The sequence below is a fragment of the Hippocampus bargibanti genome, linkage group LG16 (genome assembly GCF_051943395.1).
Source record: "Hippocampus bargibanti isolate YZ-2025 linkage group LG16, ASM5194339v1, whole genome shotgun sequence".
Classification (NCBI taxonomy): domain Eukaryota; kingdom Metazoa; phylum Chordata; class Actinopteri; order Syngnathiformes; family Syngnathidae; genus Hippocampus; species Hippocampus bargibanti.
In genome coordinates, this window is record NC_142749.1 from 4,673,355 (window position 1) to 4,817,533 (window position 144,179).

Below are 144,179 nucleotides of genomic sequence, written 5' to 3' on the forward strand. Positions count from 1 at the left end.
AAGGCATACTTTGAATGTTACAGCCAATTTGCCTCCAGTGTACAATTTTAAAGGACAACCAACGCCTCCGGACAAGTTGTGTCCATAATTTGTAAAATTGCTTCAAATGACTTCTCCTGAGCGTATTTTACAAAGATTCCACCGCATATAGCTATATTTTACGTTTTAAGACTCGCGCTGAATATTCCGGAAGTCTTGTTTTTGAATTGGTGACGAGTCCTCACGTCACGTCACTGAAGGAACGCCCCTGACCGAGAAAAGACACATTGTAGCAGTTCTTTCATCACGTCAATGCATTTTGCGGTACTTTGTTTGGTCTGAAAACTTGGTGTTGATCCGTGTTGATGGCGAAATTAGAAGGAAAACACATAAATAACGCGATGGTGAATCGTGTCTTGCACCGAGCATCTATTTGATATTCGCTGAAAAAATTCTAAGGAAAAAATCAGCCCGTTTCCACGGAGCTTTGTCGCCGTCTTCTGCCTCTTTTGGGTGCTACATCCACCCCCCACCCCAGATACCTCAAAATGACACGGAATAAATTATTTCATCGATTGCAAACATATATGCTTTCCTCTTGAGAACTATTTGAATCATATTCATAACTGGACGAGTAACAAGAAAGCATCTTCTCCGAATCTGAAGCCATTGTTTTGATTCTCGAGCAAGGCAAGACGTCTTGGCGTGACACCACGAACAAGGGGGTGGGACGTTGTGAAACTTGCCACTTTCAGTTTCAAATTGAAGTAGTTTTTATACACTTTAAGTCATTTTCATTGGTGTTTTTCATTTGACTAAAAATATACTGCGTGTTTTGGGTATTTTTGATGCTATAAAACGTTTCTGATGTCAGTTAGGAAACAAAAAAGTGGTGTCGGTTGTCCTTTAAGACCACCTCATTGACAGACAAGAGTATTTGGGTCACACTAAAAAAGCTCAACAAAAATAGTCAAATAAAGATGTTATTTCCCCAAAGATTTTCTTTCTTTTTTAAAACATATGAAGTGAATGTCAAAATTCCCAAACAAAGACAAAGAAAAGTCTGAAAGAAGCAACTGCTGTGCCTTTCTCTGTGCCATTATATTCCTCTTGTTTTCGTTTAGTTGCTTAAAACACTCCTGGTAAGATGATCAAACAAAATAGGTCTTCTCAGTCTATTTTTTTCCTCTCTCTGGAACAGAGATAAATGATTAAACTGCTCAGATTGCTGAGGTATTGGCATGTTCAAATATTGACTATTTAACCCTTTCATGCACCAATATAACCTGATAACATGATAAGTGGTCCATGTAGTAACCACTCTCCCTAAAAGGGTTCATTTACAAAGTTTATCTTCCCAAGATCCTTAATAGTTTTCATTCTATGCACAATTCTTGTATTATGACCTCATTCTACATTTTTTTCTCATACCATCACATTAATTTTCAATTCTTACTTTTATTGTTCTACAGCCATCATATTTTTTTACCCGAATACTCAGTACAAACATGAATGTGCAAACGAGTGATAGATACGTTTTGGTTTCGAAAATGAGTTCTTTTCATTCCAAAATGGTCTGCTTCAATTTATCCTGGTTGCCTAGTGATATTTACATGTATGTGTGGGTGTTTTCAAAGAGGAAGAAAAAAAACAATGTGTTTAAAGGTGTACCTCACGTGACTTTCCGAGTAAATGCTTTTGTTCATCTGCTGCAGTTGGATTATAAATTAGTGCTTTTGCTGATGCATCGGAATTGTTTCTTGGTGTGATGAACCTTAACGATTTTTCAAGCCTCATGCACTTTTTGGGGCCTTCATAAAATTCAGTAGTGACCATTGTAATAGTAGTCTTTTGGACTGAGACATGCGCCTGGTCGCGAATCACTTTCTTCACGCACGGGAATTTTTTGTTAATTTTCTCATTTTCAAGCTGCAGTACCTTGATGTAAAAGCATATATCACAACATAGTACGGTATACATACAATCAAAACGTCTCAGGTTGTTCAAGCATTTCAGAACAATGATAAAGGATGAAGCCAGGTTACAGTCACTGCTAATTTATCTATTGAAGTATTATTTGAGTGGTTAAGAAATGTTGTACAATTTCTGTGGGTGTGATTTTGTATATTGTACAAGTAAGATTTTTTTTCTTCGTCATGACAAGTGGCATAGACTGAAAAAGTGGTGTGTTTGTGGTCTTGTATTTTGCAGAGCATTTGAATCGTAAACTCACGCATTTGTACATTGAAATTAAAGTTTTTGGGTTTTTTGCCTCTTAATCGACAGGTCATCATGGTCAGTAATTCACAAGGCCCGAGAGTGAGAGGTACAATCAGACCAAGTAGCCCTGAGGAATGTAGTGGACATTCCTTTCACTCTGTCATTGGTGATGGATAAGCATTGTTTGTTGTCATCATTGTATGAGGCAAAACTAACATTAAAACTTTAATAATAATGCTTGATAAATTCAGGCCATTAACTCATTCACTCCACTCCAGTGCCAAGGTTTTTGCAATTTTCACTCAAATTGCAGGACCCAGAGAATATTGAGTTTTAGGATTACATAAGGATTCAATGCAGTGTAATAAACCTTAGAATGCCTTCTTTCATTAGGAAAAAAGTTCCTAAGTTATATGGGTCTGGAGTTATCTGAGCTTGAAATGGGGGCAGCTGTACAAAAGGCAAATGCTTGCCCCCGTGTGGGAGGGAAAACAATTGCTAGAGGTCTGACCAGAGCTTTATCGGCGCCACCCCTCCACCTCATGCTTTTCAATTGCTGAATAAATTTGGGAATGGCGGTGAATGAATTAATTAAATTAATATTAATTAATTAATACCTTAAAAATAAGTACCAAATGAATAAATTATGGGTAGTTGAGTGGTTAGTATGCCGACTTCACAGTACAGAGGTCATGAGTTACGATTAGCTGGCAACCAATTAAGGGTGTCCACCACCGAGTGCCCGAAGACAACTGGCATAGGCTCCAGCACCCCCTGCGCCCCATGACCCTCGTGAGGATAAAGCGGTCCAGAAGATTAATTAACTATCGATTTTCGCGCTCTGTAGTATACAGTACAATTGACATGGCTGAAGTTCATTTTTCAGCAAAGTGTCATAATATCCCATTACTGGATGTGCCATAAACTTTTCTTCCATTACCAATATTAAGAGCATCTCACACTATTCCTGAGCTTTTCTCATCCTCTTCTACACTTCAATTAATAACCAGAATTATTAATCAAGTTTCAAGCGCAATTCACCGTTACAGGGTCGCAGGACGTTGTTGTAGCCTCACCCCAGCTGACTTTGAGTAGAAGGAAGAATACCCCCTTGACTTGTCACCAGTCAGTCGCCGGTTACATATAGAAACAGACAACCGTCCACATCTGCAATCACAATGCTGATGAGTGGGAAGCGGTCCCAGTCTGCAGACGAGTAAAACGACTGTACTGCTACACTAACAGTGACGAACAAGAACTGCTACTTGAAAAAAGTGAATATTCCGTTTGACATCAGTCTTAGAGAATTATACAATACAACATGTAGACAGTGGCCTTCATACTGAAATGGATTTGTTTATGCAACCAACAACATATTAAGTAATATTTAGTGGCGTAATGACTTCAGGTGGTAAAGCTGTGGGACTTAGAGGCAGATTTGTTTTTGTTTTTTTGTCATGGGGTGTGTGTTCCTGCTTTGTGAAAAGTCAATGTTGTGGCCTTGGTGTTTGATTCAGTGTGTATTCTGGTAACCGTACAAACTTGTACTGTTGCTTTGGCTTTCTCGTAAAAATTGAGAAATCTGTAGAAAGTTATCGTGACACGTTTGGGAGCTGCTGAATTCAAAAAGCGTCGTCGTGGCAACACAGGGTTTGTTGTGGTAGATTCTTTTGACATTGCAATGATTATAGGTCAATATCACTATTATGTGCTTTTGGTGTCCTCATCAGAGTGGCTATCATCATGAGGCAGTTGCAGAATAAATGAAACTGTGAGGTCTTACTATAAGTGGTCAAACATTTGTTGCGCATGTACCAATACAAGGATGTCACATGTTCACATCTTCATTTTATTGGATTTTTTTTATTTCATTTTCATGGATTATACATTTTTGGGATGTCCCAAACACTGCTGCGCTGACTACAGAGTGCATGATCAGAGGTGAAATAATTACAAAATATTTTACATGGTTTTATTGTCAACTAGTTCTTCATGAAGACATTTTGATCATGTAAATCTAATATTTTCATGATCATATTGAAAATGAAATTGCACTCAGTGTGGGTTAACTTCCCCTTCCAAAGGCTTTACAGCAAATACGACCTGTATTTTTTTATTTTTTTATCATTTAAAGCTGATATACAGTGTATGACGCCTAATTTATGTCATACGTGGAGTTGGATGTCAATCCAAACATAGAGAAATATCTACTTGCTTCGGAAATCCAAAGCACATTTGTGTTACAGTACAGTCATCTTGTTCACTAAATGTTCCCGAGAGTGAAGGTTCATCTCGTGCTTATAAAATACCAACATTAGCCAAAAATAAAAGATCCACCCTGTTGGCAAGTTCTATCTTTGCCATCATGTGTCTGTTTCCAGTTAAAAAACATTTGATAGTTTGACCAGTATTAAATTCTAACGTTATACACATCTTCATATAGTAAATATCAAGTTCAATGGAAAATCTTGCATTTGGGGTTGGTGGGGTGATATGTGAAGTCTCAAAAGCACCTTTTGGTGATATTGATACAATAGTGCTCTTAAATTCTATGTGAGAAACACTTTCTGTAATGTTCTCTGGAATTAATAGGATTGTGTACATGGATATGTTTCTGAAGTTTTGTACCAGTTTAGAAACTTTTTAGTAGTACACATGTGCTCTACTTGCAATAATATTTGTATCAGCATTGGTTGTTGTTGCTTTTTATGCAGCTGTTTTGGGGTTTTGTTTTGATTTTTTTCTACTGTGTGCTTTATCGCTGGAATAAAGTTACATTATATGTAACAGTGTTTACTCTTATTCAAAAAATATTTCAAAATGGTAAATGAATGCCTTGCAGATCATTTGAGTTGTTGAAATATACTTTCAATCGACATTAACTTTGTTTATTTTTCAGCTGTAAATATTACCTTTAGACATTTGTTTACACAAACCGAAACCAGTAGCTATAAAACACAATTCACGTGAACATGAATTCCCATTTTTAAATGTAACTTAAACATGTAATTTAAACACACTTCCACCACATTGTGTAGCATTTTAACTGTTAGAGCAGTGGAATAAACAAATGTTGACCTGCTGGCAAGTTTAAACTTGTGGATAGGATTTTGGCTTGGAAACTTAACAGGTGGAGCTAAGAAATTTACATATACATACTGTACTGGAAATCATACATAACCCTACGTTCTATGAAAGCCAATGTAGTGGGATGGTTTGCATGAACTAGTGCACCTTTTCCCTCTTGTCACTCAAGCCTTAAAAAAACAAGCACCTATTGAACTAGTAAAACAAAGAAACAAAAGGTGTAAGAATATCATTGGATACCGAACAAAGACATACCTGTACTTTAAATTCAATGGAATTATTTTTATTTACAATCAATATAATATATATAATATATACAGACTTTCGGCTTTTCCCTTCAAGGGGTCGTCACAGTGAATCAGTTTCTTCCATCTTTAGAGGTTTGATCCGCATGTTTGTTTTGGCCAAGCTTTTACGTCGGATGCCCTTCCTGACACTATTACATATTTTAACAATTTAGAGTTAACAATGTTAGCAACACAACATTCACATATCTGCTGCTGTTCATGTTTAATTTCTGAGAGTTGGCAAGTGACGATAAGGAATTACTTGAACAACATTGCTTTACAATCAAAAACAACCTGATTAAGAGCAGACAAAAATTCTTGAGTCTATGCTTTGCACCATCATGTGTGAAGCTTACACAACAGCGCTGTAGTCTCAATAACAATAGAATGACCAGACAAGGAAAGAGAATAATTGTCCAATGACAGGATGATCGGGAGGGTTACTACAAGAGTGTATATAGCAATTTCGAATGGGGCAACATTTTGTGAGTAGTAAGAAACTAGTGTACTTTACAGTGCCAGGGTGTCTTTTATCAGCCTTCTCATGGTGGTGCTCACAGAAGTGCCCAGAGAATCAGTAATCTGATATGTGATTTTATGGAGATAAGGCTGGACTTCTTTCAAACTGGTGTCAAAGACATTGTCTACTTCGGATTGGGTGGGCATTTTTGGCACATACTCGTGGCGATTTATGACCTCGACAACGTTGATCACTTTCTCGCAGAGTTTTTCTCCCACTTTCTCTCTGCAGATCTGCCTCTCCTGCTCGTTCGCCAGGTTGACAACGTTCACTCTGATGCTCCACACCTCCCAGGGAATACACTCGTCAGAGAAAGGCCACCGAGACTTCTTCTTCTGGTAGAATTCCAGGGAAATTTGACCGATGCCATCACTTCCAGATATGCTCAAAGCGTCCTGTAAACAAACATGTCCACGTGGGTCAGACGACAGGCCGTCAGTTGCGTCATTTAAAACTCAAGAGATGAATCGTACCTTGAATTCGGACGCAGCTTTTCTGATCACCCTGTCAAGCTCATCCGACGAAATCCGGACAAAAGTGAAGTCGATGAAGTCGCAATCGATGTCCACCGTCCCAACTGTTCCGATGGAGTAAGTGCCTTCCTTTTTATAGTGAAATTTTCCGGTGCTCCGGTGAAGTAAAATTGTGTGCAGCAAAGACAGGATTGACTCCTCAACCTGCCTCGCCTCCACTGTGACTTCAAGAATCTCTGATCGACAATTCATTGCCAAACTGTTTTAGAAGCTATCCACAAGCGACAGCTGATTTTACTGATGGCGACCGTTTACGATCTACATTAAGCGCCAACTCAAAGTTTGTATTGTAAAGTTTGTATACGTCCCGCGATGATCCCCAGACAATCCAAATTGTGAGATTTCTGTCCAACTAGTCACCAACCCGATGTAAACGTTTATTACAAAAGAGACCGGAAGTCACAGTTTATGTTGTACAGTCTACGGCAACTCACTTAGTACAAAATAGCAAAACATATAACTAAAGGGGAGACATAATAGAGAAAATTATCGCCAGTTTCTAACAAAAAGACAGATTTTCTAACTTAATAAAATATTAAACAATAGCACACTGTGTTTGGATTCAACGAATACATTTGAATCAATATATAAATATATTGTACAAGAGAGAGTATTTTGCATACGTCTCGTGGTGCATTGTGGGAGTTATTGTTTGTGCCACATACCCTTTTCAGAACGGCAACTTCTCGTACAATCACTCTGCAAGTGCGAATCTCAACTGACGAGATCCCCTAACTGTCTCGCTTTTCGTCTTTCAACGTGTTTAGCTGGAACCTTCTTTTAAAATTGGACGGCGTCTTCTGGTACCTCACCGAAGACTTTGGATGTAATTCCTTTTAGGGGAAAGTTTGTCACTCCTCGCTGCTAAATAAACTGTTTCGGCGAGCCGTAGTCGGATTAGCCAATTGAGCTAACAAACAAATTCGGAAGTGTATTAGTATGCAAACTCGCCCGACACTAGAAATTGCCTTTAGCAATGAGAAGGGAAGGTTGTAAGAACTGTGGCCTTTTCTAGTAGGGACTTGGATTTATTTATCATGAAGGGGCAACATGGACAATAATATTTTATTGTGTGGATTGAGTGCAACACCATTTTTCTCATTGAAGACTAATTGCTTTCAATGATTTTCGAATTTTATAAACGAAAGTGATGATGCAAGGGACACTTCCCCTGGAGGTGTTTTCAGCTTAGCCTTCATTTTCATCCACAAAGAATGTCCGACCTGGAAAGTTCCAGTTCATATTTTGGTCTGGATGATCCGCAATGGTTTTCATGGTCACGCTTTTCATTGCGTCCTTAGTTACTCTGGTACTGTATTTCGTACAGTATTTCCAACAAAGGACAAGGTTGCAAAGGACCCTAGCAGAGGACAGTGCGGCTAAGGAGGAAGCCGCTTCTCTGCTAGGATGGGCGCTGTCACTGAATAGTTGGAAACATCAATGGAGAGGAGCATGGTGCAAGGCTTTAAATGCCAAATCAAGGGAGACTCGTGGTGTAAGTGTTTACTGCTCGTCATCACACAATCACATTCAATCAAATAAGCTTTGTCAAATTTTAGTCAGGGTCTGTCACTGTTTTCAATCGCAGGAACTGGTGACACTGTTTCTACTAAAATACACAATTGTTAATCATACTGAACATTATGGCTTGAAAAACAGCTGAAGATGGTATTAGATGTGCAGTTGGCTGAAATATTGTGGCAGGTCTGTGTATCCAGTGACAGTGCATGTTTAATCAGAGGAAATCAGTTATTCACTTGCTGTATGTTCCTAATTTGAGTGTTTGTGACATTTTCTTGATCAGAGTCCACTTATTTTGACCATCGATGAACATGATGTCGAAGCATCCGAGCTCATGATCAGCCAAGTGTCCCGCTTTCAGAAATCAGCCAAAAACAAGGTAAGACCTGACACAATTATGCACTCAACCACAGCATCGTTTTTACAGTTTGACATTTACAAATTCACACGTGTTTTTTTCTAAAAAGACATACATACTTTTATTCACAGAAAAACAAAGTTGCCTGCCCCATTTTTCACAACTTGAAACACAATAAGACGACTAATCGCAAAAAAAACATTGTTGCAAAGTATAAAGGATTTTTTAAAATTAAGGATGTACCTACCACAAATGCTCCCTTGCTTAATTTATGGCAAATATCCCTTGCTGATGATTTTGCTGCAGTTGTCATTTGTCCATACACTGTTCGTCATGGTGGTCAATGCAATGTTTGCGTTGTCTGCTACAAGCCACGTGAACTCCTCTTTCTAAAGCGCCTTTCAAAACTCTCAAGGACACTTTATAGTAACGGGATAATGTACATTTACGTTTTGTAGCGTCATAAATGTTGTTAGCTTCTTTTGAATCTTTCTTCTGGGGCTGAGGTTCTGTGCATCTACTTTGGAATATGATATGCAAATGCACGACCTTATAATGCTCGGGAAAGTCCGAAGCACGGAGCAGGCCCGTGCCGAGTATGCAAATTGCCAAACAAACCGGTTTGTGTGTATATATATATATATCTTATTGGCAAATACGGTCATGAATCTGTATTTCTCTGACAGCAGGTGTTGGAGTGTGATGCAATACTGATGAGCCTTTAATATGAACTATATAATGGCCATTTATAATCGCTCTTAAAAGACAACCGACGTCTCCGGACAAGTTGTGTCCATAATTTGTAAAATCGCTTCAAATGACTTCTACTGAGCGTATTTTACAAAGATTCCACCGCATATAGCTATATTTTACGTTTTAAGACTCGCGCTGAATATTCCGGAAGTCTTGCTTTTGAGTCGGTGACGAGTCCTCACCCTACGTCACTGAAGGAACGCCCCTAACCGAGAAAGTACATACCTTGCATCACCTCAATGCTTTTGTGGTACTTTGTTTGGTCTGAAAACTTCGTGTTGAAATTCATGTTGAAATGAGAAGGAACACACATAAATAACGCGATGGTGAATAGTTGTGTGTTGCGCCAAGACTTCTACAGTTTATGTGATGTTCGCTTACAAAACGTCCACGAAGACAATTTCCACTGAGCTTTGTTGCCATCTTCTGCCTTTTTTGGGTACTGTGAGTACTAAAGAGTTTGTCACTACATTTCTCTCCAGATGCATCAAAATGACCGGAATAAATTCTTGAATCGATTGCAAACATGTATGCTTTCCTCTTCAGAACTATTTGAATCATATTCATAACTGGATGAGTAACAAGAAAGCATCTTTTCCGAATCTGAAGCCATTGTTTTTATTCTCGAGCAAGGCAAGACGTCTTGGTGTTACACCTCGAACAAGGGGGCGGGACCTTCTGAAACTGGTAGTTTTTGAACACTTTAAGTCATTTTTATTGGTGTTTTGCATTTGACTAAAAATATACTGCGTGTTTTGGGTATTTTAGATGCTATAACACGTTTTTCTGATGTCAGGAAACAAAAAAGTGATGTCGGTTGTCCTTAAAGAAAGCATCATTTAGTCAAAGAGTTGAGCTTTTCTCAGTCGTGCTCTGTCCCAATTCCCTTCAAATAGTGAGTCTCTATTTTATTGGCTTCCAGATGTCTCAATGCAGCACATTCTAATCGTTAAGTTGTTTCTACTGTATATCCACTGATTTTTACGTAGTGCCAGGTCATGTTCAGACTTTGACACCACATAACTGAAATGCCCTGTGTCACAGGCTATAGTCCATTTCTGTGAGATGCGTGGCAAGACTGTTAGAAAAACACACTGTTGCATATGATGACATGAAATATTTGCCATGTTCAAGAAAAGTTATTTGTTTTTGAACCATCTGAGTAAAATAAGCCCTTTTTTCCCAATTGCATGAAATAATGAAAAAAATGGTACTTGTGCATCCCACTCCGGGGTTGATGCCACCTTGTACCCAAAGGGAACTGGAATGTACCGATCTATGTTCTCGTTGTGAAGTAATACTTCGCCATGTGACTGCAATCTGTTCTGGGAGGCTGTTCAACACATTTAGAAATATGTCTCACGGGAAGTTGAAGCAATCTATCTCTAAGTCAAGCTGTCTTCATCTTGCAAATATGCCATTTGAACTGCATAGTTTTGAAACTTATGATTTCACAGACTTTTCCACTTGAGCGCCGTGCATAAATGTCTGGAGCGTCCATCCATTGTATAATGTTTGCCTGCCATATTCAGCATTAATTAGTTATTCTGTTGAACAGAAGGGGTGCCATCAATAGATTTCCGATTGACTTGTTTATGAACGCAATACCCATTTGCCTGTTGTCTACAGTGGAAACCACGAATACATCCAGTTTTTTCCAGCTGTTGTCCATTCATGATTTAGCCAACAGTGGAATTTCTTTTGTGTGTGAATTGATTCAACCCATGTTTTGTGTGACTGTTCTGTAGTTATTTTAGGGAATCTAATGAACATTGGCATATTCACACTTATCCACTGTGTCTTTACGCTGTTGGCAAAACGCCACTGGCAACTATAAATGCACAGGCGTGTGCGTGTGTGTATCTGTGGATTTGTTTACATTTACTATAGTGGTTTTATGTCAATTACATGTAAAACAAAATATATTATCTCAATTATTTGTTCATCTTTTGTGATAAATTGTACGGTTTCATAAATACCAACCCTTATTCCATGATGTATTTTTTTATTTCATAGTTCACAGCTGGAAATTAGCTCGTTTGAAAAAAAAAACACATTGCCCCCCTCATTTATAAATAAATCCATCCATTTATTTTCAACACTGCTTATCCTGAACAGGACTGTGGGGTGCAGCTGGAGCCGAGATTATGAGCTGGTCGGCAGTCAGTTGCAGGGCACATGTCGAGACAAATAATCATTCACACCCACATCTAATAAACTAGACTAATAAAGGCAAATCCAATCCAATCCATACCACCAGCAGGTTGGTTAGTTAGTGATCCCGCACTTCCCGCGCACAAGTTGGGCGAGTGTACCACCAAACCATCAGCAACTAAATGAAGTAATGAATGAATTTGTTGGAAGAAAATCACAAAGCCACAAAGAGTTGGGTCAACTAATCAAATTCTTGAAGAGAGAAATTTGAAACTATATCATCTTGGAGTACATCACCAGTACTTACATTTTCATCAAGGTAAATGACTTCAGAATAGCTTACACCAAAATCACGTTTGTTGATATACTTTCATGATCCCTCACACAAACCTCTACAATGTAGAGTCTACATTGTGGCATATTTCACAGAAATTACTTCTCAGTCTTCTGACATTTTTACTATGCTTTTGAATATCTTGTATTTTTATCCTTTCACCCCCTTCCCCATCCTCTTTCAAATTGCTGCTGTGGAGTGCAGATGTCCACACTGGTGGACAATTAAAGGTTTTCTGATGCTGACTAAGCACCACGTGTGAAGTTCCTCCTTGTCATTGCTCGTCATTTTATGGCCAGATAAGAGTTTCGCTTCCAATGTTTGAAATCGCCTTTGAATGAAATGAAATGACGCATTGTAGTTGCACAGAACACTAACAATAGAAAGTTGTTGCAAATGTCCTATATCATCGCCTTGCTGTCTTTCTCCCAACAGGCGGCTTGCTGTTATGTGGTCGGTGAAAGGCTTCAGTTCTCTATTGGTGTGTCCACGTCCTTGTCAGCTGATCCTTGTAAATATACAGTGTGTATATCCCCACTGGAGCTGCAGGTAAATGTGTAAAAATGTGTAAAGGTTCTTCTTTCTAGTCAAAAGAATCATCTGTTCCTTTTTACACAGAGTGAAGAATGTAATTTAACTCATTCACTACAATTCACAAATTCATTCGGGAATTGAAAATATGACGTAGAGCGCCATTCCTAAATTTGTTCGGGCTTTGTTTTTTCTTATTTGGTTGCCGATAAAGCGCTGGCCTCTGGCAATGTTTTTTTTTCCTGTTCCACAAGGGAGCAGCCTTTCCCTTTTTTCCATGTTAGCGCTTGGTTCCAGCTTCAGCTGTTGTTAAAGCGCTATTTAAACCAATATGTATGTATTGCATTGTATTTTGGACAGTCGTCCTCATTTCAAGCTCATATAACTCCAGACCCATATAAATTAGGAATTAACTTTTTTCTGATGAAAGAAGAGAGTCTAAGGTTTCTAATGCTGTATTGAATGTTTATGTATTCCTTAAATTCAATGTTCTGTGGCTCCTGGAAAAACCCTGGCATTGGAGTGGACACATTTTTGCACGTCTGGCAGTGAAGGAGTTAAAGGACAACCGACATCACTTTTTTTTCCTAACTGACATCAGAAAAACGTTTTATAGCATCTAAAATACCCAAAACACGCAGTATGATATTTTTAGTCAAATGCAAAACACCAATAAAAAATACTTCGTGTCCAAAATCTGCAAAAAAATGAACCAGTTTCAGAAGGTCCTGCCCCCTTGTTCGTGGCGTCACCCCAAGACGTCTTGCCTTGCTGGAGAATCAAAAAATGGCTTCAGATTCGGAGAACATGCTTTGTTGTTACTCATCCAGTTATTAATATGATTCAAATAGTTCTGAAGAGGAAAGCATACGTGTTTGCAATCGATTAAAGAATTTATTCTGTGCCATTTTGAGGCAATGGGGGGGGGATGTATCACTAAAAAAGAGACAGTAAATGGCGACAAAGATCCGGTTAAGGAATTAATCAGCCTGTGGAAACGGGCTTTGTCGCCCTCTTCTGCCTCTTTTTCGTGCAACACGAAGTTTTCAGACCAAACAAGTACAGCAAAATGCATTGACGTGATGGAAGGACTGCTACAATGTGTCCTTTTTTCGGTCAGGGGCGTTCCTTCAGTGACGTAGGGTGAGGACTCGTCACCAACTCAAAAACAAGACTTCCGGAATATTTAGCGCGAGTCTTAGAACGTAAAATATAGCTATATGCGGTGGAATCTTTGTAAAATACACTCAGTAAAAGTCATTTGAAGCCATTTTACAAATTATGGACACAACCTATCCGGAGACGTCGATTGTCCTTTAATGGGAGATCTTATTAAAAGTGACATGCGGCCCAAAAGTGGATCACTGCTTCTCCATAACGATAGATTATACGCTTGATGTATTTGTCTGGGCTTGGCAAATGTCCCACATTCTTGACAGCAATCACTGTCAAGTTCGTTGCCCTTCAAATTGTCCCACTTCATCTTTATGGTTATGATCATCTAAAATATGCACAATAGAGGAGCACATTTTTGTTTTTAGATGTTTATGAAAGCATCAGGTCCCAGGATATTTAGACAGTGAATGAATACACTGTCAAATGTGAGCGAAAATACACATTTTCATTGAAATTTACAGTCTATGAATTAGAGCCACGTATTCAAAGCGAATCAAACCACTGAAGATGGGGGACACTGATACGCTGTGGCGACCCCTTGAAGGGAAAAGCTAAGGGGAAAAGAAGTATTCAAATTTCATCAAACATCAAGGGCTTCAGTAATTTTTCCTATGTGTTATAAGAGAAGTCTACCCAAAACTATTCTTTCCAATGATATTTGATGTAGTCCAAGTAATAATAATAATAATAATAATAATAATAATAATAATACATTTTCATTTTTACGCACCTTTCAAAACTCTCAAGGTCACTTTAAGTAGTCCCCTGGGGGCCAGATCTGTTTTTTTGTGTGCTCAGTATGTAATATGTGTCGGGGATTAAACATTCTAATGGCTTCCCCAAATTCATAACAGCCCCCTAGAGGAAACCATAACTACAATGATGCCTGTGAGAAGTCTAAACACGGAATTCTCATTCTAATGAATGTAATTTTTGTGGAAAATAAGTTAAACATTAAAATCCACCCCTTTTTCAGCCTCTCAGGGGGAACCATTTTGCCAATTTATATTGACGTAAATGACATCACCGTTGCTTGGGACTCAGGTACCAACCAGTCGGGCCCCTACTTCAGAAAACAGGTGAGCCGTGATGGATTTTTACCTGAGCAACTGTGATGTCACTTTCAGTCAACAGCAAGTTGAAAAATGTCTGCCCTTTTAAGGAGGAAAAAAAGTTATTTTTGCTGCTTAGCCCAAACACATTCAATGACTTTGCTGATTCGCACTGGCAAATACAATGTTGGTTACTCAGCTACTCAAATTAGCATCTCGTTTGAAATCTATCTTGCATCATCTAACCTAACGAGGCTGTATTCTGGTTTTAGCAGCACTAAGCTTTTATCTCGTATTTAGGTTCAGTTTAAGAGCTTCTGCGGAGGTTAACCCACTTCTACAAAGATTATTTTTAAACCAATAAGGTGCTTGTCACACCTCGGTGCTCCCTGAGCTCTTTGTACCATAAATACAACTTGTGTAAGTGGCTAGAACGCTAAAGTCAGGATTAATAAAAGATGTAGGTCAGTATAAAGGAGGTGTCAACGTTTGGTCTGGCGATTTCAGCTTAGTGTGGAAAAGGTCAGAAAGTCATTTCATAAGACCTCATACATCCAGTGGAACGTTAGTTAGCATTTGACTGGGATACACGCTAGAATGGTCCTGGAATGTCCCCCTTTGCGTGCGTCGAAAAGTGTAACAACAAGCATTGGTCGTTGACGTCGTGCACCACAATAACACATGCTTTACACAATTGAAAGCAGTTGAGGGCATTCAACCCACTCTTGTAGCACATAGCGTTTTGCTTGTGAGGGCCCCCGTGTGACACCTTTGTGTCAACTTTGTTATGCAAATACTGTACTTTGTTGCACTGTTATATCAGCCAGTCAGGTGACATGAAATGTATAACCATTTTAATGCTATTCAGTGGCGATAAAGGGCTTTTATGGAAAAATATTTTGGATTTTTTTTGGGGTGTTGAGGTCGTTGTGTAAAAAAAATATAGGTATTTGTTTTGAAAACCCGACAGTTTATGTGAATCAATTTGGCAGTCACCACACTGCACATTGTGATTTTATGCTTTCGACCACTCTCGATGTCCTCATTCCTATCTGATGTGGCTTTTGTTTGGCATGTTTGGCATTATGCCGGCAGCCCTGGAGTCCAACACTTAAAATCCAGGCATGTTAGGGCACGATTGGCAGCTGTCGTTTGTAGTGTTCTTATATTCCTCTGCGTCATCTCTTAGAATTTGAAATCCAGCTCTTTTTGAACCCCTTTTCTGTCTGTCAGGCTGACTCAATAGAATTTCACACATTTATCATTTTAACTTTTATTTGAAAATGGGGTATTTTAACCATCGTAGCTAATGGCACTAAACTTCAGGAGGTGGGTGATAAGTCAAACATGTGCAGTTATACAATTACCAGTTCAGTATTAGGAAGTGCAAATGTAGATACCAAATTTTCCGGTGTATAAGACGCACTGGAGTATAAGGCAATGAATGAATATTTTTCCAAATATAATATATGAATGTATAAAAGTTTTCCAAATATAAGGCACACCACATTATACGGCACACCACATTATAAGGCACACCACATTATAAGGCGCTATACGAGAGGCTGTGGTTATGCACTACTTCTTCTACAGGGGGAAATTGAGTCAGTGGCTGCTGACAGTAGTTGCGAGACCAATATAACTTCACATATAAGGCGCAGGGTCATTTTTGGAAGAAAATGAAGGTGTTTGGGTGTGCCTTATACACCGGAAAATATGGTATATGAGTCTGGAGTTATCTGAGCTTGGATTGGATTGGATTTGCCTTTATTAGTCTCACAGTGGAGAAATTTACATTTCACAGCAGCAAAGTGAAGAAAGGGATGAAAGTAGAAAAAAGAAATACATGAGCTGCTGGAAAGGAAGCCACTCTCTGGGCGCCGTCTTGAAGTCAAAAGAACAAAAAAAAAACTAAATAACAAATAATATGACAGCATAGAGACCATATGACAAAACAAAGACACAGAGAGACATTCATTCTTCAGGACTTGCTGTACCCTCTTTGTGATGACATGAAGCAGTTCTAGATGAAAGAGGAGAGGATCAAAGCGTCTTTCCACCAATGGATCAGGGACATCATGGTGGAACGTACAAACACAGAGCTGTAGCATCCATTGACGAAAAGAGATTGTCTCACATCTCCTGTCCCGCCTAAATCTGCTTCAATTCAAAGCCGCAACAGTTCCACATGCGCATCGGCGCTCTGCGCTGACGCTGCTTTCTTCTTATCGCGGGCTCCTCAAGCCATGCACCCATCCAACCGCAGACTGTCCAACAGCACCGACCTTTCCGCTGAACAAAGCGGGGCTGTGAAGATGCTGCCCATTACAGGCGCAAAAAAGCACAATGGCCCCTTTGGTGTCCAGCGATGGCAGTCGAATGGCACCGACATTCCTCCCATTCAAAAACAGTACTGGCATATTCATGCTGCCGAAAAGGCGCAACCGCTCAGCACAGTCTCCTCCTTGATGAATGTCGTGGTCAAAAATGCTGAAAAACAATCTGTATCCATTCCACACGACGCCCAGCAACACAAAGTGACCAAAGAAAACACAAAACAAGACAAAAACAACAAAAAAAGCAAGGCTCATGAGAGCACTTGCGTCGGCTGCCTACTCGGGCACCATCTTGGACTTTTTTTGGGGGGGGGGGGGGGGGGGGCAGCTGTACAGAATGCAAATGCTGCCCCCTCATGGGAGAGAAAAACATTGCCAGTGGTCTGACCAGCGCTTTATCGGCACCCTCCACCCCCAGGAAAAAAAGAACAAATTCGGCAATAGCGGTCCACGTCATGCTTTGCAATTCCCGAATAAATTTGGGAATGGCAGTGAATGAGTTAAGGAAATGGCAGTAAACTTTAGGAGATGGGTGGGTGGGTCATCCAAACAACTCCAGTTATACTACTTACCAGTATGTATTAGGAAGTGCAATATATATATATATATATATATATATATATATATATATATATATATATATATATATATATATATATATATATATATATATATCCTTTAAAGTGGGATGCACACATACCTGTGTATGCAGAGTGCGGGTGTTTAAGCATGGTCAAACACATATACTGAAGACAAAAAGTACATATTGCCTGGTATATTGGTTGTTTTAAATCCAGCGGATGAATCATACAATGTCAATAATTAACAAAACATGACTGTAGACCTACAGATTATCACTATTCATGAGCTCATCACATTGCAGTGTTTTAGACATAAAAGAACATGGAAATACAAAGTTGGAACCTTATTATATATCATGGAAGTTGTAAATCCAAGACTGTTAAATCTAAATTAAAAAAAAAAAATCTTAAATGGGCTTGTTTTTTAGTAGTTTAGAAAAAACGTCTATTTTACAGGACATTTAATTATGTATTATGTATATAGTGTTTTGAAATCTGTTTTGTACGATACGGCCACAATATTAGAGACTCCAAGGACCTGCTTAAGAAAATACATTGTACTCCAAAAAGCATTGGAATTTGCGAGTAGTGGACGTTCTGTAATGTCAGAATCAGAAAGCCTTTAATAGTCCCACAATGGGGAAGTTTGCAATCTACAGCAGCAAAATTGAGAGGGATGTGGGGGTGACAAGATAAAAACAAAATATTCTATGCATAATAGATGTAATTAGTATTCTCTGACCGACTGCTCTTCCCCCTTCAGGCACCATTAATATTCTGCTCTCTTTGCCACACAGCTTGAGCTCCAATTGCAAGATGCTGAAGATCAGGTTGGAGTGAGCTGGGGAATTTCTCACCTGGAGACAGAAATGGTCCAGGTGACACCTAGTTTAAGCCAGGTACTTTCTTCCCATGGAGAATGTCTATTTTGACTGTATTTTAAAATGACTGAATTGACTGTTTACGTGCTGCATTTATGTGCATTGAAGTGGACTCAGTTGCATGTCTGAAGTGTGATTTCAGTGCTCTCTTTGTCATGTCTTATCAGGACAATGTCAGCACTTCCTGTGTGGCAGCACTAAAGGAGCAATTGAAGCATGTGCTCTGTGCGACACAAGCCTCTGTATTATTGAGCTGCAAGCCTTCTCAGGCCTCAGAGGTCAAGGTGAGTGGTTGAGTCATGCCTCAGTTTTAGTGTGCCAAAGAGGCAAAACGCAATGCTAAGTATTAGCTTGCTGGTCTTGTTTGATTTATAAACACCTTTTATATTGAAGCACTTAAGAAAACATTTAAAAGCTTCAGTTTGATGGAGTAGTAATTCCATTCTTCTGTTGCTGCAGCCAATAGAGCATGAATGACAGATGAACGCAGTAGTTCTTTTATGAATGTTAATTTAATTTACAGTCTCACGATTCATTGTTGAAAAGAAACACGGTGAAGATGAAAGTATTGATGTAATTGGTGTCTGTTGTGATTTTATCCCAATGAGTGTCTCCATAGTCATTGTCATTGTACTCCGGATCAAGAAATGTCACAACCTTAACTTTATTTCGCAGGGCTACAAACTTGCCAAGCGCTAAAATAGTTTTACATGGCTCATTCTAAATGCAGTTCTATAATACTCATCTGTTCTGCTATTATGTGTTTTAAACTAAATATCTTGCAATGTTTTTGGAATGCCAATTTTAGCGTCCCCCCACACTAAGTTGTAAATCAGTATACCAAATTAAAAGGTCAAAAATCCAATACAATTCACTTCCTCCAACAGGAACCTTACAACAGAGTGTTTTCACCACCCAAACCTCCTCGTGCGCACGACTGGAAGCTGCTGGTGAAAAACATTCGAGTGACACTCACTCAGCAGGAAGGTGCTGCAGGTAAGAGATTGTTGTGCCCAACTGCTGCTGCTTTATAATCAAACCAAACTCAGTTGGCAATGTTGTAGCTGAATGTTAGTGTTGTTTGTGTATCACAACACCACAGAGATTATCAGTCCAGCAGAAGCTTATCATTGGTCTTAACCAGTTACGTGCGGTGAGGTTCATGGCTGGTGAGGCACTGACGTCATCACAGTCAGTCACAGTCACACCCCCAAATTGTCCCTAGTTGTGATTGTGAATGTGAATGGCTGTTGGTCTCTGTGTACTCTGCCCGCGCCTACTCCCAGAAGACAGCTGGGATAGGCTCCAACACGCCCTGTGACCCTTTGTGAGGCTAAAGCGGTTTGGAAATGAATGAATGAATGAATGTTAGATGTCATTCTTTTTACCCATCAAAATGAAGAACAGGAAGTTAACAAAGCAACATTCAATCTTGCAACACTACTGTTTGTGTAAATAGCTGGCACGTCGATTGAATAATGGTTGCGACTCAAGGAAAGCAAAAGGCCCATCTTGGAGAGACAGTTATCTTAAAGGACAACCGACGTCACTTTTTTGTTTCCTAACTGACATAGGAAAAACAAATTATAGCATCGAAAATACCCAAAACACGCAGTATATTTTTAGTCAAATGCAAAACACCAATAAAAATTACTTAAAGTGTCTAAAAAGTACTTCAATTTGAAATCGGAAGTGGCCAGTTTCAGAAGCTCCCACCCCCATGTTCGTGGTATCACGGCAAGACGTCTTGCCTTGCTCGTGAATCAAAACAATGGCTTCAGATTCGGAGAATATGCTTTCTTGTTACTCATCCAGTTATGAATATGATTCATATCAGAACCAGAATCAAAATCATCTTTATTGCCAAGTATGTAGAACACACAAGGAATTTGTTTCCGGTAGTTCTGAAGAAGAAAGTATACATGTTTGCAATTGATCAAAGAATTTATTCCGTGTCATTTTGAGGCATCACGGGTGGGAAATGTCGCACCCAAGAAAGGCAGAAAATGGCGACAAAGCCGTGTAAGGAATTAATCAGCCCGTTTCCACAGGCTGATTAATTCCTTACATGGAGCCTTGTCGCCCTCTTCTGCCTCTTTTTGGTCCTACACGACATTTTCTGACCAAAGTACAGCAAAATGCATTGATGTGATGGAAGGACTTCTACAATGTGTCCTTTTTTCGGTCAGGGGCGTTACTTCAGTGACGTAGGGTGAGGACTCGTCACCAACTCAAAAACAAGACTTCCGGAATATTCAGCGCAAGTCTTAAAACATAAAATATAGCTATATGCGGTGGAATCATTGTAAAATACGCCCAATAGAAGTCATTTGAAGCCATTTTACAAATTATGGACACAACTTGTCCGGAGACGTCGGTTGTCCTTTATTATTTACTGACATGTAGATGTAGAATGTTTCCTGATTGATTGACAGTTGGCCTTGATAATGGGCCGCAGACTCTATTGTCTTGGTTCTGATGTGAACTGCAATCACAATAATTTCTTTTTTTATGATTGCAGGCAGCATAAATCCTCTGTGTGTACTGCAATTAGATGACCCCCCACAAAAGTTTAATACCCCTGTTTTGAAGAACGCAGCCAATCCTGCCTGGGATCAGCCTTTTGTCTTGTAAATTTCACAACACACAAGCATCACATAAACTACTACTGTCTTCTCTATTAAAATTAGTATTTTTCTCACTATAATGTTTGTCCCCCCAGTGAACTGAATGGGCGATCAAAAGAACTTATTATTCTGTTGCTGAATGATGGACTACCTCAAGAGGGTGAGGAAAAATGTTTTGCATGTGCAGCTGTTTTTGTTTTATTAATAAAGGTATTTTGGGTGCTTATTATTTTTACACACATCCTTGAGCATCATCAGTGTTGGTTCTGTTTGACTCAAATTGTTCTTTGTATTTCAGGTAGCATTCTGGGCCAAGTGTCAGTGCCTTTTGATCTTGTTAAGAAGCAACCTAAAGGAACACAAACATTTTCACTCATGACCAAAGATGTAGTGACAGGATCATTTACTACTGATGTAAGACACACCTATCCTGTTCCTTCTATCAAAGACTTTCCAGCACCAGTGTTGTTGCATATTAACAATGGGTAACCCCATTCTTCAGTTTACCTACCTGGATCCCAGTGAGGTGAGGTCCTGGCAGCCTCCAACCCCAGCTTCCACCAAGAGAGTGGAGATGGACCGTACCATCATGCCCTGTGGCACGGTGGTCACCACCATCACCGCAGTCAAGAGCAAACCGGGCCGGGTGCTGCCTCCGGGACTCAGCATTGGTACAGTAGTAAAAATATTATCATTAGTCCTTGTAAATAAGAATAGAACAATTACAATGTGGGTGTGCCTTTTCTAATGGTAAAGGGCTGTCGGACGGCCAAGTTAATTGCATAAAAGCTTTGTTAGGATTGTACTAGCCTTACTAAATTAATGTCAAAAACTCAACTACAGTGATACCTCAGCTTACGAACTTAATTGGTTCCCAGAAAGTGTGTGTAAGGTGAAAAGTTTGTCTGCCAAACATTTATTTCACATAAGAAACCATTAAAAATGAGACTAATCTGTTCCTATGTTGCCATAAAACATAATTTTTTACTAAATAAGCCTCAGAACTACACAAAATATACCTTATTGTATGTATCATAAACGTGCTATTGTATTGTAATTAAAGAAATAAGCTGCAGTATAATAAAGTCGTTTTATTTACCTTTGTGATGGTAGTTGATGTAGTTGCCTCATGATGATATCCGAGTGAAGTTGCCGTGCTTTCTCGGCGATAATACCCTAACTTACACGGCCCCCTGCTAGCTGCTTTTCGTTAATCCAAATCAACAGAATTTTCTCAACCTCTTCTATTGCCTGAGACCGTTGATTAGACAACACAGAAACACTCTTAGCCACATTTAGCAATGGTCGACTTCGCATACTGGTACTGAGACGCTAAGTCACACAAACGCACACCTCGTTCGTGTTTTTCGATGATCTCTTTCTTCTGCTCGACCGTAATTTTCTTTTGTGTCCTCTTCGGGTTAACACGAGCCCGTGGTGGAGTCTTTTTCGGTCCCATAATAACAAAAGTACTCCACTCGATAGCAAACCACGTCTGCACTCAAAGGAGGTGTGGAAAAGTAATCCGCCAGCCACCGTGGCACTGTTTGACCATGTGGTTTGGTGTTTACCCGCCAAAAACTAGTGCGCCAGCCACCGTGGCGCTGTGTGGCTTGGTTCGTCCGCCGAAGACTAGTTCGTATACCGACACAAAAAAATCCAGTGAATGTAAAGCGTACTTGAGGGTTTTTAAAGGTGCTTATAAATTTAATGTATTATTATTATATGATTATATTCTCGCAAATTTAATGTTCGTAAGTTTGTGAACTAAAGCGTTGGTAAGCCGAGGCATCACTGTACTTTGGTTTGGATTTGCCTTTATTAGTCTCGCAGTGGAGAAATGTACATTTCACAGCAGCAAAGTTATGAAAGGAATGAAAGTAGAATACAAACAACATGTACAAACAAAATACATGAGCAGCTGGAAAGGCAGCCACTCTTGCGGCGCCGTCAAAAGAACAAAAAAAACCTAAACAATAAATAACATGACAACAAAAAGACACAGAGAGTCATTCATTCTGAAGCTCTTTCTGTACCTGCTTTGTGACATGAAGCTGTTCGAGATGAAAGAGGAGTGGAAGGAACAAAGCGTCCTTTTCGCCAGTAGATCAGGGATGTCATGGTGGAATGTGCACGTCGACTACAGCTAAATGTTGAAAGCAAACACGCAGCTGTAGCAGCCATTGACAAAGAGATTGTCTCACATCTCCTGTCTCACATAAATCCGCTTCATTTCCAAGCCGCGACAGTTCCACATACGCACCGGCGCTCTGCGCTGACACTCCTTCTTATCGCGGGCTCCTCAAGCCAACAGCACCGACCTTTCCACTGAACAAAGCGGGGCTGTGAAGATGCTGCCCAATACAGGTGCAAAAAAGCACAATGGCCTCAGAGCTGTCCAGCGATGGCAGTCGAATGGCACCCACATTCCTCCCATTCAAAAACAGTACTGGCATATTCAAAAAGGCGAAAGCCGAAAAGGCGCAACCGCTCAGCAGAGTCTCCTCCTTGAAGAATGTCATGGTCAAAAATGCTGAAAAACAATCCATATCCATTCCACACGACGCACAACAACACAAAGTGACAAAAGAACACACAAAACAAGAAAAAAAAAAAAAGCAAGGCTCATGAGAGCACTTGCTGACGGCTGCCTTCTAGGACGCCATCTTGGACTCCTGAGCTTTGGTGCATTAGTCCATCCAAATTCTGTTCTTGGTTGGACAGGGCTAAAGTTAGGTGCATCAAAATGTATGACCATCACATTTTCTGGATTTTTAATGTTTATAAATTTCAGTCAGGAATTTAACAGCAAGAGTGAAAAAAGTGTTTTATTTATTTAATAGTAATGCTGGAAATAATCACTCACAAAAATATCATTTATTTTGCAGTGATATTTCATCAAAGCACATTGTTCACATATCTTTAAATCAAGGCAAGACCCCAAATGTTTTTCATGAAGATATGTTTAAGGACTAAAATAGAAATGATGAAAAATATTACTCACTCTAACTGTGCTTCAACAAGCCCTGGCCATCCGTGCCTTGGCTGTCGCTCTAGTGAATGGGATAAAAATAAAAACATTTTTGGACCAACTGTCAGTATTTTTAATATTTTTTTTAAAAACTGAGAAGACTTTGGCTGGCTATACACGTATAACCATTTTTTTTTTATTTTTTTTTTTTATTTTTTTTGTGAACACATGGTGAAGCCGAGAGAGCCCTGCCTTGCACAGATTCCTCAGGAAACAAATCATTGGGAGGAAGTTACATCATTTATTTTCAGTCAACTGAAAAAAAAATATTGAAGCTGCATACATTTGCGATTGCGTTTTAGTTGCCTGTTAGATGCAATAAATAGTTGAGTTTTCATACCAATTTAGGCTGGCTTTGTTGCATGAACTGATGAAACTGACTTGAATGAGAGGCAAAATGTATTTAAATTCAAACTGAAGTTAGTTATAACCAATAACTTTGTAATCTTCCATTTTGCAGGAGATATGAATATATTGTAATACCTTCAAATCTGTTGTCTTTACCTTTAGATTCTTCCCCAAAAGCGATGACCCAGAAGCCCAAGCTTTCCGAACGCCGTGTTTCCGAGCAGATGTCGATGTTGGGAGGAACAGTTAGCAAGGCCCTGTCTTCTTCAGACACAGAGTTGCTGATGCTTAACGGCACTGATCCTGTGGCTGAGGCTGCCATCAAACAACTTCATGAGTCTGCCAAGCAGAAGCTCAGGTCCCCTGTGAAGAAGAGTACCATCATCATCTCTGGGATTGCCAAAGTAAAGAGAAGTTAGTTCAGCAATAGAGTTGACATGCATTTGTGCTTGACTATGATTATTTTCCCAGACCCCATTGTCCCAGGATGATGAACTGGCTCTGATGGCAGGCTACGCTGCAGCGATGGATGCTTCAATGTCAGACGAAAACTCCTCTCAGGCGCTCGTTTCGGGGACCAGTAGCCCACCGGAGGGTTCGGAACACGAGGATGTTCCCAGTGGAGTGGGTCGTCCTCCCGAGAATTGGGAGAGCAACACCACAGAGGATCTAAATAATTCCTCACTCTCCATGTGTGTGCCAGAGGTCAGCTGCAAAAAGAGAAGAGGTGAGTGTTAAGGCAATTCACTATACGAACACATTGTAAACAGTTTTTTTCCCAAACATTTTATTTTCTCGGACCTGTTTTTATTATACATCTGATCATTGACGTCACATCCTGCCGATCTTAACAAAAGTTCTCCAAAAAAACTCGGTCATGCGCTCCTTCACCATCTATAAGAGCCAGCCTGCACCAGTGGGGGCAAGACAATTCCATTATGTGCCGTCCCAAAGATTAAAAAATCTTTTTGTTCTTACTTCTGATTCCTGCTTGATTTTTCTATTGTTAAACGAACCTAACAGTGATACATACTTTCAGTTTCCTTTTTTTATACTACGGTGCCAACCTCCAAAGTCAAATGCAACAAAAGTCGGACTGGTTGTAAAAGCTCGACCGGAATTTTCCGGGGAAAATATGCCTCAAGAGCCAAACAAAATGTGAATTTCAAACCATTATTGAATGTCTCTTTCCTTTTCTTTCCCCTTCACTGTCTCACCGTTTGTGCTATGATTACCCCCATCTTAGAGGAAAGCAGTCCTAAACGCACATTATGCCCAGATGTAAGTAAGTTACCAATTGTGGATAGTAGTACTACTCTAGTTTTTATTGTGTGTAGTTTGAGTAGGTAGAACACATTGTTCACTACTAAACATTTCTTGTTTCATATTTTCATTTATAGGCGGCTCGGTAGTCGAGTAGTTAGCACACCGGCTTCACAGTGTAGAGGTCGCCGGTTCGCGTCCCACCCCGGCCTCCCTGTGTGGAGTTTGCATGTTCTCCCCGGGCCCGTGTGGGTTTTCTCCGGGTCCTCCGGTTTCCTCCCACATCCCCAAAAAATGCATGTCAGGCAGATTGAACACTCTAAATTGTCCTTAGGTGTGAGTGTGAGAGTAACTGTTGTACGTCTTTGTGTGCCCTGCCATTGGCCGGCAACCAATTCAGGGTGTCCCCCGCCTCGTGCCGGAAGACAGCTGAGATAGGCTCCAGCACTCCCCGCGACCCTAATGAGGAATAAGCGGTACGGAAAATGGATGGATGGATATTTTCATTTATTTTTCAGCTTTTTAGTGAACTCGTGTGCTCACTATTCTATCATAGTGCACAATGACAACCATTTGCACTCACACTTTGAAGGAGTAGTGGCAGCATCATGCTTTGGGACTGTTTTACGTCAACTGGATCCGAAACCATAGTCAAGATGAAGGGAGTTACACACGGTTCTATCCATCCATCCATCTTCTGCCGCTTATCCGGGGTCGGGTCGCGGGGGCAGCAGCTTCAGTAGGGAAGCCCAGACTCCCCCCCCCCCCCCCCCCCAGCCACTTCTTCTATCTCGTCCTGGCGGATCCTGAGGCGTTCCCATGCCAGCTGGGAGACATAGTCTCTCCAGCGTGTTCTGGGTCGTTCCCGGGTTCTCCTGCCAGTGGGGCATGCTCGGAACACCTCACCAGGGAGGCGTCCTGGTGGCATCCTAATCAGATGCCCGAGCCACCTCATCTGGCTCCTCTCGATGTGGAGGAGAAGCGACTCGACTTTGAGCTCCTCCCGGATGACCGGGCTTCTCACCTTATCTCTAAGGGAGAGCCCGGACACCCGACGGAGAAAGCTCATTTCGGCCGCTTGCATCCGGGATCTCGTTCTTTCGGACACAACCCATAGCTCGTGACCATAGATGAGGGTTGGGACGCTTTGCTTTTTGGCTCAACTCCTTCTTCACCACGACAGATCGGTATAAAGTCCGCATCGCAGCAGACGCAGCACCGATCCGCCTGTCGACCTCTCGCTTCCTTTCATCCTCATTCGTGAACAGGGACCGAACGGCCTGTATCAGGCGCTCCTGTACCCCATATTCACGAAGCACCCCCCACAAAACTCCACAAGGGACACGGTCAAACGCTTTCTCCAAGTCCACAAAGCACATGTAGACTGGTTGGGCGAATTCCCATGCACCCTTGAGGACCCTGCTAAGGGTGTAGAGCTGGTCCACTGTTCCGCGGCCGGGACGAAAACCACACTGTTCCTCCTCAATCTGAGGCTCGATTTTCCGACACTGTTCCAAAAATCTAATTGTCAGGTGTCTGATCTAAAGGAAAAAACTGTGAGTACAGTGATACCTCAGCTTACAAACTTAATTGGTTCCCAGAAAGTGTGTGGAAGGCAAAACGTTCGTCTGCCAAACATTTATTTCCCATAAGAAACGATTAAAAATGAGAATAATCCCTTCCCAGGTCCCCATAAAACATAATTTCCTACTAAATAAGCCTTAAAACTACACAAAATACAGTAAAGTCTCATTATATCGATATTCAAGGGAGTCCGAAAAAATATCGATATAACCGGGACTATCGATATATCCGACCCTGTTTGTATGTAATTTTCTCCGTGCGTGCATAGAAATAGTATCGATATAACCGGGAATATCGATATATCCGATATCGATATAACGAGACTTTACTGTATACCTTATTTCATGTATAATAAATGTGCTATTGTATTGTAATTAAAGAAATAAACGACTGTATAATTCGTTTTATTTACCTTTGTGATGGTTGTTGAGGTAGTTCCCTCTTGATGATATCCGAGTGAAGGTGCCGTGCTTTCTCAGCGATAATACCCTCACTCACACGGTCCCCGGCTAGCTGCTTTTTGTTAATCCAAATAAACAGAAGTTTTTCAACCTCTTCTATTGCCGCAGACCGTTGCTTTGACAACACAGAAACACCCTTAGCCATACGTAGCAATGGTCGATTTAGCATACTGATACTGGGACGCTAAGTCACACAAACGCACACCTCGTTCGTGTTTTTCGATGATCTCTTTCTTGTGCTCGACCGTAATTTTCTTTTATGTCCTCTTCGGCTTAACACTAGCCTGTGGTGGGGTCTTTTTCGGTCCCATAATAGCAAAAGTACTGCAATTGATAGAAAACCACGTCTGTACTCAAAGGTGGTGTGGAAAACTAGTCTGCCAGCCACCATGGCGCTATTCGACCATATGGTTTGGTGTTCATCCGCCGAAAACGTGTCCGCCAGCCATCGTGGCGCTGTGTGGTTTGGTTCGTCCGCCGAAATGCCAAGATTATATTCTCGCAAATTTAATGTTCATCAAGTGAAAAGTTTGTGAGCTAAAGCGTTCATAAGCCAAGGTATCACTGTATACTAGGACAGCTGACCTTCCAGTTGGATTAATAAATGGCACTTTACATTGTGGCAGGTTTGTGCTGACTACTATTTAACATCACTTGAAGTAAGGATGGATATTCTGAACAAAGCCACATCCCCATTGAAAGTTGTGTGTAGTTTTACTGGTTACTATATGTTATTATAACATTAATAGTGGTAAAAAGTTGAGAAATTGTGTAGACTTTGCATGTCCACTGTGATTGCCTTTGTGTGTGTGTGTGTGTGTGTGTGTGTGTGTGTGTGTGTGTGTGTGTGTGTGTGTGTGTGTGTGTGTGTGTGTGTGTGTGTGTGTGTGTGTGTGTGTGTGTGTGGGTGGGTCGGGGGCAGTCGAAGGCCGCTGAACATACTGGTAATAACATATATGAACATAATGCATCCATGTATCCATATATTATGTTTTTGTTTGTTTGTCTATTGCAATATTGATAACCAGAATTTCTCAACACACACATGCATTCATGTGCCCCATATCATTACGTTGCGTTAATGCAAAAAAAAGAAAGAAATTACAAAACTTACTTTCTCCCCCGTTCTGAACAATAGGCAGCTTCCTTCAGAAGAGCGCCAAGCGGTTCTTCCGGCGGCGGCACCAGCGCAAGGACCCTGGGATGAGCCAGTCGCACAATGACCTGGTCTACTTGGAGTCTCCTGGCACCGTTGAGCGGGCCAGCAAAACGGCCACGCTGAGTCGCATGCTCAGCCGCAAAATCAAAAGTAAAGCCAACGGCGCCGCCTCAATTGGGCAGCTACCTGCGTGACATCCGCCCCTTGCACAACTACCACCTCATACTTGCACAGTATACGTCCTTGGGATTTTCGTCTTCCATGGCCAAGCAGAGCGGCGCACCAGCAATATTTATCCCAAAAACTTGACAGCGGATGCACTTTCACCACTGCCTGATGTTTCAGTGCAACTGTGTGCGAGTGGGCATAGTTTCATTTGATTTCAGAAGATATTATTTCGCCTGTTTCCTTATTTTGGTTTTATGCCGTCTTCTAAGAGTGCTCGTGTGGCCTTCTTACTGACAGATGGGGTTTATGTGGGCCTTTGTCTCTCCCTCCCTGATGTTGAGTTTGCAATTTCAACCATCCCTGCTGTGAACCATAGCTTTCGTATGATAGAGCAAGAGAACCAATGACAAAGACACAAGTAGCATCGGAGGATTTGCACAGTTTTCAATATACCGTACTGTTATTTTCTATTTTCAGTGCAATGACTGCGCAAAATTATTCACAAAGGGAGATTATGCATTGCATTGAATTCTCGGTGTAAATTGTATGCCCACTTGGGAGCACAAATACTATACTACTAAATATGGTATTGAAACACATTTTTATGCATCCAGGTATTTTCAGTTTTACTCATATGTGTGTGATTTTAAAATACAGAAACACTTATAACATCAAAATAAATATCAGCCATGCAATGTCACCATGTTAAATGCACAGTGGGATTAAAACAAAATAATGACAAATGACATCAGATAGACAACAACTCAGAACACTGTTGGGAGGATAACGTGTCTTTTGTGTGTTTTGGAAAATGCAAATGTATTGCATATTCCCAACACTTTTTAATTTTAATGATGTATGCTAAAATTTCTTTCTGACCATCATCTTGCAACTGTGACATCACTAAAACTATGCTAATGAGTTTCACAAAATTAAACATTTTCTATTTAATCTTCCACTTCCTTGGCATGACAGGCACACTCCTACGCTTAATTGTTTTTACCGTCCGATGTCTGAACACCATTGAACATATAAAGAAATACAGCTGATGATTGTATCTTTTTTTATCATTCTTGTAAAAGGTGTGTCTGCAGGCTATAGTGACTACTAGACCTTCATTCTTTCATTTAGTAAGATGCAAAAGAATGCAGCGCTAAGATTGCCTTACAGTAGTTCAATACATTTTGCCACAAATGCGCTCCAGAAAATAACGACTCTGCTTTTGGCTCGATCGTTGGGAGCACTAAAGGAAGAACTGAGATGGACATTCCGCTGTGTCCGTACATCATCCCCAATTGCATCCTAAAGTCTGCACCTAAAAAGACTTGGACTGCCATGTTAATGCCGGTGAATATTTTTTTGAAAGCATTTGCATTTCATTATGTTTCCACTGCAGTAACAGCATATTTGTCCTAAAATGTGTACTGTTGGGCCCTGACGACAATATAGGTCGCTCTCCTGGCAGCGACTCCTGCTTCTTTGGAAGAAAAAAAAGGTGTTCACTTTTTACAAGTGTCAGTAACCTCTTTGCACTACCTTACTAAATAAAAGGGCTGTGTATTTTAGTTTATTTTATTTTTGTGGTTTGGAACAACTTGTGTGGCAGGTGCAGAAGATAATATCAGCTGTATTATTGCTACAGGTTAAGCCTAACCATGTCAAATCATGATATTTTCAGCAATAAATACTGATTGAGTTGTTGTGTTGATTGTTCTCATGTCATTTGTAACCTTATATACATATAACTCAGGTATGGGCAATTGACAGCCTGAGGGCAGACCTCATACTGAGTGCCCCTGTAATTAAAAACAACAAAAAGGTGATTTAAAAAAAAAATGGCAAACCCCAAAAATCTGATGACAATATGTACAACCTAGTACCCAAATAATGCATTTTGAGTGAGTTAGGTTGAGTGAAAAATGTAGAAATGAGTTATTGTGCTTGACTGGTTGTTCAGCAATTTTGTGTTGTCTTCAAAAAGGTAGATTTTATACAAATAACCCGATCTGCGTACTTCCACCTACGCAATATCAATCATCTTCGCCCGTCTCACACCACTGCTATCTTCGTTCATAGTCTTGTCACCTCCCGGATAGACTATTGCAATTCACTTCTCCTTGGTGTCCCTCAGAAACTTCTTCACAAACTTCAACTCGTCCCGAATTCTTCAGCCCGGATCATCACCAGAATGTCATCCTTTCACCACATCACCCCCGGGTCAAATATAGAATCAACTTCAAAATTATTCATTATACATTTAAAGGACAACCGACGTCCCTGGACAAGTTGTGTCCATAATTTGTAAAATGGCTTCAAATGACTTCTACTGAGCGTATTTTACAAAGATTCCACCGCATATAGCTATATTTTACGTTTAAAGACTCGCGCTGAATATTCAGGAAATCTTGTTTTTGAGTTGGTCACGAGTCCGTACGTGATGTCACTGAAGGAACGCCCCTGACCGAAGAAAAGACATTGTTGCAGTCCTTCCATCACGTCAATGTATTTTGCTGTACTTGTTTGGTCTGAAAACCTCGTGTTGCACCAAAAAGCCGTCAGAAGAGGGCGACCAAGCTCCATGGAAGGAATTTATCAGCCTGTGGAAACGGGCTGACTAATTCCCGACACGGCTTTGTCGCCATTTTCTGCCTCCTTTGGGTGCGACATTTCCCACCCCTGATGCCTCAAAATGACACGGAATACATTTTTTAATCGGTTGCAAACATGTATGCTTTCTTCTTCAGAACTATTTGAATCATATTCATAAGTGGATGTGTAACAAGAAAGCATATTCTCCGAATCTGAAGCCATTGTTTTGATTCTCCAGCAATGCAAGACCTCTTGGCGTGACGTCACGAACGGGGGACGGGACTTTCTGAAAATGCCCAATTCGCAGCTCCATTTTTTTCAGATTTTGGACACTTTAAGTCATTTTTATTGGTGTTTTGCATCTGAATAAAATATCATACTGCGTGTTTTGGGTATTTTAGATGCTATAAAACGTTTTTCTGATGTCAGTTAGGAAATAAAAAAGTGGCGTTGGTTGTCCTTTAAAGCTATCCATAACCTTGCCCCTCCCATACCTATCTAACCTTCAAATTTCTATTCCCTCTCGTTCCCTCAGATCCTCTTCCTCCCTCCACCTCTGTGTGCCCCCCTGCCCGTCTCAGCACGATGGGTGACAGAGCCTTCAGCTGCTCTGCCCCCAAACTCTGGAACTCACTTTCCCCCAAAATTCGTAACATCGATTCTCTTCCCACCTTCAAATCCCATCTCAAAAAGCACCTATTTAAAATAGAATTTTCTGTGTCGCTCTTTCGCTTGTTTCTATTTGTAATTGTATTTTACTTATTGTATTCTATTTAGTAATTGTTTTGTTTATTATAGTACCAATGCTTGTCTGTGACTAAAGTGTCCTTGAGAGCTTTGAAAGACGCTTAAAATAAAATGTTTTATTAAGAGCACTTTGCGTGTGTGTGTGGGGGGGGGGGGGGGGGGTCTTGTACGATGTGTTTAGTTTTAGTAGATGTGTTAAAATCTTTTGTTGGGTTAGTTTTGGATAGTGGATTTTTTTAAACATGGATTGCAAATACTAAATGGGATGTATGCAAAGAACACACTTGCACGGATTCTGTCCGTTTTTAAAAAGATTTATTGGCACTAAAGTAGCTTATAAATGAAATGTATTTATTATTTTATTATTATTATTATTATTATTATTATTATTATTATTATTATTATTATTATTATTATACATCCGGACAATACATTTTCATTAAACGTAGTGGTTGTTTTTCTCAAAACTCCATGCACCATCCTTTGTCATAAACATATTGTAAGCATGCGATACAATTATACAATACATGCATTGTGAATTGTATTGCAACAAATTAACATTTAAATAATTTCATTGTATTGTAATTTTAAAACTCTGTTAGAATTCTTTCATCTCATTTCATCTCATTTTCCGTACCGCTTATTCCTCATTAGGGTCGCGGGGGTTGCTGGAGCCTATCTCAGCTGTCTTCGGGCACGAGGCGGGGGACACCCCGAATTGGTTGCCAGCCAATCGCAGGGCACACAAAGACATACAACAGTCACTGTCACACTCACACCGAGGGACAATTTGGAGTGGTCAATCTGCCTGTCATGCATTTTTTTTGAGTGTGGGAGGAAACCAGAGGACCCGGAGAAAACCCACGCAGGTCCGGGGAGAACATGCAAACTCCACACAGGGAGGCCGGACCGGGATGCGAACCGGCGACCTCTGCACTGTGAAGCCGGTGTGCTAACCACTCGACTACCGGGCTGCCCTCTGTTAGAATTCGACTACGGTAATTTAACATTACAGAAATAAAGGTTCAATGGTGGATTATTTGACTTCAACTCCCAAAATGCAACAGGCGCATCGTTTCCGGTCCTGCGCTGTTTCTGGAGCGGATTGGAACCCGGAGTCAGGATTTGATAAATGAAGTCTCTTTTCCAGAAAAGGTAAGATATTTCTCCCTCAATGTACGTCAAATTCCGGCATATTCTTGCCACAGTTGAATAGAAAACGTGTCGGCGGGTCGTTTGATTCGTTGCGAGATTCCCTCGTCGTCTCCATTGCTGTTTGCTGGACGCGGAGGCACTGCGACTCCGGTTTGGCGCTTTGCGTCTCCCGTCCATCCGCCATGCCGCCTGTTCTTTGTTACATTTTTGTTCGAGACGAGACGCTCAGATCGGAGTTAAAACCCGGCTACACTTTGGGAGCGTTGAAATCCTGGATCTACTCTGACTGTACACGTTAACATGTTGGCTGCAACTACAGTATGTCAGTTGGTTCGTGTTGTTTACTGTTTTGTTTGAGCATTCAGTCCAGCTCCATGCTCGCATTAAAATGTATTTGCAGACGCATCATTTCATTTATATCAGTAGATACCGTCTGTTTCCCCCTCTCTCATATGACAATTGGCAACACTTTGGCTCCCTTCTTGTTTCAACGTTCCCTTTATTTGTTGATAGGGTTACAGAATGGCTGCTCAGACTCCAGAGGAGTGCATCTGTGAGTATAGAATTGTACAGTATAGGTTCCACATTAGGCTAGTATGTGAGCGTGTGTGCCTGTGCGTGTGTGCGTGTGTGCGTGTGTATATATATGCGAATATGTATATACTGTGTATATATATATATATATATATATATATATATAGTATATACTATATATATAATTTCTAAGTGCCTTTCAAAACTCTCAAGGACGCTTTACAGTCACGGGACTAGATTGTTATACATTTAGATTATGATATATATTATATTATTTATACATATACTGTACATACATTGGCATGTGTGTAGGTGTGTGTTTATCTGTGTGTTTATTTGTTTGTTTGTATGTGTGTGTGTGTGTGAGAAAAACAGGGTGTGAAGAATGCGGGCAGTACCATGACTCTGAGTGCCCCGAATTAGGACCTTTGGTGACTGTCCAGGACTCTTTTGTCCTCAGTCGGGCCCGGTGAGCATGCACCTAATTTAACATTTGACTGGAATTCATCACTCTTTTTTTGAGTTTTGCATGGTAAAACAAGCAGAAGTGCGAAACTGACATTGAACCTCATTGTACAGAACTTCAAAATCTTTCACTAGGTCATATTATAAATCTAGTTTGAGAGGCTGATTTTACTAGTTGGTATGATAGCATTATTAATATGAAAAGCAAATTAGTGACAGCTGATCATCAGACCAGAATAACCACTGGGAAAGTGAAAGTTCGTGGATGCTTTCTGTGCACATATAAATCAAGCCATATCAATAAAAATATTTGATATAGTGTATTTTTGTACACGAGTATTTCATTTTTCACATAATTTTACGGGATTTTTGGTAGTTAATTAATTTAAGCAACAAAAAAACTGCGGAGCCATTTAAGAGGCAAAAAAGCCGGATCTTTTTAGTGAGCCGAGCAAAAAGAACCGGCTCTTTAAAAAGAGCTGGAATTCTCATCACTAGTCGACAGGTACAGTGGACAAATGTTATCACATTATGCTGTTATTATTATTCAATTATGATATTTTTACTAGTTGGTCTGATAGCATTAGTAATAGAAGAGCAAATTAGTGACATCTGATCATCAGACCAGAGTAACCACATGGAAAGTGAAAGTGCTCTCTATGCACATATAAATCAAGCGATATACATACAAATATTTGATTATTGTATTTTTTATATCATTTTACATGATTTTTGGTAGTTAATTAATTTAAGCAACACAAAAAACTGAGGAGCCATTTATTAGCCATAGAGCCGGATCTCTTTAGTGAGCCGAGCCAAAAAAACGGATCTTTAAAAAGAGCTGGAATTCTCATCACTAGTAGACAGGTACAGTGGACAGTTATTGTTATTATTATTCCATTATGATATTTTTTCTAGTTGGTACGATAGCATTATTAATATGAAAAGCAAATTAGTGACAGCTGATCATCAGACCAGAGTAACGACTAATTCGTTTTTCACATAATTTTACATGATTTTTTTTGGGGTAGTTAGTTAACAAAGACCATTTTGTGTTTGGGAGCCTTTTACTGAGCAAGTTGCTTGTTCTGTAGCCACAAAGGGCCATAAGTTTTCTTGTGCCGGTCCCAAGCCCGGATAAATACAGAGGGTTGTGTCAGGAAGGGCATCCGGCGTAAAAGCTTGGCCAAAACAAACATGCAGATCAAACCTCTAAAGATGGAGGACACAGATTTGCTGTGGCGACCCCTTCAAGGGAAAAGCCGAAAGGAAAAAAGAAGATTTTTCATTTCAAGATGAAGTATGTGTTTGATGTATAATTTTTGATAATGCACACCCACTGGACATTTTATTTCGTACATGGTGTACATGTAACAAAGAAGCACTCTCACAATAATAGGGGTGCTCAGTGAAGCGGTCTTTCCTGCAACTTATACATATCACATGTACATACATTGCCAATAATGTCAAAAAAGGCTGACTGGTTTATAAACTCAGACTAAATGGACGTATTTTAACATGGAGGAAAATGTGAGATTTAAACAACCATTAACTTTACACACGCACACACTTTTTTACACGCGCACACAATACCATCTATCACTACGTGAGTGCAGCTTTGATAATGTCTGTCAAAACTCATATGTAATAGCTCTCATCGCAATGTCCCTGTGTACCCAATTCTTATTTCAGTTCCTCAATCCCAAATAGCCTGGAGATCAAGCCAGTGGCAGAAGGCGGCGAGGGAGTTTTCGTCCAGCGACGCTTGGTGAAAAGGACTCGTTTTGGACCCTTTGAGGCGAAGCGGGTGCCCGTTTTAGACAAAGATGGATTGTTTCCATTGAAAGTATGTTCATGTGGTTTCGGCGATATTTGCAGTTAGCGACGTTGGTCTCACTATATCTCTCTCCTCGGATGAGCAGATATTCCAGAAGGATGGGCTTGTGGTGTGTTTTGACTGCAGTAGTGAAGATGACTGCAATTGGATGATGCTGGTACGGCCTGCCACAGACCACCAACACCAGAATCTAACAGCTTACCAGCAGGACGATGAATTGTTTTTCAACACATCCCAGGTGTGTACGCATACCCAATCCCAATACCCTTGTGTGTTCCGATTTTATCTTGGCTTTACGCCCTAGTGCTTTCTATCTTTGTGACTGCTTTATTTCTTGTATATGATAGTTGTCCATTGTAAGCGCTTTGTTACAATTTCAGCTGTTGTTAAAGCGCAATATAAATCAGTATGTATTGTATTTTGTGTGTGTGTGCGTGTGTGTGTGTGTCTGTGTGTGCGTGTGTGTGTGTGTGCGTGCGTGTATATAGAAAAAGCTCACCCTTTCTGCTTCTGCCATTTGTTGAGCAGGATGTTCTGCCAGGAGCAGAGTTGAGGGTCTGGTATGGAGCTTTCTATGCCAAAAAGATGGAGAAGCCTTTACTCAAGCTTCCAGTCCCGCCCATTCCACCACAAGGTTCATATCATTATAATAATTGAATGGTACTGTATTTTAAATAATAACCAGGTTGGGGTTTTTTTTCTGTTCAGAGACTTACGTGAAAGCCAGCTCCTCTCCAACCCCTGTGATGAACTACAAAAATGCAGGTAATCCAGTTCCAAGCAATTCTAAGCAACTATGTAAGTGATTGACTGTCTGGGCAGTGCTAACTTGGTCTTTATGAAAATGCATCATGACTTCCTGTGTTGTAACAAGGAGTCATAAAGCCAATCCTTAAATTTATAGATGCCGTTATATAACAGTAACATTTTTCACTCGGTTTCAAAGGGTGCTTAAATCTTTGACTTTTTTTTATAATCTGAGTCAATACAGTGATACCTCAGTTTACAAACTTAATTGGTTCCCAGAAAGTGCATGTAAGGTGACAAGTTCGTCTACCGAGCATTTCTTCCCATAAGAAACCATTAAAAATGAGAATAATCCGTTCCCAGGTCCCCATAAAACATAATTTTCTACTAAATAAGATTTAAAGCTACACAAAATATACCTTATTTTATGTATAATAAATGTGCTATTTATTGTAATTAAAAAAACAAACTGTACTGTATAATAAAGTCATTTTATTTACCTTTGTGATGGTCGTTGATGTAGTTGACTCTTGATGATATCCGAGTGAAGTTGCTGTGCTTTCTTAGCGATAATACTCTCACTCACACGGACGGTCCCCTGCTAGCTGCTTTTCGTCAATCCAAATCATCAGAAATTTTTCAACCTCTTCTATTGCCTGAGAGCGTTGATTAGACAACACAGAAACAGCCTTTGCCACACGTAGCAATGGTCGACTTAGCGGACTGGTACTGGGACGCTAAGTCACACAAATACACACCTCCTTCGTGTTTCTCGATGATCTCCTTCTTCTGTTCGACCGTAATTTTCTTTTGTGTCCTCTTTGGCTTAACAGTAGCCTGTGGTGGGGTCTTTTTCGGTCCTATAACAGCAAAAGTACCATTTGATAACAAAACACGTCTGCACTCAAAGGGGGTGTGTAAAACTAGTCCACCAGCCACCGCGGCACTGTGTGGTTTGGCTCGTCCGCCGAAAACTAGTTCGTATGCCAATATTAGACTCGCGCGAATTTAATGTTCATAAGGCAAAAGGTTTGTGAGCTAAAGCGTTTGTAAACTGAGGTATCACTGTACTTTGCTTGTTGACTTAACCATCAAACAGGCATAAACCTATGGTTATCGTACACCATGGTTCATTTAAAAAAAATGTGGTTACTATTTAGTCATGACAGTGCAGTGGTTCAGTGGATCAGCTGCAAATTTGATCTGAAGCAGGCATTTTTGTCCCCTTGGAAAAGGTGTTATGAACCTTTCCTTGTGTGCATCCCAAATAAGAATTCATGGACAAAATATAATTAACATTAGTCCATGATTCAGATATTTTTAGGCCAGCAGAGAAGGCCTTGCAGGCCTCGACGGCCCACCACTGACTAAGCCATGTCAATGACTGAAAAAACATGCCTTTATTGGAGGGTAGGGGCTCATTTTAAGAAATGCAAGGACACAGTTCCTCAGCTATATTGTGGAAGTGTACTAAATGTTATGGCCGGTGTCTATTAAACCTCAAAAGTATTGATCTAAATTAATGTTTAGGGTTACATCATTATGACAGTCTAGCTAGCTACCTCGCTATCTATTTGCTATCTATTAGCTGTCTAGCTATTTAGCCAGCTAGCTATTACCTATGTAGCTAGCTATCTCTTGGATTGGATTGAATGTACCTTTATTCGTCTCCCAGTGGAGAAATTTACACTTCACAGAAGCAAAGTTATGAAAGGAATAGGAAAAAAGAAGTATAAAAACAAAATACAGGAGCAGCTGGAAAGGCAGCCACTGTCGCGGCACCATCTTGAAGTAAAAAAAAACAAAAAAACTGAATGACAACATAAAGACACAGAGAGTCATTCATTCTTCAGCACTTGCTGTACCCTCTTTGTGACATGAAACAGCTATTGGCTGGCTAGCTAGCGTTCTATCTACAATATTGAGTTACTTCCGGGTTGAGTAAACGCTGGCACATGTGGCTGCCGCTGCTAGTTTTAATATATAAATGAAATGTATTATTATTAAACAAAATAAGTCCCATTGACTCTACTTAAAAAGGCGTACTCACAAATGGTCCAGACCACTGGCTCTTTGTTTATATGAAACAACAAAGTGGTTTTTAGTCACTCTGTTCTTTGGTGTTTGTTGTTTTTGGCTTTCATCTCACACGACAGAAGCTGTCAGGCAGGCGACGGCCTCCATTGAGCTTGCAGAAGACTCATTACGACCACAGGAGGAAAGCACAGAGGGGCCCAGTGAGGAGCTTCACTCCTCCACTGCTCAGGCTCCTGTAAAGAGAGGAGTAACTCGTGGAAGGAAAGCCAAAGGGTGCAGGGCTCGACCTGTTGCCTCTGCAAGCAAGAGCAAAGGTGAGGGGAAAAAAATTATCTGCTGCTTGTCAATCAAATCTGTACCATTTTTTGTGATCTGAATCGCAAATGTAAGATATGTAAAAATGATTGCATTGTTGTTGTTCCTGGTCCACCTTCTCAAGAGTACAAGGATGATGCAAAGAGGACTGAGCATTGATCCTTGAAGGACACAATCGCCAAAAGGGGCAGTTTGGGATGGGAAGTTCTTGATTGAGATGAATGTGCTATTATTGTTGGCGGTGATTGGAGCCAGAGACACGGTCTGAATTTAATCCTGGAGGGCAGTTAAGGTCCAGAGTGCGGATGGTAAACGTCACATGTTGAGTAACGCTAAAGCCACTGAGTATTTCTGAGGTGTATGTTGAAATCACCAAGGAGTGTTTGTGTTTTAATGACATCATGTAACTCAAGGGGAAAATGTCTGCAACAATGGTCATGTCTGCCCCTTCCCCCTCAAATTGGACTTCTACTTCAGTCAACATCTGAGGTGTTAGAAGGCTGAAATGGAAGCCCCCTGAGATGTATTAAAATAGACTGATTAATCTTCCTTCTTATTACACAAATGTAATGTCGATTAATATCTAGTATTTAGAGCAAGGGTGTCAAACTCAGTTTTTTGCAGCGGGCCACATTATAACTATAGTTTCCCCCCCCCCTCTCATATAACAATTGGGAAGCCATTAGAATGTTTCATCCCCTCCATATATTACATCCAGAGCGCACAACAAATTGATAAATAACAAGTTTTCATTTCTGTAGTCAAGAATAATGCCTGTTATTGTGGTTTTCATACGACACTTTGAAATTTTTGTGCAGACTTTAGCAAGCATCATGGAACTTGACATGCTTGATTTGCTTTCGCGGGCCGAATAACATGGTGTGGCGAGCCAAATCTGGCCCCCGGCCCTTGACTTTGACACATGTGGTTTCGAGGAATGAGGGCACAAAGAACATATTATTGCAACATCGTTTGCCTTCGGTTGTCTTTTCAATAAGCAAAATAGATGACAACTGTCAGTGTTCACAGAATTTTAGGTCCATCTTTACATTACACAGTATTGATTTCTCCATTGCTTTTCTTCATGTGTGCAGATGTGAAGCCACCCGTGGCGAGCTCAGATTCGCTGAGTTCCGAGTTAACGGTTGCACCGGAGAAAAACCGACGACATCTTGGGCCTTCGGAAGCCGGAATTATGCACAAGAGACACAAAGTCCGAGAGCACAAGAGGGTGTACCGCTGCTCCCTGTGCAACAAGGTCTTTCAGAACAGTAGTAACCTGAACCGTCATATCCGATCACACGGTACTGGTACAGTTTTACTTTGGCTTTTGTAACAGCGATTAGTCACTTGGCCTATATTCGGGAAGTACGATTAAAATCTTCATCTTTCATGTCTCCAGGTGATAAACTGTTCAAGTGTGACGAGTGTGACAAGTTGTTCAGTCGAAAGGAGAGTCTGAAGCAGCACATCTCTTACAAGCACAGTAAAAATGTGGTAGGTCATGATGCAGAAATATTTAAATGGAAATGTTGCTTCTCTGGTTACACGCCTTGTTAAAAATGTTTTTGTGCATCAAACAGCCTGACCTTGAATACAAATACAAATGCAACACTTGTGAAAAATCCTTCCGCCTGGAAAATGCCTTAAAATTCCACAATTGCAGGACAGGTAAGGACTTTCTGTCCGTTTTTTGTTTATTTAAGATTCAAAATCCTTAACTAAAACCTCCAAATACTTGCCAATAAACCCCTATTCATGCTCAATGCATTCATCAAATTGTTGAATAGACTGTCCAAAATGAATTGCTTTAACTATCCACTTTTCTCTAGACGACAAGACATTCCAGTGCGATATCTGCTCCCGCTTCTTCTCCACTAACAGCAACCTGTCCAAACACAAAAAGAAACACGGAGAGAAGCTCTACTCCTGTGAAATCTGCAACAAGATGTTCTACCGCAAAGACGTCATGCAAGAGCACCACAGGCGGCACGGCATTGGTGAGAGTGGCAATACCTTTTAAGGGGTGTCGTTCTTGAAACAGTGGTGGGGTGTTTAATCATACAAGATCAGGGACTTCTTAGAAACGTGTGGGCTGTGTGACATGGCGCGTCCGCTGTTCTGATACCTGTCTGTTCAAATTAGCCTGGGTCACATCCGAAGAAGTACAATATCGCCGTATGGGTCGGTTTGCTCAAGAAATTCCTGTAATTGTCTTTCAGTGCGCTGTACGCTTCAGGGTATTTTTCCTGGCTCAAATTAAAATCAAGGTGGTACCAGACTGCTCGTTTTTTATATAATCATACAAATTTGAGCAGAGAGAACAAGTTGTCCACATTTTAATAGTAGGCACTGACGCTCATATCCAACTGTCACAATGCAGGTGGTTTTTGGATTGGATTAGCCTTTATTAGTCTCGCAGTGGGGAAATTTAGATTTAAAATCAGCAACGTGTTGAGAGTAAAGGAAAGGAAGAAGTAGATAAACAAAATACGGGAGCTGCTGTAAAGGTAGCCACTCTCGCGGCGCCATCTTGAAGTCAAAACAACAACAACCACCAAAACTAAATAACAAAGAATGTGACACAACACAAAAAACACAGACAGTCATTCAATTTGAAGAGCTTTCTGCGCCTTCTTTGTTGTATGAAGGAAGCAGTTCTAAATGAATGAGGAGAGGATCAAAGCGTCCTTTTCACCAGTGGATCAGGGACGTCATGGTGGAATGCTCACGTCTGCTACAAGCTAAATGTTGAAAGAAAACACGAAGCTGTAGCCTCCATTGACGAAAAGAGACAACGCGACGCACAACAAAACAAAATGAAAACAACAAAAAAAGCAAAGCTTGTGAGAGCACTTACTGACGGCTGCCTACTCGGTCGCCATCTTGGACTTTTTTTTACACCTTTGTTAGTATGTCTACGACAGGGAAATTTGTCCAGATCACTCCACCGCTATGGATGTAGTTCAGATTTTAGAATTTAGAAAAACATTTTACCAGCCATGCATGCCATTTACTGCCTAATCATAGAATGGCCACAAGAGAGCAGGAGTGACAAGTATCGTCGACTGATATCAGCATCTTCTGCGAGGCTGGCATTATCCTGATACCAAAACCTGCATGGTATGGGTATTCGACCATTCCGAGGCAAAGAATTACATCTGACCGAATATCCACTTGTAACACTGTGGTTCAAATGACTCAGTTTGGAGGCGCAATTCTGCCTCGTGTAAATGCTGCATAATGTCCGTAACTATGATGGCTGCAGCAGAAGTAGGGAATGCGATGAAGTGAGTGACTCTTCAGTGTTGCCAATCTAGTAGCTTTTCAAGAAAATACCCGTAGGTGACTATAAAAACTACAATTAAAAAAATAAACAATATGCTATAATATATTAACTTTTTGTGTTGTCATAACAGTCTCTTAGGCTCCTTTCAGGTCAAGACTGCAAACGTATGCTGAAGCCATCACTGGCATATTCTTCACAAAATCATTTTTCTCCCATAATCTGTTCTCTTTAAGACCTAATATAATATGACATTTAAACAGGGCCAAAGCACATGAAGAGAGAAGACTTGGATACCAATGGAGAAGAAGCCACCAAGTATAGAAAGGAACCCTCGCCGTGTCCTATCTGTGGCAAGGTGAGCTCTCGACCTGCTCATACAGCAAGTCGCACAGGACCTCTGGAGTTGACGTTTTATTCTCAAATGTATGAACAGGTGTTCTCCTGCCGAAGTAACATGAACAAACATCTGCTCACTCACGGCGATAAGAAGTACACTTGTGAGATCTGCGGTCGCAAGTTCTTCCGAGTGGACGTGTTGCGAGATCATATTCACGTTCACTTCAAGGTCGGCCATTGATCTGTTTGCCCATTTGCAGCCTCTTCGAAAAATCAGTGTAATTATAGTTACAGTGGTTGTTTATTTAGATTGTGAAGATTAGGTTTCCTTTCATAGACCACAGTTGTCAAAGTCAAGGTCCGGGGATCTGTCCCGCCACATCATTTTTTAAGTTCCATCATGCTTGCAAAAGTCTGAACTAAAATTCCAAATTGTCGCATGTAGAAAATATGTAGAAAATATGACGTGGAGTGCCATTCCCAAATTTGTTTGAGTTTTGGTTTTTCCTGCGGGGGGGTGCACTGGTCAGACCTCTGGCAATGTTTTTCCCTTCCACGGGGGGGGCAGCATTTGCCTTTTGTACAGCCGCCCCCACTTGCAGCTCATATTACCCATGACCCTTACAAATTAGGAATTAACTCTTTTTTTCTGATGAAAGAAGCGAGTCTAAGGTTTCTTACGCTGCATTGAATGTTTATGTTGTCCTAAAACTCAATATTCAGTGGGTCCTGGAATTTGAGTGAAAATGACAAAAACCTTGCACTTGAATGGACACAGTTTTGCATATTGTCTGGCAGTGAACGAGTTAATTTGTTTTGCACTCTATATGTAAAATGTGGAGGAGATGAAACATTCTAATGGTTTCCCCAAATTCATAACGGCCCTCAAGAGGAAACCATAACTACAATGCGGTCCGCGGCAAAACATGACTTTGACACCCTTGCCATAGACTGTCCAATCACCATTAATTTTTTTTCAAGATGATTGCTCCTTTGGATTTTTTAAAATTTGTTACTAGAACTAGAAAATGACTCAATAATCCACAATAAAACTCTAAGCCAAAAATTGCAAAACATGTACTTCAGACTCGTTCAGTTTAAAAAAATAAATAAACACATGCACAGTAAACCACAGCGCAAGGCCATACATCTTCAAGCTCAACTTTTTGCCCGCACTGCCGCTCGCAAAGCTAAAATAAAAATGGGCTGTAGAAAGTAAAATTTATATGCATCTCTTGAATTTATATTTTGATTGTCAACAACAATTGAATATATTCTTAACATTATGTCAATTGGTTGTGTATATTTTGCTTTATGCTGCTAAAAAGAAAAAAATGCATCAAACTGGCCAACAAAACCCAACTCTTGTCGTACTCGGTTACAAAAAAGAAATTTAGTTCATCAAAACATAATAATATATAAAGAAAAGCAATTAATTATTCAACCATTACAGCCTACAGTACTTTAGCTCTTAGCAGAACTAGAAAAATCTCTCGCCAAATGTAATTGTTGCAGTCATAAAATGACAATATGATTAAAGTAATTAAATTACAAATACTTCATGCAGACATGTTTTTTTTTCCCAAATGTTCAAATCTCAGGTTTTCATAATCCATGTTTTTTTTGGTCGCAGGATATAGCCTTAATGGATGAGCAGGAGAGAGAGGACTTCATTAAAAAGATCGGCATTTCGGCGGGCGATAGCGACGATAAAGATGATGAAGAAGATGATGATGATGACCCTGAGCACCACAAGTACAACTGCAAGAAATGTCAAGTGAGCCTGACCTCCCGCTGGGCCAATCACATGATCAATGTGGTCCCATATGAATTCAGGCCGAACTTCTGCTCGTGTCCGCAGATGTCGTTTGCCAAGGGCCGAGAATACCTCAAACACATTACAGAGCAGCACAAAGAGCGTGGCTACGGCTGTGCGATCTGCAACCGTCGCTTTGCACTCAAGGCCACGTACAACGCCCACCTGGTCATTCACAGAGAGCAGCTGCCTGACCCTGCCGTGCAGAAGTAAGGAGCGTATTGACAAATAATTTCTGTTCGTTTGCACTTTATTGTGTGGGATCATTGAGTGTGATGAAACACAGAAACAGCATCCATTTTCATGTCCTTTATCTCTCCCTCTTCAAAAGGTATATCCATCCCTGCGAAATTTGTGGCCGAATCTTCAACAGTATCGGTAACCTGGAGAGACACAAAATCATCCACACTGGTGAGATCATGCAAATATATCGCGGGACAGTGTTTGATTTTTAAGCTTTGCAATGCGCTCGTCTTTTTACAGCAGGGGTGCTCAATACGTCAATCGCGATCGACCAGTCGATTTCCAAGGTACTTTTGGTAGATCGCATGACACGTGATATGACATTATCATGAACTGACGCGAAACAAATAAAGTTGAGTTGTTTTGAAACAAACTATATGTCAGCCTATGACATCTCATTATTAGATACACTGTGCATGCTCAAACAACATCCCTGAGCGTTGCCAGGTTAACAAGCTATTTGTTAGTTACATCCTATTTTTTTCACTTATTTTTTCCTCTTGATATGGGCAATGTATAAAAAAAGAGTGGAAGTAAAAAGAAGACAGTAAAGTGCCCTTGAGAGTTTTGAAACACGCGCTTATTATTAATATTATTATTATTATTATTATTATTATTATTATTATTATTATTATTATTATTATGAAAAGTATCACTTTCATATGGAATGGGAGATTGACTTTTTTTTCACTATGACATTTGCAAAGTGCATTTGTCTCATCTGCCAGTTTTTGGATTGGATGTACCTTTATTTGTCTCGCAGTAGAGAAATTAACGTTTCACAGCAGCAAAGTTATGAAACGAAGAGGAAAGGAAAGAAAGAAGTCTATCCATCCATCCATCAATCCATCTTCTGCTGCTTATCCGGGGATCGGGTCGCGGGGGCAGCAGCTTCAGTAGGGATCCCGAGGCGTTCCCAGGACAGCTGGGAGACATTGTCTCTCCAGTCCTGGGTGTCCTGCCAGTGGGGCATGCTCGTCCCAGGGAGTCGTCCTGGGGGCATCCTAATCTGATGCCCGAGCCACCTCATCTGGCTCCTCTCTATGTGGAGGAGAAGCGGCTCGACTCTGAGCACCTCCCGGATCACCGAGCTTCTCAATTTATTTCTAAGAGAGAGCCCGGACACCCTACGGGGAAAGCTCATTTCGGCCGCTTGTACCCGGGATCTCGTGACCATAGATGAGCGTTGGGATGTAGATCGACCGGTAAATTGAGAGCTTCGCTTTGTGGCTCACACCCTCATTCGTGAACAAGATACTTAAACTCCTCCACTTGAGGTAAGGTCTCCTCCCCGACCTGGAGAGGGCACCCCACCCTTTTCCGACTGAGAACTATTGTCTCAGATTTGGAGGTGCTGATTCTCATCCCAACAGCTTCACATGCGGCTGCAGAACGCTCCAGAGAGAGTTGGAGAGCTCCGCTTGAAAGCCCCAACATTACCACATCATCTGCAAAAAGCAGAGATATACTGAGGCCACCAAAACGGAAGCCTTCAACGCTTCGGCTGTGCAAAAAAATGGACACAATTATGTTGTGTTGTGCAACATATGCGGTGATACATCAACATAAGTTACAAGAATCCTCAATATAAAATATAATGGGTACATAATTTTGACTTGGTCATTTCAAATTTAACTACCATGCTGAAAAAGTGTGAGCATCCCTTTTATCGTATAAGTGTTAAGTGCATGGTGAATACATCTGGTATAATCTAAATATGAGTAGCTATAAAAGGTTTGCGCATCCCACAGGGGTGAAAAGCCACAGCTGCGACAAGTGCAGCAAATCCTTTGCGAGGAAAGACATGCTGAAGGAGCACCTGAGGGTCCACGATGACATCCGAGACTTCCTTTGTGCCGAATGTGGGAAAGGTCAGCTCTTATTGCGTGCATCAGCACCTGTACGACTTGAATTGTTTCGACATGATGGAAAATACTGCGTGCCCTGTGCAGGTATGAAGACCAAGCATGCCCTCAGGCATCACATGAAGTTACACAAGGGGATCAAAGAGTACGAATGTAAGGAGTGTAATCGCAAGTTTGCCCAGAAAGTCAACATGCTCAAACACTTTAAGCGACATACGGGTGAGTTACCATTTGAATTTGCTAGTTTAAACAAAAAAAAATGTTGATTTAATGCATCATATTTACCTGTGTGTTTTTATAGGCATAAAGGACTTCATGTGTGAGCTGTGCGGCAAAACTTTCAGTGAAAGAACAACTCTGGAGACACACAAACTCATTCATACTGGCAAGTATCCTCTTTTCAATCTTGCTCATTGCTCAAATGCATCACTCCGTTACACGTGACAAATAAAATCAATGGAGATTGGCTTTTTCAATTGGAGGCCTAGTTTTGCTCTTTTATAAAATGTTGCTTTTTTTGTCATCACGGTCACGCCCATCAAACAAATCCTCAAAAAAAAGACTTTATCAACATCGCACGGATAATACTCGTGGGCCTTAGTCTGTAGTACATATGCACCTAAACGCTAGCAACCACTCTTTTGACAACAGTGAGGTTAAACTCTTAGCGAAAGAAAATAGATGGTTTAAAACGGGAGTAAACAAAGCTATTTTTCTAAAACAGCAAAACCCTTCACTAAATCGCCATGGTGATGTGAGGTTTAATTTGGATCATGCTTACAACATACTTCTGATATCGTTACCACATAGGCTTAGTCATTCGGATGAGGTCATACCGGAGTGAATGGGGCAATCAGGCCAGTCATAGACCATAATCAGTTAGGATAATAGAAGTAATCAGTGTAGCCATCATAACAGAGGTCTGGCACCAGCACCTCTGGACAGTAGGGATATATATATATATATATATATATATATATATATATATATATATATATATATATATATATATATATATATATATATATATATATATATATATATATATACAGGGCCAGAGCTACCAGCAAAAGTTTAGTTCGCTAACGAAGCCTCTTGGATGAGGAGCGAAACACGTCCGACACCTTCAAAGAAGTACAGCTGACGGCTGAAGAAACCTTTCGATGGACCACTCATGTACAACTGACAGCTTACACAGATGTAGGCCTCTTTGTCATAAGTACTTACCCAAAGTTGAGGCATGCTGCTCACATGTTGCTGTCGGGCTCTTGGCAATCTCCCTTGGTAGCACGTCAATGTCACAGTCTAGAGCACAGGTGTCATAGTCAAGGCCCGCGGGCCAAATCCGGCCCGCCACATCATTTTTTCCGGCCCGCGAAAGCAAATCAAACTTGTTAAATTCCATGATGATTGCTAAAATCTGAGCCAAAATTTCATATTTTTGGATGTCAACCACAATAAAAGTCATTATTCTTGACTTCAGATTTGAAAACGAGTTATTCATTAATTTGCTGTGTGCTCTATATGTAATATTTGAAGGGATTTAAACATTCTAATGGGTTCCCCAAATTCATAACGGCCCTCGAGAGGAAACCATAACTACAATGTGGCCCGCGGCAAAAAATGACTTTGACACCCCTGGTCTAGAGGTATCGTGTTCGATTCCAGCTCTGGTCTTCCTATGTGGCGTTTGCACATTCTGCCCGTGCCTACGTGGGTTTTCTACGGTACTCCGGATTCCACCTAAATTCCAACAAACATGCATGGCAGGTTAATGGAACACTCTAAATTGTCCCTAGATGTGAATGTGACCACCAATGGTTGTTTGTCTATGTGTGCCCTGCAATTGGCTGGCAACCAGTTCAGCGTGTACCCCATCGAGTGCACAAAGACAGCGTCCAGCACACCCCGCGACCCTTGTGAGGTTGAGTGAATCAGAAAATGGATGGATTGTTTTACAGGACAAATAAAGGCTAATTGATTTCTCGCTTTGCCAAGCCTCTCTCGTGTTGCTTCTCTCAACAGTGGGAAAGACCTGGACCTGCGCCACCTGCGATAAAAAGTATCTGACGGAGTACATGCTGCAGAAGCATGTGCACTTGACTCATGAAAAAGTGGAGGCGCAGTCATGTAACCTCTGCGGCACCAAGGTTTCCACGCGGGCCTCAATGAACCGGCACCTGCGCCGCAAACACCCCGAGGTGAGCAGCACCGCATTATTTGGTTGAACCTAGTTACGCAATTGCTCATTAATCTTCCTTTTTGTTTGCCGTTTGTATTTCAAGGTTGTCCCTGTAAGAATTGATGACTTTGATGAGTTTCAGGACCCCCCGACAATCAATGACTCGTCTGTCACCATTGCGCAGGTTAGCTTGAAAGCCCGAAAAAGCTTGTTCTGATGGTTCGTGCATGAAATATCCAATTATGGTTAACATTTTTTTTATTACATCATATCACTGCATATTACAATACACGAGTGTGGGTGTTTTTGTTACTTGGTGAAATGTAATGAATTACGTTAAAATCCCTTAGCCAAGCCTGACGTTAGAAAAAGACAGCCTGTCTCAGGAAAGACCCAGCCGACCAACCCGCCAGGCCAAGAAGAAGCTCAGAGTCACGCCCGAACCAGAACTCTCTGGATCAGATGATTACATTGATTTCCCAGAGCCCAGACATGAACCTTTGCCCGAATTCAAAACTGTAGTCATTGGCGAAGAGACAGAAACCAGCTCTGCAGTGCAGAGTATCCAGCAGGTACGCTTGCATATTTACCTGAATTGTAGAGTCATATGTATTTATTTATACGTATCTCCACAAATCACAGACAAGTCTCACAGCTGACAAATCTTAATGATGTCCCCTGATCTGAACCATTACAGAGATAATGTTCATTTTTGACTGATCAAAAGTCTAGTACTGTATTTTCCTGTATACAAGGCGCACCGGAGTATGAGGCGCACCCCATATGAATGGTGTATTTTCAAATTTATTCCATATATAAAGTGCACAGGAACTGCAAGGAATGAAAAGAGTTTTCCAAATATAAGACACACCGCATTATAAGGTGCTACAGTAGACGCTGCGGTTACACACTACTTCCGCAACAGGGGGAAATGGAGTTTAAATTATAAGGTGAACTAAGTATAAGGGGCACAGGCTAAAATGCTGTTTAATTTGTATACGATTGGAATTTGGCTGTCTTTAAAACTTTTTTTAATTCGATTTTTGCTTTTGGGATACTTTTTTCACCTCACTGATTGCTGTATTTTCAAACTTCTTCCATATATAGAGCGCACCAGACTATAAGGCGCCCCTTCAATGAATGAAAAAAGTTTTCCAAATATAATATAGAAATATATACATGTTTTCCAAATATAAGGAACACCACATTTTAAGGCGCTACAGGAGAGGCTGGGGTTATGCACCACTTCTTCTACAGGGGAAATGGAATCGGTGGCTGCTGACCTGCCAGATTGTTGTGGCTCAATATTACTTCACATATAAGGTGCACCTGCGTGTAAGGCGCATGGTCATCTTTTGAAGAAAATCAAGGCTTTTGGGTGCGCCTTATACACCGGAAAATACTGTAATTCCTCTCTTGCAATCATTTCAGGTCGTGGTTCTTACTGACCCCAACGCCGCATCCACCCCATCCCCCAATAACTCAGTGGGGCTGAGCAACATCACGGTCACGCCCATCAACAGCCCAACCCCAGCTCAGTTCACAAGCTTGCAACCAGTTGCCGTCGGGCATCTGACAGCCGGCGACCGGCCCCTGACGCTGGACAACTCCATCCTCACCGTCACTTTTGACACGGTCAGCAGCTCGGCCATGCTCCACAACAGGCCCGCCGATCTCGTTCCAGAATCTGTCGGTCCACCTGGAGGACAGTCCGCCCAGTCGGTTTCACATTTCATTAACCTTGCCACTCTGGTTAACCCCATGAGTCACCAACTTGAAGCCCAGACTTTAGCCTGGAGGCCATCACAGACGGCCGATGGTGACCAGGTCACCCCTGTGGTTGAAAGTGCCCAGGGAGAGGTTCATGGGGTCCAGTGTCAAGGGCCTGAGGGGGCGCAGCCAGGACCAAGTCAGACGCCCACACCACAGCAGCAAAGCGGCGCCACGCAGCAGATGTTTAGCTTCTAATGAGGCGCTGGTCACCTCATGCGATTGCATGTATAAATACTTGTTTTTGTAGATTTTATAAAATGTTTATCGTTTTAAATCATTGTCACCCAGATGCCTCTCTTGTGCCATCCCAGTGATTTTTGGGGGGGGGGGGGAATCAAACTGTTAAAATAGTAAATTAAATCTTGTTTGGAAAAAAACCTCTATGTATTTTTAATGCGTGATTTAAATTCTTCACCAGCCATTTAAAGGGACAACCGACACCATTTTTTTTTGTTTCCTAACTGACATCAGAAAAACGTTTTATAGCATCTAAAATACTCAAAACACGCAGGTTGATATTTTTAGTTAAATGCAAAACACCAATAAAAATGACTCCTTTGATGTCCCAAAACTGCCACAAAATGAGCTCGGAAATGGGCAGATTGAGAAAGTCTCGCCCCCTTGTTCGTGATGTCACTATTTGTCACACACTGCCTTGCTCCGGAATCAAAACAATGGCTTCAGAGAGTTCAGATTCGGAGAAGATGTTTTCTTGTTACTCATTCAGTTATAAATATGATTCAAATACAGTAAAGTCTCATTGTATCGATATTCTCGGGAGTCGGAAAAAATATCGATATAACCGGACTATCGATATATCCGATCCTGCGGCATGTAAATTTTCTCCTTGCGTTCATAGAAATAGTATCGTAATAAGCAGTACTGTCGATATAACCGATATCGATATAACGAGACTTTACTGTAGTTCTGAAGAGGAAAGCATAAATGTTTGCAATCGATTAAAGAAGTCCTTCCGTATCAATTCGAACCGTCTGGACTGCAATGTAGCGCCCAGAAAATGCACAAGATGGCGCACTAGCTCAGTTGGAAATGGGCTGATTTGTCCGCTGGGGATTTGTGTAAACTTACATCTTCATTATGCGTGTTACCGCAATTCGCTGCGACACACAACGATTCACTATCGCATTATTTCTGTAGTTTTCCTTCTAATTTCGCGATCAACACTGTGTTTTCAGACGAAACAAAGTACTCAAAATGCAATGTGTGTCGCTTTCTCGGTCTGGGCCGTTCCCTCCGTGACACTCCGGGATCATCAACTCGAAAACAAGACTTCCTGAATATTCAGCGTGAGTCTTAAAACGTAAAATACAGCTATATGCGGTGGAATCTTTGTCAAATACGCTCAGTAGAAGTCATTTGAAGTGATTTTACAAATTATTACAACTTGTTCAAAGGTGTTGGTTGTCCTTTAAATGTGCATGCTATCAAAATGAAAGCGCTATGACACATTTAATGATCAAATTTTTTTCGTCACGTGATCATGATCGCAAGTTAATTGTTCTGTTGCATTATACTGTGTGGCTTTGTCTTTGTGGCGGAAAATTGGATGGGTGGACTTCGCTTTGTCTATGAAAGACAAACAGGACATCAAGCACATTGTTTTAGTTCAAATTACGTTAATGTTTTATAAAGAACATCTTTTGTGTTTTAGTCCCAATTTCTGACCAAATTGATGGACTGAAACGTGACAGATTTTCGAAAATGGATTGATTTGTTGACTGTTAACAAAACCACTCGGATTCCTTAATGACGAGTTGGTTACGTTGGCCAATTTATCCCAGAATGCATTGCCTCCTGCCAAATTGAACTTTGTGACAAAAATAGCAATATTTAGCAAATCAGACAACTTTGTCCTGATGACAAAACTGAGGTAAATTAAAGTAGATGAGCTCTTGCAACTGATAGCGGGGACACTGATAGCACTAATTGAGGTTCCCTGAAAAGATGAAAATGATGACGTAAGATGTGATTTATTCATTGTTTCATTCATATTCTTTTTACTCTGAATTCCACTAAGGATAGTTTTATTGAGCCGCCTGGTCTTGGGTGATTAGCACGTCGACTTCGCAGTGCAGAGGTCATGGGGTCAATCCCTGATCCGGCCTCCCTGTGTGAAGTTTGCATGTTCTACCCCACGTGGGTTTTCCCCGCATCCTCCGGTTTACTCCCAAGCTGATTGAACACTCCAAATTGTCCCATGGTGTGAATTTGAGCCTGAATAATTTTTGTGTCCGTTGCAATTGGCTGGCAACTGACAAAGGGTATCCCTCGTCGACTGCCCGAAGACAGCTGGGATAGGCTCCAGGACCTTCCCCCTGCGACCCGAGTGAGGAATAAGCGGTTCGAAAGATGAATGAATGATAACTACATATTATGTACAGTAAAGTCTCGTTATATCGATATTCTCGGGAGTAGGAAAAAATATCGATATAACCGGGACTATCGATATATCCGATCCTGCGCGCATGTAATTTTCTCCTTGCGTTCATGGAAATAGTATCGTAATAAGCGGTACTATCAATATAACCGATATCGATATAACGAGACTTTACTGTATTTTGAAAATTGAAGAATGGCAAGAGTTTATTTTCACCCACTGGGTGGCAGTAGCGAGTCGAGAAGACAACTGGCTCACACCCGATGTAAATTTAAAACGTCACCTCGGAAAATAAAATTGAGATAATTTCGAATCAAACTTCTTGCCGGGTTGCGCTTATATAAGAGTAAAGCTATTTTCAAAAAAATGAACCACTTTAACATCTGAACATGAGAAGCGGTTTAGCCTGATGCGTGAAATATACAGCATAAGTCCAACCAGTACAGTATAAACCAATTGTTTAGAACATCAAAGCAGATACAAGGAGATATGAAAAATAGACCGTCTTTTGTTCATTGTCCCAAAGTGGTGAATTTATTTAAATTGACAAAAGGTCCAACCATCCAGCCATTTTCTAATATCCACACAACGGTCTCGTGTGTACCGGAGCCTATCCTAACTGTCTTCGGGCAGTGGGCGGCGTACACCCTGAACTGGCTGCCAGTCAATCGAATGAAATAAAAGGTCAGACGCCATTATACGTTGCTTGTATTTATGCATGTACTGTATGTAAGAAGGTAAAAGGGTTGTGTGTGTATGCGTGTGTGTGTACGCGTGTGTGTGTGTGTGTGTGTGTGTGTGTGTGTGTGTATGCGTGTGTGTGCGTGTATGTGCGTGCGCGCGTGAGTGCGTGCGTGTGCGCGCGCGTGTGCGCGCGCGTGCGTGCGTTTGTCTGGGTGTGTGTATGTACGTGCGTGCGTGCAAATGTGTGTGTGCGTCTGTGTGTATATATATAGTACATATATATACAACCTTATATATATATATGTATGTATGTAAATATATAAATACACACATTCCTATTTTAACAGCAAAATTGTGAAAGGGAGAAAGTAGAAAAATAAAAAGCACATAAATAAGTTTGAAAATATGAAGATAAGGATATTTAAAAAATGGGTAAGTGGGGGTGACTCCAGGTTTTGTGAGGTCAGGTCTATTGTTCAATAAATGGTGTATGTTCATTCAGCTGGTGCGTGAATATTGCTCTTTGAACACTGTTAAATTTGGGGTTGAAATCATGAATGGTAATCATTTTCAATGTCAGTGTTTTTATTTGCAAACACAAATTCCATGCATGTTTTACATGAATAGAATAAATACCATCAATTCATATAATACAGAATAAAATAACGCAAAAGCATGACATAAATTAATTAATTTAAATATAATTATCTTTAAAGGACAACCGACGTCACTTTGTTTCCTAACTGACATCAGAAAAACGTTTTATAGCATCTAAAATACCCAAAAGACGCAGTATGATATTTTTATTCAAATGCAAAACACCAATAAAAATGACTTAAAGTGTCCAAAATCTGCAAAAAATCGAGATGTGAATTGGGCATTTTGAGAAAGTCCCGCCCATAGTTTGTGACGTCATGCCAAGACGTCTTGCATTGCTGTAGAATCAAAACAATGGCTTCAATTTCGGAGAATATGCTTTCTTGTTACACATCTAGTTATGAATATGATTCAAATAGTTCTGAAGAGGAAGGCATACATGTTTGCAATCGATTAAATAATTTATTCTGTGCCATTTTGAGGCAACATTGGGGGGAAATCTATCACCCAAAAAGAGGCAGAAAATGGCGTCCAACCTCCTCTGAGGAATTAATCACCCCGTTTCCACAGGCTGATAAATTCCTTCCATGGAGCTTGGTCGCTCTCTTCTGACGGCTTTTTGGTGCAACACGAGGTTTTCAGACCAAACAAGTACAGCAAAATACATTGACATGATGGAAGGACTGCTACAATGTGTCTTTTTTTCGGTCAGGGGCGTTCCTTTAGTGACGTCACATACGGACTCATCACCAACTCAAAAACAAGACTTCCTGAATATTCAGCGCGAGTCTTAAAACGTAAAATATAGCTACATGCGGTGGAATCTTTGTAAAATACCCTCAGTAGAAGTGATTTGAAGCCATTTTACAAATTATGGACACAACCTGTCCGGAGACGTCGGTTGTCCTTTAAAGTATAAAATAAAAGCCATGCCATAAAGTCATTAATTTCAATATACGCAAATAAACCTTGATGTATAGAATAAAAGTCACAACAATCATGAAATATATCATTACAAGGAGACATGAAATTTGAATGCGGACAACAAAGCAAACAAATCAACAATCATCTACACTCTACAGAATATTGTTTTTAACAAACAGCATTCTCATAGTTTTGTCATGCTCATGGCCTGCTTTTCCCCCACACATGGCTGTCATATTTCACCAGAATCAACATTGTCAACTTGATTCTCACAGCAGCTGCTTGAGTACAATCTGATGACACAATCCTGTTTTATGTTGACTATATTCTCAATCATCCCCACGAGAAATATGAGAATATATGGTTCAGCCGTAAAGTGGTAGCACCAGAGCCTCGTGGCCGCACGGTGGATCCTGTGAAATACTCAATTTGTTGTCAAAGCAGGAAATGATGTCACACCAGCAAGGGTCAACCCCCTGTACACCTGGAGAGAAGGAGGGGCCAAATTTGGCCAGACAAGAAGAAAAACAAGGAAGTGTTCACGAGTAACTCAGTCGGCAGTGTTGTGTATGCTAGTGTGTGCTTGTGTGTGAGGGAGATTACTCCTACTTGTGCGAGGGGGACAAAATCAAATCTGATCCTTCCTGTTGGTTTGCCAGCACGGGTATGGACGTTCCCGATTCACCGCATGGGAATATGGGACTCCTGAGGACCTTTGATTCGTCAGAGTTCTCCAGCTGGGAGAAAATTGGCTCCGGTGGATTTGGACAAGTTTACAAAGTACGACATGTTCAGTGGAAAACATGGCTTGCTATCAAGTGCCCTCCTTGCCTTCATGTGGATGACAAGTAAGTTCCGTAAACATTGAAATAATGTCATGCCATATCATTTCTGCAGTTGGTTTGAATTAAAGCCAAAACAATGGTGATTTTGTCCTTCCTCAACATTGTGATTGAGATTTAATGTGTTTTTTTTCAAGCAGTTTATTTTTCTTTATTACAACATCAGATTTATTACACATCAATATTTTGTGTTTTATAGGTTGGGTTGATGCTAAAAATGCAATTGGACCATCAATTCATATAAAAGACAGTTGAAGTCAGTAGAAGTTGTTGTCACTTTGGCTTTAAGTAGTTTCGGTTCTCATTTTAACAACTTGGTACAGTTCTAATACTGTAATCAAGCTCCATAAACTGAAGTCGGGAAGTCCGATCATGCAATCTACAGTAATCTGCAACTTTATCACTTAAACTTTTATTGTTCAATGAAACAATGTAAACACGTGGACAGTATTTTTAAAGCTCGGAACCAGTCTAGAGCCCCCCCCCCAAAAAAAATAAAAAAATATTCAGGTTTTAAAAAATCCTATCAACTAACCAAAATCAAGCCACTTTTTTTTCCTTAAAAATTGCAAATTGTGATTTGAAAATTGCATTCTGCTGTATTGTGATGTTGATTCGAATTGGATTTTAAATAATCCATCCTCTCATCTCATCAAATCTATAATGTGGTGACAATGTCATTGCTCTATTTTTAATAATACACGTTTTGACATTTGCATTTGTGCCACTCGCATGCTAACTTTCTATTTGTGTCCTCCTTGCTCGCAGTTGCGAAACCAAATACATTATACAGAGGCTAATTTCCCTCCAATAAACATTGATGTAATCAGCCACTCACTCAAAGGAGGAGCCGTTTTGAAATCCGCATGATAAAGATGCACTCACTGATACAATCCCTGGCCAAATGTACCCAACAATGTGTAGTATCTCAATAGGAATTGTACGCAAATCAATTGCTGATGAAATGATCTTTCAATGGTGTTGCAACCAGAAGACCAAGTATGTAGAACACACAAGGAATTTGTCTCCGGTAGAACGCACTGCTCCAGTACCATCGAAAAATGGAGGCACTATACAGTTCTATTTGGGTTACTGTTTAGAGAATTAATGGCTTGGGGGAAGAAGCTGTTTAAATGTCGACTGGATTTGGTGCGCATAGATCGGTAGCGCCTGCCTGAGGGGAGTAGCTGGAAAAGGTGGTGGGCAGGGTGCGGAGGGTCAGGTAGGATTTTCCGCGCCCTTGTTTGGATTCTTGCAGGAGTTCAGAACATTTAGGGTCAATCTTCTTTTCTATTGAAAAGAGTAATCGATAAATACATTTTTGTTGAAAGATGCCAACAACTCATCCAAGATGTATCAAATGCAAGGCCATGAAGCCTCCAGGTATAATTAATGGAACTTCGCTTAAATCAACACTTGGTTTGTTGGGCCTCAAGAATTTGATGTACTGCATAATTAATATTACTTCTTAAAATATACACCTGTCCGCTTTTAAAATTGTACAATGCATTCTATCCCAAGTGATGACATCAAATTTCAATCCGTCAATTGCTTATCCAAACATCTAAAAAACAAATTGAATTGAATTGAATGACACTCTTCCCCCAAATTTGTGGCGCAACTCCAAAGCAATGGGCTGAACCCGAAGCCAAGATGTTATCATCCCTTAAACATCTCCAAAGTACATCTTAGCGTCATTTCACCCTGCGACTTCGGTGACCCGCGCAACAACTCAAAAAGGCACCTTTTGTTATTCGTGAGTTGCCGGCTGACGCTCTGCGGCGTAGACAATAATAGAAGCTGTAAAACCAGTCCTACCGGGCTTGGCTTTTCTAGTGTGTGGGCATTGTTTGGTGCTGCTGAGCTCCAATTTGGCAACAGTGATGTATGTGATATATATATATATATATATATATATATATATATATATATATATATATATATATATATATATATATATATATATATATATATATATATATATTTTACATAATGTGATAGGACACAAAAACAGTCTTTTTCCCCCTTAACCCTTTCATGCATCCTGGAACCTGACAATGTGATCAGCTCAGACCTTTGAATTATGATTTGAATACTGCACTTTTTTTTTTTTTTCGCCCCCCCCCCCCACCCCAACCTCCTTTCAAATTGTGGCTGACGACTACAAATTTCCCTATTGTGGGACTATTAAAGGCTTACCGATTCTGATTCTGAATCTGAGATATCCACTGTCGTAACCTCTGTTCCTGAATGGGTTAATTTCAGATTGTTAGGCAATGTTATGACATTTTATTTATATCCTTTGCAAAAACGTCCTGTGACTTGTTTTCTGTTTCCTTTCTGCATGACTTTTGTTCCTTTCATTATTTTACATGTCACACAGAGCAGCAATTCAAAGCAAAATCTGTTTAACTGAAATTGTTGGCCTCATTTCTATTGTCTGTCTGTCCATCAAGTTTGACTTTCGTCATGGTTTTCATATGTTGCAAAACATTAAAACGGTAAAGGCAGAGATTGCTAATCTCTCAATTGGTCGGCGGATCACGTTACCTCAGAAAGTAGCTGTTATCTGATTCACTGTAAGGTTGATGGCCAAAGTTTAAAGGACAACCGGACAAGTTGTGTCCATAATTTGTAAAATCACTTCAAATGACTTCTACTGGGCATATTTTACAAAGATTCCACCGCATATAGCTATATTTTGCGTTTTAAGACTTGCACTGAATGTTCAGGAAGTCTTGTTTTTGAGTTGGTGACGATTCCAGACGTGACGTCACGTCTGGAACGCCCCTGACCGAGAAAGCGACACACAATGCATTTTGGGTACTTTGTTTGATCTGAAAACATTGTGTTGATCCGTGTTGATGGCGAAATTAGAAGGAAAACACATAAATAAAGCAATGGTGAATCGTTGTGTGTTCCACCAAGACTACTATTTGATACTCGTTGACACAAATTCCCAGCAGACACATAAGCCCATTTCCAACGGAGCTTGGGCGCCATCTTGTGCATTTTCTGGGACGCTACATTGGAGTCCTGACAGCTCGAATTGATCTGGAAGGGCTTCTTTAATCGATTGCAAACATTTATGCTTTCCTCTTCAGAACTATTTGAATCATATTCATAACTGGATGAGTAACAAGAAAGCATCTTTTCCGAATCTGCAGCCATTGTTTTTATTTTAGAGCAAGGCGAGACGTCCTGGCGTGACGTCACGAACAAGGGGGCGGGACCTTTTCAAACTTGCCATTTTTGGGGTCATTTTGAAGTAGTTTTGGGACACTTTAACTCATTTTTATTGGTGTTTTGCATTTGACTAAAAAGATCAGCCTGCGTGTTTTGGGTATTTTAGATGCTATGAAACGTTTTTCTGATGTCACTTAAGAAACAAAAAAATGGTGTCGGTTGTCCTTTAAATAAACTACCTGTTGTGTATGGAACTTTGTATGGTGGCATACCACTCTAACTGTGTGAAGTTAGTATGATTATTTGAAGAATTTTCCTTCCCTGTTTTTATTTATTCATTTATTTTCTTTCTTTCGGGAAAGAAAACATTTACAATATTAACATATAATTCTATAATCCTTTTATATTTTAAAGGAAGAATCTTGGGATTTAAATTACTGTCTGATTAAAAATTGGATTATAGTTTTTGAGTTTTAGAAGAATACCTGCTAGTAAACACTTTTATTTGCAAGTCATTGTGAACATAATGAATTGGAGACAATTACAACTGTCTTGATGACGAATGACATTGTTTTCTTTCAAGACACATCAGAGTATTAAAAAAATTAAAACCACAAGACTAGAAAGAAGTGCTGTCATTTTGTTGGTATGTGGCCTGCGCAAATCACTGTGAGACTCTTGCAACTGTTAAAAGTAAATACATGAATAAATACATATAGTGTACTGTATATTGGGTCTGAACAGCCTATAAATAGATACAGTATATAGTTTTTTTTTTTTGTTTTCCATACACATTGCACTGAACATGAGCTTCCTTCATTTTACTAAAGGCAAAATTCCTAATCAGCTACTTTGGTCTTTCCCACGCATTCCAAAAACGCAACAATTTATTTGATCTCAGCCCTATTAGGAAGATTGTATTTTGAAAACCGCTTTGGCTTGATATATGTAGTCTTCAGTGTGTGAATAACCTCCATAGTTGTGTTGCAGTGATGCCAATGGGGCGTGGGGAGGGATTGGGGCATAGGGCTGATAGTGGCAGCTGAGCAAAGGTTGAGCAATGCAGAACAAGCACTCGCTCACCTGCTGCATTCCAGGCTCATCTGGAATGTCCTCAAGGACTGAGCGGAGCCACTGGACAGTGAAAAGCACAAGCCACATTAACGCTCATGTTATGTTGAAAAAAAATCACAATGATTATGCTGTGGGCCATTTTTACCCATATGTAAAAATCCACACAAACCAGTCAAATAATAGGTGACATCAGCAACAACTTTTTCTGAGATGTTATAAACATACTTGAAAAGAGAGACAATATATTTTCTATCGCATTGGGATATTTTACAATGGTTTTGATAAAAGGAAAGGATATCCACTGCTTTAGTCAACACAAAAAAAGGAAACGGGTGACATTGACCCCTTAACATAATATGAGAGTTAAGGTAGAATGACTTTGTGGCGGGGGGGGTAAATCGTACACTCCAACTTGCAATTTCATATCCTTTTTTTCAAGGTCATATAAATGAAAACAAACACAGGCAATAAATTAACTCTTTCAGGGACGGCTTATCATGTTATCAGTTTGATGGGTGCTTGAAAGGGATGTGTTTAAAAATAAAAAGAAAACTGTTTTTTTTCGTATATTCATAGTTTGGTCTTAAAGAAATGCACATGAGCCTGATTATTATTATTATTATTATTATTATTATTATTATTATTATTGGTTTTGCTTTTTTGATTGTTGCTGTGCTGATGACCATTTTGTGTTTGAGTGAGTTGCTTGTTCTGTAGTCACAAAGGGACGTAAGTCTTTTTGTGCCGGTCCCAAGCCCGGATAAATACAGAGGGTTGTGTCAGGAAGGGCATCCGACGTAAAAGCTGGGCCAAAACAAACATGCGTATCATACCTCTGAAGATGGAGGTTACTGATTCGCTGTGGCGACCCCTTGAAGGGAAAAGCCGAAAGGAAAAGAAGATTATTATTATTATTATTATTATTATTATTATTATTATTATTATTATTATTATTAATATTATTATTATAGGCTCTTTATATACAAGAAAAATCAAATCTAGGTATATTAAAATTATTATTATTATTATTGTTGTTGTTTTTGTTATTATTTAAGATCATGAGAAAAATAAGATCTAGATATATTTAAAAAATAAAATACAAATAATTTCACTGCACTCCATCTTGCAATTTCATGTTTTTATTTTTCAAGGTATCCTTCCTACATATTAAAACAAACACAAGCAATGAATTAACTATTTCAGGGACAACTTATCATGTTATCAGGTTGCAGCGTGCATGAAAGTGATGATGTGCTTTACACAAAGAAAAAAAACTGATATAGTTTTTACATAAATAGTTTGGTCTTAAAGAAATAAATGCGCATGTAGCCTGGCTTATTATTTATTTATTTATTTAAGACATTTTATACATAAGAAAAATAAAACCTAGTTATATTAAAACAGTAATTAAAATACTAATTATTTCACTGCATTCCATATTGCAATTTCAGATGCTTATATTTTTCAAGGTCCTCTTCCTTCATATTAAAACATTAAAGGACAACCGACATCACTTTTTTGCTTCCTAACTGACATCAGAAAAACGTTTTATAGCATCTAAAATACCCAAAACACGCAGTCTGATATTTTTAGTCAAATGCAAAACACCAATAACAATGACTTAAAGTGTCCAAAATCTGCAAAAAATTGAGCTGTAAATTGCGCATTTTCAAAAAGTCCCGCCCCCAGTTCGTGACATCACGCCAAGACGTCTTGCCTTGCTCGAGAAGCAAAACAATGGCTTCAGATTCGGAGAATATGCTTTCTTGTTACACATCCACTTATGAATATGATTCAAATAGTTCTGAAGAGGAAAGTATAAACGTTTGCAATCGATTAAAGAAGGTCTTCCGCGTCATTTTGAGTGATCAAGACTGATGTGTAGTGTCACAGAAAATGCAGAAGATGGCGGCAGAGCTCCGTTGGAAGTTGTTTATTATTCAGCTTGGAATTTTTGTCAACGTATATCAAAGAGTTGTCTCGGTGTAACATACAACGATTCACCATCGCGTTATTAATCTGTTTTCCTTCTAATTTCGCCATCAACACGGATCAACACGAAGTTTTCAGACCAAACACAGTACAGCAAAATGCTTTGAGGTGATGCAAGGTATGTCCTTTCTCGGTCAGGGGCGTTCCTTCAGTGACGTAGGGTGAGGACTCATCACCAACTGAAAAACAAGACTTCCGGAATATTTAGCGTGAGTCTTAAAACGTAAAATATAGCTATATGCGGTGGAATCTTTGTAAAATACGCTCAGTAGAAGTCATTTGAAGCAATTTTACAAATTATGGACACAACTTGTCCGGAGACATCGGTTGTCCTTTAAAGAAATAAAGGGACATTAAGCCTGAATTGTAGTCGTCAGAAAATTAAAGACAACCAAAGCTTTGCATTTTTCCATTCAGCTTTACATGTTTCAGGAATCAATTATGTAAATGTTTGAATTTCAGACACTATATATAAGAAAAATATATGTAAATATATTTTTTAAAAGCAGTATTACTGACAGAAACGAATCAGTTTTTTGTGTTGTTGTTTTAGGGAAGTATAGAGGGTGGAGTGTGCGTTTGTTATATCAAAATCGTATCCTGTGCTGTCAAACTGAATTTAATTCATTTTTTTCAGCCATTTCCACTTGCACCCATTGCTTCATTGCAGAAATATTCTAAAAGCCTACAAGGCCGTGACTCCAAGGTTAATGGCAGTAAACATTTACCCTAACTGTCAGCGCAGTGAGCATGACATGCAGGCTTCGGATGTTTGATGTTGGGCCTGAAGTGATGTCAAATATTACAGGTCACTGAGCCCAGTATGAGCCGCCAAAAGATGTGCTTCCTGTTTTCTCAAATCGAGATGATTATTGCTGTTTAGTTTAGTTGTATGTTTATTTTTTTGTCAGGCCAGTGAAACTTTTCAAATGTGATTTATTTATTTATTTAATAGGAAATTAATTAGTTATTTGTTTTACTTGATTTTACTTTATTTTTCTATTTATTTATTTTACTTCTATCTGCTCAGGGAGCGATCAGAGTTGCTGGAAGAGGCCAGGAAAATGGAAGCAGCCAAGTTCCGCTACATCTTGCCTGTGTATGGCATCTGCGAGGATGCTCAGGGCCTGGTCATGGAGTACATGGAGAGAGGCTCCCTAGAAACCCTTCTGGCGACGGAGCCGCTGCCCTGGGAGCTTCGCTTTCGTATCATCCATGAAACTGCTGTTGGAATGAACTTTCTACACTGTATGGACCCACCCTTGCTCCACTTGGACCTGAAACCTGCCAACATCCTGCTGGACGCACACTGCCATGTAAAGGTCTGTTTCCAGTGACACTGTTTGAAAAATTGAGTCCTACAAACCTCTCAAAAAGCTGTCATGAGACAACAGACCATCACCAAAACTGAAGCTTTTTGATGGGCTTCGTTGCGATTGGCCCTGTCAGAGATGTCCTGGCTCTGAATAAACATAAAATTATAGGTTATGTTGCCATGGGTATTTTATATGAAGCATTTTCATTTTGGGGAACTGCATTTATGACTGTGTGCTAACCTCACTAAAACCAAGGCTTGGTCCATCCAGCATTCCATTTTCTAAGCCGTTTTATCCTCACAATGGTCGGAGGGGGTGCTGGAGCCCATCCCAACTGTCTTCAGGCAGTAGGCGGGGGACACCCTGAACCAGTTGACAGACAATCACTGGGCCGTCGTAGACAAACAACCATTCGCGCTCACACACACACCTAGGGAGAATTTAGAGTGCTCGATCACCCTGCCATGCATGTTTTTGGAATGTGGGAGGAAACCGGAGGACCCGGAGAAAACCCACACAGGCCCGGGGAGAACATGCAAACTCCACACAGGGAGACCAGAGCGGGACTCAAACTCGCCACCTCTGCACTGTGAGGTAAACATGCGATCCACGGGACCTCTGGGCCACCCCAGTCATTGTCATTTCACAAATTAATATTGATTCTTCAAAGAATGAAGCAATTGCTAACATAATTAAATAGCACTTATTTTCCATCATTGCACAGAATACATTTTTTTTTTGTGCAGTGATCAAAAAGTTTGAGCAGGAGATATTTGTCATATCAGAATAAAACAAACAAACAAACAAAACATGACTCATCATATCCAGAGTTCTGAAAAGTATTCTGATAATTGTGACACAGTTCCACCATGTGTCATGGTACCAGCATTGTCCTATAAGTTCCCTAATTGTATTTGAAATTTAATTGGAATCAGGGCGGCCCGGTAGTTGAGTGTTTAGCACATCGGCTTCACATTGCAGAGGTTGTGGGTTCAAGACCTGGTCCGGCCTCCCTGTGAGGAGTTTGCATGTTCTGCTTGGGCCCACGTGGGTTTTCTACGGGTCCTACGATTTCCACCCACATTCTGAAAACATGTATGGCAGGCTGATTGAACACTTTAAATTGTCTCTAGGTGTGAGTGTGAGAGTGGATGGTTGTTTGGCCCTGTATGCCCTGCGATTGACTGGCAACCAATTCAGGGTATCCACTGCCTCGTGTACGAAGACGGCTGGGATAGGCTCCAGCATCCCCTGCAACCCCAGAAAATGGATGGATGGAAATGTGTCAAAGTTACGGCATGGGGGCCAAATCTGGCCCTCAACCTCATTTTATTCGGCCCGTGAAAGCAAATCAAACTTCGTGAAATTCCATGATGCCTGCTAAAGTCTGAAACATAATTTCAAATTGTTCTATGTAAACCACAATAACAGTCATTATTCTTGACTTCAGATTTGAAAACTAATAGTTCATTAATTTGTTGTGCGTGCTGTATGTAATATGTGGAGTAGATGAAACATTCTAATAGTTTCCCCAAATTCATAAGGAAACCTTAACTTCAATGTGACCTGCGGCAAAACCCTTGGGCTGAATGAATCATGGTAGTATTACGAATTTGATGATTAAGACAAGTTATTTTTGTCAACAAAAGTCCCTATTAATCTCACTCAAAAAGCCACAGCGTCATTTTTGCCAAAATAGCGTTACAGCAGTGTGCCGGTTTGTCTTTCTTGTTCATGTGTTTGAAAATGATGGCCTTCAATCCTAACAGACGTGTTGTTTAACTCCGAACGTCTCAACTGAAATAAATGCCGTAGGTGGGAACCATCAATTTAACTGAAATAGCTACATGCAAACACCCCTTCCAGGCTTGTCCCTACAAGATTCCTTTAGTTTCCTGTATAAAGCGCCCCGTGACTCGATCTGGGTTTGTGTGACTGACTACGCGTGGGTGTGCTCAATTCACTATGAAGGGCCTCTCCTGCCTATGCGGCATGCTGTGACTTGGCTCTCGAATTTTGGGCAAGGAAAACAAAATCAATCTCGTCACAGTCTTCTGTTTAAAGATCTTCTGTTGTCTTCCTATCTCAGATATCAGATTTTGGCCTGGCTCACTGGAACGGTCTTTCACGAGCCGATGACATAAGTCGGGACGGCTTCTGCGGCACCATCGCCTATTTGCCACCTGAAAGCATCATTGAGAAAGACCGAATGCCTGACACCAAACATGACATATATAGGTTGGAATTTTTTAAACCTCTAATGAACGCTCACTCTTATGTCTTATGCTAAATATCTAAAGAATTTTGTTTGAAATGATGTAATATTAAACCGACGCTGTGTTTTTTTTTCAACAGTTTTTCCATTGTTATCTGGGGAATCCTCACTCAGAAAAAACCCTATCAAGGTAAGACCAAAAGTATGATTTCAATACCGTATTTTCCGCTGTATAAGGCGCACCCAAAAGCCTTCTTTTTTTTTTTCAAAAGATGACCATGCATCTTTTACGCCTTATATGTGAAGGAATATCGAGCCACAACAGGTCTGGCAACTACTATCAGCAACCACCGACCCCATTTCCCCCTGTAGAAGTTGTGCGTAACCCCTCTACTTCTTCTTTTCCTTTCGACTTTTCCCTTCAGGGGTCGCCACAGCGAATCATTGTCCTCCATCTTCAAATGTTTGTTTCGGCCAAGTGTTTACGTCTGATGCCAGTGTCTGAAACTCATGACAAAAAGTTAGCGGACACCGCGGCAGACAACTCTGAAAAGTTAGCTGCCCCATTTTTCACAACTTGAAACACAATAAGACGACTAATCGCAAAAAAAAAACAACATTGTTGCAAAGTATTGAGGATTGTTTTTATTAAGGATGTTCCTCCCACAAATGCTTCATTGCTTTATTTGCTATATTTATTGCATCGTCTGCTAAAAGCCACGTGAATTCTTCTTTCCACGATGCTTTTAATGTGCGTTCAATTTCTAATCACCTTTCAAAACTCTCAAGTGCACTTTACAGTCACGGGATAATGTACGTTTACGTTTTGTAGCGTCATAAATTGTGTTAGCTTCTTTTGAATCTTTCTTCTGGGGCTGAGCTTCTGTCCATCTACTTTGGAAAATGATATGCAAATGCACGACTTTATAACGCTCGGGAAAGACGGAAGCACGAAGCAGGCTTCTGATTGGCTGCCATGCTGAGTATGCAAATTGCCAAACGAACCGAAATTCAGAAATTTCCCAACCGAATGATTTCTAAATCGGAATAATTTATTCTGATTTCGAAATCTTCTTTCAAACGTTCGATTTGAAAATTAAAAAATAAATAAATCATTTTTTTAATTAATTAATTTTTTTTCTTGAAGAAGTTGTGGGCCACCCGGGCGGAGACGTTTTGTAAGTTGTACGCCCGGCGGAAAAGTTGTACGCCCCGGGCATCTGAGCAGACACTATTTCAGACACTGCTGATGCCCTTACTGACACAACGCTTTGCATTCTTCCCAGCCTGTACTGTAGAACCTTAAAATTTGGTTGAAAAACTTTTATATATTTACATTTTATATCTGGAAAACTGTTTTTATTCATTGAAGGTGTCCCTTATAGTCCGGTGCGCCTGATATATGGAAAAAGTTTGAAAACACAACCTTCATTGGAGGGGCGCCTTATACTCAGGTGCGCCTTATACACTAGAAAATACTGTAATACAGAAAAAAAGTATCAAAAAATCAAATTAAAAACAATCAAGCAAAAATCAAATTTAAAAAAGTTATAGACAGCCATATTCCAATCATATTCCAATTAAATGCCATCTTAGCCTGTGTTGAACTTAATGCACATAACATAAACACAACAGTCACAGATTCACCGTCACTTACATACAAAAAGAAGCCCTTTACAAACAACGGTTCCATTCACTCATTCCATTTGTAGATTGATATTTTATACCCATCCTTGTCGACTATGTTCGACATTTGCCTTTACCCTTTCACCCTGATAGCATGGTAAGCTGTCCACTGCAATAACCGCTGTCCCTCAAAGGGTTAATAATGTCAACGTGTGTGCTTGTGTGTGCGCGTTTGTCTAGTAAATACCAGCAAATACCGATGGGCGGGGTTCATCTGATAAATCAGGTCTATTTTGTCCTCTTAGGTTGCAATGCAGTTCAACTCACTATAAGAAGAAATTTGTTTCTGTGGTGGCCATATTAGTGCCCAAATGTAATCAGCGGACCGCTGACCTACTTTTGGCTTTACCGCAATCGATTAGAGACTAAGTTAGAAACTTGGATCATGCCGCTCCGTTTCCTGGAAACAGGACACACAGTAGCTACTCATCTACTGATTTAATGCTCTTCTCTTTTTTACTTGCACCAATTCTTCTTTTTGAAATGATAGGTGCGTGGTTTGGCCACAGTCACCCGCAACTAAAATGAGGATCAATGCGATATAAAATACATTATTAAGTGTTTTTATACACAACTGTAATTTTACCTGGGGTCTTTATTTGAAACAATCCATTGTTACTCAGAAATGGAGCAAATGTTAAAATTGTTTCTTTGGTGCATTTTCCCCTATAGGAGAAAACAACATCTTGCAGATCATGGTAAAAGTAGTGAAAGGAGTGCGTCCGGATCTTGGGGCAGTGCCCCGTAGTCACCCTACCACCTGTACTGGCTTCTTGAGTCTAATGCAACGCTGCTGGGCAACGAGTCCTGAGGCCAGACCCAGCTTCCAGGGTAAGCTTTCTTTCTCATCTGCTCCTTACTTTTCGGCTATACTTTCAAACAGTCTTGTCTTTTTTTTCTGGGCGTGGTGGTAAGAGTACCCCTCGTTTATTTTCTTATTATACATTTTAACCTTTTTATGCAGCCTGTAACCAAATAATGTGGTAATCCCTAGTTGTCAGTCATTTTTGTCGCGGAGCAGTTCCAACTTCCTTTAAAAGGCTGATACTATAGTGCACAGGTGTCAAAGTCAAGGCCCGGGGGCCAATTCTGGCCCGCCACATTTTATTCGACCCCCGAAAGTAAATAAAGCATGTCAAGTGCCATGATGCTTGCTAAAGTCCGAGTGGTAAGCTGTCCATTGGAGTAACCGCTGCTCCCGAGCAATATATTGCGATGTCAGGCAAAAGCCCCATATCGCTAAAAGCATGACTTCCAGGGGACTCCAAAATGTTTAGACATTAACTCATTCACTCCCAGATGATGTGCAAATGTGTCCACTCCAGTGCCAGGGTGTTTGTCATTTTCACTCAAATTGCAAGACATACTGAATATTTAGTTTTAAGACTCCATAAACATTTAATGTTTTCATCAGAAAAAACATTCTCGCTGACTTGGTTTTAGAGTAATCTGCATTGAAAGTGGGGGTGGCTGTACAAAAAGTAAATGCTGCCCCTTCGCTGGAGGGAAAAACATTGGCAAAGGTCTGCTCAAAGCTTGAACCCCCCCCCCCCCCCAAAAGAAAACAAATTCGGGAATGGCGTTCCACGTCATGCTTTTAAATCCCAGAATAAATTTGGAAAAGGCAGTGAATGAGTTCATACGCCATAATCAAGGAGAGTCGGCCATTTTCAGCATTTGAGTTTGGTCAGTAACATCTGAATCAATCCAGACTGGAAAAGGTGTGATGTGATTTATTCCAAGTCCACAACAGGCTACCATTAGCCAGGAAAATAACTGACCGACCTTTCTTAATGTCAATTTTTCCTTGAAAATTCCAATTCTTCAAAATGGCTTTAACAGTAAATCTCCAACCAAATCAATTTATTCTCCTCCTTCAGCCATTGTGGGTTGACAAAACTGCCATTACATCAACATAATATATTTGCTTATGCAGCTCGTTACCGATACAGTGTGCTAGCTCTGGCCAATATGCTTTTGTCACTAGCGGCTTGTGATCAGAGCAGTTTTCGCAAACTATGATTGGCTAGTGACAGGCCAATCATAGTTTGCAAAAACTCTGATGTTGACCAGTGCCTGAAAGAAGGCGTTGGCAACCCAAAAAGGGTACCGGGTAGCAAAATCTGATTGTGTAAAGCAACAGTTTGATCAACACATTTAATGTGACAGGGCCTGCAGAACTGATTGTGAAGGCGTCCAGGTAGATTTCTGACCCTGGTAACAAATAATGGCTGAAATGGTTAAATGCTTAAAAATGAAAACACGCGTCTGAAAGCAGCGCAACAGGGTAAAAGTAATGAAAGGAAGCTGAAAGACAATTTAGAATTATTTAATAAGCATTCATGGTTAAAATGTAATTAACATCAGTCCGTGATTTAGATATTTTAGGCCAGCAGACGAGGCTTTGCAGGCCCGAACGATCCACCACTGAGTAACTGTAGCATCAAACTGATTTTGTTTCCTTGTCATCTCTGTTGTTCTGAAATCTTGACTCATCCATTGGTGTTTCTTCCAGACATTACTTCCGAAGCTGAAGCTCTGTGCTGCAAACCTCAAGACGAGCCCAAGACTCCGACCTTGACAGAGTTGGAGCCGACTTCCTGTGACGGTCTGTCCCCTCACCGCCAGGTAGATATTGACTCCCTTGTTTAATCTTTTGAGGGACAGCGTTTACTAAAGTGGACAGTTTATCATGCGAATAAGTTGCAGGGTGCATGAAAGGGTCATGGGGACATTAACATTGCTTTGAAGGAAGCAGTCACTCGCATATTTGTAACGTTTCACACTTGGAAGTGATGGATACTGGATTGTATCTGATATGATCAGAGCAGGAGTTCTAGCAAACAGAGCAGATGCCTGGTCAAATGTCAGTACTGATACAGTGCTATTAAATTTCTCCATGTAATATGACAAAACAGCAGTAGTCTCTTCCTCTACTTTTGTACTTGATTACTGTTTTTTTTTTTTCGATTCAGAAAATATCAATGTCATGCAACTTACAAATGGACATGGCAAAATTAGTAATAATCACACAAAATGGAGAATCATGTTAAGAACAAGAGCACTGTCGTTTCAATGACATGTCTCCAAAGTGGGAATCTATTTAGCTATGCCCCTTCTCCATGTATAATTTCTTTTTTGGGGGTCTATGAATATTCATATGCATTTTGAGCATGACAACAAAAATAGTTTTTATTTGTGCCCAAGTATGTACAGTACATGTATTTTTTAGTCTGGGTGTGCGTATATGTAAGTACATGTACAGAAGTGTATGTGAATAAAAAAATAACAAGAACATAAGATTCTGTAGTCGATGAATAACAAATAGGAATGAAGATATGGAAAAGGGGCAAGAGATTCCCATTTTGCAGAAATGTCATTGAAACGACTGTGTTCTTGTGCTTAACGTGATTGTCCATTTGGTGCAATTATTATACATTTTTACTTGTCTATTTGTAAGTTACATGTCATTTATATTTTCTGAATTGAAAAAGAATCTTATAAAGTACAAAAGACGAGTCAGAGCCTCCTTTTTTTCATTTTAATTTTCATGGCTGTTTATTTGCAAGTGTTCCAGACACTGTTATTACATGGTGAGTTATTTTCAGAGTAAATATTTAATTAGAACGGCTGTGACATGGCCAAAGAAGAATGTTGACTGATGGGATTGCTCACGTTGTCAGCTGTGTGTCACATCCGCACTGTTGATTTTGTGACAAGATAAACTCGGTGACCCGGCATCAGACTCGGTGAATATTTATCTGGCTGTTAAAATGATAGGGTTTTAGATTTCAATGTTAGTCATTTTGGTATGGTTAGTCTTTAACTGAGCAAGGGATGGTAAAAGAAACAATGTTTTTCCTCATAACTTAATATACTTGAAGGACCTGGATTTATGTCATTTTCTGACTACAGTACCGTATTGTCCAATGTTTAAAGGACAACCGACGTCTCCGGACAAGTTGTGTCTCTAATTTGTAAAATGGCTTCCAATGACTTCTACTGGGCGTATTTTAATAAGATTCCACCGCATATAGCTATATTTTACGTTTTAAGACTCACTCTGAATATTCAGGAAGTCTTGTTTTTGAGTTGGTGACGAGCCCGTACGTGACATCATGAAAGGACCGCCCCCTGACCGAAAAAAGACACATTGTCGCATTGTCCTTCCATCACGTCAATGTATTTTGCTGTACATGTTTGGTCTGAGAACCGTGTTGCACCCAAAAGCCGCCAGAAGAGGGCATCCAAGCTCCATATAAGGACTTTATCAGCCTGTGGAAGCGGAGGTGGCCACTGGAGGTCGCCATTTTGTGCCTCTTTTTTTGGGGGGGTGAGATTTTCCCCCAATATTGCCTCAAAATGGCACATATAATTCTTTAATCGATTGCAAACATGTATGCTTTCCTCTTCAGAACTATTTGAATCATATTCATAACTGGATGTGTAACAAGAAAGCATATTCTCAGAATCTGAAGCCATTGTTTTGATTCTCTAGCAATGCAAGACGTCTTGGCATGACGTCACAAACTGGGGGCGGGACTTTCTGAAAATGCCCAATTCGCAGCTCAATTTTTTGCAGATTTTGGACACTTTAAGTCATTGTTATTGGTGTTTTGCATTTGAATAAAATATCATAGTTTTTTTATCATAATATAGTTTTGGGTATTTTAGATGCTATAAAACGTTTTTCTGATGTCAGTTAAAAAACAAAAAAGTGACGTCGGTTGCCCTTTAAGGGGCACCGGAGTATAAGGCGCACACCCAATGAATGGTGTACTTTCAAACTTGTTCCATATATAAGGTACACCGGACTATAAGTTGCACCTTCAATGAATGAAAACGTGTTCCAAATATTATATATAAATGTTTTACAAATATAAGCACACCACATTATAAGGCGCTGCAGTAGAGGCTGAGGTTACGCACTACTTATTCTACGGGGAAATGCAGTCAGTGGCTGCTGACAGTCGTTACGAGACCTGTTGTGGCTCAATATTACTTCACGTATAAGGCGCAGGGTCATCTTTCAAAGAAATGCACCCTCTTGGTAGCCATTCATACATATGAACGTAAATATTTGATCAAATATCACTGAACATCCAATCGCTATTCTTTGAGATAACTTTTGGATTAAAAAGTATTGATCTGGATTCACAAAAAATAGTTTTGGGAAATTAAATGAGTTTTCTCATATTGATTTTTAATACGTGAAGTGATGAACACGGACAATCAGAGCTCTCTGTCCAGAAATCGGTCAGGGTGAAAAAATGACATGAATGACAAATCTGATGTTTCTGACGTGTAGCGGAACATGAGTGACAACTCACAAATGGACCTTTTCAAATTTTGATCAAAAGAGGGAAATTTTACAAACCTGATCCAGGAATTGCTGCGCGCATACAGCAATATTTTATTTCGTTTTTTTTTCCTTTGTTACTTCCGGGTTGAGTGAACCCTGGAGTGTGTGGCTGCCGCTGCTCACCCACAGAAAAAAAAATCCTGTGACTGTGAAGTGTCCCTGAGAGTTTTGAAAGGCGCTTATAAATTAAATGTATTATTCTTATTATTACTATTATTATTATTATTATTATTATTATAAAATGAAGGCTTTTGGGTGCGCCTTATATTCCGGAAAATACGGTAATTCGTGTCTCGCTGAAATCAGCCATTTTTATAAGGTGATTTCAATTTTTTTCATAATAATAACAGTATTTTCATTCATTTAGACAGTGGTTCTGTATTGTATTGTTTCAGACATTGTTGTCCAGCTATCACTTGAAAGTGGCTCTTAATCTTCACCCATCCCAGCTAATAACATCCAGATGAGAAATCTCAATTAAACTGTTCATTTTCAGTTCAAAGGCCCCTTTGAAAATTGTGTCAACATTCCAATTGTGCTACAAGTGGCATAGGCCTAAAACCATTTTCAAACACTTTTCCTAACACAGAATGGAATGAAATGTGTGTGTGTGCGTGTGCGTGTGCGTGTGTGTGTGTGTGTGTGTGTGTGTGTGTGTGTGTGTGTGTGTGTGTGTGTGTGTGTGTGTGTGTGTGTGTGTGTGTGTGTGTGTGTGTGTCAAAGAATAGTTCCGCCACAAATCCCTAACTGATCTATTCTCTCCACAGGTTAAAAATAGTAAGCAACCAGCGCGTCCAATCTCAGCCATGTTGCCTGAAAAAGACTACAGTCTATCCGAGTTGTTGACTCAGGTGGATTCGGGGATCTCGAGGAGCTTTGATCGACTGAAGGAAGACAGTTGCCAGAGCAAAGAAAACACAAGCAAGAGGCTGTCTGGCATGTCCTCCGCAGATTCAGCCTTCTCTTCGCAAGATTCGATCACGCTCTCTTTTGAGAAGGAAAGCACCATCGGTAAGAGTTAACCTAGCTTGAACACAAAAGAATAGCGGTTAATGACTGGCGCTGTCATTGGTATTAAATGGCCGCTTCTTCCTGCGACGTAGATTCCGGTGAGGTCCACAAAAGGAAGTTATGCGACGCCATCAGAACAAAAGACATTGCAAAACTGATGAAGCTCCTGCAGCCGCAGGATGTTGACCTTCTCCTGGACGGCGGAGGCAGCCTGCTCCATTACGCCATCGTTTTGGGCAACGAGGAAGCCGTCAAATTCCTTCTGCTGAACAACGCCGACCCCAACCTCGCCAATACGCGTGGCTCCACCCCCCTCCACATGGCCACAGAGAAACACTTGAAGCCCCTAGCAGAACTTCTACTCGGCCGACGGAGCACCAACCTCAATGCCAAGGATGAAGACCAGTACACGGCTTTGCACTGGGCGGCGCAGAACGGCGACGAGGCCATGACGCGCCTGTTGCTCGAACGGGGGGCGGCCATCAACGAGACCGACGGTCAGGGACGTACGCCCGCTCACATTGCCTGCCAGCACGGCCAGGAGAACGTCGTCCGCGTGCTGCTGAGATATGGCGCCAACGTCCGGATCAAAGGCAAGGACAATTGGACGCCGCTGCATTTGGCTGCCTGGCAGGGTCACCTGGGAATCCTGAAACTTCTGGTAAAGCAGGCGGGTGCCGACGTCAACGGCCAAACGACGGACGGACGCGCGGCTCTGCATTTAGCTTGCCAGAGGGGGCAGTACCGAGTGGCCCGAATCCTCATCGAACTCAAGGCAGACATTCACATGAAAACCTTGGAGTTAAACACGCCCTTGCACGTCGCGGCGGAAACCGGTCACACCAGCACATCCCGCTTCCTGATCAAACACCACGCGGATATCCACGCCGAGAACAGACAAGGATTTACTCCTCTTCACTTGGCCTGCCGACAAGGCCACCTGGCCACAGTCAAGATGTTAATAGAAGAAGGGGCCGATCCTCACAAACTTACGCGGGCTCCACAGAGCCCATTGCACCTGGCAGCCGAGAGCGGAAACAGTGCAGTACTGAAAAATGTGCTCCTTCACTGTCCAGATGGCGGCGCTCCGTCAGCTAAGCACAACCCTTTGCACCTGGCAGATGAGAGGCGAATTTTGCCAGAGAACCCTCAGGATTTAATTAGCGAAAGCTTGGCAGCGCCTGAGCCCGAGCGGCCACCAGAGGCAAAGTCACTCCAGAGGAGAGTCGTCATTCTTAAACTGACAGAGCGCAAAGACAATCCGCAGGCAACCACCTCGCAGTGTGCACCGGCTTTATGCTAACGGAAGAAAAGGCGCTGCTGATACTGTTAAAACTCATGCCTATCTGGTTCCTAGTTAGGCTATCATCAGAACACAATATGCTGGTAGTATTTTATTGTGCTTAAAAAAAAAGCTTCTCTGTAAATGTTTATTTATGACTATGTTTAGAATAGACTTTTTTTTTTACTGTATAAAAGTGAGATGAAAAACGGGTTTGAAAAGAAACCTTTGTGGACCTTTTTGAGAATGTTGCACTGTACATATCTGTAAATCATGTAAAGGGGTTGTTATTTTTTTTTCAAGCCTTTACGGATGTTCAAAAGCTTCGACAATGTTAAGTAAGTGCCTTTTGCATATGCGTGTTACATCACGGAATCCATTAAAATAACTTTCACCTTGCTGTAATTTAGCTTGTGGACTTTTTCATATTTCAACTGTTGATGCTGAACTGTTGATTGAACTGTTTAATCTGCTCCTAAAAATACAGTATGGCTGACGTTTTGAGGTTATACAAAAGTGCAATACAAGAAGCCGTGCTCAGTTGTCATTGTAAGGTACTATATTTTCCTGTGTATAATGTGCACCCAAAAGCATTGCTTTTCTTCAAAAGATAAAACGGTTTATCATCCAGATATTATTAGGGTGGGTAAAGATCAAGAGCCACTTTCAAGTGATAGATGGACAACACTGTCCAAAACAATACAATGCAGAACCAATGTCTCAATGAGTACAAATACTTTCATTAATTCATCAAAATGGCTGATTTCAGCAAGACAGGAGTTGCCGTATTTTACGATGTATAAGGTGAACCCAAAAGCTTTGCTTTTCTTCAAAAGATGACCCTGCGCCTTTTACGCAGGTGCGCCTTATATGTGAAGTAATATTGAGCCACAACAGATCTCGCAACTACTGTCAGCAGTAACTGACTCCATTTCCCCCTGTAGAAGAAGTAGTGCGTAACCCCACCCTCTACTGTAGCGCCTTATAATGTGGTGTGGCTTATATTTGGAAAACCTTTATATATTTCTATATTTGGAAAAGTTTCTTCATTGAAGGTGCGCCTTATACTTCAGTGCGCCTTATACACCGGAAAATATGGTATTGCCCCTCATGATTAGATTATATTTATGGCTGTCGTATATTTTTAATGTAAATATCCACTAGTCTGTAATATTAATAGTGTGGGCTTAGTTTATTCTCTGAAAATATGAATTTGGGAAACACCGCAAATTACAGAAAATATAATATAAATACATCCTTTATTGGGGGTGCGCCTTATACTGTACTCCGGTGCGCCTTACACCCTGGAAAATATGGTACAGTGCTACCTCTGTTTACGAACCCTTTAGCTTACGAACTTTTCGGTTTACAAACGTTACATTTATGAAAATTTTACCTTGGCATACAAACTATTTTTCGGGATATACACAGAGCTGCCACAATGAGTGATGTGTCGTTCGCGAACGAGCCCATTTTCCTAACAAGAAAATGGTGGCCGACTGTTTTGTCCTCTATTCCCCGCCCCCAGTCTTCGGTTAAAGCCACGTGATTGGTCAAGAACGCAGCAGTGAGTGGGTGGGGGTTACAGAGAAAGAGAGAGTGGGGCAGTTCTCCCAAAAACAAAATGGCATCTTCGGTTAAAGCCAGGTGATCGGTCAAGAATGCAGAAGTGAGGGGCGGGGGGTTAAACATTAAAGAGACAGGCAGATGACAGAGAGAGAGAGTGAGAAAAGACACACACACGAAAGGGAGACGACAGAGCTTGAAACAAAAAAACAAAAGTGAAAAAACCCAAACGTGAAATTGTGAGAAAATTGATAGAAAACAGTGAAATTTGGACTCGTTTTAACTTTGATAGTTCAAAAGCAGAGTGTAGACTGGAAGGTTAAAATATCCCATCAATCAGTCTCCACAAATAACCCGCACAAGCCACCTGTACACTTGATCAAGCTATCAACCCAGCTAAACAGAACACAATTGATGAGGAAAAAGGTAAAATTATCGCAGAGAAAGCTTATTTCTTTAATTATAATACCATAGCACATTTATTATACATAAAATAAGGTATATTTGTGTAGTTTTAAAGCTTAAAAAATTAGAAAGTAGAAAATTATGTTTTTGGGGGTCCTGGGAACGGATTATTCTCATTGTAATGGTTTCCTATGGGAAATTAATTTTATTAATTGAGGAAAATATAAATTGAGTAAAACCCCGCAATTTACGGAAAATATAATATAAATCAAACTCTACAATGTCCAAAGTCATTTATCCATATTGCAAAATATGGATGTGACACTGGTTGTAGGATCATTTTGAATAGTTATTGTAGTAGCCTACAACAATACGGCCGACTCCTCTGTCTTCATCTTTTGAATTTCGAGCAGTTATAATACCTTGTGGCACCAGGTTTCCCCTCACAGGCAAAGCTTGTTACTACAGCTCATTTCAATAATAATAATAATCCATTTAATTTCTAAGCGCCTTTCAAAGCTGTGAAGGTCACTTTACAGTCACACGACTTTTTTTGTGGGTGAGCAGCGGCAGCCACACACGCCAGACCCTACACACACACTCAACCCTAGAGAGAAAGCTAGCTAGCTAGAGAGCTAATAGATAGCTAATAACTATAATATATTATATTTATAAGCGTCTTTCAAAACTCTGAAGGACACTTTACAGTCGCAGGATAAGAACTTTTTTTTTTTTCGGCGGGTGAGCAGCCAAGCGGGAGACCCTTCATTTTCAGAGAGATTATTGTGATAGTGATATACCGTTTGTCATTTTCAATGCTTCACTATAAAGGCAATAAGGACATTTTTCATTGCCATGTTTGTGATGAGGGTTTCATTTCATGTCATCTTCCATCAGAAAGGAAGTAGTCAGATTGGAAAAAAACACACACAAAGCGAGCCCTTTTTTTATGATTTATGAACATAGCCAATAAAGTGTCTGGTTTCATGTCTCTCAGATTTTGTTCTCATAACGGCGCTCAGCACCCGCGTGTGAGAAACAATCATCACCCTTGACAAGAGGCCGAGCTGGCGTGTCTACATGTGTATCTTCGGTGAAATCACAGCCTTGTGGTTTGAGCCCCAGACTCAAACCACGCTCAAGTTGGCAAGCATCATGGGAACTGCCCCCGAGGTGGATCACATGATGCGTGCGTGATTAAGAAATGAGTGAGGGTGCTGACGTTCCACCTGCAATTTCAGCGCGTTGATAAGAACGTGTCATCACAAAGCCCATGTCTGTCTCATCCCAGGCGTCCTAAAGACTCTTAAAACCCGAGGCATGATGTTGAGAGGCAAATGCTTAATTGTTCTGACTTTAGTCATATTTCAAAAGAGAAAATAAAAACAAATATGAAGTGTAATTTGAAGCGTCTTCTACCTGGAGAGAATTTGGCCGTTTTTCCGACCTCTTGTACTGTAATGTAATGTAATTACATTTTCTGAGAATAATCGGCAATAGTATCATGTTTTAAATCATTTATTGTTGTAAGTGGGGCCCGGCTGATATTCAGTATAATTTCAAAAATAATAATAATCAGCCTGAGTTTTGCCCATTAAATAACGCATTATTATACTCTTCCATTTGATCATTAAGATGCAGCTCTCAACATTTTGATTCCACATCCGTCCACATATACTTTTTGTATAACATGTCACGTTTTCATAAGTATAATCACATTATAATATGAAAAATAGTGAGTAATGTTCATGAATTAAGGTTTAAGTTCAGCAACAAGTGGGATATTTTTCTGAAACGTCAAAGCTATAAACTGTAACGCATAGTAAAATTATGATTGCGCAACCATTTATAGGTTAAAGTGAAAATCTAATAAAATATGTCAAAAACTTGCCGTGCAATAAAAACTGTCAAGACATGTTTTTTTAAATCAGCGTCAAAAATACATTTAAGGGAATAAAAAGCCCTCTCATGTGAACATTTGCTCTTCATGTTGTCTCCATAAATTTTAAATGCAGCTCTGCCATCATGCCATGTTCTGACATGTGATAATGTCATCTCTTGCTTTTCTTTTCAGTCGTCACTCCATTAAAAAATATCTATCTATCTATCTATCTGTCTGTCTGTCTGTCTGTCTGTCTGTCTGTCTGTCTGTCTGTCTTTCCGTCCGTCCGTCCGTCCGTCCATCGAGTGAGTGTAAAGTTATATAAAATATGTCTCCTAAAGGTCAATGCATTGTATAACAGTCCAATGTTCTGCCCATTATTCATATCATTGCATCCTGGACTAAAAAGGTCCTATATTGATTTTTCATATTTCAAAATAATGGGCCAATTAATCGGTCATCTGAATTTTTTTTTCTTCAAATGTCAGAATTGATATTGGGCTCAGAAAATTCCACACCGATCGGGCCCTAATTGTTAGGCGCTCAAAATATTGTTGTCACAACAATAGTTAAAGTGTTCCGTGTACTACGCCTAACACATAAAAAACAATGTGTGAATGTGAGTGTGAATAATTGTACATTCCCTGCGACTGGCTGAAAACCTCACGAGGGAGTGCCCCATTTCTCACAATAAACCAGCTGGGAAAGGCTCCAGCTCTGCCGCAACCCTAATCAGGATAGATGTGATTCTTTGCACAGTCGATTTTTCAACATAACAGATGGTTTGTTCCATGTGGGAATGTTGCCCTGAATTTGTTTTTGTTTTAAGTTGTGAATATGTTTTTGGAGCTTGTATTGTACCTATTGATGGGTCACCTTCATTTTCTACTTTCCTGTTTTCCCACTCTGGCTACTACTACCCCTCTGTCCCTGATGAACGATGGTGTCACTCTGTCTGATTGTGTACGATCCATTCAAAGCGTAAACGTGTGTGGAGCTTCATTCATGGGGCTAATGGGAGACTTCCAGTGTCATTAACCCAGGGGTGCTCACACTTTTTCAGCATACGAGCTACTTATAAAAACTACTTATAAAAACTACCAAATCAAAATAATCTACCCACGACAAAAATGCAAAACATAATTATTTTACATAATAACTACATATACATAACATAATAAATAACTATTTTTTGTAATTACCTGAGTTTACTTTGATGACTTGCACTGAATTGAATCAGCCAGGGATGCATAGTCCGGACAGTAGCTGCTGACAGCCAACCTCAAGCACATTTCCAAATGTTCATCAGTCATGGTGGAACGGTATTTGGACTTAATGATCTTCATCTAGAAAAAGGCTGACTCGCATAAATAAGTGTAGCCGAATAATGCAATCAAGGAGGTAGCACATTTCCTCATGTTGGGGTACTTTCCTGTGTGAGTAAGTTACAAAACTGTCCATGAGCCCTGGACTTCAGCAGTGAGAACACTCACAATCTCCGACGTCTTTCCACATTTGTTGGGTTAAATCCTCAGCCGTGGCTTCACAGCGCCGTGTAACTGTATGTCTTGACAGCTGCAGAGCTTTGATTGAAGATAATATCTCTGCCTTATTTTTAAAGTCTCTGAACAAGGAGTCAGCTGCTTCAACGAATGCTTCTTTTACCATCTCTCCGTCTTGGAAGGGCGTGACTCATGATGCTTCGGTGGCGGCTTTCACTTTTGAAGTATGTGAAAAATGACTGCTGTCCGGACAACTGGGATTTTAGTTCGTCCACCGTTCTCTTTCTCAGCTGGCTTTTCGGTGGGAAGTCAATGTCGTATTTTCCATGAACAGTCCGAAAATGCCGCTCCATATTTTCCCATTCCGTATGAATGGATAGCAACACATGGACGTGGGCACACGATTTACGCTGCTTTGCCACAGTGCAGAGTTGTACCACTAACCACTCACAATTTATGCTGATTGAGGAAACAGTGCCCTATGGGTTTTGAAAGCTCTGTTTTGAGGGCTGGTCCTGTCTCATGCAAACAGAACACAGCTCACTGTGCACCCCCCATTGTTTTTGGGTCAATGCCATGTACAGGTTCAACAACCATAAAGGTCAAAGGCAGGCCGAAGATGTGGTAATTTGACTGAAATTACCTAAACCGTGTTGTCACAGTTCAAAAAGGCTTGCTTACAGAAGCATTTTCAACACTGCAGCATGGTTTACTTGCCTTTGTAATTTCACACTCTATGGATGGGCAGATAGCCGAGAGACCGAAAAACTATGAAAAGCAATTCAAAAGTAAATTTACCATACTATGTCCTTTTTAAATGCTTTCTCTTCAAATAAAATACAATTGATTATATTTAACTATAAAGCAAATTTTATCAGAATGTGTCTAGGTCCAGAGGGAATTGACAATCTGTCAAAATGCTGACAGCTGTTTTCCTCCGCAATCTTTTTCCATCCTCTTCATTTATTTTAACCTCACGGAACAAGCTAAGCAAGATCTGAGACAAATAAGATAGAAGGCGTGCGACAACATGTGCACATCTCCTCCAGGCAAACACATGGACGTGGGCACACGATTTACGGCCCGCTTCCTTGTGCTTGCACAATGACAACGAAGTTGCTTTATAGTGAAGTAGGCAAAAGGTGAAGACATGATTTTCAATTAACTGACACGTGACAGGCAAATTCAAGTGTTTTTATTGTGTTGAAAAACTCAGATGTATTATATAATGTTGAGAAACAATGGAGGAGAATGGTTTCCGTTTTGAAATAAAAAAAATGTGAGGATTAAGTCCACGCACGGGTGGGAGGAGGTGCTATGATGTCACTACAAAGCAAATACCGTACCGTAGTGTGCTTGTACTGAGTCAACACATGTACCTCCTGCCAGCTAATAGAAAACTTTGCCAACAGAGCAGGGGTGTATTCATCACTTCGACACCATGGGAAGTAAATACTGTATAAGAAATGTGTACTGCAGCACATTTATACAAGAGCTTGATATTGTAATCAACACATTTTTCAGGTTGACTAATAATTTCGAAAAAAATAATACAAACAAATATTTTGAAAAAAAAATAATTAAGTGCAAACGTTTTCCCCAAAAGATATAAAATAGAGTAACTTAATCCAAACACGTTTTATGATACTCTATTCTACCTACACACTATTAAAAATACTGGTTCAAAAAGTTTTCCAATATCTGTTGAGAGTGAGCTTAGGGTGCTCCCTTGTGGTAACGGTTGCCCCGCTGGAGCATGGTTCGCTTATGCTTGGGCCAGGTCTGGGTTTTACTGCTATACAGTACTGTATGTTGATGAGAAGGTTTCTTCAGCCGTCATCTGTACAATTTTGAAAATTGTACAAAATTGTACAGATGACGGCTGAAGAAACCTACTCATCGATAGACCACTCCGGTACGACTGAGAGCTTACACAGAAGTACTGTATGTTATAAATCTCCTGAGAGAACCTTTTAGGATAGAACAGGGAAATATTAGGCAGAGAAATAGACCTTTTAACATCGTGTTTTAACAAGTCATTAAAATATTTATCAACCAATCACCGAAACTGTCCAATTATTATTATTATTATTATTATTATTATTATTATTATTATTATTATTATTATTATTGTTGTTGTTGTTGTTGTTGTTGTTGTTGTTATTATCATCATTCTCTTTTATTTTTTTGACTACAAGTTTGTTGAAACCGAAACGGATGGAATGGAAACATGTGAACTGACGACATCCGGAGGGCATACCATATTGATGGGGGGAGTATAAAAAGTAATTGTTATGAGAGACAGGCAAGTACGAAAAAATAATGCAGATCTGTGTTAATATTTCCTATTAACACATTTCTTTAATTGTTATTTATTAGTTCCCGATGTTTTTACGATTCTTGTGACGATACTGTTTTACTTTCCCACTTTGAGCAAAACTAGTGGTATATCCCGGTGGTCCACAAGAGGTTTCTGGTAAATGTTTTGAGATTTGCCGTGGCGCGTGGTTGTTATTAGATGTTCGGGTGTTTTACCGAGAGAAGAACTTCTCTGCTAAGCAACGAAAGCGGCGACCAGACCGAGGACAGTCTCTTGAAGATAAGGGGGAGTTGGCAGCACTCGCTGGGTAAGACACATTTGTGCTTGTCAATGCCGAATAACGGATCACGAAGCATACAGATGTAACCACTCCAGGGATGCTAGTTGAGCTCGTGTTACTAGCATTACTTCTTGTTTGCTAGACGTTTTTGATCAATATACGATCTGGACACACACAGCGTGCCGATCGTCTCGTTGGTACGAATCAACATCTAGCAGTTAGCGAGGAATCTAAATGGATTTTTTCGTGAAGATTATCAACGTAATCGTTTGGTTGCTAATGCGAACGCAGCGCACGTAATTGGTTTTAAAGCGACAATGTGTAGCGACCCACTAAACTGGCAATATGCACAAAGCAGTCTGTTACGAGCAGCACTAAACTTTTTTTTTAAACTTTGGATGCGAAAGTTAATGCAACTCACCGACTATCTCTTAAATAATATGTCAGCAATTTTACCTGAAATTGGTTAATTAAAATGCCGTTGTATTTTTCCTTTGTCTAATCAATTGTTTGAATTCACTCGTTTTCCATTGTACCTGAATCAATTTCATGTCATAATTATAATAACCCGGATTGTCAAGAAAATTAATGAAATGAAAATGGATGGCAAAATATATATATTTTTTATTCATGTAAAAACACATGCACATTTTATTTAAGACTAAATCGACAGTCACCAAATGATACAGGCACCAGAGCCCCCCCCCCCCCAATAACCATGGAGAACATGCCTAGCGTGGTTTTCTAATAATATTGTAACGTAAATCAATTGAAGATGTAAACACCTGGAGATTTTTTGGGGAAATAAAGTGTTTTGATTATCAATATTAATATGCTTTTAAAATATTGCGATTCAAAAAAGTATGTATTTTCACTCTCCTTAATAATTCACATTTTTGGTCCCGGGGATTTTTATTTTGAATTATAATATACTGTTAACGTGAATAGACGTTTATGTGCCCTGAAAATGGCTAATGACCTCTGCAAAGTGTACAACTTCCCTTGCCTGAAGCACTATATGGATGGGTAAAAAGTGCTACACACAGGCGCACGCACACACACAGAGACATTCAACGAAAAAACAAGAAAAAAAAATGTTTTGCTAGCATCTTACATTGAACCATTCGATTCATTTCCCAGCTGTTTTGCTGGACGTGCTATGGATGAAGAGGAGCAGTTTGTGAACATTGATCTGAACGATGACAACATCTGCAGTGTCTGCAAGCTGGAGACAGATACAGGGACCTTATCTTTCTGCCACGTCTGCTTTGATCTCAGCATTGAAGGTATAACCACTATTGTTTTTTGAATCTGCTGCTCACAAGATGGACTGATAGTCCTCAAGGACTGCTCCTTTGTTGACATGCATTGACTTTACACTTCATTAGGTCCATCTACACAGTCTACACTTATTAGAAGACCATTTCCAAACATTGTGATGTTAAGTTTTTATTAATATTGTTGATGCCCTGATGAGGTGTCCAGAAGTGGTGCAGAAATTGAATGGCTGGATAGGAAATTCACAACCAGTAACAACAACACAACTGGCGAACCATGTGACTGTCATGATGATGTGGAATTGGCTTAATGGCGGCGTGCATTTTTGTAATTGTTGCTGCAGACCGAATGCTGTGGCCAACAGTCACTGGATTGTCACACATTGCGCAAGGTTCAGCAGCAAAGGCTAGAAAGCAAAGCGTGGAGAGTCTCTGCAATCTATTGACCATTGCTAAGAGACCCTCAAAAATCTTCACTGCCAACTTCATTGCCCTTTTTTCTTTCTTTGCGGCAGCAGTCTCCTTGTTTTAGTTCATTAAAAGAAACTACACAATACTGCATGCGGACTGAAAATGTGATAAGCCAACGGTGTGTTTATCGACCTCCAGTGCTGAATTGCTCAGTGAGCGTAGAAGAGTCGCAAACTGTAATTTTGTAAGTGATTTTCCACTTCGCTTGTGTCTGGCATCATTGCACATCGTGCAGTCGGCCTTGTAGTTAATCCTTCTACTGCTCGGATTACCAATATGGTACCCACAGGCACCAGGTACCGCAAGGACACATGAGTAGCCTGTGTTGCTATTCCAATATTAGCTAACCATTGATATCATTGTGATTTTCTCAGGCTATTTTGAATCATTTGAAAATGTGAACAATGGCAGAGATTTATGGAAATTAAACTTAACATTTGGTATTCATCTTTTTCCTACCTTTGTGAGAAACGGTTAACGATATCAGTGCTTTCACAGACGTTAATATCATTCATATGAATCATAATGTAACATTCAGTTATAGGTAATTTAAGCAAATGTGTTATTAAAAATGTTAGCCTGTCGTGCTGTCACTAGCCTAAAAACAGGTGCACTGTGATTGGTTGTTACCAGGGCACTTCGGCCCTTTTTTCAACAGCAGGTGACAAAACAAGCAAACAAAAAAAATCCTTCTTTAATATTTTGAGGAATAAAAATGAGACTGTGCAATGATATTTCTTCGTCTGTGTAAGCTCTCAGTCGTACAGGAGTGGTCCATCGATGAAAAGGTTTCTTCAGCCGTCATCTGTACTTCTTTGAAGGTGTCGGACGTTTCGCTTCTTATCCAAGAATCTTCGTCAGCAAACTAAAGTCTTACTGGTAGTTTAGGCCCTATATATATTTCCCTACTGTCCAGACATGACGGTGCCGGACTCTGCTATGATAGGTCCCTGCTCTCAGGTTGGGGGGAGCAGAGGACTACTGCAGAACTCTGATTGTTCCTATTGTTCTGACTAACGACTGGCCTGATTGCCCCACTTCCACCGGTATCACCTCATCAGTATTACTAATCCTATTTTGCCGAAGCAGGCTGTTGTACGAATGTTCCAAATTGAACGTCACCCCACCAAACCGGTTTAATGAAGGATTTAGCTGTTTTATGAAAATCGCTTCTTTTCCTCCCCTTTCAAACCAGCTATGTTCTTTCGCTAATATTTTAACGTCATTGTCGTCAAATGAGTGGTTGCTAGCTTTTAGGTGCATATGTACTGCCGATTGAGGCCCACTAGTATTATCCCTGCGATGTTGATAGTCTTTTTTTGAGAATTTGTTTAGTCTCCCCAATGCACTTTAGTTTGCTGACGAAGTTTCTTGGATAAGAACCGAAACGTCCGAAACCTTCAAAGAAGTACAGATGACGGCTGAAGAAACCTTATCATCAATGATATTTCTTCCAACACAGCGGGCCTTGTCATCATTGAAACTTTCTTTTCCATGTGTCATTCTCTTGAACAATACAGTACATATTGAACAAAACCAAGGCTTTTGCAGGCAATGCAAAAGGGGCTTGAGTTCCAATACCTCAGTGTATAAACAAATATTAGAAATCTATTCACACTTCACTTTAGTAATTGTGATGCTGTTTTGAATTGGCCAACAAGCTGCCATGACTGACGACCGGTCCATTTTTGTTTTACCTAAGTATGTAATCAAAGGTATAATTTCCGCCCCCATCCTCTCCTCCCAACATGCGCCTCTGAAATTTGCTTGAAATGTTGAGACTTGTCGGCATGCACATGTTGTGCCTTAACTTGCACTGATACATTGCGACAGAAAGATCCCAAAATGACCTGGCCATTTTTATGAGACAGAATTTCTACTTTGCTCCCTTTGATCGTCAATATTTGTATGGACTCTCCGCCGAGAAAAAAAAAAAAAAAAAATCATGTGATTTCTATTTATGTGCAACATTCAGGAAGTACAGCCATTGTTGGGAGTTCCGAGTAGGAAACTGCTTTGGCCTCTTTCTCTCTTTTCTTTTGAAATAACAGCATCCAGTAATTGTGATGATTTGCAATCCACTTGAATGTCTTTTCTTCAAGAGGAATTTCTGTCTGAGACACCTTGTTTTATTCCACTGCACCATGTGAGCTGTGGTCGGTACATGATTGCATAGCCTAAACCACAACACCCGAGCTGAGAACAAGGAAGCTGCTGTGGTCTCAGAAAAGAATAAACACAAAACATGATGGCGAGTGGAACCCAGAATGAGTGTAGTGGTAACTTTATTCATGTAATATACAAATAATATGGGCAATATTGAGTTGTAATTGGGACTTGTTTTTTGTCAGTCCTATGACAAAACATGTTATGAGTCACATGATTCAGCGAAATCAATATTCAAATGGACTCAAGCCAACTTTGAGTGAAGAGGTGGAGCCAAATTAAAAGTGCACAATGTTTCAGTTTTGGTTATTTGTTGTGGATTACAAGAAAGACGCCCTTTACATCCATTTTTATCGTTTACAAAAACTGTCAATATCCCCCTCAATGGACAACCAGGCTCGAGCCTCCAGGTTCAGCTAACCACAGCTTCTTCCCATTGCAGATTACATAAACGTATTTCTGCCAAGGCCTGCTAATGTTACCAGCTGGGCCTGTGTTGTCAGAATGATGCATGTGACTCTCATTTTCCGCACTACCTTGGCTATTGCGGCATGCTCCTTCCAAAGGCCAATTGTTTGGCAGTGAACTCTTCTCCCTGCAGTTCATTCTGCTGCTAGATGTTTCCAGTTGGATTTTTTTAATTCTTAAATGCTCCAGAATATGCATTTAGGATTTATCATGCCTTCCAAAATAACAAGTAGACAACAGTAAATATCAGATGATACTTCACAAAGTTTGGAGACAATCATAACCTAATAATACCCTTTTGTTGGATTTCACTTTAAGTTATTATTAATGCATTCACTGCCATTCCTACATTTATTCAAGATTAAAATGCATGATGTTCCCGAATTTTGGGGGTGCCGATCAAGTGCTGGTCAGACCTCTGGCAATGTTTCCACACGGGGGCCGCATGTGCCGTTTGTCCGTCTTAGCACTTGGTTACAGTTTCAGCTGTTGTTAAAGCGCTACATAAATCGATATGTATGCATTGTATTTTGTACAGCCACCCCCATTTCAAGCTCAGATAACTCCAGACCCATGTAACTTAAGAATAAACTATTTTTTTCTGATCAAAGAAGAGAGTCTAAGGTTTCTAACGCTGTATTGAATCTTGATGTAGTCCTAAAACTCAATATTCTGTGGGTACTGCAATTTGAGTGAAAATGACAAAAACCCTGGCACTGGAGTGGACACGTTTTTTCACGTCTGGCAGTGAATGAGTTAAGTGAGCTAGTTACTCCTAGTTAATGTGCACATAAACAGGGCGGCCCATTGGTCGACAAGTTAGTGTGTTGGCCTTGCAGTGCAGAGGTGCAGAGTTGGATACTGGCTATGGCCTTCCTGTGTGGTGTTTGCACGTTCGCCCAGTGCCTACGTGGGTTTTCTTGAGGTACTCCAGTTTCCTCCCACATTCCAAATGTAAATGGTTGTTGGTGACGTGCGATAGGCGAGCAACTAGTTGGGGGTGTCCCCAGCCTACTGCCCAAAAACAGCTCAGATAGGCTACAGCGCGCCCTGTGACCCCGATGTGGCTAAACCGACCAGAAAATGGATGGAAAGTTTTGACTGAACACATAGTATCGTGATCAGATCATTATCCAGAGACCTGGCAAAAATATTGAGCTATCAAATATTAGCAATGTCACACAGCCCTTTATAAATATGTACCGTACATGCTTGTGAGTTCCTTACTGCTGCTCACTTGAGATCAATAGTGTCTATTTAGGCCACACAGCTGCTGACTAAACATTCTTGCACGTGTTGCCAGACAGCTCCTTTCATCACCTCAGCATCAATGACCTCTATTCCACATGCCTTCAAAAGTAAAGTTCATAAGTAGAGTTGGCAACCACACAAGAGAACAAATAAACTGTCAGTGATCTCTTTTTATATGTAGAAGTAAATGTACTTTGTGACATTTGTGCCTAATGTCTCCCTTTGACAACTGAACACTATACATACCCCTCTGATGAATACTCTGTGTACACGACCGTAAAAGACGTGAAGTGCTAAGCTGCTTAGTTGAAGTGAGCTCTTCGGTTGTTGCGGCGCTACGTCTGTGTGTGGGCCGACCCCACTTAGAAATGGATGGTTTGTGCATATTAGAGACTAAGTATGCTTTAATAGTGATGGCAGTCAATACGTCGTATTTGTAGTCGCTAACATTTGAAAGGCAGAATACCCGTTTACGCACTCGTGGCTCTTCTATGCGACATTTTCATCAAACTAATCTATACAAAGCTAAAAATAGATAGATGTAGACCTGTGGTTCTTAACAGACTAGACTGACGGGTGGTCCTCTGGGGTGGATCTAGTCTAGTCTGCAGTTAGTGGGCACACTCATTGAAAGAAGGGTTCGATGAATGAGCATATGAAACTGGTGGGGTTCGGTGCCTCTAACAACATTAACCACTGATGTAGACTTGTGTAATGGTTCTCATCCATATATACAGTTTTTAAAGTTGCTCTTATTTACACTTTGCTAAAATGTTCAAGTGGCCAATGATTGAAATAGTTTGTTAATAATTGTTATGAGGAAGATAGAGGAAAAAAAGACACACTGAAGTCTTCAGCAAAGAGGGCAGAATGTTGCAGGAATCTCATTTTTTACTTGCTTTCTTTATGGTATCAACAACTTAACCACTATAAAAAATTGTATTTGCATCGAGATGGCACTCTCCTATCACGGCTGCAATCTAAAGGCGGCGCTTGGTAAACCCGTATGCCCTAAGCCGCTTTACAGAGAGATTTTGATGGGTCAACCTGACTGACAGTTTTAGTATCCATTCATGTTGGTGAATATTTATTTCTGATAGTTTATGGATGTCAGGTTTGTTTTTAGAACTGGCACAATGCAGGAAACATATGGTTTAATAAATGAATGAACATCAAATAGTTTTCATGTGAGAGACCCTCGAACAGTGTATGGTGAATTTCGTGAATTTGACAGGCCCACCAATCTCTACACTGACACCCTTGAAGGTCTTCCGACAAAGCAGACGAGTGAAAAGCATCATGGATAATAGAAAAGACAAGAAAGAGTAGTGGAGAACAAGAGAGAAAAAGTTAGTAACTATATGGCCATTGGAAATACTTTTTCTTGTAATGTTTTATTGCGCTGAATGGCTGAATTATCCAGGCAGTATCCACACACTTGGGCTTTTTGACCTCTAAAGAAAGTGTTTCCTGTGGAAAAACCTTCAAGCTCGCTTAATTGCCTGTCAGTCCATTTCACGCCACAGTCACGGCTTGACCTTGCGCTTAAAGATTTATCATCATAAATATTCAACAAGGCGACCCAGTGGTCATGTGGTTAGTGCGTCAACTTCACAGTGCATAGGTCTTGGTTTCATTCCCCTCTCTGACTTCTCTGTGTGGAGTTTGCATATTTTCCCTTGGCCTGTGTGGGTTTTCTCTGGGTACTTCAGTTTCCTTCCACGTTGCAAAAAAATGCATTGGTGGGTCAATGGAACACTCAAAATTGTCTCTAGGTGTGAGTGTGAACATGGATGATTGTTGGTCTCTGTGTGCCCTGCGATTGGCTGGCAACCGGTTGAACATCCTCTGCCAACTGCCAGAAGAAAACTAGGATAGGCTCAAGTACCTTGTCAGCCTTTGTGAGGATAAAGCGGATCTTTATACGAATGAATGCATTGAAATATTCAACGTGTTCAATGTTGCTCACTGGCATTTTTTGGGCCAATCAGAAACCCAAGCACTCAAGTCACAGACAGGTTAACAAGCAGCTAGCTACTAACAACAGCCAACTCTAAATTCTTGTCGTTCGCTAACTTCCAACTCACTCACCAGGCTTGGCACACATAATCAAAGTTAGACCGTCGATGAGAAGGTTTCTTCAGCTGTCATCTGTACTTTTTTTTGAAGGTGTCGGACGTTTCGCCTCCTATCCAAGAGGCGTCGTCAGCGAAGTAAAGTCTTACTGGTCGTATCGGCCCTATTTATATATCCCTAATGTCCAGACATGGCGGACATTAGTATAAAAAAAAGTACAGATGACGGCTGAAGAAACCTTCTCATCGATGGACCACTCCTGTACGACTGACAGCTTACACAGACAAATCAAAGTTAGAGACACTTTGTTTGTATGTGCTTTTATTTAGTTCTCGTTTGTGTGTTTACAGGTGTTTCCGCTTCCACTCTGTTACATTCAAAGTCTCTGCGTGGCCACAGAGACTGTTTTGATAAGTGCCACCTCATCGCTAACCAGAAGCTGTCACGCTCCAGGATCTCCCGAAGTGCCTACGAGGGCATGAAACTGGCCCTCAGCCAAAAACTGAATCGTATCATCCAATATGCGCAGAACAAAGACAATGCCCCGTCCAACAATGGCCTCGGCAGACGGGGGTCCAGGCTTCTCTGTTACAGCCAGCCGGGTGACCATAAACTGCTGCCGCAGTCAGAAACCCAGGTACCCCGCTACGCCCCCTGCTGGGAACCAATAGAAGCACCCCGGCTGCCTGACTACAGCATGGGGACGTTGGAGTGTCACCACACCCAGGGACTGAGGATGTGGCAGAACTCGCAGGGGAACGTATGGTCCAGCGATGCCAGGAAATCTCTTCACATCCGGAATTCACCGTCAGTGGGAGGGCAGACTGAGCACAAACATCAAGACCACAGCAGAGATGAATGTGAGCCAGTGTGGAATTTACCTTTAGTGTATAAACCCCACACATAGTTTCACTTTTATTTTTCGAGCTGAATGTGTCAAGAAAACCCGCTCAACACTTAAATGGAATTTTCAGGTGTTACAAATTAACTCACTCACTGACAGACATTCAAACAGCTTCTTCCTTCTCACCCTTCAATAGATGTCCAAATAATTCATATTTCATTACTTACTGTGGAAAAATACATATAATAATAATAATAATAATAATAAAATACCTGCTGCAATGCAATTTTTAGAACACTATTTAGAACATTATAGATTTTTCCATGTTTAAAAGCATGGATTATAGGCCTAGCCTCCTGGCAGCTGTACATGGAACAGAAATGAATATATTTTTGCTTCCGGTTCAGTTTAGTGCGTATTATCTTATTATTCTTTTTAAGTCATTCACTGCCAGACAATGTGCAAATGTGTCTACTCCAGGGCCAGGGTTTTTGTCATTTTCACTCAAATTGCAGGACCCACAGAATATTGAGGTTTAAGACATAATAATAATAATAATAAAAAAAATAATAATAATAATTGGTCACTTTCAGTGATTGAATAATAATAATAACAACAACAATAATAATAATAAATTTCATTTATAATCACATTGCAAATCTCTCAAGGACACTTTGCCACACGCGCCAGCGTTCACTCAACCTGGAAGTAACATTAAGTAACATTAAGTAAACAAAAAACAACATTCGATGCAGCGTAAGAAACTTTAGACTCTTCTTTCATCAAAAAAGAAGTTAATTCTAAGTTTTGTGGCTTTGGAATTATCTGAGCTTGAAATGGGGGCAGCTGTAGAAAATACAATACATACATATTGATTTGTATGGCGCATTAACAACAGCTGGAGCTGTCACAAAGCGCTAACATAGACAACAGGCAAATGCTGCCCCCTCGTGAAAGTGAAAAAACATTACCAGAGGTTTGACCACCGCTTTATCGGCACACCCCCGCAAGAAATTCACGATTAATTTTAATTTGTAACGGATTCTTTTATTACAGACGGTGGCGTTATTGGTTGTTTAATTACCTGACATGTTTTTCGGCGTGTACTTCCGCCTTCACAGCTGTATTTCTCACAATCTAACCCCAGCTGTTTTTCTTTCAGTGACTCAAATGTGTGTGGATGAGCTCCATCTCTTGAACACCCAGCTTCTCATTAAGATCCAAAGTAAGTGGCATGAATGAGACAATAGGAATTTTTCCCCCCTTCGCTTGAAGAAATGCATTCAGTCAAGGTTGCAGGATTGTATTCAGCCAGAGGCACTGCAGGGCTTTGAGAGCAGTTCCAACTGGAGGCGGCAATCTAGGATTATGCTATGAATAAATAAACACTATAACATTTTTGTGTTAAATGGCTTTCATCTTTTCCACAAAGGAAACTGTATCATCTGGCGATTGTTATTTATTGGAAATGAGCATAAAATAAATCTACGCTTCTGTTCATGGACTTCAGATGCATTTTACCTCGGAGCTATTTCTGGTTTGTGCAACACATTTGTTGTGCAAGGTCATTGTTGAATAAAAAGAAAGCGAAACGTCCTCATGTCAATGGATGCCCTTGGCAAGGTTGAAAAAAATGACATTCCATGAAATAGAGCACCATGCAAAGAACATCTGTCAAATTTTGCGGCGCTTTAGATGTCGGTCGTGCCGCTCTTTGTTTAATTACTGTTACTTTTTCAAACGTAACACAGATGGGGATATAAACAACCTCCACCCTCCTCCAAAATATATTTATTTTCCTTTCTAAAATTAAAAACTGGTGTCCTCCATGCTCAGAAATTGAACTATTATCTGCCTTCTTGTTCCTACTGACTGCTGTCAGAATATTGCATAGACAGACGCGATAACCTGGACTCGCCCATTTTTAATATGCTTATTTTTATTTTGTCATAATTTTCTCATATACGTTTAGTTCTACGTCTCCTTTTCACGATTTGGCTGTTATAAATTGAGAATTTTTCCATTGTGAGATGAATAAAAGTGTTCTTATCAGAAATTGGTTAGAAGTAATAAAAATGCATTTCAAGCTCCAGAATTTACGCTAAATCTAGAGTTTTAAAATCTTCTATCAAAATGGTGTATAAACAGCCTCCTCGATTTACAACTGTTCTGATCCAAGGTTATGAAAGTCACAAGGAATGAGCTTTCGCGATGACTTTCGGATGTTGTCATATAGCATAAAATATCCAGCTTTCTACTTGCTTATTCATTGTTTTATATCTACAAGTTATATTTTTTTACTTTACTACTGTAGTAGCATATTTAGCTTTTGTAATATGTAAAAAAAAAAATCCAGGTTCCAATGTATTTTCCACACTATTGGATTGGATTGGATTGGATTGGATATGCCTTTATTAGTCTCACAGTGGAGAAATTTACATTTCACAGCAGCAAAGTGATGAAAGGAATTAAAGTAGAAAAACGAAATACATGAGCTGCTGGAAAGGCAGCCACTCTCGCGGCGCCGTCTTGAAGTCAAAAGAACAAAAAAAAAAAAAACTAAAGCACTATCATGTGCTTTGGTGCACCTTCAACAAATGGCCGAACTTAAAAAAACAAGGACGCACCGCATTATAAGGCACGTAAAATAGCAGCTACAATAGTGGCTGTGATTGTTTTATGCATCCACGAGATGGAGCTATGCTAAAGGGAATACAATACAATACAGCTTTATTTATGTGGAACTTTTAAAACTATTGCAGCTGTAACGAAGCACGTTCCCTTAACATTTAAATATCAGAATATTGATCCATATATACATCGCATTGGCTAGGGGGCACTGTTTTGGCAATTTAGCATGTGACCTGTCTAGTCTCTGCTTAAAGTAGCTGGTGTCAAGTTTTAAGATTACCGTGCGTCTTGTTCCACAGAGGTCTTTGACGAGCTCACCGCTGCTGTGCAGGAGAAAGATTCTTTGGCGTCTGAGCTGCACGTGCGTCATGTAGCTATCGAGCAACTCTTCAAGAACTGCGCCAAGCTGCCTTGGCTGCAAATTAGTCGGGCTGGCGTAAAGACCGGCAGCGGGAATGGTGTCGGAGGCCCTGTGGAGTGACTGACGTGCATGTGTGTGTTTTGGGACTATTATATGTTTGCAGCAATAACACTGACAACGAAATGCCCTCAGCGTGATGGTGTGGGAATAGCACTGAGCTCAGTATTAAGGGCTTGCTTGGTGACAAAACGGCTGAGTTTTACTCAAACCGGTCAAAGTTCAAATCTTTTTTATTTTTGGTTCATTTTGTGCGGGTATATTTTGCCCATTTTCTTTTTAATAGAATATTTTTTTTAATATTTCTGATCACTTTCAGCATTTTAAAACCTGGCTTGCTTGAATTTATGTTATATTATGCAACAATAGCTTCCATTGTGTTGCAGTTAAAAAAAATTTTTATCTGCATTTCAACTGATTTTTATTTTCTTTTACATACAGCTGAATCTGTACAAAGACAGATCACTGAACATGTGACGGTTGCTCAATGTCAACAAAGGACTTTAGTCCAATAACACGAGATAAATCAAACGCTGAAAAGCTCACAGGATAAAACCAGAAAGAGGAACTCATGGACAAAGTTTTTTTTTAATAATTTATCTGTACACAGCTTATATGCATGTTGGGTATTACTTCCAAAAATGAAAAAAGAAGCAAAGAAAACCTGTTTTCATTACATTATTCAACCCCTGAATAAATATTGCTGTAGTAGAGATACATGAAAAAATGTTCAGGATATATTTAATCGTCAAACCAAAGTCCGTTTTAGTTCTGTGTTTCTCCTATGAACTACAAACACCATGAATCAATATCGTAACACCAAACTAGTTCAATTGTGCTTTGTTGTTCCAATTCTTCAGTGTTACTTTTTTACCAAATTTGCTCTCGGTAATGATGTATTTTCTTTAGTTAGATGACTGTGCTAGACGTATATTATTTGTAATACTCAACATACTTTTGGTTAGTTCATGAAATCAGAAGTCTATGCAATTGAGAGACAGGTCATTTAGAAGCCAAATCCAAACAACTACTTGTCTTGACAAAGCTCCTTCGGCTGCAGAATAAAGATTTGTGTTGAGAAAGAGTTGAAACTTTCATTCTCTCTTTGTAAGAGAGTCAATTTATTTGACCCTTTTTGGGGTTGATCTCCATTTGAGACATATGCTACATATTTGTTAGTGGGTTTTAGGAAACATTTCTGTTTTTGTGGAGTTTTAATGTTATGAATATGGATGCTGTGTATTTTTGTACTGTGAAGAAAAAAAGACTGCTCATCTATGCCTTTGTTCAGCAGAATTTCTCAACTGGAGACTCAAAGCCACTTGTTTTGTGCGAGCTTTTACTTTCTATTTATTTTGTGAGTGTACACGTGTGCATGTGCCATAGTGGAGCTTAAACGGCTTGTGTGATGTATGCTTTTTGTTCCCAGTTTCAATAAAATGAGTTTTTTTTTCTTTTGCTACAGTGGTTGTTTTAAATTATATTACATTAGTGCGTTGGCGAGGTGAGTTTCAACTGATGCACATGTGTTAACATCAGGGTCTTTTTTATGATCTTATGTATTACTGATCAAATTGTATACCCACGTTGCAATCTTTCATCACATCGGATCATCAAAAATGTCTGAATAAACATTGCCCATATCTTCATCGAAAAATCATTGTTCACTGAACTTGTTTGATTTTGAGTTGGTTAATGAAGTGATTGAATGGCACCATTTTTCCCCAAGCTGAATTCTAAGTTTTGTAATATCTCCCTCATGAGTTCCCATATTTACCCCCCCCCCCCCTGTTAACCAACAGTAGGGCGGAACAGCTTGCTGGACATATTGAGGAATGGGCAGATAAGAGTCACTCACTTGATCAATGTGACTTTTAATGGGTGTGAATTGAAGAGGCAATTGTGTTTTGGAAGCAGAATAAGGTCATTATACAATTGTTATTTTAAATAATATTCTTCTGATGGAAGCCATAAATACGAGATAAATAATTTGGATTTTCCTTTATGAGTCTCGCAGTGGAGAAATTTACATTTCACAGCAGCAAAGTTATGAAAGGAATGAAAGTAGAAAAACAAAATGTGATTTATTTAAATCACGACGGCTATGTTCAGCCCAATGCAACTAAACAGTATATGTTTATGGCTTTATATGAACATGTTAGGTAGGATTGTTTAGTTTCCCAGCGTTCTCTGTGATGTACAAACAAGAGTGGAGGGGTACCAGAGAGCAACTGTCAATAGCGCGATCTGGTGGACGAACGACACAGTTACATTTAGAGCTCATTGATGGCTACTTAATCTCTACTTAATAAAAATACAGCAAATTGTATGAGGTGTTGTCTGCAGAAAATTAATACATGGCAAACTCGGACTTTTGCTTGAGAGTCTTTGGTTCGAGTCTCTCTTCTCTGGCCCTCTTCTGTGGAATTGTCATGACAATTCCACATCCGACATGAGACAGGAAGTACAATAGTCTGCTTCCTTATGCAGTCATTTTAATTTAAATGCATGTATATAATTCGTTGTCACTTTCTAATGAAAACGTTAGATACTCTATTAATTAACGATGAGTTTTTTATTTATTGATGTTTATTGTAAAAAGAAATGGTTTTATCTTGAAATTGGGAGTAAAAAAAGTTTAATTTATGAATAGATGCCCGCGTGTCGTATTTTGTTATGATCACGTGATCGGCCGCTAACTTCCGATAGGCAGAAAGCCTACCAACACAACAGTTGTTGGGGAGTGCTATCGTTGTTTTGTAAGCTTATGCGTTTCATTTTCGGTTTAGATTAATGAAAGTGTTCGCATTTTAGTACAATGGTGATATCGTGAACCAGCAAGAAACAAACAACGCTGCCTCAAGTCTCCAGGGACTATCTAACTGTACCAGTAAAATTGATCAAGAAGAAGTGGATTCATGTAGAGAGAGTCATCGAGCGTATTTAAAATTTAAAATGGTACAACTATAAAAATTCATCTTGTGCCTCAGTTTGACAATATTATGACAATATGCTTTGCTCTTTCAAATTTGCATCCCAAATTGATTTAATGACTTACCACATTGTATGTTCCCTTTCAAATGTTCTAATGATTAAAGGACAACCGACACAATTTTTTTTTGTTGCCTAACAGACATCAGGAAAACGTTTTATAGCATCTAAAATACCCAAAACATGCAGGCTGATATTTTTTAGTCAAATGCAAAACACCATTAAAAATGACTTAGTGTCCAAAAACTGCCACAAAATGAGATCGGAACTGGGGATTTGCAGAAAGTCCCGCCGCGTCCCAGTTCGTGACGTCACACCAGGACGTCTTGCCTTGCTCAAGAATCAAAATAATGGGCTCACGGAGTTCAGATTCAGAGAAGATGCTTTCTTGTTACTCATTCAGTTATGAATATGATTCAAATAGTTTTGAAGAGGAACTCATAAATGTTTGCAATCATTAAAGAAGTCCTTCCGTATGAATTCGAGCCATCTGGACTCCAGTGTAGCATCCCAGAAAATGCACAAGATGGCGCACAAGCTCCATTGGAAATGGGCTGATGTGTGTGATCTCCCCCAATTCAAAATTATTTTGAATATATTTTTGACCAAACTCCCAAATTCAAAACTAGAATACAAGTTTTCATGTGCATTTGTGAGAATCCTCTTGTTGTTCCACTTATGGTAGCATGCCGACCAAGATTTATGTTCCAATGTGAAACAGGCTTCAGCGGCTGAAATCTCAAAATAATCAGATTGATGAAGGTCAAGAGCGAATGGAGTGAGTCCAAATGCACGCAAAACACGCTGACGTCCGTGTGCATGAAGCTGTATTACCTGGGTTGTGTTGTAAAAAATCGGGGTTGGATTTGTTTTTTCTTACATCAGTGACACTAATTGTGGCGTTGCGATGAATGACGAGACAAAGGCAATTCGTGTCTCTATGACAACGTTCCATACACCTGAACTATTACGTAATATATTACATCAGAATCAGAATCAGAATCATCTTTATTGCCAAGTATGTAGAACACACAAGGAATTTGTTTCCGGTAGAACACGCTGCACTAGTATCGTTGTCAAAAAAAAAAAAAAAAAACTGCTAAGTGGTTCCATTTTAGCTACTGTTGAATGTACATAATATAGAAGCCAAGTGCGCTTCATCTCTTTGATCTCTATCGTTCCTTGATTGGCTTGTTATGTTCTGTTGTCAAAAATTGTCTGAAAATATTGACCAATCAGCGCCCAAAGTTCAATGCACATCCCTGCTCTTGTCCACCTAACTCGTGACAATATAAATATCTTCCATGTATGAACCTGTATGAACGCGGAATCCTGCAGTCATATATATTTTTAGACAAAAATCTCCAACTGCTTTTCCGATAGAATCGTGGGTGTAATCGTATTATAAAATCTTATTTGCTATTATTGTCGGCGAGTCTCCAAACCGCTGCACACTCTGCTAGCAAATAGAAAGTGAACGTGTTTTCTTTAAAATTGTGACATTAGAAATGCCAGCTTGGGAGCGGAATCTCGTGCGGCAATCTATAAACGTAAGTGAAAAGACAGAAAACAATTTCTCTCTCTGTTTCTGTCTATCTCTCTCTCTCCTATACATATGTATAATATAACACACATACATACACACACACACACACACACACACGCGCACACACACACACACACACACACACACACACACACATATATATATATATATATATATATATATATATATATATATATGTGTGTGTGTGTGTGTGACGGGTGTCACAACAGTGACTGTCTTCATCTCCACGATGCTGCCGTATTAATAGACCAGACGCGTGGATGTCTTTTTATTTCTTTTATTTCTTCAACACAGTATGGCAGAAGGGATGGGTGAAGTCGCATGGGTTTCGTCTCCAGATTGTTCTCAAATGCAAAACATTGTAGGTAACAAAACAGAATGAACAACGTGTGATCGTATAGTGGTTATTTACAGAAAAAGAGAATACAACACAATTCATGATTATTTACATGATGTCCCTGAACGCATCATAGGCGGAGACTCGGCAGAACATGCGGTGCGCTTGTAATGGCGCACAGTTCAACCCGCCATGAACACTCACGGGCAAATGAAACACGACACAAGAAACTAAATATTGTTCAATAAAAACGAAATGAAACAATTATTACCTGCAACACAGTATGGCAGAAGGGATGGGTGAAGTCGCATGGGTTTCGTCTTGTGATTAACTGCGCAATAGAAAAGCACTATGAAGCACATGTGCAAGTTCCACTCGACAAAACGTCAATTAAATAATGACAAAAAAAGTAATCTGGACTCGAAATGAATAAGGGAACTAATTAGATAACACTAGACAGTACAAAAGGGGAAACAAAATAAGATATTGTCATGAAAATGCGTGTTAATCGAGACCATCAGAAAATTGCGACTCACCATGAATCTCCTCCAGATTGTTCTGGAAACTATGGGCGGGACATGGTGCCACTGTGCGCCGTTGCGTCACTTCCTTCATAATTTAATAATCTAAGTGCACAACTTCGTTACATACAGTAAAGTCTCGTTATATGGATATATCGATAGTCCCGGTTATATCGATACTATTTCTATGCACGCACGGAGAAAATTACATGCAAACATCGTCGGATATATCGATAGTCCCGGTTATATCTATATTTTTTCGGACTCCCTTGAATATCGATATAACGAGACTTTACTGTATATATTGGATTGGATTGGATTTGCCTTTATTAGTCTGGCAGCAGAGAAATTTGCATTTCACAGCAGCAGTTATGAAAGAAATGAAAGTAGAAAAGCAAAATACAGGAGCTGCTGGAAAGGCAGCCACTCTCGCGGCGCCGTCTTGAAGTCAAAAGAACAAAAAAAAAAAAAAAAAAACTAAATAACAAATAACATGACAACACAAAGACACAGAGAGACATTCATTCTTAAGCACTTTCTGTACCCTCTTTGTTACATAAAGCAGTTCCAGATGAAAGAGGAGGATCAAAGCGTCTCTTCACCAGTGGATCAGGAACATCATGGTGGAATGTGCACGTCGACTACAAGCTAAATGTTGAAAGCAAACACGCAGCTGTAGCATCCATTGACGAAAAGAGATTGTCTCACATCTCCTGTCCCCCACAAATCAGCTTCAATTCCAAACCGCGACAGTTCCATATATGCATTGGCACTCTGCGCTGACGCTCCTTCCTTCTTATCGCGGGCTCCTCAAGCCATGTATCCATCCAGCCGCAGACTGTCCAACGGTACCGACCTTCCACTGAACAAAGCGGGGCTGTGAAGATGCTGCCCATTACAGGCGCAAATAAAGCACAATGGCCCCTTCGGTGTCCAGCGATGACAGTCGAATGGCACCGACATTCCTCCCATTTAAAAACAGTACTGGCATATCCATGCTACCGAAAAGGCGCAACCGCTCAGCACAGTCTCCTCCTTGATGAATGTCGTGGTCAAAAATGCTGAAAAATCAATTAACATGTTGTTACTGATGTTTTAGTATTCGAGGGCAATTCAATGTTGCCTTTCGTTCTCAGTGCGTAACGCAATAACGCCATGTGCCGCGAGATGGCAGCACTGTACCAAGTTGAGGGTTGGTCACGTGACACCATGCGCCTTCCCTGTGCACCTGCAGAGAGGAGGAGGAGCGGACTGGTCTGGATGCTTGCTTGGCGAGAGCTCTGCTACCGCCTTTCCCTCTTCAAACACCACAAGTTTTCCTGGGCAAAGTTTGACGGAAAGGACTTCGACTGCAATTAAACTGCAACGGGGATGGAGCTCCCGAACGCCTGCTTGTGCTGGTTGTTTCTCAGCATTTTGGGTGGTAAGTTTTCTTTCATTAAACGCTACTTTGATTCTGACTATATTTTTCCGGCAGCAAGCGTTTTTTCCCCTGCGAGTGGTCAGCCGGTCGTGTTTTTGGAACGCCAAACCAGTGTGGAGACACTGGTCAGTTGCTTTATTTCAATCAACTCAAGTGCTGATAACTTTGTTGTAGTCTTGCGACCTTCACAAGATGTCAGGTGTACACATGACTTATTGGGTAGATCTAAAAAACGAAAAAACGTTTTCGAAGAACTGGGGCCAAATCTGATCCAAGGTCAGTATTAAGAAACTAACGCAGCAGGAAAAAAAACCGTTCAACGACAGGAGTCGAATTGTCACGTCAATCTACAATGAATTCGGTGTTATATTTAGATTACGAATGCCATATGGCAAACTATAAACGATCGCATAATGTCAAAATTGATGTGTCCTCTGCTGGTTAACAGTTACTGGAGGAGCGCTTTCATCTTTAGGTTGTACAACTTCAAAGTCACTGGCAAATACGTGGAACGCGATTATGACGTATTGTGTATACGTTTCCAGTGCTCTCTCGCAACTGCCGCGGTTGTAACAAGGCGATTTAAATTAAAGGAGAAAAAAACTAAACAAAACACGGGATTTATCCCCTGTGAGATAAAGAAAGGGTTTCTTATCTTTTGTATCTTATATACCTTGTTGTTTCAAACGGGTTTGGATGAAAAAGGAGAGGCCTTGTGAGCTTGACTAAAGATTGTTAATGAAAGCTAATACATCGAAAGTCAGTGTTTATTTATTTTGCACTTTTGGTTTTCGATTAACACGTCTTTTTGTTTGAATATTTTACTGGTGATTGTCAACTTACGTAGCCTTCTTGTTTTTGTCTGTGTATATGTTGTTTTAACACCACATAATTGGATATTGGATATTGGATATGCCTTTATTAGTCTCACAGTGGAGAAATTTACATTTCACAGCAGCAAAGTGATGAAAGGAATGAAAGTAGAAAAACAAAAATACATGAGCTGCTGGAAAGGCAGCCACTCTCGCGGCGCCGTCTTGTAGTCAAAAGAAAAAAGAAAAAAAAAACTAAATAACAAATAATATGACAGCATAGAGACAATATGACCAAACAAAGACAGAGAGACATTCATTCTTCAGGACTTGCTGTATCCTCTTTGTGATGACATGAAGCAGTTCTAGATGAAAGAGGAGAGTTGCAATGTGTTGCAGATAAGTGCATGGGTGTGTTTAATGTCCTGGAATTTACATTGAAACTCTCAATACAAGCTCCTCCCACCCTAAACAGTAACGTGTTTTTCTTTCACTGTTTTCTTGTGAACATTTATTAAAATGCATTTTGAGTTTAAAGATAAGTGACAGAGCAGTGAATGGCATTTGCCTATTTGGGTTAGAGCTGTCATGGAATAAATAAATACTTGAAATTGTGGGGCATGGAGTGTAAAACAATGAATGTGTTTTTTTTTAATACTTCTATTGTCTCATCGCTCACATCGTATGTGTGTGTGCAAGTTTGGGCTCATTAACATCCTAATGGTGGCGTGGCCTCATCGTTTGGGCTATGTTCCACTTCAGCAGTCAAGAACAGTATCTGTTGGACTGGTAGCATTCTTTTGACAGTTTTGTCTTCAGGAGTAAATCATATTTGTGAGCTGCTCTTTAATGATGAAATAACAAGGAAGTGCATTTCTGCTCTATTTTCTTGGAGCGCTTTGATGAATGTGTTGCACGGGACTATAAAGTGAAAAATAACCCCAAAAACTAATGTTGCAGAAATATCTTGGCTATTCGCAATGGACTTTTTACCAAATTGTCATCTTCAACTTTAGGCCTCGTGTGGACATTGTGTATTCATGTGTCTTTTTGTGTGTTGATTTGCTTCGGGTACGCCGGATTCCTTCCATGTTTACAAAGACTCGCACATTAGATTGACAGTCGATTGAATACTCCATCTTGTCCCTAGCTGCTATTGTGTGTGTCTTCTTCGTTTCCTTTCGGCTTTTCCTTTCAGGGGTCGCCACAGCGAATCAATGTCCTCCATCTATCCAGGTTTTGTGCATCCTCTTCTCTCACACCAGCTCACATGTCCTCTTTGAGCACATCCATAAACCTCCTCTTCGGTCTTCCTCTCGGTCTCCTGCCTGACAGTTCAAGATTCAGCATCCTTCTCCCGATATAGTCACTTTCTCTCCTCTGGACATGTCCAAACCATCTCAGTCTGGCGTCTCTGACTTTCTCTCCAACGCCTCTAATATGAGTTGTCCCTCTAATGTACTCATTCCTGATCCTATCCAACCTGTTCACTCCCAAAGAAAACCTCAACATATTTAGCTCTGCTACCTCCAGCTCTGCTTCCTGTCTTTTCTTCAGTGGCACTGTCTCCAGTCCAATCATCATGGCTGGTCTCACCACTGTTTTATAAACATCCTAGCTGAAACCCTCCTATCACACATCACACCTGACATTTTTCTCCATCCGCTCCAGCCTGCCTGGACACGCTTCTTCACCTCTTTTCCACACTCTCCATTGCTCTGGACAGTTGACCCCAAGTACTTCAAATCCTCCACCTTCTTTATCTCTTCTCCCTGTAGAATCACTCTTGCACTGGGATCCCTCTCATTCACACACACATATATTCCGTGTGAAAGGAAACTGGTCAAATTCTTAATTTCCCAATAATCTACTAATGACCGACCTCGCATATATACCACTTTGAGCTAGCATGTTTACCACTTTTAGGAAAAAAAACTCATCTTACTTGCGACCTCAATAAGGGCAAGTGTTTTAAAATAAGATTGTATTGTAAAGCTGTTCAATGTTGTAACTCACCACTGTATCCGAAAGGGTTAATTGGTGTTTTTTGTGTTTTAAAGGACAACCGACATCACTTTTTTGTTTCCTAACTGACATCAGACAAACGTTTTATAGCATCTAAAATACCCAAAACACGCGGGCTGATATTTTTAGTCAAATGCAAAACACCAATAAAAATGACTTAAAGTGTCCAAAATCTGAAAATAATTGAGCTGCGAATTGGGCATTTTCAGAAAGTTCCGCCCCCAGTTCGTGATGTCACGGCAAGACGTCTTGCCTTGCTCGAGAATCAAAACAATGGCTTCAGATTCGGAGAATAAGCTTTCTTGTTACACATCCAGTTATGAATATGATTCAAATAGTTCTGAAGAGGAAAGTATAAATGTTTGTAATCGATTAAAGAAGGTCTTCAGGGTCATTTTGACGGATCAAGACTGAGGTGTAGTGTCACAGAAAATGCAGAAGATGGCGGCAGAGTTCCGGTGGAACTTGTTTATTATTCAACTTGGAATTTTTGTCAACAAATATCAAAGAGTTGTCTCGGTGTAACATACAACGATTCACCATTGCGTTATTTATGTCTTTTCCTTCTAATTTCGCCATCCACACGGATAAACCGGAAGTTTTCAGACCAAACAAAGTACCGCAAAATGCAGCCAGGGGCGTTCCTTCAGTGACGTAGGGTGAGGACTAGTCACCAACTCAAAAACAAGACTTCCGGAATATTCAGCGCAAGACTTAAAAGGTAAAATATAGCTATATGCGGTGGAATGTTTGTAAAATACACTCAGTAGAAGTCATTTGAAGCGATTTTACAAATTATGGACACAACTTGTCCCGAGACGTCGGTTGTCCTTTAACTGCTGGTGTAACTCAGAATCTTCTGTTCTATCAGTAGCAGTGCCAGCACTAAATGCAAACAGTCAGACATTTCTTCTCACCACTTACAGCTGGCCTTCGTTTCCCTTTTTACAGTATTTGCTGTCCCCACCATGTCGACCACTAACCTTTTTGGTCAACACTAGAACAACGTCACTGACCTTGGGGGGAAAACAGAAACCTGAGGAAACAGAGCTCGCGTGGACAGTGCAGTTACCTGATAAGAGTGTAACTGAAGGTTGTGACCAAGAGCCGGTTGCTTAGTTACCTTTTGAAAACACACACACACACACAGATTCTATGAATGCACTTTGCATGTGCGCATGCATGTTGTTTGTCTCAAAGCCACTCTTCTCCTTTCTTTTTAACCAGGAAAAAAACACTATTATTTTAAACGCTGAACATTGTAGATGTTACTCGTAGCTGTCTCCGTGTGATCATGTTTCATTTTTTTCTACTAGCAGAACTGGCCTTTTTTTTTCAAATGACAGATGAATTTGTAATGTAATAGAACCTATCAAGTTTCCTACTTGTGACAAGAGATATTGGTCGAAGCCTGAAGATGACCGTTTTCGCCATTGGTCCCGTGGAAGCTCGTAATGACTTCAGGTCACATTCAGCGGTCACGACCGAGCCGTCCACAGCCATTACTTCCCTCCTCTAACAGGTTGCACAGAAGCAGCCGCTTGCTCTCACCCTGTCCTTGAAAATGAAGCAGGAACATGTGGAATTAGATTACACTCGGGAGCACTGCTCCGTCCTCCAGAATCTGTGGATGCGGGCGATCCCGCATGAATATTCACAGTCCCTGGCCCTTAATATTTTAGCGCGCTTGTGCCTTATGAGCCCAGTGCCAACTCCTGTTAAAGATATGGCAATGTGAAATCCTACTGTTCATGCCCCCACGCTACCTTTTCTCTTTTTCTGTTCTCCCTCCATTTCCTTTCAGTTTTATTCAGTGAGAACAATTGCTTTCTACCAAAAAAATAATTGAATTGATTCATAGTAGTACTTGTTTCCTGGTTCAGTTCAAGACTTAGCAGCCATTCTGTATTCATACCCCTTCCGTCCTGACAGGTTGGGAGTAAATCTTCCTTCTGGAATGCTGCCAAAGAATTCTCGTGGAAAGATATTGGAAATATTTCCCTTTAATTCCTTGGTTGCTGTCAGTGTGACAACGACAAATAAAACGCACATCCAAGACTTGTTTTCTGTCAATGAGGCTAGAGCACTCTATTATTTCATATTAGATATATCTTTGGTATGAGTTTTGTAGTCATGTGATCTTGGTGCCGCAAATGTGACGATGCGCAAACCCAAATGCACCCCTTATGATAGTGATGAATACTTGACAACATGTTTGACATTGCACGTCTCAGTCCTGACATTTGGTTCAAAAGGCAAGACTGTTCCGTCTCTCTTTATCCTTGTAAGATATCCGTTTACACAAGGTCATTGCAGTGCTGAATCTGCTCCCCCCCCCCCCCCCCCCAGTCCATCGGTTATCTTGCCACGCTTCTCCAAGGGTGATGAATACCCGCATCGCACATTCATCACTTTGCCACTTGATGGCCAGCATCTCCAACCCCCTCCTCCAGATAGCGCTTTCTAGACCCAGATTTTTTTGGTATTGTACGACGTTGCCTGTTCTGGAATTCATAGCAAAAAACAAGCTAAAGAAATCCTGCTTTAGCTGAACGTGCATTACTAATTTCGAACATCTATGGAAATTCTCATGATGCAGTACTAATAATAAAGTGTATATATATATATATATATATATATATATATATATATATATATATATACACATACACATATATATATATATATATATATATATATATATATATATATATATATATATATATATATATATATATATATATATATATGTGTATGTGTATGTGTATGTGTATGTGTGTGTGTGTGTGTGTGTGTGTGTGTGTGTGTGTGTGTGTGTCCAGGCAGCCTTTCTGAGAGTGGAGTTGCGGCAAGATAATTGCATTGTCTCCGGCAGCAATAAACCCAAGCAAGAACATTGGAGTTAATTGTTTGTCTAATTTTGAAAAATATTGTGCCTCTGAAAGAGCGCCTTGAAGAAGGTTGGAGGTGGTTGAGAGGAGGTGGAGGAGTGGGTGGGGGGCAAAGCAGCTGTTGAGTGAGATGTTTTTAGCACACCTAGCTCATTAAAAAGCATGACACATTGTTCACCGTGAACACGGAGAAAGGCAAATAATGTCTGTTGAGTCTCCCTTAATTTGTCTTGGTGGGATTTTGTTTTCATCACCAAGTCACATGGCATGCACAGTGAACATGTTGTTTATGAACAGGCAAAGAATTGGATCTGTCACCTTTCAATTTCATTTATTTTACCATCATTTAGTTTGTGTTTATTTCATTTCCTTCCAGGATGTTGCAGTGACCCTTTTGTCGACTATCTGTCTGAAATCTTCTTTTCGTAAAAAACAAAAAAAAGAATGTTCATCTCAGCAAGTCCTGACCCAGAGTCCTTTTTCTTTTCAGACATTTGGCTGACTGGTATTTACAAGGCAGGAAATGAGAAACACTTTTATTCTCAAATATATTCAGAAAATAAAATGTGGCCAATAATTATTTTGAAGGCCGTCACAGTGCAGAATCCCAGGCATGGCCAATAAATTGTTAATTATTCGACACAATAGATAGACAATTTAAATGTTGGTTCGGGTAAAATCGCAGTTATTGACCTTTTCAGCATACCAATGCTTATTTGTGGTCTGTTGAGGACAGCTCAGATGCGCATGTCAGCTTTACAGCATCAAATTCTGTGACCCCATTGACCACATTAAAAATGCCAATTCATGTTGAAATCTTGTTTGGCAGGCAAGAGAGGATCAATCACTAGGAGCTGTTTCAAAGCACAAAAAAAAGAAGGCAAGGCTTTAAAAAGGCTGGCCATCCTCTTTCCCCGCCGTGTGCCTCCTATAATATATGCAGTATAGGGCTCAGTAATTGGGTGACTCAGCAGCCAGTTTCCCATAGTTAACCCAATTATAATACAGATCCTACCCTGTTAAATGCACGGGCCGTGTTTTTTTATATATATGTAGAGCTCTGTTTCAGACATTTGCATATATTTTTTGAAAGAATTGCACTTTATTAATTGTAAGTCGTACCAAGATAAATCATTTTTCACGCATGCCAGTACTGCAGTTTTTTCTAAGATTTTTAAAACTGATTTTCCATGTATGGTCATGAACCAAATTGACACTTTGTCAAGGCATAAAAAATGTACCACCCAACATATGCCCAAGTCTCTCTCGTGTGTGAAAAGTCACCTGGGCTACCTTAACCTACATTTCAGAGTACTGTAACGTATGTGTGATTGCCATGTACTTTTTTTTTTTTTTTTTGTTCCGGTCTCTGTCACATCATCTTCATTTTTCTTCCACTCTTTGCAACTTCTAATTCCTTTGTTTGCTGCCAATGCAGAGATGGTTGATACAGTAGTAACATTAGAAGTAGAAGGAACAGTAACTAGAATTGGGAAGGGTAATGCCTACTGCCTGAAATGGTAACATGATTTTTCAGCAAATAAAGTTATTAAAGTGGCTTCTGATCTTCAGAAATAGTGAAAGAAAAGATTTGCTGTCATGTATTCACATGCTTTAGTTTTTTTGCCACTCCAAATTTGAAAGCCAAGCTGTTTTATGGCTTAAATTTGCAGCAATTATTTTGCAACCAAGTCTCCATAGCGTATTTAGTGGTGTTCCACTTCCTCTATCATCATTAACGTGCATTAAGTTCCCTTGTACTTGTGCCAGCGGAGCTGTAGATTTGAAGGCCGAGATGGGAATTGTTATGGAACTGTGCTCAAACCACAGCAATGTAAATGCACACTTCATCTTTGTGATTAAATAGGCATAATGTTATTATATATATTTTTTTCTCAGCAGGAAGCATTTTTATGACATTCTTCTTTCTCATACAGTCGCATTGCCCAATATCGAAAGTGTGCTGCTGTTCAATGTTGGAAATTCTGCTCCAGTATTTCTTGAGGCACCAGCAGGTGTGAACAAGTCAGTATCTGACAACACTGTTAGCTCTCACAACAGTTCATGCTGTGGTCCAAGTCATTTAGTCAATTTGTCAACTTCGTACTTTCACCCCTGTTTCAGTTTCTTTCAATGCAACAAACCAAGGGAGGCATTTTTTCCCAATCGGCCAGTGGCGGTTGCAAAAATGTAAGCCCTCGGAACGTTTGCTTGACAGAGGGAGGGCAATGCTCTCAACAAGCAAGGACCTCCAACCTTTTTGAAATTGAGAACTACTTCTGGGGTCCCTAAACTTGTCAAGCAACTTGAGGTGCCTTGTTTACGCGCTGTGTAAACATAATTGCCTTGCATTCTGAAATAACGCATTTGCTGAAATGACCCTTTATTTTTGTTGACCATGAATGATGATGTCATTTCTCACAATAATGATCACTGGCCTTTCAAAGAAGCGGCATTTTCCACCAGGAAAGATTGATAGAAGCATCATCACACCTCACACAACTCCCGCACTTTGCTGTGTGGTCAAATTTTCACCTTCCGGTTGATGCTTAGGGGTTTCTGTTTGCCGTATAGTATTTCTTAAGGATCAACAATGTTCGCAAACTTTTAAAAAGCTTATACTGATGTGAAGAAATTCATTATTTGCCATTGGGCTTCGTCCCTCTCCCCACTGTTCAGTGTGCCTGTGCTTGTCGTCAACAGGACACGCAAAACCAAATTCATGTTTGGTAATTGAGAGGCTAAATGAAAAACAATGATTGTTTCTTATTAGCATAAGAAGAACAAATGGATGATAATTGGGAGTCATTGAGACTTTCTGCATGCTTGTCAGTCTTAGTCGGAAAAGCCTTTCGGCAGCCTCAGGCTACGCTCCTGCAGAACGGTTGCACCATTCTAGATGTCATTATCAATGACTGTACAGATATGAACACCTGTATTTAAGTTCAGTATTAATATTTTGTGTGTGTGTGTGTGTTTGTGTGTGTGTTGTGTGTATGTGTGTCAGTGTAATACATATTTGGCGAGTGAAAACTGATTTTGATTATGGTTAGTCACCTGGGAAGGAAGTTGCACGACAGGCAGTCATGTTCGGTTTATTGTTTTAATCCCATTGTTTTCCCTCATTATTAGATTGGATTGGATTGGATTTGCCTTTATTAGTCTCGCAGTGGAGAAATTTACATTTCACAGCAGCAAAGTGAAAAAATATGTTGAAAATGAAGGATTGCTCTCCATGATCTGCATCTCTTCATCACTTTCCTTCATCTTATCTGGTAAGGTAGGGTTACGGGACAGCAGCCTCGGTAAGGGAAGCCGAGAGTTCCCTTTTCCCAGTCATCAATTCAGAATATGAATAAAAAATTGAATTGCTTAGAATCTCTGGTTTACTGTTGATGAGCAATACGTATATTGAATTTCTATACTGATAAAAAGTCTGCACTCGGGTAGTTTTTTTGTGAAGCTAAAATGACAGACAGGCTCTCCTTCAAAATGGGCTTTGTGCTTTTACAGTGCCTTGCAAAAGTATTCATCCTCCCCCCCCCTTGAATCTTGCAAGCTTTCGCCACATTTCAGGCTTCAAACATATATGAAATTATTTTTTTTGTCAAGAATCAATAAGTGAGACACAATTGTGAAGTGGAACAACATTATGTATGTATGTGGAACAGAGCGCCGATGCGTATGTGGAACTGTTGCGGCTTGGAATTGAAGCAGATTTATGTGGAACAGGAGATGTGAGACAATCTCTTTTCGTCAATGGATGCTACAGCTGCGTGTTCGCTTTCAACATTTAGCTTGTAGTCGACGTGCACATTCCACCATGATGTCCCTAATCCACTGGTGGAAAGACGCTTTGATCCTCTCCTCTTTCATCTAGAACTGCTTCATGTCATCACAAAGAAGGTACAACAAGTCCTGAAGAATGAATGTCTCTCTGTGTCTTTGTTTTGTCATATTGTCTCTATGCTGTCATATTATTTGTTATTTAGTTTTGTTTTTGTTCTTTTGACTTCAAGACGGCGCCGCGACAGTGGCTGCCTTTCCAGCAGCTCATGTATTTTGTTTTTCTACTTTCATTCCTTTCATCACTTTGCTGTTGTGAAATGTAAATTTCTCCACTGTGAGACTAATAAAGGCATATCCAATCCAATCCAATTTATTGGATAATTTAAACTTTTTTAACAAATAAAAAACTGAAAAGTGGGGCGCGCAATATTGTTCGGCCCCTTTACTTTTAGTGCAGCAAACTCACTCATAAATGCACCTGCTCTGCGATAGTCTCAGGGTTCTATTTGAAGTGCAGAGAGCATCATGAAAACCAAGGAACACACCAGGCAGGTCCGAGGTACTGTTGTGGAGAAGTTTAAAGCCGGATTTGGATACCAAAAGATTTCCCAAGCTTTAAGCATCCCAAGGAGGGCTGTGCAAGCCATCATATTGAAATGGAAGTAGCATCATACCACAGCAAATCTACCAAGACCCGGCCGCCCCTCCAAACCATCTTCTCAAACAAGTAGAAAACTGATCAGAGATGCAGCCAAGAGGCCTGGATGAACTGCAGAGATCTACAGCTGAGGTTGGAGAGTCTGCCGTACACTGCACAAATCTGGCCTTAATGGAAGAGTAGCAAGAAGAAAGCCATTTCTCAAAGATATCTGTCAAAAGTCTCGTTTAAAGTTTTCCACAAGCCACGTGGGAGACACACCAAACATGTGGAAGACGGTGCTCTGGTCAGATGAAACCAAAATTGAACTTTTTGGCCACAATGCAAAACGATATGTTTCGCGTGAAAGCATCACAGCTCATCACCCTGAACACACCAGCCCCACTGTCAAACATGATGGTGGCAGTGTCATGGTTTGGGCCTGCTTTTCTTCAGCAGGGACAGGGAAGATGGTTAAAATTGACGGGAAGATGGATGGAGCCAAATACAGGAACATTCTGGAAGAAAACCTGTTAGTATCTGCACAAGACCTAAGACTGGGATAGAGATTTATCTTCCAACAGGACAATGATCCAAAACATAAAGCCAAATCTACTATGGAGTGGTTAAAAAATAAATGTATCCAGATGTTAAAATGGCCAAATCAAAGTCCAGACCTGAATCGAATTGAGAATCTGTGGAAAGAGCTGAAGACTGCTGTTCACAAACACTCTCCATTTACCTCACTGAGCTCGAGCTGTTTTGCAAGGAAGAATGGGCAAGAATGTCAGTCTCTCGATGTGCAAAACTGATAGAAATGTACCCCAAGCGACGTCCATCTGTAATTGGAGCAAAAGGTGGCGCTACAAAGTATTAACGCAAGCAGGGCCAATAATATTGAACGCCCCACTTTTCTGTTTTTTCATTTGTTAAAAAGGTCTAAATTATCCAATAAATTTTGATCCACTTCACGATTGTGTCCTACTTGCTGTTGATTCTTGACAAAAATTAAAATTTGATATCTTTGTTTGAACCCTGAAATGTGGCGAAAGGTTGCAAGGTTCAAAGGGGCCGAATACTTTTGCAACGCACCATATCTCAATTTTACATACTTCCTTCCTCATCCTTATTTCTCTGAAACAAATTATCTCATGCATATCTGAGAAGTTACTTGGAATACCTTGTGTACCATGGCTTACTGGAATGCCACTTTGTTTGGCCATATCTTAACTAGTTCAGCAGGGTTATTTTTAACATTCCCAGTTGCATCTTGTCACTTAACGTTGTATGTGGCGTACTCGTTTTGCGCCTCCTTCTTGTGTCTGTGCCGAGCGTGCGAGCTGGAGGGATGGGGCGGTGGGGGGCAGGTGGTTCTGTTAAGTCGTAACAACAACTGACAGCCTGTGGCGTCCTACAGGGTTCCTTACCCAGGTGTGTTTACTACTTTTTCCTTAATGAACCTCTGAATGAGGCAGAGACTCCAGCTTCGGAAGATCTGGTTTGGCTGTCTGTCTGGGCCAAGATAAAATGTAGAGAAGACAAAAAGAGATTATCCATCTTATCTGTCAGCGGCATTCTTATCTTGATGTCCTGCTCGAGTGTCTTCCTCCTCACACAGAGGACGGGAGGGGACAGACGGTATTGAAACATTCTCAGCATCTCTTCATTCTGGCTACTGGGAATGCTTTTGGCAGAATTAGAGCATTTAGAAAAAAGGAATACCACAATAGTGTTTGAAAAAGAGCACTTTGTAATTTCTGCTTAAGGGCCCACCCTTAAACAGAAATTACAAAGTTCTCACTGTCTCTGGCCATATTCTCCGGGGCTTTCAGCAGTAAACAGATCATTTCATTGATATCATGGGAATGTGTTCCTGATTCTGAATGAACAACGAAAATGCACAAAGCAAAACACACTTTGACACTTGCCACTTTTTCGGGTTGGGTCTTGAGGGGCAACAATCTTTGGCGCATCATCTTGAAGATGTGTAAGTGGAACACACCAACGTGGTTGATGCATTGAAATATAATGTAAGTACACACATGAAATTGAGTGTACAGTGTTGTGCCATAATCAACACCCAAAAACTTAAATTCCAACTCACACTTGGGAGTAGATTGCCTGAAACAGAACGTGCTCTCAGTATGTGGCTGGACCTAAGAGCCATGGTTGTATATACACTATCTTTGGGCCAAGCTATTTTCCCCAATTCCTCAGAAGTACATTTAAAATTATGACTGGCAATCAAACTAATTGAGACACTCCCAAAAAGTGTCACGAAGGAAGTTAATAACTCCTAGAACTCACTACAAATTTTCTGTTAGCCTATCAATTGATGTGGCGTTATCTGTTAGCATTGGCAGTGGCAACGTTACTAAAATGAAGTATGTCTTTCTATTTAAATATACTCTAAAATGCGCATAATTCTTATAGTTTTCTATACATGAGATTTCATTTGTGATTGGCCAAATATTTTACTCAATTACTATATATAAGCTGAATTTTGTCACTGCGAAAAAGGGGAAGTCATTGACGCGGTTTGGTTGACTTCCCTTTAACTGTTATGTAGTTTTTATTTAATCAGTTTTGTTGTACGTTATTAGTTTACCTCTTAGGGTGGATTTCAACTATGTTCTAGGATTAAATAAACTTTCTCACCTTTTTCTAAGTATGGGGAGTGTCACTGACTCTCACAATGAACCTCACATTGTTGTTTAATGTTTGTCATGTGTTTCGTACCATATAAGGTATTTCTGACTTCACTCGAGGGAATTCACTGAGTCATGTGTCACTAAACTCTCCCCTTGCACACTCACGGATCTTATTTATTGACATAGGTGAATCAAGAGTGCTTAACTTTGCAATTTTCATTCCACGTCTCTAGTTAAATGTAATTTTGACTCACCAAAGAAACTTGGTTTTAGTCCATCACCAGTCTGATGAAGTCTGCGTTTGATCAGTGTCACTGCATCTCGATCACGCTTGGCAGTGTGTGCTGGGGCACTGACAAAAGATAGGGTTGGGGCACTAGCAAGAGGCCTGTTCTGTATCAGGCCGCTGTATTTGTTTTGGGGGATGGGAGTATTTTTAGAGCCATTAGCATAACCCACTTCTTTATGTACAGAAACTCCTATGTCAGGAGAGATGGGGAGACACCCCCATGACTGCACCCTATTGAGCTTTGTGGCTTTCATGTTTTCTCTTCAGTGCTTTATGTGCAATTTGGTAAATTTTAGGCTGGATTTTGAATTTGGTTCTGATTGCTTAGTCCTTGGGCCCTATTGTTTGGATCACAGATTGGAACATTTCTAGGTTTTACTCAAATGATCAAATTGATCGGATCTATTTGCACTGGAATAGGATGAAATTATATCCTATTCATATTGGATTTTTTAAAAATCTTTTCCTGAAAAAGGGCATTTTGATTTCATGTAATTTTTTTCCCCTCATTGTGCTCCCATGACACACATCCAGATTGGACATTTGAAGTATAATTATGCCACTTCAACCATGTTGTGTAAATCCAGACACACTTGATAATATTTTTTGACCTTTAACACCGACTTAATGCCCAACCAAATCTTTGAAACCCACACATACATAATCCGCTCTGCTATCTTTATGGCTATTTTAAATCCAAATGATCGTATTTTATGAGATGAGTTTATTTATCTCACATTGGAGACACTCCTAATTCACAGTTGCAAAGTTATGAAAGGAAGAGAAAAGGAAAAAATAAGTAGCACAACAAAATATAGGAGCTCCTGTCATTTCTCCAATTTTGTCATCAATGGGGTAGGTGCTTTGTTTGTGGTATACACATCTAATTTGCACCACTCTGAAGTCATTGGATTGGATTGGATTGGATATGCCTTTATTAGTCTCACAGTGGAGAAATTTACATTTCACAGCAGCAAAGTGATGAAAGGAAAGTCATGCAAGCGACTTTCACATGCTCTCTAATTGCTCCTCTGGAATTGTGTTCGCGCCTGCAAAATCTCAGACATGATTTTGTACTTCTGCGGTATCACCGACAGTGTGAATAATCCCTGTAATACTGTTTTAACTCATCCCACTGTTTGGCCATTGAAACATTTTGCAAAGATTATATAATCCAGCATCTTTATGTTCCATTTGCTTCTGTTCCTGTTTAATTTCTTCTAAGAGTACATTGTCACTTTTTCTCCCCACCGCCCCTCCATCATGAGGATGTTGTCGGTATTGATCTCTGGCTGGGCGCCATGTCTATCAGCTTTACGGCACAAGCAGCCATCATATACTGTCACTAAGTGTGTGTGCGTGTGTGTGTGTGTGTGCACGTATCTTCGACAAAGCCCCATTCATATGGATGTGTACATGTCACGCTTTCCTGTGAGCCACCTGCTGCACTGTTGTCACTGTGGTCATCTCTCAAATGAATGTTAAGCTAACAATTATTTACATGTAATAGAAAACTGCCATTTGAAGTGTGTGCATGTGTGCTCACAACTAACACCTTAGAAACATAAATTTCATTATAACGACCAGATTTGTAAAAAAAACTATGAAAAGGTCTGCATTACAACAAACCATGGAAAGTTAGCGGCTTGCTTATGAACAAAATGTACAATGCATGATTCCCCTTGGTTTGTTTGGCAAAACTACCGAGCGTCTCAGTATATTGTTGTACTTCTTGCCGTAAATCAGGGAGGCACAGGCATGATCTGAAAACATGACCTGGTAAAGGCTGTAAAGGTTGTTAAGGCTAAAACTGTCTCAGCAGAGAACACAAATCGACGACTGTTGGCTTCCTCAGTGCCCTATTTTCCTCAGTGACCTATTGCAGTAAACATTTGCTGACTGTGCCCTGCGATTGCTTGGCAACCGGTTCAGGGTGTCCCCCGCCGACTGCCCGAAGACAGCTAGGATAGGCTCCAGCACCCGCCATACGTATTTGTAATTGACATTTTTTATTGTGGGTCATGTTGTTGTTTCTATAAATGTTCATGTTTTACGTGTAAAATATTGGAAAATTGTTAATGAAGTGAATTTCAGTAGGTTGACAGCAATGAATGCACAATAGTGAAGTGAAACTAAATTCTTACACTTGTTTTTAAGGTTTTAATGAACCCTGGCGAAAAACAACATATTCATTCACACCCGTAAACTTTTGCTGCTGAGTCAGATTCCTGATCAATCCACTGGTGGCAGAAAGTTTCAGAAGCCACTTGAAATGGTAGTACAGTACATACTTGAAATTAAACATGCACTTCCCCTGACGCTGATTTAGCGAGTGCAATTAAGACTTTCTGAGTTTTTCATTTACTGACCGTTAAGAAAATGCCAATGGGAATTGCAATCCCTCTGCCTTTGCAATCCCTCTTTCCCTTTTGACGATAGTTCCCTTTGCAATCCCTCTTTCCCTCTTGACGATTTCTCACTTCATGGCAGGAGTTGCACTCCCTTAAAAGCATAAATATTAATTATGTCAACACTTTTTTTTCATCCATCCATCCATTTTCCAAACCACTTATCTTCACGAGGGTCGCTGATGTACTGGGGCCGATCCTGAGTCCTGATAGTTTATCAGAGCTGCCGTTGCAGGGTTGTCATGAATTTTCCTCGAAAGTCAGTTGAGGAGCTCCCATAATTCATCTTGCGCAGTGTTTATGAAACTTTTTAGAGGTCACAAACCAAACCAGTTAATATGCACATTCACTGAACCCTTCATCAGTGAAAAATGAATGTATATTTTTCACAAATTCAAGATTATTAACTCATTCACTGCCAGACGATGTGCAAATCTATGTCCATTTTTTATCCCAAGATGGCGCCTTAGTAGGCAGCCGTCAGCAAGTGCTCTCAGGAGCCTTGCTTTTTTTTTGTTTTTGTCTTGTTATTGTGGTTTCTTTTGTGACTTTGTGTTGTTGTGCGTCGTGTGGAACGGATACGGATTGTTTTTCAGCATTTTTGGCTAATCATCAAGGAGGAGACTGCTGAGCGGTTGCGCCTTTCGGCAGCATGAATATGCCAGTACTGTTTTTGAATGGGAGGAATGTCGGTGCCATTTGACTGTCATCGCCGGACAGCTCTGGGGCCATTGTGCTTTTTTTGCGCCTGTAATGGGCAGCATCTTCACAGCCCTGCGTTGTTCAGCGGAAAGGTCGGTGCTGTTGGACAGTCTGCGGTTGGATGGATGCATGGCTTGAGAAGCCCGCGATAAGAAGAAAGGAGCGTCAGCGCAGAGCGCCGAGGCGTATGTAGAACTGTCGCGGCTTGGAATTGAAGCGGATTTATGGGGGACAGGAGATGTGAGACACTCTTTTCATCAATGGATGCGACAGCTTCGTGTTTGCTTTCAACATTTAGCTTGTAGTCGACGTGCAAATTCCACCATGACGTCCCTGATTCACTGCTGAAATGGATGCTTTGATCCTCTCCTCTTGCATCTAGAACTGCTTCATGTCATCACAAAGAGGGTACAACAAGTCCTGAAGAATGAATGACTCTCTGTGTCTTTGTGTTGTCATTTTATTATTATTATTATTTTTTTTCCCAAGATGACAGTGCATGAACGCGCAGCGGCTCCCCTCTCCCGGAAAATTAGCGTTTTCATGTTTATTATGTTAGTTAAAGTCATTATAAGTGCCTTGCATGCTGGGTCCGATAGGACAGTAATTTCATATGTGCTGTATGTCATGCATATTAACATATTTGACAATAAAGCTGACTTTGACTTTGACACTCCAGTGCCAATGTTTTTGTCATTTTTACTCAAATTGCAGGCACCACAGAATATTGAGTTTTAGGACTCCATAAACATTCAATGCAGAGTAAGAAACCTTACACTCCCTTCTTTTATCAGAAAAAAAAAAAATATTTTGAGCTTACTTGGTTGTAGAGTTATCTGCTTTGGAAGTGGGGGCGGCTGTACAAAAGACAAATGTTGACCCCTCGGGAAGGGAAATACATTGCCAGAGGTCTGACCAATGCTTGAAACGCACACCCAGAAAGAAAAAATAAAACCCGGGAAACAAATTTGGGAATGGCATTATTGAAATCAGAACAGAGTAAATACATTTCGGAGAAAATTATCTTTTTTTTGTTTTTGTTTTTTGTTTTGCATCATTTACTATCGCGATTGTATGACATACGATTGCACACAAATTACATGTCCCAGAGCACTGATTAGACAACCAAATTCATGTGATCATCTGCAGCCCGTGTCATAACAAATTAACATGTTGAGTCGTGTGTGTCTTACCTTTCATGGCAGAGGCTATGTCGAACCCAGACAAAACCCAGGCTAACATCGCGCGCTTCAGTGGACGCCCACTGCAGTAACTCAAAACATCTCCAACGGGCCCCCTTTAAAAGCTGTCAAGTGCCCCGCACAGCAAAGTAAAGTGCGTACCATTTGTCACCCCTTTATCATTTAATATCTGGTTATATCAAAACAGCCTTTAGGTCATACTCACTGGGGAATTGATGGCTTCACTGTGTGCTAAGTGGAGCTTTCATCCTGCGTTACAGCACAATCATAATGGTTCCACATTCCCAGCCCTGCGCAACACTCAATAAACGTAACTAACAAAGCACACAGGATGCACACATTGCTTTGAATTCCTCTGGGTACACTTGGGCGAGTATTCAAAGGCTTCCTTCTGAACAGCAACCACGTAAAGAAGTTATCTTGTACTAGTGAGCAAGATAATTGATGTGCTCTCTGGCACAGTCACAGGGGACCGGCCGGCTTAACTGTTTGTGGCGAGAGTGTCTAAGCGATTTAATTGACTCGTTCCACTGCCTCGAATCACTGGTGTCGTATTTATTCCATCATTATTAGCTGTTCAGGAAAAAAAATAAATGACAACCGACGTCACTTTTTTGTTTCCCAACTGACATCAGAAAAACGTTTTATAGCATCTAAAATACCCAAAACACGCAGTATGATATTTTTAGTCAAATGCAAAACACCAATAAAAATGACTTGAAGTGTCCAAAATATGGAAGAAATTGAGCTGCGAATTGGGCATTTTCAGAAAGTCCCGCCCCCAGTTCGTGACGTCACGCCAAGACGTCTTGCATTGCTTGTGAATCAAAACAAGATTCGGAGAATATGCTTTCTTTTTACACATCCAGTTATGAATATGATTCAAATAGTTCTGAAGAGGAAAGCATACATGTTTGCAATCGATTAAAGAATGTATTTGTGCCATTTTGAGGCAACATTGGGGGAAAATCTCTCACCCAAAAAAAGAGGCACAAAATGGCGACCTCTTGTGGCCACCACCGTTTCCGCAGGCTGATAAATTCCTATATGGCGCTTGGTCGCCCTCTTCTGGCCTTCTGGCGGCGTTTGGGTGCAACACGAGGTCCCCAGACCAAACATGTACAGCAAAATACATTGACGTGATGGAAGGGCGGTCCTTTAGTGACGTCACGTACGGACTCGTCACCAACTCAAAAACAAGACTTCCTGAATATTCTGCGCGAGTCTTAAAATGTAAAATATAGCTATATGCGGAGGAATCTTTGTAAAATACGCTCAGTAGAAGTCATTTGAAGCCATTTTACAAATTATGGACACAACTTGTCCGGAGATGTCGGTTGTCCTTTAAGGCTGTTGTATTTGGATTTTTTTTAAACCTGGTTTATGTACAAACATACATTATGCACAACACCTTAAAGGACAACCAACATCACTTTTTTGTTTCCTAACTGACATCAGAAAAACCTTCAAATGCAAAACACCAATAAAAATTACTTAAAGTGTCCAAAATCTGCAAAAAATTGAGCTGTGAATTGGGCATTTTCAGAAAGTCCCGCCGCCAGTTCGTGACGTCACGCCAAGACGTCTTGCCTTGCTCGAGAATCAAAACAATGGCTTCAGATTCGGAGAATATGCTTTCTTGTTACACATCCAGTTATGAATATGATTCAAATAGTTCTGAAGAGGAAAGTATAAATGTTTACAAGCGAGTAAAGAAGGTCTTCCGGGTCATTTTGAGGGATCAAGACTGATGTGTAGTGTCACAGAAAATGCAGAAGATGGCGCCAGAGCTCCATTGGAAATAGGTTTATTTTTCAGCTTGGATTTTTTGTCAACGAATATCAAAGAGTTGTCTCGGTGTAACATACAACTATTCACCATTGCGTTATTTATGTTTTCCTTCTAATTTCGCCATCAACACGGATCAACACGAAGTTTTCAGACCAAACAAAGTACCGCAAAATGCATTGAGGTGATGCAAGGTATGTCCTTTCTCAGTCAGGGGCGTTCCTTCAGTGACGTAAGGTGAGGACTCGTCACCAACTCAAGAAACAAAACTTCCGGAATATTCAGCGCGAGTCTTAAAACATAGCTATATGCGGTGGAATCTTTGTAAAATACGCCAAGTAAAAGTCATTTGAAGCGATTTTAAAATTATGGACACAACTTGGCCAGAGACGTCGGTTGTCCTTTCAAGGACAACCGACTTCTTTAATCGAATGCAAACATTTATGCTTTCCTCTTCAGAACTATTTGAATCAGATTCATAACCTATGAGTAACAACAAAGCATCTTGTCCGAATCTGAAGCCATTGTTTTGATTCTCGAGCAAGGCAAGACGTCTTGACGTGACACCACGAACAAGCGGGCAGGACCTTCTGAAACTGGCCACTTCCGGGTTCTATTTGAAGTAGTTTTTAGACACTTTAAGTCATTTTTATTGGTGTTTTGCATTTGACTAAAAATATCAGTCTGTGTTTTAGGTATTTTAGATGCTATAAAACGTTTTTCTGAAATTCAGGCTGCTCAATCATGTCACTTTGTCACCTCTTTCACTGTTGTTAAGGTCGTGCCCATTGTTGTTGACCTGCGACCCCCACCTCTATGAGCCTGCAATATTTAGCCCTGGCCCTTGAATGCTCAAATGGAAGTTTCACACTCATGCCCTTTCACGTCAAATGATGAAAAAAGGAGCTTTATGATCCCCGGTGGCCTCTGTCAGAACATTTTGGCCTTGCCAAAAGAAGAGCCACAAAAAAAGTGAGCTTGTTAGACTGTCCTGGTTTGAGGCTTTATCTGTGTCTGCTGAAGCTGAAATGTGCAACACATGCACACACACACGGATTTCCCTTTGGTAGTTTCTTTCTTTCTTTTGCAATTTATAGTTTATTATGGTTTTACACGTCCATACAGTCAGTGAAAAGGAAAAAAAGCATATCTTCTACATCTGTTAATATGCTGAAATAGTTCCATTTTAAAATAACCAAAATTAGGCGAGTAATACAAAACATGTAAGGACTAGTAATGCATTCGATAATACAACAGTGTAACCATTTTTTATAATATAATAAAATGAAAACAAAGAAAGAAAAGAGACAAAAAAGGGGGTGTAATTTTTGACTCATAACGCTTTCTGTTACAGCGGTTTGAATGCAGGCTCAAATAGGACACTTTTGTAATTTCATACACTTATATTTGTTGTGGGAAAGCCCTTTCCTACTGCCAATTACATCACCATCCAAAACTGTGTAGTTCGTTATACTTTACCGCAGTATTTATTCCTTTTTAGTGTTGGGGGGAAAAAATGAATGATGCATCTTTTTTTTAATGCCACAATCCCTGGTACAATTAAGATGGTCATCATACACACAAAAAAACGTTTTTCCTGTCGCATTAGAAATGCTCACCAACAGATGATTAATTCTATAATAATAATCATAATAATCTAAATATTTATGAGCACCTTTCAAAACTCTCAAGGACACTTTACAGTCACAATGACAAGAACAGTAAAACCACAGGTAACATAAATATTAAGAGATTAATCTACACAGAGAATGCTATTTTCAATAGATTCGTTTTGAGGTGAAATTCGAAGGTGGGAAGAGAATCAATATTTCAGATTTTGGGTGGAAGGGAGTTCCAGAGTTTGGGGGCAGAGTGGCTGAAAGCTCTGCAATCCATCGTGCTGAGATGGGCATTCCCAAGTCAAGATTGCCATATCCAATGCTTATGTAAATCCGTTATATTTACAATTCTATTTTGAAGGTGTGCCACGTACATTTTAATTGATTTACATTGATTATGCCACAGTGTAATACCTATCTTTTGCGCTGCCCATTGTCACCCAAGTGTTCCCCATCGCCTCCCTTCTCCGAACGCCGGCTTTCACTCACCACAGCGACCCGCCCTTCTACAAGGACTTGGTTGCCTGGAGACAGGATTCACTCCCCATTGTATGACGACAAAGGTGGAAGGATGGGTGGGGGGTGGGGTCGAACAGAGATGCAATCAGTGACACCGGAGAGAATTGGAGGCCTCCTAGAGTCACTCCACAAGTTGGAGGGCAGGGCGGGATAATGAAACAGACAGTTGGCACAATTGCTGGATGAAAGTCGATGAGAGGAAGCAAGAGGATTGAATGAGCCATGCTGACACCCTGAATTCCTTCTGCTCATTTCCGGGTTCTCAGTAACCATGCTGGGATTTACAGGGCAATGGAATCAGGGGTGAGTTTGACACTTACAAAGACACATGGGGCCATACACAGTTAGGGACGCCGCAAATCATGTGTTGCCCTCCCTACTGCTTTGAAACGTAAATATTATCTTCGTATCCTATCAAACCTGAGCTCACATTAACTGCTGTGTATGTTTGTTTAACAGCTGGATTTACGACTAGTCTAGTGACGTAATCTGTTATATTATCTTCGAAAGCAAAGGTCGGTGTGCTTCTTTTGATGCATGTCGTACGGAATGTAGGCTGACGGCTGATTGGGTTCCTGCACTGCTTTTCTCAGAGTTTCTGTTTAGGCTGTATTTCCAGACATCAGTGATGCTAGCTCAATAGATTAAAACATTTTTGCACCATATAGGCTGATAACATTTATCAGCTGTCCACTAGAGTACAGGTGTCAGTGTCAAGGCCCAGGGGCCAAATCTGGCCCGCCACATCATTTTATTCGGCCCGCAAAAGCAAATCAAACTCGTGAAATTCCATGATGCCGAACCAACATTTCAAATTGTCCCATGCAGACCAGAATAACAGTCTTTTTTAACTTCAAATTCAAAAAATTAGTTATTCATTAATTTGTTGTGGTAATATGTGGAAGGGATTAAACATTCTAATGGCTTCCCCAAATTCACAACGGCCCATAAGAAGAAACCGTAGGTACAATGTGGCCCGCGGCAAAAAATGAGTTTTACACCTTGACACTATAGCAGGGGTGCTCACACCTTTTCAACATGAGAGCTAGTTTTGAAATGACCAGGCCAAGATGATCTACCCACTGTATTTATTGAGAAATATATTGGGGATTCTTGCAATTTATGTTGATGTATAACCACATATTTTGCACAATACAACATAATTATGTACTTTTATTGCTATTACCTGAGTTTACTTTGATAACTGGAAGACAAGACAAGCATATTTTGAAAATGTCACAGTGGAAAAAAACTCCCATTGCATATGAAAGTGAAACTTCTCATTTTGTCCAGCTCCCTGACTCATTTTTATACCATATCTTACGTTTAAGAGGAAAAAAAGAGCAAAAAAGTTACGATGTGACTAATTACTAGTTTAATTTTGCAATGCTCAGGGGTGTTGTTTGAGCACGCAAACTACTGTACCTTATAGCATGGAAGTGACAAATGCAGTATCTGAGATTTTGCAAATACGTATTGTTAAAGCTTTGAATACTGGATGCAAATTATTCACTGCAAGTGCACAAGTACTTAGGGCGTCATGTTTTACAATAGAATGTGGAAGCTGAAAACTTGTGTCAAAGTATTATCCGGGTATATTGAATATTTGTTTTTGTTGTACATAAGGTAACACTTTTGGGCTGTGACTAAATAAAAAAAAAACCAAATAAATACTGTTGTAAGCAAATCACTGTCTCCAAATTGTTACTTAATTTATAGAGATGTTAGTTTGTTCGATAATTGAATGAGTTGTGTTGGTCTTCTTTGGAATAACAATCACTCATTTTCATGGTTCCCATATTCAACATTCAAAATTGTAACTTTTCTGAGTCTGTGTCTTGGCTGCAGTTGCAGTTTCCTGTCGTTGTTCATACTCAATCAAAGTCATTTGCATTTCACAAAGTCCCTCTAGTAGCAGCTGTTCATGCACTCGCTGGATTTGACGGCTTTATAACTTCCCATGTGTGGACTGAATTTGGAATCAACCGATACTCTCGGTCTGTGTTCCTCTGCCCTGGCACTGCTGTCACCTGCAGGCCACCCGCCAAGCATCCTTTTCGTACTCAAAGCTCACATGATATCATGTGTTGACACACTTTCACATTTGTGTGGATTGACTGCATTTTAGGCAAATCCTACATGGGATTAATTTACCCGTGGATTAAACTGCAGGTAGTTTTGTTTACTGAACGCATTTTTTCCCACTTTACAAGCACCTTAGAAACAAAATTACCAAGATTCCCTGTCAGTTATTTTTTAATCAATTGTGAGAGTGACAGTTTTCTCTATATTGCTTTCCTTGTCTTTGAAAATCTATCAAAATGTTCAAACGACCAGCTGGAGCGCTGATGGCCATGTTGAAAAAGCATGTTTGGGAGCTCAATAGCTGTAAGCCCCAGCAACAGTGCTTGTGACTGTACACATATTTTAATTCAGTTGTGCAAATATGGCCCAGTTCCAACATGAAATTGGGCTGATGGTTGTGAAATGAGGCAGAAAGCTCAACCTTTAGCTACCGCTGTTTATACTCACAGGGAAAAGATCTTGGACCTTACTTTTTATTCAATTGTATTGCGTCCTAAAATGTTTTAAAATGATTCTTCAGAGAAAAAATTATGACAGAATTACATTTACATTTTTGATACCTTGGCAGTCACATTGACCTTGCACATGCGTCATGCTATGTGTATGTAAATGCGGTTGAAACAACTGAGGGGGATGCCCACACTCCCTTAGTCTGTCACATTAATAAAACAGATGATGTGTTTCAATTGCTACGGAGAAGGTTGGATAGCCTTTGAAAGGATGTTGTACAAAGCTGGAGCTGCTTGTTTTTGTGAAAATCTCTGTTGGCTGGAAATAATCTCATTATTGAAAACCTTCCAGAAGGAATATGCAGATTTTTCTGTTCATGAAGATTTCACTGTTGCATGGTTTGGCTCCTTTTACAATCACTTTAATTACCTTCGCAATTAGCCATCTCCCATGTCATTGTGTAGGAACTCGGTAAGCGAGAAATGTGAGTTAAAATGATGACTTTATTTTTATCCAGTAAGGATAATCAACCACACTTTCATTTACAATATTTTCCACGCAATTGGGTGCTTAGAATATTAGGCGCACCTTCATTGAATGACCTATTTTAAAACTGTTCATATGTAGGGTTCACTGCATTATAAGACACGTAAAATTGAAACTACAGTAGTCGCTGCGGTGCCACTAAAGGGAGTACAATACATTTATGTTGCTGTACGTATATTGCGCTTTCAGAACAGCTGTAACAAAACACTTTATGGGATATTTAAAATATTATGTCCAATAAATAAAAACATTTATCATTATATAAAAGGCACATACAAAGCGCAATGTCAGCCTTTGAGAAAAATGAATGCTCTTAGATACGCCTGATAATATGGAAAATATGGTAACTCTTTTTTTATTACCTGATACTATTGTATGTGCCTTGTATATAATCTCATCTCATCTCATTTTCCGTACCGCTTATTCCTCAGTGGGGCCACAGGGAGGGGTCCTCTGCCCCTCCAACCTGAGAGTAGGGACCTATCATAGCTGTGTCCGGTGCCACCATGTCTGGACATTAGGGATATATAAATAGGGCCGATACGACCAGTCAGACTTTAGTTCGCTGACGAAGCCTCTTGGATAGGAGGCGAAACGTCCGAAACCTTCAAAATTATACAGATGACGGCTGAAGAAACCTTCTCATCAATACCTGATACTATGGAAAATATGTTCTCTTTCTTTATTATTTTTATCTGCAGTATTTTTAAATGGCCTGAATTTGTGTCTTCTCTTTGACATTATGAGTGTGACACATTGATGGTGCAATTTGTCAGTGACAAACCCAGAACTTTGCTTTTATTTTATTGTTAGTATTTCTATTCTTTTTTTTAAGCCACAACTCACTGACTGTTTTACGGATTTGAATGCGTTGAGACAGCATGTGACTTTTATTCTCCATGCACAGTTCTGTGCTGGCATTTAAATCTGTCATTGAATGGAGAAATTTAGCCCAGGTGATGTCACTTTTTAATGATGCCAAATTGTGTTTAGGAAGAATTGCAGAGTTTAAGGGGCTCCAGCGTTTATTGGTTTTTCCCCTTCCCTCAGTTAAGCTATGCTCCGTTACTGTGTGTTTTACATAATGCATATTTTAAGAGGTACTTCACTGCTACAACGAGATGTAGTCATAGTTATTTTATGAGTGCAGCATTCTTGGAACCAAAACATTTGACAGCATACCGGTTTTCCCTTTTTTTTAATCTTTTGTGCAAATCTTTGCAGATTTCCTCAGTGACAAAAACTAATTATTGCACATGATTAATTCTGCTCTACCTCAGACTATTTCTAACTCCGTGCTGTGGTTTTAGCATATGCAATTGTTGGCACTCATTCTCTACTTGTGTCTCCTGACAGGTTCGACCATTGGACTGGAGATAATATCCTCAGGGCCGACATCCATTGAGAAAGCCAGTGGTGAAAGTGTAAAACTAGAATTCATGTTCAGTTTAGGCCCCCAGGATTCTGGTCCACTGGATATTGAATGGAGCCTTCTGTCCTCAGACAACCAGAAGGAAGACAAAGTGGTAAGTGCAAACCTGGAAAAATCGAATAAGAAACATTCGGATGCCCAATATTATTATTATTATTATTATTATTGTTGTTGTTGTTGTTGTTGTGAAATCATGAGAATCATTTCAACCAGTTCGGTTTCTGCACAAATAGATTTTCATCAACCAAACACATGGACAAAATTGTTGCACCTTTTTGGTGGAGTTGAAACATTGCGGTAGAAGTCACACTTCCAGTCTGAGACAATTTGATCAAAATTGGCCAAAATAATTCAAGGTACCATCATCTGTGTCATGATTGTTTTTAAATAATACTGTCAGACCAGCAATTCCTGACTTTTGAAATATTGCCATTTTTGTCAGTTTCAAGGTCCTTCAATGACAATTTTGGGGTTTTATGTATTCATTTATTTTCATGGAAAGGGCCCCGATAGTTTTGTCATTGAGTGTGCACGCCCACAAAGTGAAATAAGTCAGACCGTTGGTGTGATAGATTGGGCGGCGCGTGGGATTTCGCATCAATGTACCGTGCTTGCATGGTTTATTAAACAAAAAGTGAAATGGATTACAGCGCCAGACATGACTTGTGTATTTTTATAAGGGCTTTCATTATATGCAGTATGTATGAGCACATGTAATTTGAGCCACATTCATTCCCAGTGAGTTTATTCTCTCGCCTTTTACTTTGTTATACACACACATGCTCTCACACAGGTACACACACACACACACAGTCTTTTTTTCTAGCCAGTGTCTTTCCTTTCCAGCTTGGCGCTAAGCCACATAAAGGGAGATGAACTACATAACGACAGGCCTCCAATTAATGCCCACATACCCTCAAGGCTGTTATTGACAGAGAATTTTGGGAAACTTTGCATTAACTCCAATTCAATTGTGTGAGATCTGGAATCCAATAAATTTATATCACCAAACCTTTTTAGATATTTTTTTATGGCTTTAAAATATGAGTTCATTCAGATTGTAACTGTAAGGAAAAATATTGAATGGACCGGGTGGTATATCATTATCGTATATGCAAATTGAGATATCGACATTCAATATATCATCAAAATTAGGACGCTATCGGTTACGCCACCTCTGTCATGCTGGCATATTAGGTAAAGCTCATCCAAACCAATCACACACTTCCTTTAAAGTTTTGCATTGATAGACAGCGAAAGCCAGCCAATGCAAATCCTCTTGCGGTGCACATATCTATGAAATTTCATTCACGTGATACGGCAGCCTTACAAGCGTGTTTTAAGTAAGATGAGACGTTGAAAATTGGCTCACAATAGTTTGTAATACAAAAAAATCAGAGTCGTGTTAATGATCTTCGAACCTAACTTGATTTTGCTAAGAAGGATTTTGTGCCACGTCGACTCTGCTAAACAGAACTGCTCCAATATATAAAAAAAATGTGGTTCAGCGTCTATCCCTTTTCTAATGTTAAAGTCTTAAACTCTTCAATTTTCTGGCAGTCAGTTTTTCATTGTGCAAGTTCAGCTTTTCTTGGCACCCTAGATAAATAGAAGATGATTGGTTATGACTGGTAACACTGTGAAAAGTACCAAGAGAACAATTATAGGGAAGAAAAACACAACTCCTGCGATCAGAGGGCAATTATCTCAGAAAAAAAAGAACTTCTTGCATTTCTACATTAAATGTCATTAATAGTCTTTTGAGCAGAGGACCAGAAAAGTTTTCTTTCATTTAAGCGTATGAAAGCCCTTTTATAGCTTGATTGAAAATGTTATTAACATTTTTACAGTCTCAATTGTAGCTTTCTACTGAACAGTACCAGCACTGTTTGAAAACCGGGCCACATTAGCCATGTCAGTCGAAAACAAAGCAGCCTAACAAACAACAAGGGGGGACACATTAAATTATGGGTGATGGCAACTTTTGGCTATGGTAGAAAAACAAAAACCGTGGCAGCAAAATAGAAACTTTGGAGTATTTTACCACAATTTTAATAACCAGGGGTGTTTTCACATTAACACCCTTCAAGGACAACCGACACCATTTTTTTGTTTCCTACCTGACATCAGAAAAACGTTTTATAGCATCTAAAATAGCCAAAGCACCTAAGCTGATATTTTTAGTCAAATGCAAAACACCAATAAAAATGAGTTAAAGTCCCAAAAGCGAGTTTCCAAAGGTCCCGCCCCCTTGTTCGTGACGTCACGCCAGGACGTCTTGCTTTGCTCTAGAACAGGGGTCTCAAACTCAATTTACCCGGGGGCCGCTGGAAGCAGAGTCTGGGTGAGGCTGGGCCGCATCAGGATTTTCACAAGAAAAGCACAGATAAAACATTCCAATGTTCTCAAAATCTTTATTTTTAACACAAAAAAACGAATTAAATGAATAAATGGAAAAATGAATAAAAAATGAATTAACCAGTAATAAATGAATAAAATAATTATAATGATCATAAGGCACATACAGACGACTGAAAAAAAAAAAACACAGGAAACTAATTATTTTAATAAAGTTTCAAATGTCTCTATTCACAGTTCTTTAACCTTTAACTTTATGAACATAAATAAAATATTGAACATGAACTGTCCTAAACATGGCTTCTCTTGCCTACTTCTTGCTGCTAGAGACCTGGCAGCACTTCTTTTCACAAAGCCGAGCCACATTTGGCTTGAGGGAGGAGGCAGTGGAGACTCTGAGTAGGGCTTGAAGATGCTCATCAGTTAGTCTGGACCTGTACTTGGACTTATTAAAGTTCAATGTGGAGAAAAGCTTCTCACATAAGTATGTGCTCCCAAAAAGACACATGGTCCGCTCGAACATTTGGGAAAGTTGAGGGAAGCTGAGGGTTAACTCTCTCAAACATTGCCCAAGCTTGTCTGCTTCTCCATTCACATCCCTGAACTTGGCTTTGAGTGCAGAGTGGCACTGTAGGTCACAGAGCTCCATTTGGAACACAGGAGGGGCATCTTGCACATCAAAAGAGAATGGGTCCGCAAAAAATTGAAATGTGGCTTTGTGCGTCGTGAAGTCTGCAAATCTGTGATTAAATTCCCTCTGTAGCTCCAAAATTACCATTTGTTCAGCGGTTTGTTCAGCTCCACACACAAGTTTCATTTATATCAATCATGCGGGCCGCACTAACATTAGTCTTTCATGTCAAGGCGGGCATATTCTTTCAGGGGCGGCAGTTGGCCCGCGGGCCACGATTTTGAGACCACTGCTCTACAATCAAAACAATGGCTTCAGATTCGGAAAAGATGCTTTCTTGTTACTCATCCAGTAATGAATATGATTCAAATAGTTCTGAAGAGGAACGCATAAATGTTTGCAATTGATTAGAGAAGTGTCACGGTTTGCGAGGTGGTGATGGCAGGTGCGGATCCCAAAAAGCAGGCAGGAGGGAGCAGGAGGTTGTATTTGAGAAATTGTATTAAAATAAAGTCATCTGAACAGAAAAAAGTGTCAAAAGAAAACCAAGTGTAAAAGTCCGCCAAGGTTAAACAAACACATGCACTGCACAGCGTACAATGCATGTGATTGCAGACAAAGCATGGAACAAACAATGAACCGACACCAGATGGTCGTTCCGGGTGTCCTTTAAAGTGTCAGTGATTAAAACGAGCAGCACCTGCGAGGCTGCAGGCAGGGCTGACTTCGCTACCCGTTGGTCGCCAATCTGATCGGGATGACCAGCACCTGTGCAGGTGCAGGCGGGGCCGACAGCGCCCCCCGTTGGTCGCCAACCAGATCATGACAAGAAGTCCTTCCGGATCAATTCGAGCCGTCAGGACTCCCATGTAGCGTTCCAGAAAATGCACAAATGGCGCCCAAGCTCCGTTGGAAATGGGCTGATTTTTCTGCTGGGAATTTGTGTCAACTGGTATGGAATAGTAGTCTTGGTGCAACACACGATTCACCATCATTCGGGTTATTTATGTTTTACTTCTAATTTCGCCATCAACACGGATCAACACGATTTTTTCAGACCAAACAACGTACCCAAAATGCATTGTGTGTCGCTTTCTCGATCAGGGGCATTCCAGACGTGACGTCACGTCTGGAATCGTCACCAACTCGAAAACAAGACTTCCTGAATATTCAGTGCGAGTCTTATAACGTAAAATATAGCGCTATGCGGTGGAATCTTTGTAAAATGCGCTCAGTAAAAGTCATTTCAAGTGATTTCGCAAACAAAGTAACCAAGCACAGCTCAATTCTAAACATGGCTCACGTTTTTGATGCTAAAGCTGTCTGACATAAGCCCGATATAACCCTGCATATTAACAATTTTTTCCCTGGGTGACTAGTCATTCTATCAATGGTTTTTCTTTTTTTTGCTTGGCATTCATTAGCGCAGCATCGTTAGCATCAGTAGCAAACACTGATATACTAACAACAGTGACATAATAACATGCTGCTTACATGTTAAAAAAGTAAGATGATGACATGACTAAAGATGGAATTCCATTCAGACCATTTATTTATTGGAGTCACTAAGTTATGTTGACTTCTTTTTCCTGAGCCAAAACAATGTGAACCTCGCTCCGTTGAATCCAAGTTGTGTTACTTCAGTTGCTTTTGACTTGCGAGTCCTTTCAGCAATTCATCTTCATGTTAATGCCCACAATTTTCACTGTGAACATCGATATTGTTCACAAAGCCATTAATTAATTCAGAACAGATAAAGTGAGCAATTTGTATGAGACAATAAGGCACAGAGAGCACCATGTCAGGCCTAGTAGGTACTGTCATTGAAAAGAGGGACACATTTTAACATTTTTTGGGGGAAAAACACAATTTTTACATAGATCAGGTATAATCAGATGTATTATACCTCATTCAGGCTTGGTTCGGTGAACTGAATCATTTCTTTGACAGGCATTACCAATTACATTTGTAACGGGCCAAAGTTATTATGATTGGAATAGTTAGTATGTTGTGGAGAGGTGCTCTCTACTGCACAAAACACTAAGCACTGCTACTCAGTTTGACTCTCACCTTTAAAATCCATTGTGTGCATGTATTCAAGCATTGCAGTCCTTTAATTTGCCTCCGAAATAATTTACACCTCTTCCTTGTTCCTCACCATGCAACGGCAACACATGGCAATGACCTCATATGTGCCATATTCCAAATAAAAGTCAAAGTTTATAATCCCTGCAGACTGAGATGTCTACAGAGAACGCCCTGGCCAGGTGGTTATTTGATCTATGTCTCCTGGTTGTTATGACCTTAAGTGCCGTGGTGCTCCTCTATCTATTGCCTCCCCACCAACTTGTCTTGCCATGTGGTTTTTATTTTAATTCCCCAATGCTCTTTGGAAGACTTAATGATTTTCGGGGTCATAGTGTTTTACAGATTTAAAAAAAAAGTGCTGTGAGGTGTGTAAAAATACTCCCGTCCGTGCACCCTTAAGCATTCAGTCAGAATTCGTGTCTGGCTGAGCTCAGAGCTATTTAATTTCCTCTTCTTTGTGGTCTCATCTCACATATTGCTGTTATTACTGCCCACTTTCGGTTCCCCGGTGAAAGTTGAAACATCCAATTCCCTCCCTGCTGACAACCATGTGGAATTTTAACTGAATTACCCGTGAAGGTTAATATGTACAAGATGAGCACTGACCCCCGTTACCCTTTCCTGATACCACTCCGGTCCATGCTTGCAGAACCGCAAGCTATTCTTCATTTCAAAATGGGTTAGGGAGGCCAACTCGAGCTTCGTTGACTGATTTTCCTCTTCACTTCATCTGATAGTTTTGCCTCTACCAATATCTTAATTATTCTCGGTCTCGTACTATGTTTAGTCCCCACCTCCACCCCTTTCAGTCCACCCTGGGGTATTGCTATGAATGTCTCATGCTCATCATGGCAGCAAAAACCCTGATATTGTCTCGCCTAGTTATGAAGAAAAATGTTCCACACTACAAATGTTCTTTTTGTCTCCACCTGGCCTTGATTTTTCGGTATTTTTGCACTGGTCTTAAGATCCGTAAAGTGGGTGTGTTTGTCTAGGTGGATGGGGGAGTGGACATAATTGTGGTCCCCTGTCCTTTGTTGACACAGCAGGTGTTGATTTGACTCCACACTGGCCACTTTGTTTGTTCCACCTTGGAGCCCAGTAGGGAAGACTGAAGGACATTGTGATATAAAAGAGCTTTACTTTTACTCCTCTGGAGAGTTTTCTCAATTCCTTGACCAAATAACTCTTGACACTGTGTAATACATGTTACATATCATGCACACGCATACGTGTACAGTCAATATGACAGATGGTAACGTGTGTTCTAGCCACTGTTTAGTGTGTCTAGCTTTCCATTTTTATGTCACTCGAGCTGCCGCTGCGACCTTGCTTCTTAGCAAAATGTACAACGCATGATTTGCCTCCGCTGTTTGGCAACCGATTATCTTGGTACATTGTTGTACTTCATGCCACAACTCAGGGAGGCGCAGGCATGATCTGAAACCACGTTTGGTAAATGGCAGCAAATCTCACTCTCGTCTGTGAAGACTGAAACTGTGAATTGACGATAATTGGCTTCATCGGCTGCTCTGGCAGTGCCCTATTGCGATAAATATTTACTGACTGTGCTCTGCAATTGACTGGAATCCAGTTCAGGGTGTACCCCGCCGACTGCCCGAAGACAGCTGGGATAGTTTCCAGCACGCCTGCGCCCCCTTGTTAAGATAAACTGATAAGAAAATAGATGGATGGATATTTTCCAAGAAACTGGCAAGTATTTGGAACTGTTCTCAATTCCCTCCAATTTGTCTGAGGCCCCAGCGCCTGCTGAAAACTGCCACAAAGCATGATGCTGTCACCATGTTTCACTGTACGTATGGTGCGCTTTTGGTGATGAGCGGTGTGTATTGGTGCCAAACCCTCCTTCTGGGAGGATGGCCAAAAAGTCAATTTGGGAGATTTCAGTTTGTTGACTGGGACATGGATGTTTTTTTTTCTAAGCTAAGGCTTCTTCCATCTTACCATCCTACCCTATATACAAGACATATGTGAAAGATGAATCTTTGTGTTTCCAACTACTAAAAAGCACACAGGTACTAGCCAGACATTCATGCAGCTCCTCCAGTGTTGCTATCAGTCTCTGGGCACCCTCACTGACTCGCTTTGTGCCACATTTTCTCCAATTGAAGATGTCGCTCTTCACTGTGTTCGATGATATGTTTAATGCATCGGAAATTCTTGCGCACCCTTCCTCTGACTGATACCTTTCTACAATGTGAATTCGTCTGATGCTGCAGAAGCCTTTTGCAGGCAATGGCTGTTGCTTTTAAATGTGGAGAAAAACAAGTCAGAAAAAGATATGCCAATTCCCATTTGTCATACGTTTGAATTTGATTGGTTTATTCTGAGAACAACCACAACCCAGTTGCTCATTATTACGTTCAGTATTGAACTTCAGATTCGGAAAAGATGCTTTCTTGTTACTCATCCAGTAATGAATATGATTCAAATAGTTCTGAAGAGGAACGCATAAATGTTTGCAATTGATTAAAGAAGTGTCACGGTTTGCGAGGTGGTGATGGCGGGTGCGGATCCCAAAAAGCAGGCAGGAGGGAGCAGGAGGTTGTATTTGAGAAATTGTATTAAAATAAAGTCATCTGAACAGAAAAAAGTGTCAAAAGAAAACCAAGTGTAAAAGTCCGCCAAGGTTAAACAAACACATGCACTGCACAGCGTACAATGCATGTGATTGCAGACAAAGCATGCAACAAACATGCAGCAAACAATAAACCGACACCAGATGGTCGTGCCGGGTGTCCTTTTAAGTGTCAGTGATTAAAACGAGCAGCACCTGCGAGGCTGCAGGCAGGGCTGACTTCGCTACCCGTTGGTCGCCAATCTGATCGGGACGACCAGCACCTGTGCAGGTGCAGGCGGGGCCGACAGCGCCCCCCGTTGGTCGCCAACCAGATCATGACAAGAAGTCCTTCCGGATCAATTCGAGCCGTCAGGACTCCCATGTAGCGTTCCAGAAAATGCACAAATGGCGCCCAAGCTCCGTTGGAAATGGGCTGATTTTTCTGCTGGGAATTTGTGTCAACTGGTATGGAATAGTAGTCTTGGTGCAACACACGATTCACCATCATTCGGGTTATTTATGTTTTACTTCTAATTTCGCCATCAACACGGATCAACACGATTTTTTCAGACCAAACAACGTACCCAAAATGCATTGTGTGTCGCTTTCTCGATCAGGGGCATTCCAGATGTGACGTCACGTCTGCAATCGTCACCAACTCGAAAACAAGACTTCCTGAATATTCAGCGCGAGTCTTATAACGTAAAATATAGCGCTATGCGGTGGAATCTTTGTAAAATGCGCTCAGTAGAAGTCATTTCAAGTGATTTCGCAAACAAAGCAAACAGCAAACAAAGTAACCAAGCACAGCTCAATTCTAAACATGGCTCACGATTTTGATGCTAAAGCTGTCTGACATAAGCCCGATATAACCCTGCATATTAACAATTTTTTCCCCGGGTGACTAGTCATTCTATCAATGGTTTTTCTTTTTTTTGCTTGGCATTCATTAGCGCAGCATCGTTAGCATCAGTAGCAAACACTGATATACTAACAACAGTGACATAATAACATGCTGCCTACATGTTAAAAAAGTAAGATGATGACATGACTAAAGATGGAATTCCATTCAGACCATTTATTTATTGGAGTAACTAAGTTATGTTGACTTCTTTTTCCTGAGCCAAAACAATATGAACCTCGCTCCGTTTGAATCCAAATTGTGTTACTTCAGTTGCTTTTGACTTGCGAGTCCTTTCAGCAATTCATCTTCGTGTTTATGCCCACAATTTTCACTGTGAACATGGCTATTGTTCACAAAGCCATTAATTAATTCAGAACAGATAAAGTGAGCAATTTGTATGAGACAATAAGGCACAGAGAGCACCATGTCAGGCCTAGTAGGTACTGTCATTGAAAAGAGGGACACATTTTAACATTTTTTGGGGGGAAAACACAATTTTTACATAGATCAGGTATAATTAGATGTATTATACCTCATTCAGGCTTGGTTCGGTGAACTGAATCATTTCTTTGACAGGCATTACCAATTACATTTGTAACGGGCCAAAGTTATTATGATTGGAATAGTTAGTATGTTGTGGAGAGGTGCTATCTACTGCACAAAACACTAAGCACTGCTACTCAGTTTGACTCTCACCTTTAAAATCCATTGTGTGCATGTATTCAAGCATTGCAGTCCTTTAATTTGCCTCCGAAATAATTTACACCTCTTCCTTGTTCCTCACCATGCAACGGCAACACATGGCAATGACCTCATATGTGCCATATTCCAAATAAAAGTCAAAGTTTATAATCCCTGCAGACTGAGATGTCTACAGAGAACGCTCTGGCCAGGTGGTTATTTGATCTATGTCTCCTGGTTGTTATGACCTTAAGTGCTGTGGTGCTCCTCTATCTATTGCCTCCCCACCAACTTGTCTTGCCATGTGGTTTTTATTTTAATTCCCCAATGCTCTTTGGAAGACTTAATGATTTTCGGGGTCATAGTGTTTTACAGATTTTTAAAAAAAGTGCGTGAGGTGTGTAAAAATACTCCCGTCCGTGCACCCTTAAGCATTCAGTCAGAATTCGTGTCTGGCTGAGCTCAGAGCTATTTAATTTCCTCTTCTTTGTGGTCTCATCTCACATATTGCTGTTATTACTGCCCACTTTCGGTTCCCCGGTGAAAGTTGAAATATCCAATTCCCTCCCTGCTGACAACCATGTGGAATTTTAACTGAATTACCCGTGAAGGTTAATATGTACAAGATGAGCACTGACCCCCGTTACCCTTTCCTGATACCACTCCGGTCCATGCTTGCAGAACCGCAAGCTATTCTTCATTTCAAAATGGGTTAGGGAGGCCAACTCGAGCTTCATTGACTGATTTTCCTCTTCACTTCATCTGATAGTTTTGCCTCTACCAATATCTTAATTATTCTCGGTCTCGTACTATGTTTAGTCCCCACCTCCACCCCTTTCAGTCCACCCTGGGGTATTGCTATGAATGTCTCATGCTCATCATGGCAGCAAAAACCCTGATGTTGTCTCGCCTAGTTATGAAGAAAAATGTTCCACACTACAAATGTTCTTTTTGTCTCCACCTGGCCTTGATTTTTCGGTATTTTTGCACTGGTCTTAAGATCCGTAAAGTGGGTGTGTTTGTCTAGGTGGATGGGGGAGTGGACATAATTGTGGTCCCCTGTCCTTTGTTGACACAGCAGGTGTTGATTTGACTCCACACTGGCCACTTTGTTTGTTCCACCTTGGAGCCCAGTAGGGAAGACTGAAGGACATTGTGATATAAAAGAGCTTTACTTTTACTCCTCTGGAGAGTTTTCTCAATTCCTTGACCAAATAACTCTTGACACTGTGTAATACATGTTACATATCATGCACACGCATACGTGTACAGTCAATATGACAGATGGTAACGTGTGTCCTAGCCACTGTTTAGTGTGTCTAGCTTTCCATTTTTATGTCACTCGAGCTGCCGCTGCGACCTTGCTTCTTAGCAAAATGTACAACGCATGATTTGCCTCCGCTGTTTGGCAACATTACCGATTATCTTGGTACATTGTTGTACTTCATGCCACAACTCAGGGAGGCGCAGGCATGATCTGAAACCACGTTTGGTAAATGGCAGCAAATCTCACTCTCGTCTGTGAAGACTGAAACTGTGAATTGACGATAATTGGCTTCATCGGCTGCTCTGGCAGTGCCCTATTGCGATAAATATTTACTGACTGTGCTCTGCAATTGACTGGAATCCAGTTCAGGGTGTACCCCGCCGACTGCCCGAAGACAGCTGGGATAGTTTCCAGCACGCCTGCGCCCCCTTGTTAAGATAAACTGATAAGAAAATAGATGGATGGATATTTTCCAAGAAACTGGCAAGTATTTGGAACTGTTCTCAATTCCCTCCAATTTGTCTGAGGCCCCAGCGCCTGCTGAAAACTGCCACAAAGCATGATGCTGTCACCATGTTTCACTGTACGTATGTTGCGCTTTTGGTGATGAGCGGTGTGTATTGGTGCCAAACCCTCCTTCTGGGAGGATGGCCAAAAAGTGAATTTGGGAGATTTCAGTTTGTTGACTGGGACATAGATGTTTTTTTCTAAGCTAAGGCTTCTTCCATCTTACCATCCTACCCTATATACAAGACATATGTGAAAGATGAATCTTTGTGTTTCCAACTACTAAAAAGCACACAGGTACTAGCCAGACATTCATGCAGCTCCTCCAGTGTTGCTATCAGTCTCTGGGCACCCTCACTGACTCGCTTTGTGCCACATTTTCCCCAATTGAAGATGTCGCTCTTCACTGTGTTCGATGATATGTTTAATGCATCGGAAATTCTTGCGCACCCTTCCTCTGACTGATACCTTTCTACAATGTGAATTTGTCTGATGCTGCAGAAGCCTTTTGCAGGCAATGGCTGTTGCTTTTAGATGTGGAGAAAAACAAGTCAGAAAAATATATGCCAATTCCCATTTGTCATACGTTTGAATTTGATTGGTTTATTCTGAGAACAACCACAACCCAGTTGCTCATTATTACGTTCACTATTGAAATTTGTTATTTTCTTTTCTTCATATGGCAGCATTTGAAAGGGGGCACCCTAAACTTTTATACATTCATAATAATAATAATACATTTTATTTCAAGCGCCTTTCAAAACACCCAAGGACACTTTACAATAAAAACAATAGAACACAGCACATAACAATAAAACCATAAGTAAAATGATAAATAATAAAATAGCAGAGAGAATTAGACATTGAAAGCAATTTTAAACAAATGGGTTTTGAGATGAGCCTTGAAAATAGGGAGGGAGTCAATATTACGGATGTTGGGTGGAAGTGAATTCCAGAGTTTGGGAGCAGAGCGGCTGAAAGCTCTGCATCCCATCGTGGTGAGACGGGCAGAGGGCACATAGAGGTGAAGGGAGGATGAGGATCTGAGGGACCGAGAGGGAACAGAGATTTGAAGCAGGTCAGAAAGATAGGGAGGAGCAAGGTTATGGATGGCTTTGAAAGTAAACAGAAGTATTTTGAATTCGATACGATGTTTAACCGGTAGCCAGTGGAGTTGCTGGAGTACAGGGGTGATGTGGTGAAAGGAGGGGGTTTTAGTGATGATCCGGACTGTACATTTTGCACAAAAAACCCAATTTGCACTAAAAAGAACATTTTGACTATTTGCACTGTAATTTATTTTGTATTTGCTAGATTTCATGTGAATCTGTGGCTATTCCAAGTTAACCACAATCTACTGTTTATCTCTACGACCAGGTCATCCTGTACTCTGGCGACAGGGCCTACGAGGATTACTATGCCCCACTGAAGGGTCGAGTACACTTCAATTCACCCGACCCCAAGAATGGCGATGCCTCCATCAACCTGTCAGGCCTGAAGTCGTCGGACTCTGGTACTTACCAGTGTAAAGTGAAGAAAGCTCCTGGCATCCGCAGCAGAAAAATGCTACTGATTGTCATGGGTGAGTCAAAATAAAAAGCAAAACATGTAACCAGAAAATTATATTTTTTTCTGACCAGGCCTTTATTGCAGTAGAAATCAAATGCTCTTTTCCTCGCTTGGGTGTTTTGCTATAAACCCGCACTAAAATTGAGAACATACCCTTCCCAGAGGCGGTGGACCATTGACCCCCCTCGCGTTCCAATTCTGTGTTCACCCACCCTGATTGTCAAAAGTGATCATCTTTTATCTCAACAGCGAGTTCGTTATTTTTTGTCTTTATCTCGAATATCTATCTTGAATAACATTTATGGATTAATTTTAGGAGGAGCAGTTTGTCACATTTTTTAACTTGATCTGTAATTGACAATATTAATGTTAGGACTATGTTTGGCAGAATTTTTACTTGGGTATTTTATGCCTTGGAAATGTATTTCACCATTGCAAGGAAAATGCAATTGAAAAATCTGTGAAAACAGCATTATTGTTGATGCGTGGTTCACTGACCAAAAGTTGAATGTGAAAAGCCTCCTGAATATTTAGTTTGCTGAGTGGAAAACCGACGTGCACCATTGTGAGATAAGCTCTCCATTATGCGCTTATCGTAGTTATGTTATTTGGGATTTTTCTATAGGGAGCGTCCAAAATGGCAGCTGCTCCTTCACACAAATGTGACAGCACTGCTCCCACCAGTTCAACCTGAAATACTCTCGCTCGTGTGAAAAAGTTCCAACTGACCTCAGAACTGTTGACAAAGTTGTAAAGAAGGATGTTACAGGAAACATAGACAGTTTGTTTGTGCTGATTATTTGCAATAATTTCTGTATCGCTTAAACTAATTCACATACATTTAGTTTTGAAAACTTGGTGGATGATTGAAAAAAAACACACACATAGTTAATGATTTATTTAAACTTTACACATATAAAATTTGATTCCCGAAGATGTTTTTCATCAGGGTTCCTCAGGCCATGAACAAAAATAATCGCGCAAATAGAGAAGACATTTCAGTGACAGGCATTTGCTGCTGGCCGGCTCCACATACTGAGGAAAACTTTCCTCCCGCATGCCAAGTATTTTTTTTTAATTGGACTCTGGGAGTGAAACACCAAGATCACATTCCTTCAACTCTACACTGTGAAGTCAATATCAACTTAACAATTTGTTTTATTCAGAAGGCTCCTGCAAAACACTTGTTTGATTAATATTTTAACCTATGGATTGGATTGGATTAGCCTTTATTAGTCTCTCAATGGAGAAATTTACATTTCACACCAGCAAAGTGATGAAAGTAAGAGGAAAGGAAAGGATGAAGTAGAAAAACAAAATACAGGACCTGCTGTAGAGGCAGCCACCCTAGCACCGCCATGTTGAAGTCAAAAGAACAAAAACAAAAACAATAATATGACAACACAAAGACACAGTCATTCAATCTTAAGCACTTCCTGCACTCAGTATGAAGCAGTTCTAGATGAAACAGGAGAGGATCAAAGTGGATCAGGGATGTCATGTTGAAATGTGCATGTCTGCTACAAGCTAAATGTTGAAAGCAAACACGAAGATTTAACAGATATTGACGAAAAGAGACTGTCTCACATCTCCTGTCCCACATACATCCGCTTCAATTCCAAGCCGCAACAGTTCCACATACACATCGGTGCTGTGCGCTGACCCTTCTTCTAATCACGAGCTCCTCAAGCCATGGATCCATCCAGCCGCAGTCTGTCCAACAGCACATACCTTTCTGCTAAACAAAGCGTGGCTGTGAAAACGCTGCCCGTCACACACGCAAAAAAGCACAATCGCCCCAGAGCTGTCCAGCGATGACAGACAAATGGCAGCGACATTCCCCCCAAATCAAAAACAATGCTGGCGTATTTGTGCTGCCGAAAAAGCGCAATCGCTCAGCAGAGTCTCCTCCTTGATAAATGTCGTGTGTTCCACACGAGTCACAACCCAAAGTGACAAAAGAAAACAACACTGTACAGCCCGTTTGAGAAATATGGCAATCTCGTTTTGTGCAACTGCAGATGAGTTAAATTTGGGGGGAAACTTTAACCGGTGTGTTCCTTGAATATTTTAGGGGCCATTTATTTTCGAGCTATTGCTGCATTGAATTTCTTCCTGAAGCAGTATGAAGAGGTCAAGGTCATTCTGGTCATTGTGAGTCGACACATTCTTCGTTTGGAGGAAAATATCCACTGGTGCCATACATTTATTTGCCGTGTTACTTCTGGTCTGTATCGACTGTATCTTGCGCTCTGAGATTTAGTTCGACAGCTTGACAGGAATTCCCCTCAGCTAACAGACTTTCTATGACCCAGCTCCTATCATGGTTTATTCGCTGGCATCTCAAGAAATAGTGTGTGTGGCAGAAAGAGCTGGAGGCTACACCTCTGACAGGTTGCTAGCTAGCTATTGACCCCCAGGTCCTAGCAAAGACGCACTGACAAGGAGAAGCGAGGACAACTCGCTGCCTGCTCCGTGTTTTAACTGAAATTGTTCTTGTCAAAAATGGATGGTACAAAGAAACGCGAAACACACGTCTATACTAATACATCCAGACGACCAGGTATTGCTGTGCCTTGTCACATACGCAGCTATTTTTAGGAATACCCGCTTGCTGCCAACAAGCGAGCATACTGCGTCATGCGTTCAGCGACTTTACAGGACGTGGCATCCGTTGTGTTCTCCTTTAGCTCGTGGCCCGACATTGAAGTTGAGAGGAGGAGGGCATCCTCCTGCAGCTTACGTCAGCAACATTGTTTGTTTGTCTTTGCTGGAGACTCATTCTCGACAGTGTGTACGAAAATCATTCACAGCGCTTCAACATTTTGTTTCAAAATATCAATTCCCTTTAACTCATTCACTCCCTTTCACAAATTTATTTGGGAATTGAAAATATAATGTAGAGCGCCATTCCTGAATTAGTTCAGGTTTTGTTTTCTCTTGCTTGCATGCCGATAAAGCGCTGGACAGACCTCCGGCAATGTTTTTACCTACCAGAAGGGGGCACCATTATCTCATTTTCCATGTTAGCGCTTTCCAGCTTCAGCTACATTGTATTTTGGACAGCCGCCCTCATTTCAAGTATGACTCCAGACCCATATAATTTAGGAAATAACTTTTTTCTGATAAAAGAAGAGAGTGTTAAGGCTTATTTCGCTGCATTGAATGTTTATGTAGTCCTAAAACCCAATATACTTGGCGTCCTGGAATTCGAGAGACAATGACAAAAACCCTGGCACTGGAGTGGACACATTTTTGCACACGTCTGGCAGTGAATGAGTTAAAAAAATTATGGCACTGTCACATTTGACATTATATGATGGAACAAATAATGGCCTCTTTGTCGTGAAAAGCCGGAAATCTTGTTTGGTAAAAGCAGGCACTGCTCTCACCTCCTGGCCAGTACCATCCCGACAGTGAAGCAAAACACTCCCACAGCATGACTCCGCTAGGAATGTTTTTCAACAGCTGGAACTTGGAGACCAGTAAGGGTTGAAGTCAAGATAAATTCAGCAATGTACAGAGACATCCTGGATGAAAACTGGTTCTGTAGTGCTCACGCTAAGGCGACGGTTCATCTTTACAGCAGGACAATAAACTTCGGCGCGAGGCCAAGATATCAAAGGAGCGCCTTCAAGACAACTTTTGAATGTCCTTGAGTTGGCCCACCCAAAACCTGATCCAATTAAACATCTGTGGAGAGATGTGCACTGACGCTCGCCAACCAAGTTGATTGCGCGGGAGGGATGCTGTAAGGATAAATATACAGACATTTTTCAAAGGTCTATGTGCCAAGCTTGTGGTTCATATTAGGGGGGCGGCAGCTTAAGGCTGAACTGTCTGCCAAAGGTGCTTCAACAAACCCTTGGCGACTATGTCTGTATACGTGATTGTTTATTTTCAGTCACA

The 144,179-nt window shown here is 40.4% G+C and overlaps 7 protein-coding genes and 1 long non-coding RNA gene across 9 annotated transcripts in view; 6 read left to right on the plus strand and 2 right to left on the minus strand.

The window, feature by feature from the left end:
- zbtb21 (zinc finger and BTB domain containing 21) overlaps positions 1 to 2,262 on the plus strand; it is a 9,964-nt gene extending 7,702 nt beyond the window's left edge. The window contains exon 2 of the mRNA XM_089017269.1: positions 1 to 2,262. This exon is cut by the window's left edge and continues 3,102 nt beyond it. The gene's annotated coding sequence lies outside the window, so the exon portion shown is untranslated.
- Positions 2,263 to 5,610: 3,348 nt separating this feature from the next.
- On the minus strand, positions 5,611 to 7,023 carry atg101 (autophagy related 101). Its single transcript, XM_089017270.1, has 2 exons — positions 6,567 to 7,023; positions 5,611 to 6,488 (listed from the first exon to the last, which is right to left on the minus strand). The coding sequence occupies exons 1-2, from the start codon at positions 6,816 to 6,818 to the stop codon at positions 6,084 to 6,086; spliced, it is 657 nt and encodes a 218-aa protein (XP_088873396.1). The 5' UTR covers positions 6,819 to 7,023; the 3' UTR covers positions 5,611 to 6,083.
- Positions 7,024 to 7,295: 272 nt separating this feature from the next.
- c2cd2 (C2 calcium dependent domain containing 2) lies at positions 7,296 to 30,645 on the plus strand. Its single transcript, XM_089017025.1, is given in 14 exon segments — positions 7,296 to 7,895; positions 7,898 to 8,121; positions 8,431 to 8,526; positions 12,182 to 12,295; positions 18,220 to 18,321; positions 18,471 to 18,587; positions 19,191 to 19,299; positions 20,825 to 20,933; positions 21,026 to 21,090; positions 21,229 to 21,344; positions 21,433 to 21,601; positions 24,472 to 24,713; positions 24,781 to 25,036; positions 28,756 to 30,645. Coding segments are annotated over 14 exon segments (1,989 nt in total). The 5' UTR covers positions 7,296 to 7,840; the 3' UTR covers positions 28,971 to 30,645.
- Positions 30,646 to 33,342: 2,697 nt separating this feature from the next.
- Positions 33,343 to 51,582, plus strand: prdm15 (PR domain containing 15). 2 transcript variants are annotated; one of them, XM_089017024.1, is made up of 24 exons: positions 33,343 to 33,435; positions 33,949 to 33,988; positions 34,345 to 34,438; positions 36,127 to 36,280; positions 36,357 to 36,509; positions 36,800 to 36,905; positions 36,980 to 37,036; positions 39,175 to 39,369; positions 40,465 to 40,674; positions 40,773 to 40,867; positions 40,954 to 41,041; positions 41,203 to 41,370; positions 42,920 to 43,014; positions 43,093 to 43,224; positions 44,629 to 44,772; positions 44,857 to 45,020; positions 45,143 to 45,222; positions 46,806 to 46,925; positions 47,007 to 47,138; positions 47,221 to 47,304; positions 48,945 to 49,120; positions 49,205 to 49,285; positions 49,452 to 49,673; positions 50,533 to 51,582. In XM_089017024.1, the coding sequence occupies exons 2-24, from the start codon at positions 33,958 to 33,960 to the stop codon at positions 51,067 to 51,069; spliced, it is 3,318 nt and encodes a 1,105-aa protein (XP_088873150.1). In that variant the 5' UTR covers positions 33,343 to 33,435; positions 33,949 to 33,957; the 3' UTR covers positions 51,070 to 51,582. The 2 variants fall into 2 exon arrangements, with proteins under 2 accessions (XP_088873150.1, XP_088873148.1); XM_089017022.1 differs by lacking the exon at positions 33,343 to 33,435 and adding an exon at positions 33,642 to 33,753.
- LOC148886162 (uncharacterized) lies at positions 36,239 to 37,111 on the minus strand. Its single transcript, XR_016117851.1, has 3 exons — positions 36,988 to 37,111; positions 36,771 to 36,843; positions 36,239 to 36,435 (listed from the first exon to the last, which is right to left on the minus strand). It is a non-coding gene; the product is annotated as an uncharacterized LOC148886162 (long non-coding RNA).
- Positions 51,583 to 56,024: 4,442 nt separating the features above from the next.
- ripk4 (receptor-interacting serine-threonine kinase 4) lies at positions 56,025 to 78,407 on the plus strand. The gene is made up of 8 exons (XM_089017360.1): positions 56,025 to 56,325; positions 63,602 to 63,893; positions 65,977 to 66,125; positions 66,243 to 66,292; positions 68,461 to 68,619; positions 70,304 to 70,416; positions 73,918 to 74,161; positions 74,254 to 78,407. Exons 1-8 carry the CDS (start codon positions 56,144 to 56,146, stop codon positions 75,462 to 75,464), a joined length of 2,400 nt encoding a protein of 799 aa, XP_088873486.1. The 5' UTR covers positions 56,025 to 56,143; the 3' UTR covers positions 75,465 to 78,407.
- A 4,852-nt stretch (positions 78,408 to 83,259) lies between these two features.
- Positions 83,260 to 96,651, plus strand: lg16h21orf91 (linkage group 16 C21orf91 homolog). The gene is made up of 5 exons (XM_089017671.1): positions 83,260 to 83,425; positions 84,539 to 84,684; positions 91,458 to 91,967; positions 93,114 to 93,176; positions 94,882 to 96,651. Exons 2-5 carry the CDS (start codon positions 84,558 to 84,560, stop codon positions 95,061 to 95,063), a joined length of 882 nt encoding a protein of 293 aa, XP_088873797.1. The 5' UTR covers positions 83,260 to 83,425; positions 84,539 to 84,557; the 3' UTR covers positions 95,064 to 96,651.
- Positions 96,652 to 101,655: 5,004 nt separating this feature from the next.
- cxadr (CXADR cell adhesion molecule) overlaps positions 101,656 to 144,179 on the plus strand; it is a 60,440-nt gene continuing 17,916 nt past the window's right edge. Inside the window, exons 1-3 of the mRNA XM_089017497.1 lie at positions 101,656 to 101,839; positions 127,609 to 127,778; positions 140,079 to 140,283. Coding sequence (XP_088873623.1) covers positions 101,788 to 101,839; positions 127,609 to 127,778; positions 140,079 to 140,283 — 427 coding nt within the window. The 5' untranslated portion in view covers positions 101,656 to 101,787. The remainder of the gene's footprint in view (positions 101,840 to 127,608; positions 127,779 to 140,078; positions 140,284 to 144,179) is intronic.

Excerpts from the sequence above, each read along its gene's own strand:
- atg101 (XM_089017270.1), bottom strand. The coding sequence starts at position 6,818 with ATGAATTGTCGATCAGAGATTCTTGAAGTCACAGTGGAGGCGAGGCAG. Across the intron at positions 6,489-6,566 it reads AAGCTGCGTCCGAATTCAAG|GACGCTTTGAGCATATCTGG; the intron begins GTACGATTCATC and ends GTTTGTTTACAG.
- prdm15 (XM_089017022.1), top strand. Across the intron at positions 43,015-43,092 it reads CGTGTCCTATCTGTGGCAAG|GTGTTCTCCTGCCGAAGTAA; the intron begins GTGAGCTCTCGA and ends ATGTATGAACAG. Across the intron at positions 43,225-44,628 it reads ATATTCACGTTCACTTCAAG|GATATAGCCTTAATGGATGA; the intron begins GTCGGCCATTGA and ends TTTTGGTCGCAG.
- ripk4 (XM_089017360.1), top strand. The coding sequence starts at position 56,144 with ATGGACGTTCCCGATTCACCGCATGGGAATATGGGACTCCTGAGGACC. Across the intron at positions 66,293-68,460 it reads TCAGAAAAAACCCTATCAAG|GAGAAAACAACATCTTGCAG; the intron begins GTAAGACCAAAA and ends TTTCCCCTATAG. Across the intron at positions 74,162-74,253 it reads TGAGAAGGAAAGCACCATCG|ATTCCGGTGAGGTCCACAAA; the intron begins GTAAGAGTTAAC and ends CCTGCGACGTAG.
- lg16h21orf91 (XM_089017671.1), top strand. The coding sequence starts at position 84,558 with ATGGATGAAGAGGAGCAGTTTGTGAACATTGATCTGAACGATGACAAC. Across the intron at positions 84,685-91,457 it reads CTTTGATCTCAGCATTGAAG|GTGTTTCCGCTTCCACTCTG; the intron begins GTATAACCACTA and ends GTGTGTTTACAG. Across the intron at positions 91,968-93,113 it reads AGACCACAGCAGAGATGAAT|TGACTCAAATGTGTGTGGAT; the intron begins GTGAGCCAGTGT and ends TTTTTCTTTCAG.